Source organism: Ammodytes marinus, assembly GCF_949987685.1.
Source record: "Ammodytes marinus genome assembly, chromosome: 1".
NCBI lineage: Eukaryota > Metazoa > Chordata > Actinopteri > Uranoscopiformes > Ammodytidae > Ammodytes > Ammodytes marinus.
The window spans coordinates 4,558,117-4,696,377 of record NC_137230.1 but is presented as its reverse complement, the minus strand read 5'-3'; the positions used below and the strand labels follow the sequence as shown (position 1 = coordinate 4,696,377).

General features: G+C 41.1%; 2 protein-coding genes across 3 annotated transcripts in view; both read right to left on the bottom strand.

Annotated features, from left to right (window-relative positions):
- Positions 1 to 7,214, bottom strand: part of abhd17c (abhydrolase domain containing 17C, depalmitoylase) — a 22,219-nt gene extending 15,005 nt beyond the window's left edge. Inside the window, exon 1 of the mRNA XM_080032841.1 lies at positions 6,486 to 7,214. Coding sequence (XP_079888967.1) covers positions 6,486 to 6,970 — 485 coding nt within the window. The 5' untranslated portion in view covers positions 6,971 to 7,214. The remainder of the gene's footprint in view (positions 1 to 6,485) is intronic.
- A 23,104-nt stretch (positions 7,215 to 30,318) lies between these two features.
- Positions 30,319 to 99,807, bottom strand: arnt2 (aryl-hydrocarbon receptor nuclear translocator 2). Of its 2 annotated transcripts, none has more exons than XM_080052315.1 (19): positions 99,567 to 99,807; positions 88,543 to 88,657; positions 85,537 to 85,584; positions 81,597 to 81,810; positions 78,860 to 79,073; positions 73,182 to 73,284; positions 67,406 to 67,471; positions 66,646 to 66,731; positions 62,674 to 62,750; positions 61,536 to 61,670; positions 59,389 to 59,463; positions 56,161 to 56,312; positions 44,727 to 44,802; positions 43,965 to 44,088; positions 43,609 to 43,711; positions 43,276 to 43,414; positions 39,985 to 40,135; positions 33,897 to 34,042; positions 30,319 to 33,702 (listed from the first exon to the last, which is right to left on the bottom strand). In XM_080052315.1, exons 1-19 carry the CDS (start codon positions 99,595 to 99,597, stop codon positions 33,604 to 33,606), a joined length of 2,154 nt encoding a protein of 717 aa, XP_079908441.1. In that variant the 5' UTR covers positions 99,598 to 99,807; the 3' UTR covers positions 30,319 to 33,603. The 2 variants fall into 2 exon arrangements, with proteins under 2 accessions (XP_079908441.1, XP_079908442.1); XM_080052316.1 differs by having other exon boundaries at positions 81,597 to 81,798.
- Between the last annotated feature and the right edge of the window lie 38,454 nt (positions 99,808 to 138,261).

Sequence of the window (138,261 nt, the reverse complement as noted above, 5' to 3'; positions counted from 1 at the left end):
CGTTTAACTCTCCCGCGCGCATACCGTTGTCGCGCACAGTGCGGTACGGTCACGCGCGCAAAGCCGCAGACACAGAGCAGCTGATAGAGAAACGCTTGGAGACACATGCTTTTTACTGCAAATCGCGGCCTTTCACGCAGTGAAGACCATGCACAAGCACACATCGCGCTTGCTAGTAAATTAATTGTGCAGCACAAAAAAAATAAAAATAAAATGTGTGGGTCGGTTGGTAGTCAAGGCGGGGGGCTGGTGTTGCTAAGGCGGCCGCCTTAGCCATAAAGCGCTGGGGGAAACACTGAACAGGAATCCCCTAAGTTGGCATGTCATGAAGTTATTGGGAATCATGCTCTTTTTTCATGGAACGATCCCCTCTTAATCTAAATAGACTGATGTCACAACATAGAAATGTATTCTTTATCCTGAATATGAGTTATTTCTTATCCCCATTTCTAATACAAGCTTACTTTGTCAATCTTCTAATCACTAGGTCATTGGCCATGGACTAGGGTTGGGCGATGTTGCAGACAGTTACACAGATTGTGACACAGACAGTCTGTGGTCATATCTACAATGCAAATATCTGGACATTAAATGTGCATCAGCAATTGACTGTAGTGGTATTTGTTTACATGGTTGAGCTACATTTGTTCCAGAAACGTTTATAAAAAAGCAGCTGCAACCATACTTCCACTCATGTCTTTAAAAGGAGTAGTATACCATTTTTAGCCAAGCCTAACAAGGTTTCTGGGGGAAGCCCTGAAGTATGCATTGTGGAATATTTTTCTTTTCTTGAATTGTGCCAACATTAGCCCGCCACATCAGACACGGAGCCATGTCCAGCAAAAACACAACGAAGCCCAAGCTCGGAGGCAGGACATGTCCATGCTTTATTTATATCCCTCAATAAGTGCACAAGAAACTCTTCAACAAACCACAAAGCAAAGAATTCACACTAATGTAGTGCCGCTTCTTTAAAGGCCAGGACACACCAGTCCGACACGTTCCGACTACCCAAAAACTGGAGTCGCCGTTTCAGGAAGCTCCAGTCTTTCCGTCGCGGTCAAAAAACACACCGAGACGACTGCTTATTTTCCGTACGTAATGTCTCCACAACAGCAGGCGGCGCTAATCTGTATTGTGGCCCGAAAAAATACGAAAGCCGGAAATGATGGGACAGCTCTCTAGAGCATAAACATAGATAGAAATACGTATTTATATTTATGGACCATAAGAGCACAATTTTTTGCAGAGAGTGTCGAGCATGGTGTCGAGCAGTCAACAAGGGTTAATGCATGCGAGTACTCGCAAAACGAAACGAACAAACACATTAAAACGATGGCTAGCTGTTGTTAGCTGTTTGTGCTACCCGCCTCACTTCCGGGCTTCACTGATTCGCTAGCCCTCCACCATTCAAATTGCTCCAAATGAAAGACGGTCGACAGGCTCAAAACAAGCCCGACGACCTCTACGTCGGCCGACGTCACGGCACACACCAAACAGATTCGTCTTTTTTTTTGACGACGGCGATTATCGGGCTGGTGTGTCCTGGCCTTAACACCTAAAGAAAGAAACCCATTCTAATAGAAATTAGCTTAAAAAACTCAACTTCAGCAAAGCCCTTCAAGGCTGACCAAAAGGATTACCACTATGAGATGAATAGTCTTAATGATTTTCCACAAAATGTAATTGAAAACACATTGAATATACTTTCTCAGGTGTTTAGCTCCCCTAAGGAGAGCCTAATGATTAACACTGCTGTATGCCTGGGCAGGTTTCTCTCAAAGGGTCAAATCAACCAAAGAGTTTCATTTTAAATCTAGATGGAACTATATGCTTTTGGTCAAACTTAAGAGGAACTACTACTTAAAGGCCTACTTCACCGGTTTGAATATGAAGGTGTATTGAATTCTGAGATCCTATGTAGTATAAATGTGCAATTTTTTTTTTTAAATCGGTTCATCCTAGCCTGAGAAAAGGCTTAACGAGTGTTTTTTTAACCCTATATTTCTCTTTCTGCCTTTTCTCAGGCTAGGATGAACCGATTTTAATTTTTTTGCACATTTATAAATGTGCAAAAAAATTGAATTCTGAGATCCTATGTAGTATAAATTAGGGCTGGGCGATATGGGCAAAAATCAATATCTCGATATTTTTTTACTATATCTCGATACACGATATATATCTCGATATATTTCAAATCTCCTCTAGAGCACATCCTAAATGCTCAATTAAATTAATTTTTTGCATAACATCACACCAGTAATATGATTTAAATAGTCCCTGCAAAATGTGTCTGCACTAACAATGCATTAGGCTACATGAAACATGTTTATATTCTTTAGTGCTTTCTATTGGAACAATTTGAAACTTGCACATGGCAAAGAGTTTGCACATTGTATTGATTATTCCACATCCTTCCACTCCCATACAATGGATCCAGCATTATTTTATTTGGAAACTGTTTTTTCCATTTTCTGTTAATCTGTAAACTGAGAACAATAATTATGACTCATTACAACCACTTTCTAATTGTTTATCACCACTAACCCGCTGAAGATAGCAGCCACACTTTAAATGTAGAACAGGTTTTGCTCCATAATAGTAGGCCTAGTCTATGTGTATAAAAGGCTCTGACATTTATAATGGTTACTGTCGCTTTAAGAGCAGTTGCTCCCAGTCTGTAGTGTATAAGTTAAGTTTCGTTTTCTGCCTGTTAGTCCGAGAGAGAGATTCATGCGAGCGCCCACCAGCTGGTGGCTCATCGTCCCTCTGTTACCTGCCTTATTGTTTAATTAGCCCTCCTGCATTTTCACTAAAACACTATATTTTGTTTATAAAAAATACTCGCAAATGTAGCCTACTTTACATAGACTTTTAGTTAATAAACGGTGTGCACCTCCCTTGGTGCTGACATGGACCTATTATAAGAGGCTGCCCGTAATAAATGTGATGCCGTTTGACGTTGGACCAAAAACTCTCCGTGAAGTCGGAGTAATCCGCCCCCCGGCGCTCGTTCACCTTCCTCTCATAAGGACCAGGCTGAACGCCTCCCCCGTTCTTTCGCATGTGTAGCCACCATAGATACTGTATAAAGTGTAGCCACTAGCCTTCCTCTCATAAGGACCAGGGCAGGCTGTGCTGTGTACAGCGGCCGCTAATGCCGTCATCTGCACCCGCCTCCCCCTGTTGTTCGCCTGTGTGCTTCTTCTCATAAAGCATGGACCTACAAAAAAGGTCCATGCTATGAACGACGGCCACCATCGCCGTCTTTCGCGCCCCCCTCCACCCGCTCGTTCGGCTGTCATAAGAGCACAAGAGCCCTCGTCTTTTTTTGTCCCCCTCTCGTCGTTGTTTTCACATGGCGATTAAAGTAAACACTCACAAGGCACAGACTACGTCACAGGTGGACGCCCAGGAGACTCTGGTTGGGAGGGGTGAGTGAGTGAGTGAGTTGCCAATGCATGTAGTCTGAGGCAGAGAGCCACAGGAAAGAGCGAGAGAAGCGAACACCAGCGAGTTTGCCGGTGGCGGCGGCGGCTAAAAAAAACACATTACGTGCCAATTTGTATTCGATGGTCGCGATAGGGTAATTTTATACATCCCCTGGAGCACATCTCGCGATACATCGAATATATTCGATATATCGCCCAGCCCTAGTATAAATACTACATAGGATCTCAGAATTCAATACACCTTCATATTCAAACCGGTGAAGTAGGCCTTTAAGAAGGAAAAGGAGTGTTTCGTCACTCTTGCACTTCTAAAAAGATGAATGCTCTCTTATCCACACATGTAGATCAGCAGTTGAATCCCCCTTCCCCCTGACCTGTCTCCCCACTCAGTGGTCTGTCGTACCCAATCACTTGATCTCTTGGCACTTTGGCACTTCTTTATTTGTTATATTATTTATTATTTACTCATTTTGCACTATTATGTTGGTTTGCACTGTCCTGTCCTGTCTTGCACCTGTCCTGTTGTAAACTCCACTGTACCAAAACAAATTCCAAACATGTTTACGTGTCAAGGCAAATAAAGACTTCTGATTCTGATCTATTCAGACATGAAAGAAAAATTATTTGATCATAATAATTATGTGTAGAAATCACTGGAGACGCTTTTCCTTGTTTGATGAGACGGAACAAAAGGACAATTTACCTTTAACTTTAGCGGTCATTATCACAAGGTCAGAGACACAGACCGTGGGAGAAGTAACGATTGTGTATTGGTCTTGTAGGGACGCATACATCCACAACCAAGCCATGCTCACACACCGCCTCCAGCTGTCTTCAATACTTCTTGGATGTATTTCCACAATTTTTTGAAATAGCCGTCAAATCCAGCTGAAACATGTGACATTTTTATATTCATCTTTTATTCTATTTAAATATATTCTTGTTGAGATATGAGGGTAAGTACATTTTTCCGAATTTGAGGGCGTCATAAACCTTTAAAATGACACATCTGCTGTAACTAAAAACATTAGATGACAATCAGAAATACCTGTGATGGAAGTAACAGAATGGCCATTAAAAGTTTGATGCAATTCATGGGGGTGCCCTTAGCTCAGTTGGTAGGGCGTCCCCCCCATGGGCCTCGGCCAGCAGCAGACCCGGGTTTGATTCCAGCCCGCGGTCGTTCTCTGCATGTCACTCCCCTCTCTGCCCCATTTCAACTCTGTCTCTACACTATCAATAATGCATAAAAATGCCAAAAAAATAAAAAGTTTGATGCAATTCATTTTATGGACAACCAATAGATTCAGTTTGTTGCAGGTGGATACCAATTTAGTTCTAGACACATCTCAAGGATAATCCAACAAACAGGATCCACCTGAGCACAATGTTGGTGTGTAAATTAGGTTTCAGTTTTGGATTTTTCATTTTCAAAAAACACGTTTTAACATTGTCGTCATGGTTACAGAGTGTAGATTGATGGGCAAAAAAACTGTAAAGTGCCACTGTGTGTTTCCATTTAAACCTGTAGTGTGTAGAAGTTTGGGTTTTATTTCCTAGCAGATTTTGAAGAAAGTAATTATAATATCCATAAGTACATTTAATTTAGTGCATAATAGCTGAATTTTTTTTTTTATTATTATTATTTCCCTTAGAAAGGGTCTCATATATGTACATATTTCTGCATATTTTGGACCAAGGCCTAGTGCCGCCATCTTGAAAGTGTCATAGTTGGAATGTCATCAGGTGCATTGTTTAAAATGTAGAATTGTTCTTGTCCTTGAAGGCCACTGTAGCTTCTGTTATTATTCGAAAGGGGTGGGGTTACCCAGGGAGCGTTGCATTCTAGAACTTTGTAGAACTTTCTTGATGATGTCATATTACACACTGCACCTTTAAGCATCGATAAGAAACACCCAACTGTTGCAGAGCTCCACCAAATACAAAAAGAACATGTGTTGTTATTACATGATCAATAGTTTGACCTGTAATAGTCCTGCACTATCCAACACTTTACCAAAGTCAAGGAGTCCCCTCCCGTCAACAGTTATTAAGAATACTGAATACTCAATGTCACCATTTTGGATATGTTTGACAGAATAGAGACAAACCGGCTTGATACCCAGCATCTGAACGAGGAAATAATGATAATACAATTATGAAAAGGAATATGAGCAGTTCACATCAACCGACCTCAACACCCTCAAGGCCCTGCAATCACACTATAACATTATTGGCTCATGGTGTATCGATAAATAGTTCAAAAATCTTTCATTTATTACTGAACGTCATCACGTGCCCCGCCTGCACAATCTGTGCCACCTGACCACGGCAAGTAAATTCTCAACCTGTGGGAAACTCGCACACACACACACACACACACACACACACACACACACACACGGCACAAGTGTTTATTTTAGCGCACTTATTTGGTATATTGGTGTTATTTCTATTCAGTCAAATGATTTGACACAAGCAACAGTTGTCTGTAATGGTGGTTGGGCCTTGAGTGTTACCATGAGGACAGGGACTATTTGAGGAGCAGGAACAATGACTGATTGTTTTCACAGATGACGTATTCGGTCTTGAAGTGTTGACTCGACAGGATGCAGCCAACATCTATGATTCAGCCTAGATGTTAATATTCAAAAAATTAAATATCAATAAAGGAAGTGAAATTTAAACTACTTAACCAAAAGGTTTCAGCAATACTAGGCCTACTACAAAAAAACTGTAGCCTACCTGCTGTATTCTGAAAGGTTTACTTGAAGTATTTACATATCTTGTCCTATATTGATTATAGCTTCAACCATTCTCTAACATCCCCTTCGTGTATATGACAGCTTCCACTGTGTACCTACCTATGGGTGCTATGTTTGAAGCAACCACGTATTAATTAAGGTGACTTTTGATAAGGATGTCTCCCATAATTCATTGAGAATGATACAAGCACAAGCAGATTTTCAAATGAAGTGTAGCATGTATTAGAACTGATCCACACACCCTAGCATACCACATCATCACACTCACTTGTTCCTGAGGACCTGCCAGGCCGCCTCGATGTCCGCATACAGGTTCTTCTCAGAAGGCTTGCCGGTGCTGACTCCATAGCCGGAGTAATCGTAGGAGAACACGTTGCAGTTTATCCTGGAGCCGAGGCCAATGTAGAAGCTGCACATCTGCCCCAGGTCCACGGCGTTACCGTGAGAGAACAGCAGCGTGTAGCGACTGTTGGGGGAGCAGCGAACAAACATGCACCCGACCCGGTTACCGCGGCTGCTCCTGGTAGTAAACATTTCCACCGCATCGAGCTCGCGCTGGGAGTACTGCCAGTCCGCCCTCTCGCTGAGATGTAAGCTAGTAGCCCCGTCTGCGTCGCTATGCACCGAGTAGGTGGGCTCCGGCGGGAGGAAGGCGAGTTTGGCCGCGATGCGACTGGGACACGGGGGACAACAGAAGAGCCAGCACAGCTCACCGAGAGAAAAACCGTTCATTCTGGGTCCGTGTTCGGGCATTTAGGCTCCGGGTCAACCCGGTGAAATAGCAGACAGTTACAATAAAGACAAACCGACAGCTCTCTCCTGAATTCAGCCTCTATTTATTTCCCATGAGCAGTGATGGCTTTGAAGCTAACGCAGTAGCCGGCTGGCAGCTAGCTAACAACAAAACTCAGCCCTCATGGAGATTAGCTGCTTACTCAAACGCAACATTTAACCTCGAATAAGCTCACCACATAGAACCATGTGGCGACTGGCCTCGGTAGAACAGTTCCTCCCGTGTAACACATTAGTTTCTTAACGTCAATGGTTGCACTTAGTGCATTTTGAGAGAGATAGAGCGGCCATTTCTCTGGAACGGAGACTAGTCGGTACAACCGGATATCCTGTTTGGCTTCCGTTTTGTCTGTTTAGGTTAGTGTCAACTGGTTCTATTCATTGTTTATTTTAGATGCATCATGCAGTTTCCAAATGTATTTTTCTATTCAGAGTTTTAATTACAAAACAGACCCTTTTACAAAGTATTCTAAGCAGCATAGCCTACTTTAGAAACACAATAACATAAACAACACACGATATCAATATTTATTAATTATAACATTTATTAAAAAATAATAATTAAAATATAATTAACATTTAAATGGGGCCAGTGGGAGGGGATGCTTTTACCAAAGTAAATCAGCTGCTGAAAAAAAAATCCAAATGACTCCCAATTAAATTCCAATGAGCTTAAATTAATTGGCATGGCCATATTAAAATATAATAAGTTAGAACAAGTATAAGTACTCTACTCTACTAAAGTATTTATGTAAGTATTTCATGTAGGCTACAATGTGTTTGTCATTTTTCCATGAACTTAATCATTGATAAGATAGTCAGTCTCTATAAAAATACATGTATCTGTTAGGAATTAGCGCAGGCACACGCATCGATACGATTAGCGTGACTAAGGGGGGCCGATTCACTGGACCTTTTCAGGGAGCCAGCCATTAGTGTGGGAGGGCCTGAAGTACACTTACACCCATTATACAAATAGATTACAAACAGTTCATATATAGCCTAGATAAAATAAAATTATAAAATCATGACTAAGTCAATACAGAAAATAAAGAAATAATTACACATTAAAATGGATGTAACAACAGAGTGATGTTCTATACAAGATAGTGATACAATGAGGCCTGGTGTAGGTGTGATGTGGATATTCTCTCAGGTTGTGAAGGTGAAGACAATGCTCTTGCAAATCTCTGCATGCTGGGTTTCTTTTAGATGATTGTGTCATGTGTGTCTTGATACGGGCCTACCAGAGGACCCAGCACTCCCTTACAGTCAAATTTGTATATTACATATTTGAAAATGTTTAGCCAGATTCAGGTGTATCTATGATTAAATCCTTTTTTTGTAGCATGTAAAGAAAACTTCTCCCCTTCTCTCTGAGATCATTAACAGACATGCGTACATTTTCTTTTAGGGTCATTTCTAGTCCCAAATATGTGTAGCTGTGTGCGTGGAGACCAGGAAGACCAGCCTTCTAGTCTTTCTAGCAGATCATCCAGCTGCTGTTGTGCTACCCAGAACATGTTATTCCCCTTTACAATAGTAACCTCATAACAAATCCCTGCACCTCTAACAGAAAAACAAAAAAAAAACGTACATACATACAACTAACAGCAATAGTAATAATGCACAAATGTGGACTTTGCTTAGTAAACAAAACAGTTTTCTTATCCTATGATTTATCCTCTGTATTTCATAGCTTGTGTTCATTGTTCATTCAACCAATGTTTAGGGAGTATCCGCTTAAATGGTTGCTACCTAAATTCTACATGGGTGTGAGTGGCGGCTAGCTCCCCACATCGTCACTACTTGATGTAGCCTCAATAGAATGCTTGCTTGAATGCTATGAAGCACGGTCTGCTAATTCTTTAAATAGTTTTGAGATATAATGTAATAAGTGCCATTCCACTCCTCCCATTTGGTTGCATGCTGGATTGTATTGTCGGGGCTGGTTGAGGTCAACAGACACACCCACGTAGCTTGGCTGGTTTGAAAACTGTGATCACGACCATGGAAAATTCAGAATGTGCCGTATTTCAGTTGCAAAACACACAATTATTAATCATGCTTCAATTGAATGTTTTATGGTCCATATAACAATTTTCTTTTTTTGCTGAAAAATCACAAGACAACATCATTCTGGCAGCATAACAGTAACATACAAAACAAAAGCTATCTGTTGTATATAAATGTCATTAGGAGAGGGTATTGTGTAGCGAGATGATGATGATGATGGACACTGATACATCTTTTATCTTTTCATTGAGAATCCCCTTCCCCCCCTTCACAGGACCTATGGGTCACAGACTAGGCCCCACCATGAATCGAGGAGGGCACTAATTTGAAGTGACATCAGCTTGTTCATGACACCGGCCCTAAACCAAACTGATAAAGGTTAAAACCCCCCACAGCTCAGGATGAAGTTGTTCATAAACAACAAAAGAGAAAGGTCAGAGACTGGTCAAGTATTCACTCTATCAAGGTGAGGTTTCTTAACCAGGGATGTCAACCACAGCAGTCTTAAAGTTAGTTGGTACAGTGCCAGTTGTAACCTTAAAATAATAGATATTTGCTGTTCGTATCCGCTGGTTCTGCCCCGGATGCCCAGGTTTTGTAGGGCTTCCCTCCAGACTAGCTTTGTGTTCCAATCCCCATACGTTCCTCTGTTTAGTATGGTAGAAAAATACTGTATGTAGGATGTCCCAATTCTTGTCAGCAGATTTAGCATGCTTAAAACCACCCAGAGACCTCTCACATCCGGTGGAGATTTTTTTGTGTTGAAATCAGCATGCTATTTGGGCGATTGTGACCCACAATCCAGTGCGCACCGGAAGTGACATCACATCGACGGAGCGTCCGAGTGAAAACAATCGGGGATGGAACTGATATAAAAGCAAGAGGCAAGATCAAGGAGCGATGTTGTGATGAAATAAGTCAGTGATTCTTGAGAAGTGGGACAAAACAGGGTGCAATGTTGAAAAAATACAAACCCTATGCTTAGGCAAATTAAATGACATGTACTGTATGTATCCAACATATACTAAGCTACTGAGCTAAGGTTTGACACAACCTACCTGCTTTTGTCCTTTTTATCAAAATGGGATTTTTACCTTATTTTGTGTCTACACCGTCAGACACCAAAAAACACAAACACATTTTCCCTCATTTTATGCTAGACCCATGAGATGTATAGTGATCACAAATATTCACCAAAACTGATAGAGCCACAAAAAATATTTTCAAAATGTATATGAAAATACATGTAAATGATATCTGACAGTGTTGACATATTTAAAGTTTCTTAAACAGAACAAATAGAGTTTTTCTAGTAGCAGTTTGGTTTTTCTGTTGATGATAGGTGCTAGTATGAACTACTTCAGGAAAATAAAATTATCAAAACATTTCAAATAACTTCTTCAGAAATTGTAAGTCGGTGTTGACGTATCATGGTTGTGACGCAGGACTTTCAAGATTTGTAATGTAAAATATTCTAAAACTACAACACTTATCAGAGCCTGTCTGACTCTAATGTACTCTGCAGAGATAGAATGTGACAAGAGGTCCTTCATGGTGACAGCTGCCCCTTATTTTGGCTGATTTTATTACTTAACAGTGGTGGTGACAAAAAGTGTCCCCCCACTTTGAAACCTTATAAAACATGAATGTGTTGAAGAAAAACAGTTTTTATTGATATGAGAGATTATTTAGTTTTGCTTTTGATGAAAAAAACACTTTTTAATTATTAAAGTAAATTTTTATCAGGTTGTATTGCATATGAAAGATTGAAACCCTCTCTGTGGACACACTGTTTTGGACGTTGTGAGAAGATATCAAGTGTCATATATTTGACATAAAAATTATTAAATTAAATTTAAGGGGATAATTGTGCTCCAGACATTCTATTCTTAAACCCTAATAACATCTACAATTTTAAATATTTTTATTTTTGGAGATAGCAACAGTCACATATGGAAGACGGCCTTTTGTCCCGGTTCTCAAGAATCACTGAAATAAGTAAAATATGTCCCAATTGCATCCTATCTAGAATATTTTTATTATCAGCTGTAGTATGTAGAATGAAAAAAAAAAGAATGCGATTCGGAAAGCAGCCTAGAAGCTTTAGCAGCGGTCATAGTGGTGCGAAGCGAGGCCTTCATATTACTGACTACCTGCGACTCAACCTGTAGTCTGGACTGAAGCCTTACCAAACCTGCAACTCAACTAAAATGTCCTGGTAGTCCTGGCAGCAGTATTTGTATTAGCATTAAAGCATTACAGTAGCAAATAAGAGGTAAGAAATTAATTAATGAAATTTGTCAGATGTCTTAATGTTTCGCATTTCATATCGTAGAATTAGCTAAGCTTTTTTCCAAAACGGAACATTTCTGGCTTCATCAATCAACAAAAGTGATGGCAATTGTCATTGGCCATTTGGCCTTTACCTAGATGGATAATAGGACATTAACATAAACGTTGATGGCCTGTTAATGTCATTGACTAAAGGTTCTAGTTTGATTTGATTCTGGGGACCATTGCTATTTCACCCATCCATTACTGTGTCCATACGTCTTACCCTGTGTAAGGTTGCAGGGAGACTGGAGACTGTCCTGGGGCGACAGGGTTGGAACATCCTGGAGGAGCCCCAGTCTGACACAAACAATCATACTCATATTTCAGTGATTCTTGAGAAGTTTGACAAAACAGGGTGCAATGTTGAAAAAATACAAACCCTATGTTTTTCGGCAAATTAAATTACATGTATGTATCCAACATATATAAGCTACTGAGCTAAGCTTTGACACAAGCCCCCAGCTTTTGTTTTTGTACTGTCATTGGCCTATCACCACCGTCAGATGTCAACTCCGTCAGATTTCCTGTCTGACGGTGTTGACATATTCAACGTTTCTTTAACAAAACAAATGGAATTTATCTAGTAGGCATTTGGTTTTTCTGTTGATGACAGGTGCTAGTATGAACTACTTCAGGAAAATAACATGATCAAAAAACTTTAAATAACTTCTTCAGAAACTGTAAGTCGGTGGTGACATATCATGGTTGTAACACAAGACTTTCAAGATTCGGAATGTAAAATATTCTAAAACTACAACACTTACCAGAGCCTGTCTGACTCTAATGTACTCTGCAAAGGTAGAGTTTGACAAGAGGTCCATCAAAGTGACAGCTGCCCCTTATTTCGCCTGATTTTATTACATTTTACATAATGAAATGTCTGACGGTGTTGACTTACAGTATAGTGGTCCCACCACTTAGAATCCTTATAAAACATGAATGTGTTGAGAAAAACAGTTTTTATTGATATGACAGATTATATAGTGTTGCTTTTGATGTAAAAAGCTCTATTAATCATTAAAGTACATTTTTAATAGGTTTTATTACATAAGAAAGATTGAAACCTTCTCTGAGGACACACTGTTTTGGACATCGTGAGAAGATAACAAGTGTCATATATTTAACATGATAATGATCAAATTAAATTTAAGGGGATAATTGTGCTCCAGACATTCTTTTCTTAATCCCTAATAACATCTACAATTTTAAATATTTTTAGTTTGAAACATAACAGCAGTTGCATATGGAAGACGGCCTTTTGTCCCGGTTCTCAAGAATCACTGATTTACATATGCAGGCAACTTTAAGAGGGATAATTTTTTAAAATATGTTTTTTTCCAGCTTAGAAAAACTAAAACTATAGTTGTTAGAAATGTTACAACTCAAACGGTGTTTCGTCTCTGGTCCGGTTGAGTTGGAGGGAGGAAAATGGTGGTTTGATAGTGTATATGGTACTTTAAGGATATGGACTTGCACTTACATAATGTCAGTTATCTAGTCTTGTGCTAAATTCTCATCTGGCAGTGGTACATGTCCATTTGTGAGACACTTTACCTTTAACCAACACTGCATTAACTAGTACCCAGTTATGGTCCAGTAGTCATTGACAAGCACTGTTACCCAACATTCATGAGCAGATCATACCTCTATAGGCTACATCCCACCAACTACTGCTCACTGTTAATTATAACTGGGGTGACACAATGTGGGGAGTCATCAATGCCATCTGCTGGAGAAGTGTCACTGCGTCAAGATCCGAAACACATTCAATGAAACTGGTAAAAAAATAAAATAATCAATACATTTTCAATTGTTAGTTCATTCATTTCTAATAGCCGGTTTGCTTTGATTGCTTTGTACATGGCAAATTTTTTGTGAAGTCATTAGGACTAAAAGGCATATCCTGAAAATACCTTCTATTGCAGACTATAGCTGCCTCTCAGCTGGCACTGCCTGGGGGCCTGATGGTTATGATGTTGTGTGAGATACTTAACTTAGCTTTGAGGCTTGTGTCACTATTTGTAAGAATTGACATTCCAAGCTCTGGCACAAGGCAAAAGCCACATGCCTGGTGACCAATGCTTTGTTCTGTCAGTGAATCTGCAGGTGGTTTGGAACTAGCCTGGACCACTGGTGTGGTGGGGAGTGGGGGGGGGGGGGGGGGGCTGGGCTTCTGGTGTTGTAAAGTTCACTGAGTCAGACACTCTCCTTACCAGACTCAAAGTGCAATAGGGTGAGATTTAGGTATGCCACATGTGGACGCTGAGAGAAGCTCTGTAAGGTGAGGCCGGGCCCCAGGCTGTGGTGGAGGCCTCAGTTAAAGGTGAAGAGGCTGGTGCTGCGTTGGGGGTTACATGAGGATGGTGACTTTGGGTCATGATCTGATTTGTGGAAAGGCTCAGAGAGAGAGGAAGAACGTTGGATGGAACCCCAGGAGCCTCAAGAGTGAACCAAAGGATGACACTGATGGCTGCTGGGAAGGAAGTCTGTGGATTGGGGTAAGGAAGAAGGTAAGGAACCTCCATTAAGGGCCATGCATACCTGCCTAATGTCATCCATGGGTGAGATAGGTCTGCACACGCACAGTTTTCATGTGCATGGGAGAGGAAGTAAGATGAATGGGCCCAGGCCTACACACCATTTTAGTCAGTAATTGCAGACCAGAGGATTGACTGCAATGGTTTGACACAGGCTAGCAGTTCACATCCGATCTATACCTAGGGCATGGCTCAAATAGTGCAGCAGTTGTGCTAATAGGCTCATCGTCACATTTAAGGCAAGGCAAGGCAAGTTTATTTATATATCACAATTCAAACACAAGGCCACTCAAAGTGCTTTACAGGGGCAAGATTAAAATACATAAAACACATTAGAAGACATTTAAAAGCTAATGAAAAGAAGTAAAACATTTAAATTAAATAAAAAGTACAGGTTGAAATGGAAACAGAAAAGTCTTCAGACTCGATTTAAAAGAACTGAGGGTTGCAGCAGACCTTAAGTTTTCTGGGAGTTTGTTCCAGATATTTGGTGCATAAAAACTAAAAGCTGCTTCTCCTCGTTTAGTCCTAACTCTTGGGACTAAGTAAACCTGTCCCAGACGACCTAAGGGCTCTGGACGGTTCATAACTTATCAGCAGATCAGTAATGTATTTTGGCGCTAAACCATTTAGTGCTTTATAAACCAACATCAGTATTTTGAAATCAATTATTTGAGTGACAGGAAGCCAGTGTAAAGACCTCAGAACTGGGGTAATGTGATCCACTTTTTTGGTTCTAGTGAGGACTCGAGCAGCAGCGTTCTGAATTAGCTGAAGCTGTCTGATAGATTTTTTTGGAAGGCCTGCAAGGACACTGTTACAGTAGTCAAGTCTACTAAAGATAAATGCATGGACAAGTTTTTCTAAATCTTGCTGAGACATAAGTCCTTTAATTCTTGATATGTTTTTAAGGTGGTATGCTGACTTATTAATTGATTTAATGTGTTTCTTGAAATTCAAGTCGGAGTCTATGACAACACCAAGATTTCTGGCTTGGTGTGTGGTTTCTAGCATAACAGATGTAAACTGTGCGCTGACTTTTAATTGTTCATCTTTGGCACCAAAGACAATTACTTCAGTTTTGTCGTTGTTTAATTGAAGGAAATTTTGGCACATCCAATCATTGATTTGTTCAATGCACTTACTCAGTGCTTGTATCGGACTGTAGTCTCCTGGTGATATGGTTGTATACATTTGTGTGTCGTCTGCATAATTATGGCAGCATAATTTGTACTTATTCATAATCTGAGCTAGTGGGAGCATGTAGATGTTAAACAGAAGAGGCCCAAGAATGGAACCTTGGGGAACCCCGCATTCAATATGTGTCTGCTCAGATGTGAAATTGCCTATTGACACATAGTAGTCTCTGTCCTTTAACACTAGAACCGCCAGCATTCTATTTATACCTAGAACCGCCAGGCGGGTCAAATTGACCCGTGCATTTCTAGTGTGGTATAAAGTCATAAATTAGTTTGTTTAATAATCATCTGTGTTTTGGACCTCTTGTTTTATAATCTAAGTATCTTTAAGAACACTAATCACGTTTCGTGGCGACTCAGTAATGAAACTGAAAGTAAATATAATATCGCAAGTATAGTAGTGAAAACAGAAGGTCAAAACAGCGCCCAAATGAGCTAAAATCCTAAATACAATAAACAGTAACATGGCAAACTTATTTTTAGGTAAGCTCTAATTGATTATTCATTAATTTTTCCCCACGTTGACATGTTTTGAGGCGGAGGATCCCTCCGTCGCTCTCTGTCCGGCTCACAGACAGCACTCAGCTGTCTGTCAGTTGAGCTGCGAGCCACGGTGTGTGGAAGACAGCGCTCAGTTCTGATCTCTCGCTATCAGACTGGCATCACTCATTTCACTTAGTAACTATAATGTTGTTAGGTATACTTCATCTCTAATTTATTGTAAGTGTTTATGAATGACTGCACGTACAGTTGTCAGATCGCGGACCCCAAACAATGCCGTGGCCTAGCAACCTGCTCGAAAATATTTCATTTTCCTGTGCGGGTCAAATTGACCCAGTGTGGCGGTTCTAGGTATAAATGCCTGTTTTTTTAATCCAGTTTAATTGTGACTTTATTTAACCATAGGGAGAGCATCACAACACAATTTTAGGAAAAGTCAAAGAGTTGGGGGCTTCAATATTTCGTAAAAGTATAGTTATGGGCAGTTGAAAAACCGCCACGGGTCAAATTGACCCCGTGGCGGTTCTAGTGTTAAGTAGGATTCAAACCAGTTTAGTACAGTTCCAGAGAGTCCAACCCAGTTTGCTAGTCGATCTAGTAATATGCTGTGGTCAACTGTGTCAAAAGCGGCACTGAGATCTAGTAAAACTAAAACAGAACTTTTGCCACTGTCTGTGTTTAAGTGGATGTCATTGAGGACCTTAACCAGAGCAGTCTCAGTGCTGTGGTGTTGTCGAAATCCTGACTGGAAAACATCAAAGCAGTTGTTCATTGCTAAGTAGTTATTTATATCAAAATTTGATTTTGCTTAACAATGGTAGGTCAGATATGGGCCTATAATTGTTCATGAGCGATGTATCTAGATTGTTCTTTTTTAGGAGTGGCTTGATGACTGCTGTTTTCAGGGCCTGTGGGAATACACCTGTCCGAAGGGACATGCTGACAATTTGTAGAACATCTGAGGCCATACAGCTAAAAACTGTTTTAAAGAAGCCTGTGGGAAGAATGTCAAGGCAACAGGAGGAGGAGTTCAGGTGTTGTATAATGTCCTCCATGTTTTTGTGGTTTATCAGATAAAATTGTGTCATTGCCTTTGGATTGATTTTAAGTGGGCACAGCGATGACACATATGTTGAACTTTGTATTGATGCAGTGACAGCTTGTCTAATTTTGTGAATTTTCTCAGTAAAGAAAGAGGCAAATTCATTGCAGGCCCTCGTGGAGAGATGTTCAGACGCTACTGACACAGGAGGATTTGTTAATCTGTCGACAGTAGCAAACAGGGCACGTGCATTGTTGTTGTTTTTGGTGATGATGTCAGAAAAGAAAGACTGCCTTGCACTTTTCATCTCTGAGTTAAACGTGCACAGTTTCTCTTTGAAGATGTCATAATGAACCTGGAGATTTGTTTTTCGCCACCTGCGTTCTGCTTTACGGCACTCTCTTTTTTCTATTCTGACCTGCGGGGCATTTCTCCAGGGAGATCTCCAGAGACAACCTTCATTTTAGTGGGATTAAGATTAATTAATAAATTTAATAATTAATTTAAGATTAATTAACATTCCTCCCACCAAGTGTGTGCAAACAAAACCATATTTCCATTTCAATACCATAACATGATGACTCGCAAGATATGCAAACCAATGTCGGCGAGAAAGACAGGGAAAAATGTGACAATATTGCTGATGAAGTCAGAAAAGAAATATATATAACTCTCATGATATTTGTTATTGCGTGTTCTATTCAGACTCCCGTTCTATTCAGTGGTCCCTGTGTTTTCCTCCTGTTATTCCTCTGATGTTTTCTGTTCTCTGCTCTGTCCTGGACCACAGATCATGATCTCAGTGAGACTATCTGACCAAAATATTAACGGCTGAATTCAAGAAAAATATTCACCGTATCAAGTATCTGGTTTGAATAGTCATTTTTGGAGCCTCAAACCCTTAGATCTAGTAATCAAACACAATATTTTCACATGGCAGCATTTCAATTTTATGCATCCTCAGTCACAGACATAGGAGTGGTGCTTGTGATCATTTGGGAGATTTAATCTGCAATGCAAACAAGCAGTGAGGAATCAAGGCAAGATGAATAGATAAGTGAATAAATTACACTATCCAACCCCTTCTTTTGTGTACGTTTTGTGTAAGTATCACACTTGATTTGTTCAGAAAAAGCCTCATACAAACACCTCGGAACATAATCCAGGCAGTGATAACATTCAACATCCACCATCACAGATGTAAATTAAATTGATTTGTTTGTGTCTGTTGTCTTCCAGTTACACCCACCACCACCCATCCCCCAACCCCCAACCCAAACCTGATGACTGTTTCCCGATCACTCAGTCTACCACATTGTGAACGTAAATAATTTCTTTTTTATTATTGTTGTAACCCCAGACCTCTGTGTTAGCAAAATAAGATAAAATATCCATGTTAGCCAGATACTGCAAATAAAAGTGGCTTAACAAAACATGGTAGCTCGGTGCTCAGCAGTTTACGGTCACACATAAGGATCGGCGTCACACACACACACACACACACGCATACACACACACCAATAACAATGCTTCTTCGCCAACGGAGCCGACTCACTGTGCCGGGAAGACAAGTGGCTCAATCTGTGCTCTGCGTCAAAACACTAACAATGGGAAGAGGGCTTTTGAAAGCTGTCGGGAGTCTTATGGGAGTTTATTTGTGCCAGCAATATTAACAGCTTATATCCTGTGGAACACAACCCTCAGAGATTCCTACTTGGCACCTGACAGAGACACAGTAGTGGAGTGAGTCCAACAAACCCACAAAGAAAGGTCAACGATGCCTAGTCACAGCTGTGTGTGTGTGTGTGTGTGTGTGTGTGTGTGTGTGTGTGTGTGCCAGGCATGTACAAAGCAGTATGATCACTCAATAACCATTTTAATCAACAAGTGTTTCACAAATGATACTGTACGTACCATAACACGTTGAATATGTGTACGTGAAAGGTGTCGCTGAACGCACTGAGAGTTCTCACATACTCACTCCTTAATCTGGTTTCAAACAGCTAGGGTTACAGGCTTTCAAGGCAAAACACCCCTGATGAGTGCACTGTACACCTGCCCAGGACCAGAAGCCAGCAGATTGCTGGACCGGACCAGGTTGATTCTGGACAGTAAATATGATCAAACACCACCTGCTGTATACAATTAATGGGTTAGAAAATAAATAGACCAGAAATGAGGTGGCCTTTTCATTTACTGCAATGTGTGGTCTTACTCGAGGAAGCTGTTCCATTAAATGTAATTTTTGAAGTCGGGATGAAACCTTACTGTATTCACATGTAGAAAGCCCTATAGTGTTAGCATTCAAGACATGCATAGACATACATGGTCATCCACAACTCCACAAGTAAATACGTCATGTAGTCAGCTTTAAGTGGGCTGAGCCAATGGATTCAGGCTTTCATATTGTAGAAGCTATTTGAGTTATAATTACACTAAAAGCCCATTCCCTCCATTAGGTAGAATGCACTTTTCAGCCCTGTTCAGAGTTAGGGTGTGCTGGTGACGACTGACGGTTTAACACTGAGCAGAGGCCAGTGTGAACTTCCTTTAGTTGGACTTCAGAGTACTCGTGTATCTTTTCCTGACTGTCTGTGTTTTACGGCATGTTAAAGCACAATGGGATGTGAGTCATGAGCCAAGATTAGCACAGGATCTGACACACACAGTCACACATTGTGTTAGCAGAGTACAGGGTGAGAGTCTGAAGAATGGTTTGTCACTAGTTTTTGGGGGTCACGTCATAGGATTATTGTGTTTAAATGTGAGGGTCTATGGTGTGACGACAGCAGTGCCCTTTGCTGTGCTCTTGTGTTTTGGTGGGAACACCTGGACACTGTTTCTGAGATACTCAAAGCGCCTGCCGGTATGTCAGCCCCCTTTCACTCCTCACCAGAATGATTGTTTCTCTTCTGTGTTGCTTTTTGCATTAGCCACAGCGCCCATGCACTCTCATGCACCATATCATTCAAATAGCATTGTTTTTAGTATTGTAGCTATATACTTCTAATATCAGTGTTATTGTCGAAGTGTGGCGCTCGAGTTGGTGGTAACACTAGCGATGGCACCATCTGCACACTGCCACAGTCCCTTTTTTCAATACCACCACAGGGGGGTGGAAATGGGCAGCCATTAACTAACACCCACACACAGACACATAGACACACAGACACACACACAAACACACACACACACACACACACACACACACACACACACACACACACACACACACAGCTTAAAGGCCAGGACACACCGGTCCGACTACCGGACGTTGCCCGAAAATGGAGTCTGACGTTTCAGGCAGCTCCAGTCTGCCCGTCGCGGCCAAAAAAGTGCCAAGAACACACCGAGCCGACTACTGACTTTCCTTACGCTCCTGCGCTTGCGTGGGACGTAATGTCTCCATAACAGCAGGCGGCGCTAATCTGTATTGTGGCCCAAAAAAATATGGAAGCCGGAAATGATGGGACAGCTCTCTAGACCATAAACATAGATATAAATACGTATTTATAGTTATGGACCATAAAGAGCACCATTTTTAGCAGAGAGTGTCGAGCATGGTGTTGAGCAGTCAACAAGGGTTGATGCATGTGAGTACTCGAAAACAACTACTGAACAAAACAAACAAACACATTAAAACAATGGCTAGCTGTTGTCAGCTGTTTGTGCTACCCGCCTCACTTCCTGGCTTCACTGATTCGCTAGCCACCACCAATCAAATTGCTCCAACTGAAAGACTGCCCGACATGTTCAATCGGCTGAAAAGAAGCCCGACGACATCTACGACGGCCGACGTCACGGAACACACCAAACAGATTCGTGTCCCCGCCCCCTCCAGACTCTCCGACCATGTACGATGGCCGATTATCGGGCCGGTGTGTCCTGGCCTTTAGTCTCACTACTTGCATGTTTTCCAATCACTCACAATCTGTTTCTGTTCAAGGACCCCCTCGAAAACGAGATAGTTTCATCTCAAGGGGTCATCCTAATAAAATAATTTGAATTGTTCTGATTTCCTTCTGAATTAGTTTTGCAAATGTTACAGCCTACACAAGCCTACACAATGTAGACATTGCTGCTTTGTTACAAATACATAGCAGCAGTATCCAAAAGATATTTCTTGGCTCTCCTCCAAACTAAAAATAAGCAGTAAAATTCTAGACAGAGTGAACAGAGCACTGAACATCAAACTACAATAAGATAACCCAGCACATACAACTTTAACGACTGTAAAACGTGATGCGCTCATGTGCGATACAATATTATGCTAATTTTCAGTTTCAAAATTGCAATTTGGGTTTCAACTAGAAACTGATTTCATGGTGTAGTGTCCAAAAAAACCTTTATATTGCTCACAGTGCCATTGCTGAATCTCCTCTTTTCAGCCATTGTCTGAAACGCTCTGTTTTAGAGCCTCTGTCTCTTTAAGGCCCCGCCTTTCAAAAAGCCCAGTCTGCTCTGATTGGCCCTAAATCCATTGTTGGTTTGGGGGCATCTGGGGGGGTGGCTTATCACAGATTGAGGTAGTGCCAAGTTAGGTTGGTAATTGGGGGGGAGGGGTGACATGGCTTCTCCTCTTACGACATCATAAGGGGAGAAATCTGACTGGGGGTCTTAGAAAGGTGGAGGTGGAGAAAAAGTATGGAAGATTTTATTGGACTTTATTATCTGTGAAAGCTCAACTTCACAGATAATAAAGTCCAATAAAATCTTCCATAAAAAAAGAGAGAGAGTTGTTTTTTGCCATACTTTGGGAGTCTCTAGTCACACCAGGGACCCACATTGATGTTGAAAAAACATTAAAAAGTGCATTTTGTAATCTGGGTGATCTTTAAAGTAGCGCATGGCGGGTCCACTCTGTATCCAGCTGGCGTCAATGTCAGTGCATCATCCCAAGGAGACTGATGAGCCAGAACCATTGGCAGCAGTCATATTCATCACAGGGTCAAATGCTTTAAAAAATAATAATAATAATAATTTGATTGTGACAGCCTCAGTTCTCAATTTAAAAGAGCCATTATCTGAGTGCCATGCTATAACAGAGCTAATGATGAGAGTCAGTAACACGGGGTAGTAATTGAAAGTGTGAGGACCAGTCACTGGAACAAAAGGGTAGTCCCACAGCTTTGAGGCAGGAGTCAGAAGAAAGTGAGCGACGCTAGCTTTTGTCGCTTTTCTTCTCACAAAGCCATTGAAAGCAGTTCTGTTAATCACAGCCAATTAGCTCTAGAAAAAAACAAGCAACTGGTGCTTGTTTCAGGACAGCTTCAGCCTGCAGGGCTGACGGCTGAGGCACTTTATTAGCTGCACATTGTAGCTAATAGCATAATAGCCAGGGGCGTAGCACCAAATTCTGGGCCCCTATACAAAAAGTCCTGATGGGCCCCCTGAAAGGCGGTCTTACAATACACACGGCTCTCTGAGCCAGACAACTCCACAATATTTAATTTGATGAATGACCAAATCATTACTTTTAGCAGTGTTTCTCCCAGAAAATGTCTTAATGAAGGTGGTCACTGTCGCACTTTCCCCCGCAGTCCGTCGGCCCTGATAATAGCTATCAGTCAGCAGTGGCCCTGTCCAACCCACTTGCATGTAACGGTCAAAGAGGGCGGCCTGCACTGACGACTAATTGCTGCCGAAGGAAGGAAATACTGAGAACTGTTGACAGCGAGGTCCGTGGATAATTCACTATAACCCGACGTTTTTAAATTAAATTCTTTAATTATTTGAGCACCGCTAACCAAAGTTCATATTGGGTTGTGGCAGAAGTCTGCAGAAGATGCGTGAGGTTCTTAAAGCCATTCGGCCAGAAGCTTTTACTTTAGTTATTCTAGTACAGTGCCCGTAGGAAGCAGGTATTAGCTTATGCATGCTTAAAGCAGCTATGAGTAACTTTTAAATATCTTTAAAATAGCCTCATCTTTCCTCTGATAATCATAAATTACCTTTAACAGCAAACGAGACCATCAGTGACCATATAGTTTTTATTACTGCATTTTGTCTGGTCGCACACCCAGTCCAGTTTTTTGGTTCGCGCATGCACGCTCTATGGTCACATATTCGTATTGGTCGCAGATTTCAGTGTAGCGCAGCAACACGATTTGAGAAGCCTATCCCTCCAGGTGAGGGAAGGGGAGCGGGAGCCTTGTGTCAGACAGTTATTTGTCGTCATAATGACGCTAACAACTGTTTGGTTGGAGATTACTTTATGCCCGTTCTGATATTACAGTTTTTCTCAGTTGCTTTGGTGCTTTTCTCAGATCAGAATGAAAATTCTCATAACTATTAGTTCAAAAAAAGAATGCTCATCTCATCTGTAAGAGAGAGAGAGGCTGATGCAGAGAGGAGGACAGAGAGAAAGCACATGGAAGAAATACAGATGGAAAAGTAATTAAGCAAAACACATAGGAGGGCTGCTTGTGTTTGTATGGAATGGAAAGCAAGGGGAGATAAGGAGAAAAACAAGAGCTTTCAGTTTTTCTCAGTTGCTTTGGTGCTTTTCTCAGATCAGAATGAAAATTCTCATAACTATTAGTTCAACCTCTGCAACATTTAGTAATTTGAGCACATCATAGTAGCAATTTCTCCTTCCTCTGAACAAATTGCAAATGCTATTGGACATGTATCAGTTGCTTTCATACAATTATCTGCTGTTTTATAACATTGTCATTTGCTTATGTCATGTCAGTTAAAATGAACTATACTTATGGATGCTGAATAGTCGTTCCCAATAAAACTAATAGTCTTCATTTCATTGCTTGAGTCATTACATACAAAATTGTTGAACTAGTTATCAAATTCTGTCAAGCAAATTTCATACCTTTTCTTTATCATAGATACTTTCCTCGCTGCATTGCAAGGGATAATATCCGTTGTGATGTAGATGAAAATATGTGGCCAGACAGACAGGAACGTCTGGATGTGCCAGAATGATTTACCTATATATGTTCAGTTACAATATGTCCTGTTATATTGTTCACATTTGTGCACAGCTCTACCAAAAGGGTGTTTTTTTATGTTTGTTCTAAATAAGTGACTGAAGTGTATTTTTCTTTTGCACAATGCTGTAGATTTGAAAAGAGCATATACAGTAAAAATGTGAAACATACGTATTCAGTGTCTTTAACTTTACTGTAGTTTTCAAATGGCTGTACAAGTAGTGTATAGTGCTGTCTTGAGCATTTTCAGGTAGTGTCACCGAGTTCTGACCTTTTTTTTGCATTGGAAAACACTGAGAGAATAAACTGTCATAATGAAAACATGACAAAGCCATGTGACTATCTTGTTCATAAACAATGGTGTCAAGACTTCTCATTTTGATGACACTGGCAGTTTCATTGACATGAATACTTGCTTTTGAGGAATAGACTATCCATTTTGAGCAAGTGACGTACTTTTGCAGGTTATCCACTAGGTTTTGCAGTTTGCACTAATTGTTTTGAGAAATGCACTAACTGCTGTGCAAATGTTAATAGTGATGTGAGAATAGCACCAAAGCGACTGAGAAAAACTGTAATATGATATCTTCTACATATTTGGTCCAAAAAACTTCAAAATAAAGGATGCACACCTCCGTGCCTTGTGCAAGCCATATCCGGAAGCTCATGCCGATCTGACTAAAACTCAGAGAGATATGCGAGTCACAGACAGACAGACAGACAGACAGACAGACGTTTCTTGCTTTAAAGATAGATAGATAGATAGATAGATAGATAGATAGATCAATCAATCATGTAGTTTTGTCTTCAATAGTCTTGACTTTGATTTGTTTTGTTGTTTTGTTTGAAGCTGATGCTGTTTCTGGTTCCCTCCCATCCCCAGCAGTTTCAGTGGATCTGACCTTTAACAACTAAAGACTGTGGCAGCACTTCTCAGCACCTGGTCTCCAGAGGCGCCTGTGGTCAGACGCATTACACTCACATTTCATATCCAGCCCTGTATGCACTCTGAGTATACACCCAGCGCTGCCCCTTGGCATGATGGGAATATGAAGGGAGGATGGTAACCGTCTGGAATAATCGAATGTGTGTGTCTGTGTGTGTTTATATGTGTTTGGTGTGCGTATTGGGGTGGAGGATGAGAAGTATGTGTTGTGTGTGAATGAAGGATTGGGAATCAATGTACACTTGTCCTTATTTTGCTACATGTTTTTGTTTTGTCTTTATACGCTTTTGGTTTTGGGATAATGGTTTGATGGCTTATGTGTATGAATAGAATCTTTATTGTCATTGCACAACAGGTATACAATTAAATTGCAGTGCCTCTTCGGCCTGTGCATAAAAAAATAAAAATAAAGAAGGAAAACAGTAATAAGTTAATTAATTAAATAGCAAAGAATAAAAGGAGAAACATAGCAATATATCCAGCATAGCGCACACACACACGTCATGAATTCAAGGACCTGATGGCCCAGGGAAAGAAACTGTTTTTTAGTCTATTTGTCCTGCTGTTGAGGCACCTGTACCTCCTGCCGCAGTAGATTGAACAAGTGTTGTCCTGGGTGTGAGGGGTCTGCAGTGATTGCCCTAGCTCTCCTGAGACACCGCTTGCTGGCGATGTCTTCAAGCGAGGGTAGGGGACTGCCAGTGATGCATTGCGCTGTGTTAATGACCCTCTGCAGGTTCTTTCTGTCCGCCACAGTGCAATTGGAGAACCAAGCCGTAATGCAGTACATCAGGACGCTCTCGATGGTGCTGCGGTAAAAAGCAGTTTCTCCATTTCCAGATGGTTGCGTCTAAGTATCCTTAGAAAGTGAAGTCGCTGTCGGGCCTTTTTCACCACCTCGGATGCGTTGGTAGTCCAGGAAAGGTCCTCGGCTAGGTGTGTTCCGAGGAATTTGAAGGAGGAAACCTGCTGAACACAATCCCCGTTTATGCTGAGTGGGGCTGGTTCCCCCTTTTGAAACCGAGAGCTAAGAGCCGCTGCGTCCATGCGCGCCGCCATCTTCTCTATAGCAATGTGGGCGTTGACACCATCCTGGGAAGCACTAACCGGTACATCAAGGTATTACTGTTCATTCTGTATTTATTTGCGTGATATTGTATGTAGTATGTCGATTCTTAAGGTGGAAGAATTAAATTGAATTAAAAGAATTATGCAAAAAAATATGATGAAGTTGTTGGTTGTGTATAGCTGCAGGTGAACAGTCTGCGGTGTTTACGGTAACAGTGGGTTGTTGTGTTGTTCTCTCTCTCGGTGTCTCTCTCTCTCTCTGTCTCTCTCTCTCTCTCTCCCTGTGGTTTGAATGCTGTTGACACTGTGTTTTGGCATGATTTTGGATCAACCTGTCAGCGTGGAGACACACTGACTCCACGCGTGGAGACACACTGACTGCAGACAAGCATGCAGCTATGCTCTGCCAAACCCAGTGCGAAGACACTCACACACACGCACACACACACACACACACACACACACACACAAGCCACATAACATGTCAGTGGCTTATGCAAATGGTACACTATCTAACTCATACACACACACACACACACACACACACACACACACACAAACAGCACAGCAGGGCGTCGCGGTGATGGTTTTGGCTGGGGGAGGGGGGCTGCCCTAAAGAGACAAGATGCCATTCCTAAGCTATTAACAACACTTGAATCTGGCTTTTTTCCAAATAAAGCCCCTCCCGGGCAGTTATCAGCTAATGACATTCAGGCAGGAGATGCAGAGTGGAGCCGGTGTTATGCCGAGTTCTGCACGCTTGCTGGGAATGGCATGCACCTTCAGCTGTAGTGGAAACTAGCAGACATTGTAATTATTAAGGCACAATTTAACCTTCTCGGGGTCTGTCAATGATGATACATAATCAATTGGGTTTTTAAATGTGGAAAAATTAATGTTGGATGTCAAGTTCCCTTTATACAAAGCAAATTAAATAAAGTATGTGCTGATAAAAAAACAATAATCAATGTATGAAATTCCCACTAGGGAGCCAAAAGACTGAAAGTATGTGCTGGTTAAAAATAATATTATTCATAAATCTCCAGAAATACAGTTACATAGTGAAAGCATTATTCGGCAAAGGAGTAGCCTGTTTACTGTATGAAGGTGCATGCATTCAATTACCAGCATTGGCACGCAGAAGTGTGCATACCTACGGACGGCGGCAGCATGTAGATGCGGAATAGGAGACATCCCGGGAATGAAATGTTCCTTTTTCTCAGCCCATCCAAACGCTGTGGAGCTTAGCGAGACGCCAGAGGGGGATTGAAGAGAGGCTAATCAGAGTGCATGTCCTGTCAGCCAGGTATGTGGGGAAACTATTTCTTTTCAGATCACCTACCAGTCTGTTCAGGAGCCTGGGCTGAGAGGTGTCACGGTGCCAAGCTGGAGCCATGCCAGGAGCTGCCACTTTGTGTTGAGGGGGGGGAAAAACAGATTTGAGCTGGGGCATTCCACACATACCTGACGGGCTTTCCTATGGTTTTGTCATGCCTTAATAGCTCATATAAAAATGCTAGGACATTAAAAGTACATGAGTTATGATTTCAGAACATCACTGATGCTGTTCAGAGTGAGTAAACTGTTATCCGTTTTATTGTTGAAGGACTTTGACTGTTGACTGTCAACATGATAGGCCAAGATACCTGCATTGTGCTGCATTGAGGTGAGTGAGACACTGCAGGCAAAACATTGTTTTTTCAAGCACTGGTCAATCTTGAGATTTGTGGCTGTTTTGCTTCCATAACATGCATTCTTTGCATACTAGTAAATCTACATCAGGTACATCAACTAAACTTTCCATGATCGCATAACTAGTTGGGCTTTGCCAAATTTGCATATTTATTCAAACAATTCTGAAAAAAATTGAAATACAAAAACATTATTGTTTTATGGTATGTAATCAACTGGCAAAGTTTGATGATTTCTATATGTAAAATAGATGACCCGATTCACCTGCAGTGTCTTGTCTTAAATAGTTATTCCAGTATCTGCACTCATCATGTACTCTTGCACCACTTATAGCTCAGTACCAGAGAACAACCTTGTGTATTTCCTTACTGCAACAACCATGTTTACAGTCATGGATGGATAACTGAAGGGCTGAACTGTGTCTGTTTGCTCCTGTACACTTGCTCTCTGCACCATGTAGGGATAGTTCAGTCATTTGGAAATGTGGTTGTATGAGGTACTAATGCATAGTAAGTCTGTTACCTTATGGTTATAAGTATCAGTACGCAAATCAGCAGTGAAAAAAATCTACATTTCGCATACAATTGAACAGATATTTATATTTAAAGGTAAGCATTTATATATTAGACGAAAAACCTTTTTTTTTTGCTGGCACTTTACATATTCATTAACAACATTAACCAGTACTTGCCTTAACCTAACCTTGACCACTGACCACAAAAAAAAATCAGCGCTTTACAAATTCGGGAAACAATTATTGTCACCAATTGCACAAAACATCCCTAAACAACAGTTTTTAAGTCCCTACACACAGACACACACACACAGGCCTACTTATGGGCCTTTCAGAATATCTGTCTCCATGCATACATGTCCAGACCTGCTGTTCCTGATCTTCATATGTTTACAGTTCATGTAATGAGTCTGCTGAATGCTTAGGTGCTGACAGAATGTTTCAGGCTCTCAATCTGCCTGCAATGAAAACGGCAGTTAGAAGAGTGTGTTAGGGGCAGTGACTGACTGACGGAAACTTCCTCAACAAAACAATCAGGGAGATGTTGTCATGCCTTATTGGCATTTTTTCCTAAAACCTTTCTTAGGGAAGCCCCTGATTTTTCCTCACAAACACTGGTGTTTTTCCTCCATAATGAATACCAGTCCATACCATCACTTTTGCAGTCATCACAGAGGTTCTAACCATTTAATAGCAGCACCCTTTGTCTTTCATCTATACGGTAAAGGGTGTTGCGGCTCTCATCCATAAAGACATGTCGACTGTGCCCAGATGCTTGTCAGGGGCGGCCATACTCAATATTAGTGAGTGATTGACATTTGAAAGAGTAATATTGGACATTCCTACGAATGAAATACCCTCAAATGTGTGTTTCTGGTTCAATTGACCAAGGTGCAAAAATAAAAATCTTCTATTGTTCAATTCCCCCAATTTTGTTTAAGCCTGAATACAGTTTGCAAAGGTTAATTGTGGTTTTAATTTTCACTGTGATGTTTGGATGAGTTCTGAGAAGATAAACACTTTATCTATCAAGAATAAATCACATAGTCACGATCATTTCATGAGAAGAGGTCAAAAATATTTTATCCCAACTTTATGGGCGACCGTGTGTATTCTAACATTAAGTTTACCAGTAAAGTGTTTTGCAAAATTATCTTCTTCTGGTTGGTTAAGCACACACACAAATGTGTTTTCATCACTTGCGAGGACATTACATAGACTTACATTTATTTCCTGGAGACTTGCCCTAACCATAACTTCCCTAACCCTTACCTTAACCTAAAGCTATGTCTACCCTTACCATAAAGCAAGTCTTCACCCTTAAAATGTCATTATTGCATCAAGGGGACATCCATTTTGTCCCCAAAAGGAAGGTACATCCCCACAATATCAGTGTGTGAACAGAAAAATTTCCCCACAACATGAGTAATACCAGCACATACACACCGCACACACACACACACACACACACACACACACACACACACACACACACATAGGGGAGAACAGAGTTATATGTCACACGGGTTGGTTGTCACAATCGTTATATCTCGGAACCAGAAGGCGCTGTCTGTGAAATTTTGGTATGTAAATATCCAGAATTGGGATCAGAGGTCACCTACATAGTTAGACTGCTGAATTTGAGGTGAGAGGAATGTTTGAAGAAATATTTAGCTCCTCAGTATTTTTCTTCTAGGCTTTTACACAATGGGTTTATAACAAAACACTTGTTACCCTAAAAAAGTGTGAAGGGTAAGCTATAGTTTAGATTGTTGTTAGCAAGCTAATTAGTTGTCAGATGGTTGTTGGCCTTGATGCTAGCAAGAAATTCAAGTTGGGGTTGGTCGTCACATTTTTTGGGGGGTTGGTTGTCACATGTTATCCAAAGACTGCAGCCAGAAAAGGAACCCAATAATGAAATACATTGTCAAGCTGTATCCTCACTGACACCCCAGAGAAGGAAAGAATAGAGCAGGAAAAGGCAGCTAGCATGCAAAGGAAAAAAGGGCAACGAAATCAAAACAACCCAGTGCATCCCAAACTAGACCAGCTGCCAAGGCTACTGCACCCCAGTGCACTCCACCCCAGCTGGAGAAGAAGAAACAGTAAGTTGCAATGCAATTAAACTTTCAAATTATTTCTGCTTTCTTGCCTTCTTTATAAGATTATTCCCATTAAGATAACATTGTGACAAACAACCCCATAGTGTGTGACAACCGACCCCTTGATGGGGTTGGTTGTCACAATGTGTAAGGATGTCTTTGATGATTAATTTCTTCTTTATTACAATAAGTTAGAAAAAGTGAGGGGTACACATTTCAAGCCAACACTTTACGCTTCAATTTAATGTAGGAATGACTATTGAAAGATGTTTAGGTAATGAGCAATTCTCACTCGAGTAAAAAGTGTGCCTATTAGCCCCGGTCTACCCTACTTATTTGATCTTGAAATACCCAGTCCTTAATGAGAGACATGCGTGAATAAATGAAGACCAGAACTTTTGAATGGAAGCCACGTAACCAATAAGAATTTATTGTCACAAGCACAAATTTGTTACACAAAAATAATGGGTCACATTTACACAATTTATACAGGTCTAGAACTCAATGTACAACACACTAGAACTAAATACCGATAGTTAAATATGTACTCACATTGCACACCATATCATTAAAACCTACACAAGAAAAAAAAACATGTACTGTGTGAATGTAACACGTAGTCGACATAGAAATCACATTATTTACAAAAAAACATCCATTCGAGATCTTTAGCAAAAGCACTCTTAATGTCTGTTTCGAAGGTTCTCCCAATCCGTCTGTCAGACAACATTATACAATCTGTCATGTAAAAGCTCCCCCGCTTATAAAGTATTATTTAGCCTCTTAAGAGTTTCGGAAAGATTATAAAGTAATAAAGTCAAGTAGCCAGAGAGCTGAAGAGAACACACCCAAAATACACTAGTAAATACTGCGCTTTGCTTGGACGGTATGGCGTTTTTTTTTCCCTTTTTTAAAGCAGGCTGGTGAGATATAGCAGTTTCGCTTCATGAAGTGCACTTTAAGCCTTAGCTTAGCAACTGTCTGCAATGAGTTTTTTTTGTTTCCTTCATTTTGTTCCTTTATATATAGAATCCTTGTATATTCTCGCGTCAGGGCTTCTCTCCAGAGTTGTGGACATACAGCACTACATATATGTTAAACAGTAAGGTTGATGGAGAGAGAGAGAGAGAGAGAGAGGGGACAGCAGCAGCACCATCAACACTCACATTAATCTCAGTGTGTGCTTATGTGGGGACCATGTAGTGTTGGGACGTCCTGGCATGAGTTGTCCACTTGTCCACTACGACCACAGCAGGTGAAAGCAGGGGAGTGCTGCTAGGGGTGGAACCATACATCCATAGTTTGATTCATTGGCAAATTATCACACTGTATCGACGCAACGGCCAACTATTGATGCACATCGGAGTCTTTAATATACGCTTTTATTTTGACAATATCACAGTACCTCTGTGTGTGAGACGATGTCCGCTAAAATAATGAATTGTTTTTCTTTACATATCCTAAAGAAAAATCATACGTTAGTTTTATTTTTGTGAGTTGCTATGAATGTAACAGGCTATGAATGTAACAGGCTGTGTTAATGAGCATATGATACCGTCTCATATCGTTCGCAGGGCCAGACTGATTCGAATGAAAAGACGTATCGCGGTGGACTATTGTATCGTGATAAAACCAACGATTCACACCCCTAGGAGCTAGCACTAGTTTATTGTTCCTATTGTTCTCAGTGCATTGTGGGTAAATCCCATCCTATCTGGACTGACACCAAAGACTGCTTGAATGAAGATTTAAAACAAAGCACAAGTAAAGCATGGAGTGTGGAGCTGTGTGTGTCCACTCTGTTCTGTGTTTTTTTCTCAGTCATTGTGAAACGACGTGCATATGCTCAAAGCACACTGATACAATTATTCATGAAAGGATGTCAACCTAACTGTGTTGAACATTAGCTGAACATAAACCAGACCTAGCAGTTGATTTGGCACTGATAGCATAGCCCCTAATAGCGCTAACACAGCCTCTGTTTGGCATCATGTAGCAATAGATAGGAGCTGACAGATGTGTGTGTGTGTGAGACCCACTGTGTTAATGCCACATCTCTGTATGAGCTGGGTAGGCTCTATATTCACACACCTAATTGGACGTAAAGTACACAGACCTACAGCAGCATTCACACTCACTTTCAGTTGTGTAGGCCCGTTGTAAAATGTGCAGAAAAAAAAAACACTTATTCCCTCTGGAACTTGAAAAAAAACACACACATACACACACACACACACACACAAAAAAAGACAAACTATATTCAAAGCGCACAAAGACAGCCGCTGTTTTGCAATAATGCTCTCTAAGTCCCAATCACAGTGGAGCGGGAGATCAACAGGTAACCCATTATTATAATTACCATGGTGTTACTGGTGTCTTCTTACAGTTACCGTAAAATCTGGTTATACAAGACGCAGTCAGTCTCTAGGTTGAATGCATGAAAACGTGTCACCTTACGGCAAAAAAATTGCTGTTTTGAAACAAAAATCGTCCGCCCTACATGATTCCCCAAAGCATCATGGGACTATAGCAAGCTGTTTGGACATAATCACGAAAGAAGTCGCCAAGGAGTCAAGTCAACCGGAAAAGTCCAAAATACATGGCAGTCAGAAGGTCTGTGGTAAGAGACCAAATTGGAGGAAAGTTGAATTATTAGCTAGATAACTAACGTTGCTAACGTAAGCATCGCGGACATCGTTTCCTGTAACCTGCAGTGGTGCTTCATACGGCACACCCATGTCTATGACAAAGCTTTAGCTCAATTATAGCGCTCTCTTTTGGGTAAATAACCCAAACAGAATAAAGTACCTCTGCATTTTATACTGATATATTGGACGCACCCCAATTTTGTGATAAAAAAAAGGGTATTAAAAGTGTGTTTTATACGGATTTCACGGTAGTTGAAATATAAAGGTACTGAGCAGTGCCAGCTCAACCCCACCACTTAGACTGACATGCTAAAATCAGAACACATTCCCCTGTTGAGTCAATTCATTTCATATTTAGGATTCTCAGTTGTCCATAAGCATTTTTCCAAAATGATCATATTAGAAGAAGAAAAAACATCACAAAAGGTACAGACAGGGTGCAGGCAAAGAAAAGATGTCCAGTCTTTTTTGTTTAGTACATGATTTTGCTTGGATGTTTTTTTTTATCGCATCCTGAAATACACATGATCCGTGTTGTAGTGTACGTGTCGTGCACTTGGCACATTCATAGATTGTTGTCATGAGGAACGTAGTTTTTTTTTTGGCGTGAACTTGAAGTTTTTGTTTTGCCTTAATGTAAAAGAGAGGATGTGTAAACACTAACATACAAGTCATATACATACAGTATATAGTCAGCTGATACTGCAGAGAGCTGAATAGTGGAGTAGTCACAGACTGCAGTGTGTGGAGACAATGTCCAGCACTGTGATTGAGTGACAGCAGGGTTCCTCTTCACAGCCACACCATACTGTACGGTGTATGTTCACAGACAACATACTGCAGACATTAGTGGGACCGTGTCTTTGTATGTGTGCAAATGACAAAGTGCACCGCCAGACATTCACTGTGATGCACATCAGCTGTGTGTGTGGTTGGCCGTCTAGTAATATACAAAAAAAAATATCAGACCACGTGATGAGATGAATGCAAATATCAGTCCAGTTCTGAGAGAGGGGGAGTGATAAAGAGAGAGAGAGAGTGGAGGAGGGGGTTACTCAGAGAAAGGTGGGAACATGCCGAGGTCAGCGAAGTCCTCAATGTTGTAGTTGGCTGTTCCCTGGGTGGGATCTCCAGCCATGGGTAACATGTCCTGCAGAGAGACACACACGCACACACACACACACACACACACACACACATACAGGTTTAAGGGTGTTGCTGAGGACACACTGCTATTATCACACATATGATATCACATAGCTGTTGACACTGGTCCGCAGCCAGAAGACACTTACGGCCTCCACACACATCCTGCACTGTGTGTGTGTGTGTGTGTGTTAGTACCTGGAAGACTTCTGTCTGGCTGGGGTTGGGGTGTGCGTGCTGCTCTCCGGGCTGCTGGGAGTGATGCTGGTTCTGCCACTGGGACCACACCTCACTGGGCCGGCCCTGGAACTGAGCCCCACTTTGACTGCTCTCCCCCGACACATCTGCACACACACACACACACACACACACACACACACACACACACACACACACACACACACACACATTGTAGATTTAATTTGACATGGACATGACAATATCATTGGACGAACCAGATGCATTGTTTTCAGTGTATTAGCATAAATGCTAGTTTTCAACAAAAATGCTAGTTTTCAACACCTGTCCACAGGAGTCTATATTAGCGACCATATTACACCGGATTTTAATAGTACTCAATTAAAATATGAATAGTGAATAGTGTGGATGCAGGAGGGCTAATAAACTATGTCTTACAGATTATTATTAAATGTTTTAATCGTCAAATGTAACCGTAATGCAACAGGAGGGTTAACGGAACTTTACTGAGCTAGTGAGCTAGCGCTGCTCTCCTGTACAGTAGCAGCCTGAAGGTTCAGACATTAGACTCAAAATGTGAGTGAATGTGCAAGATCAACGCTGTAACATGTTGAACCTCCAGGGCAGATATTCATGCACGTGGATTTGGATCAGGGCCAATATAAACTTGATCTTGACATCCATTTAAATGTTGCAAGTAAAGACAGGAGCGGGCCAGAAAGAGGTGGGGCTTTTTAAGAAACTACCGTTATTTATTCTTATGAAAACAGGAAAAAATTAGGAATAAATGCCTGTCTCAAATCAAGGCCTCCTTCTCTCTGTACTAAAAAGTAAATTAATTACATTTACATAAAGTATTCTTTGGTCTGGTTTTCCACTGCGTGATTCGGTGCAGCTCGGCACGCATTTAACTATGTTTCCACTGTCAAAAGTTGCAAAGGGTACCAAAATAAGCTAACCGTGCTGCACCTATTTTTGTTCACCCTTCCGTTGGGGTACCGAGCCGTCCTACAGGGTTGAGCTACAACACACTGAAGTATGTTGATTTTCGGTGCGATAGATAAACCTCGGTAAGACATCTGTAGTCTTCTTTATCAACACATTCTACTCATGTAGCAGTGTGCGCTTTACGACTTGTAACTTTCTCTCCTTGTACACCAGCAAATACATGCCACGACTGACAATGCTGAGACTTTGGCTGCACACACAAAATATGGATTTACATATACGGTATATAAATTTATGCACACCCTATCCCTGCGAGGTAGTTGTGAGTGTCTAGCAGAGCATATTAAAGCATAGCAGATTGATAAGCTGTCTCGAACATTCTTCCACCATAATAAAAAAAGAATGCTCATCTCATCTGTAAGAGAGAGAGGCTGATGCAGAGAGGAGGACAGAGAGAGAGCACATGGAAGAAATACAGATGGAAAAGTAATTAAGCAAAACACATAGGAGGGCTGCTTGTGTTTGTATGGAATGGAAAGCAAGGGGAGATAAGGAGAAAAACAAGAGCTTAACATGGACAACACATAGACAACAGCAGAGCCAATGAGTGGCACTGGCTGTGACAGACTTCACATGGTCTGAGGAGGAGGTAACCTCATGGAGGGTATGTATTAAAGATACACAAATACATGGATGAGGCAGTGGAGAGAGCGATAGATAGATAGATAGATAGATAGATAGATAGATAGATAGATAGATAGATAGATAGATAGATAGATAGATAGATAGATAGATAGATAGATAGATAGATAGATAGATAGATAGATAGATAGATAGAGAGAGAGAGAGAGAGAGAGAGAGAGATAGAGAGAGAGAGAGAGATAGATAGATAGATAGATAGATAGATAGATAGATAGATAGATAGATAGATAGATAGATAGATAGATAGATAGATAGATAGATAGATAGATAGATAGATAGATAGATAGATAGATAGATAGATAGATAGATAGATAGATAGATATGGCTAATGTGTGTATCCATTAAAAGTCCATCAAGTAGCCGTTGGACGCTGGACATGCTAACATTCCTAAAGCCATGCGGGCAACAAGCAGCAGCAGCTGGCTGATGAGCCCTCACTGACTGAACACACGCACGCACACACACAGACACGCACACACACACACACGCAATAAAGCATCTGTATTCTATGATTGCATCTCCAGCTCCGAGAAACAACATGTTGGTCATCTGTTTGGTCCAGCACTTTGGTTCAGAGTGAAATGTCTCAACTAGCAAATGTCCCTTTGACTTCTTTGACGGTACTTGCCGAAATGATTCTGGATCAATCTGCTGATTGTTTCCTCAAACTATTTATTTGTTATGAAAAATGAAGAATTAGTAACATAGATGCTAGCTGGCTGGACTGTAAGAACACCTGCTGATAATAACTGAACTAATAACACATGACTGATTCAATGCTCAGCATTTTCATATTTGGTGTGAATATTTCAGCATGCAAGTTTTCATTTTTCATTTCACTTTTATTTATCCTCGAGAGACCAATTGAGGGGTGACCCTCATTTACAATGACGTCGAGATCAAACAAATTCAAAGGAAAAACAACAATACATAAACAATATTCAATGCAAATACATCAAATACACAACAACAGGTGAAGAGAAAAACAATTGAAACATTTACACAGTGGTGAAGAGTGGCAGCAATTAAAATGAAATGGGTGAAAGTACAATATAGCCTAATTAAAACAGTTACAGGTAGAGTTTGGCAGATTTAAGATAGTTTGTTTAAATAGGTTAAATCATATGAAGTTATTTAGTTTAATTTGTTGCTGTAAGTTGTTCCAGGAGTCAGGGGCACTGAAGCTAAAAGCTGTCTTTCCCAGCTCAGACCGGGCTTGTGGGACATAAAGCATAAGCATGTCAGTGGAGCGGGTCTGATAAAGCCCATCTGAAATTTGCAGCATTTCTGTTAAATAACGAGGAAGCTTCCCAGTCAAGGCTTTGTAAATAAAAATGTGCCAATGTGCGTCACGTCTCTCTTTAAGGGAGGACCACCCAACCTTTTCATATAAAAGACAATGGTGTGTGTCATAAGCATCTCCTGTGATGAACAGCCGATGCAGGCAATCTGACAGAACTTCATTTGCATCTGTATGTGTCTATCAGTGGGAAACATTTTTTGAAGTAAGTAGATGTCATAAGAACTTATCAAATGCAAAGCTAAGTTGTGTTATTCATGGGCCTAATCAAAGGGCCGTTAACTCAGCGTGAGGTTAGCAGAAAGCTTTAAAGGCCACACAATGTGACCAATATTAATGGAGGGCCGAGCAGTTAGAGTGACTTGGCTTTTGTCTGCTTTACCTCCCCATCCATGTAATTACCTCAGGACCAAGAATAACCAGTGAGGCTTGAAGCTAGGAAATAGCCTTTCTTATTGAATTGACACATCTCCTGCAGTACATTGTTAAAGTTAAAACCTTCTACGAGGAACATTTAAATGTTAATGAAATATTCTAATTTTTCCTCTGATGATTATCATGAGCTGTGACAGCAAACGAGACCATCAGTGAAGAGAATGCTACTTTATAGATATTAAAGCCTTTGCTCTGGTCTGAATCCCCGCCAAATCAGACCAAACAATTTAGGCAGGCAGACGGGGAAAAGCCTGTTTATGAACACTACAAAATCAAAGTTTACTTTGCTTCACCATGGTCATATTAACGTTATTATTCTGACAGTCACACATAAATACATTAGCTCATAATGGTAAATGGTAAATGGACTTGACTTATATAGCGCCTTCTAGCCGATTTTCTCAGCCCCAAAGCGCTTTACATATCTTACCACATTCACCCATTCATACACATACTCATACACCGATGGCAGTAGCTGCCATGCAAGGCGCTCTCTGAACCATCGGGAGCAATTTGGGGTTCAGTGTCTTGCTCAGGGACACTTCGACATGTGGCGGGGAGACGGGGGATTGAACCTCCGACCCTGCACTCCAGAGGCGATCTCCCTACCCACTTTGCCACTGCCGCCCTAAAATAATAATAATGCACAACACACACGCACGTGCTAGCAAAGATCTTTAGGATGGCAGGCGATGATGTAGTAAAAACACTCCAGACATTTTGTCCAGAGCAGGCGCTATAATCAACTGTCTCATAATACTGAACACAACTGCATCAGAAAAGGTACTGCCACATGGATCAGCTTTAAGTGTATACACTGACTTAAGTACAGGACTGCTCCATAGGTGACTATTTACCCTGCCTCACAACACACACGCACGCACACACACACACACACACACGCACGCACGCACGCACACACACACACGCACGCACACACACACACACACACACACACACACGCTAGTGAGCTGATAACAGAATGAGGCTCATATATCTGAGGAGCAGGCTGACTTTATCATTTGTGAGTATATTAGCTGTCTAGATGAAGCACTGCTACCTCTGCACCATGTTTGTCTTCTTTCAGTGTGTTCCACTATGCAAAGGCCTGTGGAACAATGTTCACTCCCTCTCAGCTCTACACTGAGGTTCAGACAACTTTCAATTAGCACTGACCTCTGTCCACTGGAGATGGTGTCAACACATGTGAGTGACATACAGCTGTACTGATGTTTATTTTCTTTATACTGTAGCTGCCATGTCCTGCCCAAAGTTTGATACATTTATTTACAGATGGAAGGAACCGCAAGACCTTAATAAAAAGATAGAGAGTGAATATTCATTTTAATGTCACCTATTACGCAAAATTAGCTTTTTCATTATTTTCCCACTTTAATATGAGTGTGACTAAAGGCTCCCAAAGTATGAGGAAAAACAACCGTCTTTTTCTCTCCACCTCTGAAAACCTGTGTTCAAAAACCCCTGTCAGATTTCTCTCCCGTTATGATGTCATAAGCCACACCCCCTCATCACTAACCTAACTTAGCACTACCTCCACCTGTAATAAGCCTCACCCCCACAGATGCCCCTGAATCTAACTGGCAGTTATATTTAAACTGTTATATACAGTTAGATTCAGGGCCAATCAGAGCAGACTGGGCTTTTTGGAAGGCGGGGCTTAAAGAGAGTGTTTCAGACAGAGGCTGAAAAGAGGAGGTTCAGCAATGACACTGTGATAAACAAAGTTTTTAGTAGAAACCCAAATTATAACCTTGAACCCAATCATGAGCATAATACGTGACCTTTAAAAGTAGTGATAAAAATTCTGTTCAATTATTCCAAGTTAATTGTAATTATACTCACTGAAAGCACAGTGTTTCAGATCCAAAGCTTTGTCTGATGTAAACAGATGGAAGTTAGTAGGCCTACTTAGTATCCAATCTTTTTTAATAGATTTGCTATATTGTTAAAGGAGGTAAAATGTATATATATATTTTTTTAAAGATATTTTTTGGGGCATTTTTATGCTTTATTGACAGTGCAGAGAGACAGAGGTGAAATGGGGCAGAGAGGGGAGTGACATGCAGAGAACGACCGCGGGTGGGAATCGAACCCGGGTCTGCTGCTGGGCCCGGCCTGGGGGGGGACGCCCTACCAACTGAGCTAAGGGCGCCCCCGGTAAAATGTATTTTGATTGTATTTTAATAACGAGGAATTGCCTTGCCCTGCCGAAAAGATCAACGGGTACAGATCTCTGTACTGTAGGTGTATTTCTATTAAAGGAATACTTCACACATACGGAACCAGCGTTCTATCATTACAAAATCGCTATCTTAATATAATGTATGAGGTTTTTCTTCCCTCAGTCTTCCCTTGGCCCAGCTGTCCTGTCAATCCTAACCCTACATTTTACCATGTGTGATGTCACACATCACGGTTAGACAGTGAGACTATAAAACACTCTTTCTGCCTTTTCTCAGGCTAGGATGAACTGATTTCTAAATTGTTTGCACATTTATACTACATAGGAGTTCAATACACCTTCATATTTCCACCGCTGAAATAGGTCTTTAAAATGCTCTAACTCAGTGACAGTTTTCACGAGACACAAAGACTTCCATAAGAAGTGAATGTTGTTCATCCCTTATCAAACAGATTTCATTAGTAATACATGAGGAGAGAAGCAGACTGGGAGGAGCTTACCAAACGCTGTGCTGCGGTTGGTCAGTCCTGAGTAGGCGTTACCGCTGGGGGAGGAGGTTGCCGGGGACGACAGTGGACTGTAGGAGGCCGGGTCCGTCTGGTAGCTGTGACCAGAACCGATACCAAAGGGACTGGACTGGGCTTTAGTGGACTGGAGAGAGAGAGCACACACACACACACACACACACACACACACACACTGGTTACCTACACAGATAAGCAGGGTGTGGAACTGTGCACTGAGCTTAAGGGTGAATGAATGAATGAATGATTACATTTTTCCCAGTCGTATCAAAATAATACAAAACGAACTAGAAAAGCTAAAAAGAAAAAAGGTCAAATTAGTTTTAAAAAATGAACAGCATATGTCAAAATATATTCGATAAGAATTGTAAACTTATTTAATCCTACCCCTTCTCCACAGCTCAATTAGTATGGTAATGAATTACCTTCTCTTACCTTTGCTATGTCAAAATAAATACGAGTTCAGATATTGTTATAGAGGGCTGCTGCTCTTGTCTTTCTGAACACAGTTGCTGTCAGAATGCAAAACACCAGATGAAACAAGATTGAATAAACTAAAGGATTTTCCTTTGACCTATTATAAAGAGAGAAAAAACAACTTCCCTAAAGAGCATTCAAAACTCACAAGAATCACATCCACAAATCCTTTTTTCAGAGATTTTACTGCATTATTTACCTTACTTTAAAGGTGAAGTGAGCAATATATTTATGTTAATAAATGTGTTAAATCGCTCTATATTCATACAGTGATCACTTTTATAGTGTGCGCGCTTCATAACACAGGTGTCTCAGTCACCCACTCTGCATGTAATCGGCAAATAAACTTTTCTGGGATCCCATAACCTGATATCCAATCAGAAGAGAGAACACTACAAACGGGTACGTCTCTTTGCCGGTGCACGCGCAGAGAGCGACAGAGGGGTGAATGTTTATGTGCCTACAATGGCGGAGCAGGTAAAAATCCTTCCCAATGTTTGTTTTGATGCTTTTTATCATGTTTTATCACACTTACGGATTTGAGATGATGCTATATAACTCGCTGCTTGAAGACCGCAGTGCATTAATGTGGTGACGTAGGGACAAGGGAAGGGACTGCTAACTGCAGTCAGTGACAGGAAGTTAGCTAAAAGAACCATTTCCCTCACAGCACCTTTAATTACGCTTTATAGCTTTGCTACGGGTTCTGACAGGATTCTAGGAGTCTTGGCTTGCTATGTTAAAAACAATGAGGACAATGTCCATAGAGAAAATGAAATGGAACTAGAGCAAACAGAAAAACACTTCTGGAACCATTTTGGTGGCAACTTTTTGTTGTGGTAACGTTTTGTTGTTGTTGACCAATGCAAAAAACATTGGCTTTCAAAATGCTTATGTTTGAAAAAAATTCACAGCAAACCACAGAATAAAATGGTCATACAAATGAAGTGAATTCTGAGTATTATTATTATGCTTAATATACAGACAGACATAATATTCCACAGACTGAGGTTTCTTTACTTAACTATCCGGTATGTTCAGACACAAAGGGATTCATTTTGTGGCACACAGTCTTCTTCATTCTTCCAAAACAAGTCCTTGTTTTCATGAATAGTTTTGGGTCAATTTGTTTCCAATATTGGGACACTCCATTAAATAACTGCAGGTTAACGAGTTTTTTCCAGAAGACTTGGAAAGCCTGTCTGATGTTAGTTGTTAATGTGTGTTATGAGCAGAGGTGCTGAAAACATTCAAGCCTCTTTTCCAGTCATATCATCTGGCTTAAGTTATTGTGATGCAGTTAAAGGTTGGTCAAAAAAACAACCATTGATTCTGTCCAGACAAGTGCAGCAGTGTGTGTGGAAAACAGATGAGCACGTTGAGAAACATATGCTCAGCACATTTTTATTTTTATTCTTTAATTTTGGGGAAAATGCGTGCGCACACGCACGCACGCACGCGCGCGCACACACGCAAAAGATGGCAAATAAGTCAAGCCCATGTCTTTGGCAGAAAAGATGGGAGTGTGGGGTACAGAAGGAGCAAAGAAAATAGGTTTGGCAACCACGGAGGTTGCTTCCTTTAATATTGATACAGAAGGCCAGGGCTGTCCCTGTTTGCCTGTGTGTACATTTGTATGGAGGACCACAAGGGTCATAGAAAAGTAAAAAAGCATTTAATTAACTAATTACCAATTGTATAATAAAGTAGGCTAATGGATGCACAAATTGAATTAAGAATAAAGATTTTAATCAGGCATTTAAAAAGGTAATTCCCTTTCTCATTTGCATTCCCCTGCTGCTTTTTCCTTTTCCAATTAGCTATTGGATAGCTGCTTCTGTTTAGCCTCTCAATGTAACCTTTCTGTGACACTTTGGGCCTCGGACTGTTAAAAAAAGGTAAAACAATGCAAATGAGCCATGTGATGTAAACCAACTCTCTGATTGGCTACTGGCTCACGGTTTGGGATCTTGATACAATTTGATAAATTATATTGTATTGGGTGTGCTGGGGTAAAGAACCATTTCATAACCTGTCTTCATGTTACACAGTTAAAATGCTGGAGAGTGACTGAATAAAGTGGCTGAGGTTGGTTTGACCAAGGAGTGATGGCATGTCTGTCCACAGTGTAAAGGGCTGAATCTCTGAAATGTTGCCCCACTAGACAACTTAATGACTGGACCACCTCATCACTGTTTGACACAACATGTCCACTGGATGCCGATGCTTCCCAGATTTCTCTTAGCTGTAGCTACCTCTCCAGAGTCACTCGGTAATGGGAGAGGGAATAGGCCTTTTAAATGCCTGATTCAAATCTGTTCAACTTGAAAGTCCAGTTATTTATTCCTCTCTTGAATTCAATTATGTCAAATCCCTTGTATAAGGCACACTTTTAATACCTTTTTTTTGTCTAAAAAGTGGGGTGTGCTATATACCGCTGTAACCAATAGAGCTACAACAGTGACCGCCCCCTTTGGTAGCAGCTCTAGTTCCTGAGGTAAAATTCCCCATTCAAAACCTCTAATGACATTTTAACAATTCCTTCTATCCAACCTTTTAACCACAGAACCAAGGAGCATATACCATCGTCTTACACTCGGGTAGCTAGTTATGACATTGTGGCTAATATTCCGGCACCGCACTGTTGAGCCCTATATACCAGTATAAATGCAGAGGTATTTTATTGTGCTTCAAGTAGTTTACAACTACGTACTTATTGACTGTTTAAAATGCTTTGTTACTTTCCCCTTGAGCCCTGTGTGCTCCTCCATGGCTGTGTGTTAGTGTTACCTGTCCAGAGAAGGGGGGCCTGTTGCCTGACCATGCCACCTGGCCCGGGTTGAGCTGTCTGCTGATCTGAGCTAGATTCTGATTGGAGGAGCCTGAAGGCTGGATGTCATTCACGCCCGGGACATGGATCACAGAGGAACTGTGTACACAAGGACACAACAAACACACACACAGACACACACACACACACACACACACAAAGAAAAGAGGGAATTATTAAGCGCTGTCCACTTCACATTTCTTCAGAGTGACATGCTGATATCATATCAAAGGTCTAACCAAGTGCATTCTGGGTGTAACCTGCTAGGCGTCACATACATCAGTGACACTTACCTGAAGCTTTTCCCAGAGTGTCCCTGCTGGAAGGGAGAACTCTGAGAGTAGAGCTGCTGTCCTCCAGCTGTCGAGGAGGGAACCATCATCTTCTTATCTCCCGCTAGAGACACACACACACACACACACACACACACACACACACACACGCAGAGACACCAGGGTCTGCATGTTATACTGACAGCGGCATATTACACTAGACATTAGAAAAAAAAGTCTCTGTGAGTACATCAGTTGGTACTATTGCGTCAAATAAAATACAATTCAGTTGAACAGACAGGAGAGAGGACAGGTGTGTGTGTGTGATTGTGTTGTATTATTGTAATACGGTTGTGTGTGTTGTGTGTTTGCCGTACATCCAGAGATGCCTTGGTACATCTCAGCAAAGCGTGGGTCTCTCTCCTGGGAGAACATGGCCTCTGTCTTGTCGATGTTCTTGCCCGCTTCGTGGACTCCACTGCTGACGCTGGCCACAGGCACCTGGAGGGGGCGGGGGGACACATGTCACACCAGCTGGGGTTCAAGCCCAAGTATTTCATTAGCAGCCACGCAGTCTCGCAACACAGCCAGAGCAAACTACAGCTCGTTGTATTGGTCTGGAAGCACACTATATCATTTCTGAGATGAGGGGAAAAAAACTGGGCTGTTTTTTTTAATTTTTTTTAATTTATTTTTAATTTTTTAACTAATCACAATTGTCTTGGGCAGAGCTAAAGCCAGGAAGCGGCAAAGTGACCTTTCAAAGGGGTGCAATTTCACTGGTACACACATAACCATTTTTTTTGTGACCGACACCGTTACTGGGCGTGCGCACACTCATACACACACACACACAAACACACAGCGGAGGAAGAGGAAGGGGGGGATTTTTCCGACTAATTCTGTCGGCAGCCCTGTGATTGGCTATTGGTGCAATCTCAACTGTCTACATCCGTGGAGCCAGACTAGCCGCCACATGACATGTCGGTTATATTCTGTGTATTACATGGGCTGCTGCTTTACACTACATTACGATACATGGAAAATCAACATTTGGTTATGTAGTCATGTTGTCTCATTATTTTGACTGAAATCCCATTTCTCTCCAGCCAGCTGCCTGGTAGTGAAGCGTGTGTTACCTGGGAGAGATCGTAGGCGGTCAGTCCATCTCTCTGGTGAACCTCCAGCTCTGCCTGCTGCTGCTGCTGGAGCTGCCTGGAAAACACACAGCAGACACACAGCCTCAGCACCTTACTCTCCACACTGACGCATACTGTATGATACCAAACTGAAGCTACCTAGCTTTTAAGGTCAGGCAATGCAGGAAAAACGTATCGTGATAGAGTATATATCTATCTATAAAGCATGAAACGTCTGTCTGTCTGTGTGTGTGTGTCTGTGGCTCGCATATCTCTCGGACTGTTAGTCAGATCGGCCTGAGCTTACGGATATGGCTTGCGCACGGCACAAAGGTGTGCATCCTTGATTGATTGTTAGGTTTTTTGGACCAAATATGTAGAAGTTATCATATTAATATCACTAGTGCAGTGCCCGTAGGAAGCAGGTAAACAAAGAAAGAAAGATATTAGACAGTACATTTGGCTGCTATCATTGATGGCTAATTTTACACTGTTGAAGGTTATTATCAGTAACTTACTTTGTAGAAGTTGGCTATAGAGTAGGGCAACATTCCTTAGTGTATTGTGTAAAGATAACCACAAACTAATTCCATGTGTTTTGTTAAGTGAAATGAAACACAAAATGTGTTAATTAATTAAGTGTTGAAGCCTAAAGAAGAATGGAGCTGTACAGGTGTTACCTATACAATCTGATATTATGGTACCCTGCAAACTGCCATCCATACCGCACAATGCACTCAAACTTACAATCAGTTGCCTATGTAGTAAATGGCTGCACTGTGTATAAAAGGAGTCTATGCTGCACGCCATGACAACATTGTCAACCCAATTACCATTATTGTTAGGTATTTGAAAGATAAGACAGAAGTTTGAATAACTGTCAATTAACGTTAACATGTCAGTAGCTGTCAGCTCTGTGTGTGTGTGTGTGTGGGGTTCTTGTGTGCGCGTGCGGGCGAGCGTGGGCGCGCTTGGGCTTGCAGTCAGCTGTGTGTGTTTGTGTGTGTGTGTGGGACTTGTGTGCGCGCGGGCGCGCTTGGGCTTTAGGTTTACCTTTAAAACGGATATTAACGTTAACGTGTCAGTTGCAGTCAGCTGTGTGTGTGTGTGGGAGGGGGACTTGTGTGCGCGTGCAGGCACGCTTGGGCTTGCAGTCAGCTGTGTGTGTTTGTGTGTGTGTGTGTGTGTGTGCGCGGGACTTGTGTGCGTGCGGGCGAATACCATGCTGGCGGCGAATACATGCGCGCACTGAAGGCCACAGTAACGACGGGCATGAAGTAGTCTCCGGCTAAACCCCGCCTCCCTCTGATTTGATTGGCCGCTGCGACCAAAGCATGAATTTACGATCGGGACACACACAGCAGACCGACATAGCCTGGTGTTACTTCTTCATTCAATGCACCCAAACTTCCAAACAAAACGTTCTTAAACCTTTCCACAGACATCACCAACTCCTCAAACCTGTCCGCTTTAGTGTTAAAGATCGCACGTTACGCTATTATCACTGTTATAGAGTTAATGTATAGTTAAACACTTCCACGACAGTGATGCTAATTTCAGTTAGCATGTCAATAGCGGTTTCAATTTAAACTAGCACGGTCTCGGATAGCTCTGCTACCGGTGAATGTAAACATGATCGCTTACACAGAATGTTTTAAATTAGTTAGAAACTAACACCTTAACGAGCTAAAGACTACGTAAATGCAAAAATGCCCTTCATTTTGTTTGCAAAGATAAATGCTGCTGCCTTCAAGCTGCAATTACCAATGAAAAACATTTTTCACCTGCTTTGCCCATAAAGAATAGAGGATTATATGGCGCAACAATTATTAAAAAAAGAACATAAGTCACATTGACGAGAGATGTGACAGCCATTTCAATGACTGTGTGACACTGCCTATGTGTAGGCTACATCTGTTTGTATGTCCCACTTTCATAGACGGGTTACATTTAAGCATGTATAAGCTACTGCTTCCTACGGGCACTGCACTAGTTGGTATAATATACCAAACGAAACATCATTTTAGTCATGACTTGGATTTGAGATCAGGGATATTACCATAATATGGGAGGATAGAAGTGCAGTCCTAGATATACAATATATGTAAGTAGTTTGTAAATGGACATCCAAATAAAGGCAATGCCAGGCAAACACAGCTGCATTAGATCTCTTTGTTAGTCCATGTGTGTGCTGTTTATCTGCTGGCAGCAGGCTAAGTAAGGTGTGCCATTCCACTCAGCTACGTTCCACTGGTCCTCCTTGGAAAACCAAAGATGTTCCCAAACCATATGGGACATGTAAAGCCCCCAGCATGATCAGGCACCCCTCCCTGTAGGACAGATCTGGAATACCTCCACAGGAAGACATCAGACAAATGGGGAGAATGGAGCATATTTTCGTCAAATGTCCCCTTGAAGGAGTTGGTGTTTGTTCACAATGAAAAGTGTCTGAAGTAGTGCAGGGAATAAGAAACAAAATAGATGAGCTTTGGTAGAGACCTTGACACACACGCATGCCCATTTCAAGTGCAGGGGGTAGTGTGACTTTAAGACAATAACAACAATCCCACAAGCGCTTTGTTAAAAGGGACGGCTATAATGCGAAAAAATCAAAAACATTAATATGGGTCCCGGTGTGACTCCAGACTCCAGTCAGATATATCTCCCCTTATGATGTCATTAGTGGAGAAGCCACGCCCCCTCATTACCTACCTAACTTAGCACTACTTCCACCTAGGGGGATCTGGTAGCGTTTCTGACAGAGGCTGAAAAGAGGAGATTCAGCAATGGCACTGTTACAAATAAAAAGGGATTTTTATACCCTGAAAACAGTTTCTAGTAGAAACACAAACTACAATTTTTAAACGTAAAATGAGAACAATATGTGACCCTTTAAAGCATTGAGAGGCTATGGGTGAATAGTTAATAAAGATCTTCTTCAGAATTGCATTCGGGATCAATAAAGTATCTATCTATCTATCTATCTATCTATCTATCTATCTATCTATCTATCTATCTATCTATCTATCTATCTATCTATCTATCTATCTATCTATCTATCTATCTATCTATCTATCTATCTTCATGCTAACAGCCCCCTCTTTAACAGAGCAGACTGGTACAAGGCCTGCTCTACTGCCCCAGGTGAACTGATCCACCAGGTCAATCTCCCGCTCCATTTGTAAGAAGTACATAGAATGGGTTGGATACACAACACCAAGAATTCCCATGATTTGAGCAATCTCGCACAAGTGGCAGGTTTGCAATGCAATAGAGTTGAAGTGAAGATAAATCAATGTAAAAGGTTTTTTGATATAATATGCCGCGCTGCTGTAAGAGCTTTGGATCACTTCAAGAGCAAAAATAGTCCACATCGGGTAGGTGAAGGGCTCTTACTGCAAACGCTTCAATTTTATCTTCAAAAATCATGACATCGCTTCTCCTATCTATATGCACTCTTCTGTCATTCATGTTGAATATATTGGTCTACATGCAGTACTAGGTATTAGGACTGATTGATGTATGCGGAAATGCTTTCATGGATAATAGTAAATTACCGGCTCAGCGCTCCTTTTCAACAACACACCCACACACTCACCTTACGATATCATGAAAAGTAGCGGCTCTATGATTATAGAAGTTAAACAAACAAGCGTCAGACCATTTCAAAACACATCAAATACAATGTCACTTGATATGCTACTTCAAGGTGCTGAATGGCCCCTGCTTGAATCTGTACTAGCAACAATTCTGGCACAAACAGGGGACACCATTGGAGCTTGAAAGACAACCTAAGTAGATACAGTTCAAGAACATTTTGTGTTGATGTATTGTGATCTGGCCCAGTGTGTGCTTTCATCAAACACCGGGCTACAAAGACAACTTGACTGTGGGACATGAACAGAGATTAGGTGAGCTGCTCCTGCTGTCACACACACACACTCAGACACACTCAGACACACTCAGACACACACACACACACACACACACACACACACACACACACACACACACACACACAGAAGTAAAACGTGTATGTTTTTATATATTTATTTTATGTATTTCCTTTCTATGGTAAAGCAATGGACCTATACTTGAGAGTCTGAAAAAGGGGGAAGCGATCTGAATTACTATGAGAGACATAAATCAGTGTGTGCTGTGTGTGAAAGAGATCAACCTCTGATGTGACAAATAGGATAAACTGCTCATGTATTATTTATTACTCAGCTGCTTTTGCTGCTCATAAATGAATGAACTTGATAACATAAGATATCTATCAAGCCAGGTGTCAAATGAATAATTTTTGCACATCAGTGTGCACACATGATTGATTTTTAAGTGCACAAATCACTCCTATGCCAGTGCACAACTGATTTGTTTATCACCGTAAAACCTGACTGGCCCACATACACGTACATGTTGAAATGTTGGCTTTAATTCATTATTCATGTATGGATAGGAGGCCATTGGTGTGTGCAGCAAGTGCTTTTTCAATATATGATGTCACAGCTGCAAAGAGTAAAATATTACATTCTGTACAAACAGTAGACACTAGATATCTTATCTATAAAGCAAGAAACGTCTGTCTGTGTGTCTGTCTGTGTGTCTGTGGCTAGCATATCTCTCTGAGTTTTGGTCAGATCGGCATGAGCTTCCGGATATTGCTTAAACACAGCACGAAGGTGTGCATCCTTCATCCTTCATTTTGAAGTTGTAGAAGTTATCATATTTATATCATGCTGGCGAATAGTAGCTTACGTGCGACTAAACCCCGCCTCCCTCTGACGAGCGGGACACACACACACACACACACACACACACACACAGCAGACCGACACAGCCTTACTTCCTCAACAACTCCTCATCAACTCCTCATCTGCTCCACCTGCCCGCTTTAGTGGTAAAGACTGCACTTCACGCTATTTTCACTGTAATAATACAGCACGGTCTCGGATGCTTCCACAAAATGTTTTATATCCGTTTAAAATCTAAACTGAAAGCCCGAGCGCGACCACGCGCACACACAGGTCCGCTCCCACACACCGAGCGCGCGTGCTCCCACACGAGTCCCCCACCCCCCCACAAACACACACACTGCTGCCTGCTACTGACACGTTAACGTTAATTGACAGCACGGTCTCGGATGCGGACGCCCGCGCGCGGACACAAGTCCCAACACCCCCCCCCACACACACACACACACAGCTGACTGCTACTGACAGTAACGTTCATTGACAGTTATCCAAACTCTGTCTTATCTTTCAAATACCTAACAGTAGCCTAATGGTAATGGGGTTGACAATGTTGTCATGGCGTGCAGCATAGACTCCTTTTATACACAGTGCAGCCATTTACTATATAGGCAACTGATTGTAAGTTTGAGTGCATTGTGCAGTATGGATGGCAGTTTGCAAGGTACCATAATATCAGATTGTATAGGTAACACCTGTACAGCTCGATTCTTCTTTAGGTTTCAACACTTAATTAATTAATACATTTTCTGTTTCATTTCACTTAACAAAACACATGGAATTAGTTTGTGGTTATCTTTACACAATACACTAAGGAATGTTGCCCTACTCTATAGCCAACTTCTACAAAGTAACTTACTGATAATAACCTTTAACAGTGTAAAATTAGCCATCACTGATAGCAGCCAAATGTACTGTCTAATATGTTTCTTTGTTTACCTGCTTCCTACGGGCACTGCACTAGTACTATTAATTATACAGTATAACACTATATGAAGTTGAAACCCAATACTTGATATTGAGTATCAACAATAATAGGGCTGATCAGTATTAGTCACATCAAAACGTGTAGTAGGGGAGAACGGGGTTATATGTCGCACGGGTTGGTTGTCACAATGTGTCAGAGCGTCTTCGATAGTCAATTACTTCTTCATTACAATAAGTTGCAAAATGAGATGGATACACATTTCAAGCCAAGACCTTAAGCTTCAATTTAATGTAGGAATGGCTATTGAAATATGTTTTGGTGATGAGCAATTCTCACTAGAGTAAAAAGTGTGCCTAGTGCCTACTAACCCCGTACTTCCCTACACCTTTTCATTTCTGGACTGTAGACATCGTAAAGCTTTCACCGGAGCCTGGACCGCCTTGCTGCACCGTTTTAAATGTGAGTATTTGGATATCTAGTTTCCATTTCAAACACAATTCCACAGTGTAGTAAACACAGACTCAGCAACACATAACCTTGAGGAAAAAAACAAATCCTGAAAATGTGGTAGACAACATTGTTTTTCTCCATTTCTTTCTTTCCTTATCCGTCAGAACAGGTAAATAAAAAAAATATAAAAAAGCCCAAGCAAAATGCAATGCCGTATATTAATCGAGAAAGTCAATAATATAAAATGGCTATACACTGTTGCTACATTGGCAGTGGTGTCTTCATATGTGAATGCATGATAGTATGTGTAGTATGTGCTGTACTTGTGTGAACACTCATCACGCCCGGTGCATTCTCAGTTCCCTCCAACATATAAATGTATGTGAGGGCAGAGGAGCGGCGGGATATCACAGGCTCATCAAGCCATCCTCCACAGTCCCCTCACAGTCTCTCCAGCTAAATCAGCAGGGTGAGAGCTCACAAGCACTTTGTCAGTGGCAGGTGATCTACTGCTGCATATAGATTTATTCAACCGTTATACGCACTCAAATGGAGGAAGCCCCCTGGACACATCAGCAGTACTATTTACTAAGGCTGTGCTAAAATAACGATACGGCGATATTTCTTTTTGTGTTATATACAGTCCCCTGCTGTAGACTGGAAACATTTGGGTTTGAATTTTGAACGATGAATATGAGACTATCGCTCAACATCTCAGCTTTCATTTCCAGGTATTAACATCTGGATCCGATACACAACTTAGAAGATGGAACGCCAAATTTTTAGGCAAGCAAAAGTATTGGAACAGATAGACTTTAAATAAATTAAAGTGAAGAAACCATAATATTTTGTCGCAAATACTTTGCTTGTAATAACCGCATCAAGCCTGTGACCCATTGACATCACCAAACTTTTGCATTCTTCTTTTGTGATGCTTTTCCAGGCTTTCACCGCAGCCTCATTCAGTTGCTGTTTGTTTTGGGGGGTTACTCCCTACGGTCTCCTTTTTAGCAGGTAACATGCATGCTCTATAGGGTTTAAGTCTGGAGATTGACTTGGCCAGTCTAAAACCTTCCACTTCTTGCCCCTGATGAACTCCTCTCTCTCTCTCTCTCTCTCTCTCTCTCTCGCTCTCTCTCTCCGTCTCTCTTAACTTCTGTCTCCTCCCCTCAGTCAGGTTTCGAACGAGCACCAAATTTTCTCAAAAAAACCAGCAGACTAAATGACGACTTACCATCTCCCACAACTGAGCCGATTCATTCACCATCGTCGTACTCATAGGCAAAAATATTGACACATATACACACACGGGGCGGGTGTCCGTTTATACGGAGACGAGACAGCTAGCAAACAAGATTGAGACACATGGGGGAAGATTGAGAGACACTATTTTATTTATTTTTTTAAATATATTTTTTGGGCATTTTTATGCTTTATTTGATAGTGCAGAGATGGGGCAGAGAGGGGAGTGACATGCAGATAACGACCGCGGGTGGGAATCGAACCCGGGTCTGCTGCCGGGCCCGGCCTGGGAGGGGGACGCCTTACCAACTGAGCTAAAGGCGCCCCCAGACACTATTTTGAACCTACATTGTTGCACCAACTAAATCAATAATGCACAGACACTGCGGAGAATAAAGTAAGATGTCTTCCTACCTTCATGCTTATTTGCCCGAAGCATCCCATAAACCGTCCATAGAGCGCGCCCCTCGCCCCCTTTCCCCTGCTTCTCTCTTTACTTTTCTCCCTTCTACCCGTGCGGGCTAAAGGTGCAGCTGCGCAGCACTTTTGCACCGTGTCAAAGTGCATTATAGAAGTGCGATTAATCTGCGTTAATTTTTTTAATCGCGTTAATTTTTCTGTGATTAATTAATCGAAATGAACACGTTAATTTGACAGCCCTAATTTAAATATCTTTAAAACACCCTAGTTTTTCCTCTGATAATCATAATTTACCTTTAACAGCAAACGAGACCATCAGGGCAAAGAAAGACGTTTTGATATAGTTTTTATCACTGCCTTTGGTCTGGTCGTACACCCAGTCCGATTTTTCGGCTTGCGCATGCAGGCTCTATGGTCACATATTCGTATTGGTCGCAGATTTCAGTGTGGCGCAGCAACACGATTTGAGAAGCCTATCCCTCCAGGTGAGGGATGGGGAGCGGGAGCCTTGTTTGAGACAGTTATTTGTCGTCATAATGACTGATAAGGGGGCTGAACCATCAAAGAAAAAAAGAAAATTCAATGAAGAAAAGCTAAAAGGGAGAGTGATAGACAGGCGGGAGGAGGGCGTTGCCAAGCAACGTGTATACAATTTCACAGGAGTGGAGTCCTGCAGACTTACTCCTAAATGAATGAACGGTAGCCTACTAAAACAAAGTTTACTTTTGCTTCATCATCATCAGATGACCATTATTCATCTGAAAGTCATTATTTACAACAACATAAACACATTACCTCATCGTGATCCATACTGGCGTTTCTCGTTCATTCGCTTTCTGTGAGGACACGGAATCTTTCAGCTCCGTGAGATTGGTTAGTGACACTGCATCAACTCACTGCAATCAGGTGTGTGTAGCACTGACTGGCATTAGTTGATGCAGTGTCACTAACCACTCTCACGGAGCCGAAAAGAGTCCGTGCCCTAACACTTTCAACACACGGACATGTACTATACTGCGTCCTAATATTTTGACACTTGCACGGCCGGCCCGCGCTACAAAACAGCTTTACGACAGCTGGCGCCGTAAAAATACTACCGCTTTTGTCCAAAGGGGCCGCCAACCGACACAGTTACTTGTAGCCACTTTAACCAATTTAAACATGCTATCTACCAAAACTTAAATCTACCAAACTCTAACTATAACTGTTTGAATATGGCCGTATTGTAGTTTTACCAATTAATTTTATTTCCAGCCACTCTACACCTCTGTCTAAAATGTTTCTCTTTACCAGCTTGTTGTGTATTTGATGTATTTGCATTGTATATGGTGTATGTATTGTCGTTTTTGTTTCCCGACATCATTGCAAATGAGGGTCACCCCTCAATGATGTCTCGAGTATAAATAAAGGTTAAATAAATAAATAAAACTAAATTAATTCAGAGTCATTCTGTTTTTACTGCCTGCATTACTGGCATGCAATTTCCTACTTAAAGCCACGTTACACAGGTATTCATAATGCTTTGAGAGAGCCATCTGCTTCTGAACTTTGTGGTATTCTGATAAATGAGATCCATGTTTTTTTTCACAGCGGCCTCATAAATCTAACACATGTTCTATTAATATTCTGGCTTCAGTTCCACCACAGCCTGAGGGAAATGCTGGCAGTGATTCATACCTGTGGCACGCATGCACACAGACACACACACACACACGCACGCACGTACGCACACATACACACACAGACACACACACACACACACACACACACACACACACACACACACACACACACACACACACACACACACACGCATGACTGAAAACTATTAGCCGGATGTTTACATTGCTTATCAAGTGATGATAGCTGAGAGCAAGTGCAGGAGGAAAAGGACACGGCAGGTTACCATGTGGAAACATTACAGGACACAGGCTGCGTTCCAAATTGAAAACTCTTTCTTGTTTGCTATACTACATACTACAGCCGATCATAAAAAGTATGCAGTTAGCATGCATTATGCTACAATTGGGACATACTTTTGCTTGTTTGTTTCTCCATAACATTGAGCCTTGAACTTGTCTTTTGCTTATTTATCCGTTGCATTGCTGGTTGTTCTCACTTGGAGCCTCCATTGATGTAACGTTAGTTAAAGAGTGCAGTGGATTGTGGGTCAGAATTGCCCCAAAAGCATGCTGGTTTGCACATTAAAAAATCCCGACTGGATGTAGTAGGACATCGGGTTATTTTTAAGCATGCTACATGTGAGCATGTGTATTGGGACATCCTAAATCTTTTTTTTTTACCATATTAAATAGCATGGAAGTATGGGTATTGGAATGCAGCCACAGTGTGAGTCTGTCAGAGCCCAAATTCACTCACCATTCCCCCCCTTAACTGTTGGGCCTCCACAGTGACACCACTGCCCCCTACTGATCAACACCTCCACCACACAAAGATCCTGAGCTGTCAGAGTAAATACATTCAGGCTGTGTTCCAATCCCCATACTTCCATACTATTTAGTATGCCAGAAAAATATTTAGGATGTCCCCAATGCATGCTTGTCAACTGTAGTATGCTGAAAATACATAAATGCCCCACTAACTCCAATAGCATTTTGGAGTATTCGTCTTTATTCTTGACATTTTTTCGACATAATGAAAAAAAATCTTCCTTATCTGATTTTCTGTTCTCTCCTAAAACTCTTCTGCACTTTAGTATGTAGTGTAGTAAAAAGAAAAAGTATGTGATTTGGAACACAGGGTCAGTTGTCATCTCATGTGCACAGACAGTTATAGACAAGTTTCAACTCAACAGGAGGAGAGTCTGGAAGTACAAGATAGGTCATGATTACATTAATCAACTAGAGAAATAAATACATAAATATGTGATGAAATATATGAATAGGAATTTACTGAATTATGAACAAATACAACTATTAAAACATCTCCCTAAATGAAACGAATAACTAAGAAATTACACTTAAAAAATGGGAAATAAACTGTGCACTTAAAAAAAATCAGTGTGTATCAAGTCAAATAAAAATAAATGAGAAAATGAGTGGAAAAGTCAATTGTAACTCAAATGTCTAACGTTTAAAGAATTCACAGTATCTGTTCGATGGCTGGTAATTATCTTATTTATTTATTCAACTCTCAATGGTTCATATATTCATAAATGTATACAGTTCCCCATTGTATCACTGTCATTATGGCCCAGGAAGTCTTCCATAGGTGAGGACGAGGGGTGTGAACGTTTACAAAAATGTCTAAACGGTTACACAACAAATATTTTTTCGTGTACACGGTAAACCATGACGTCATTGACAAGCTGTCACTGTACAAGCAGCAGGGATCAACTTGTATCCAATAAACCTTATGGAACTGATTCTATTTACTGTAGTCCAGTTAGTAACTTGACATGCCTATAATCAACCATAGTCAAACGTGTTTGAATGAATCACATTAATACATCGATCACAGAAAAAGCCTTTGGGAACTCTTGTCTTCAGTAGGTTTAGCCAAAATGATTGTCCCTGAATTCGGTGTTGGTAAACCTTATTTCCACCGATGTGCCTGCATGAAATAAGCTGATATGGATACATGACAGCGTGTGTGTGACATGTATAGAGTATGAAGGACCTACTTGACATTGGTGTTGGTGCAGATGATGTATTCTATCTCATCAGAGTACGGGTTCTGGAAGGTGAAGCTGCTGGTTCGGATCAGCATCCATTCTCTGTTCTTCATCCTGAAGCGATACATGACAGACAGGACCTGGCCCTTCAACTTCACCACCTGCACAGGGAGGGACAGGGCGCATTAATACTGCTGTATTAGAGACTGTTACTATACTGACAGCAGCTGATCTACTCATGGTGCGCACTGAGGATGCGCTGTCCATTTAGTACATCTGCCTTTATGAGTATCGTTAGCATCATAGCATAATTGCCTAAATCATATTTACTTTTACTCTACATCTACTCTATTCTACATCTACTTTTCGTTAGCCTAATAGCATAATTGCCTAAGTCATATTTTAAGGGTTATAGAGTAGGGTAAAGTAGATGTAGAGTAGAGTAGATGTAGAGTAAAAGTAGAGTAAAGTAAATATGATTTAGGCAATTATGCTATGAGGCTAACAATATGCAATATTGGGTGTTTTTTAACCCGAGTGCTCAAAATAGATGCAAATAGTTTAATTCAGCACACACACACTGTGATTAACAAAGCCTGAAAATAATTGCGGCCGTTGAGATTGCGTCTATATTCAATATTTTTTGGGGCTGTTGCTAGTCAGTATCGCGTTGTGCACAGACGGCTGTGGTGAGGAGGAGACATGAAAGTAGACAGAGAGAGAGAATGGGTTTAGCACTGCTCGTGTTAACAGTGTTTGGATTGACAGACAACAAAAATAATTCAGACATATCGCCTTATCCAGCAATGGCATTTTGAGCTTGCGGATTGCTCTGTTCTCTGTCCAAACTTTTAAGGCGGAAACCAGTAACACATGCAAAACCCTCATTAAAATCCACTGCCCTCTACCATGTTTATGCAATTCTATAGTTAATCGCCCGCATAACACCCGCCAACCAAAATGTGCAACCTGTTAGAATGCACACGCAATGTAGCCCTCTTTACTTGGGATCCTAGTCCATCAGGCCCTTAGTGTTGATGGGTTGTGTGTGCACATTCAACAGCGTCTGAATTGAGCCAAACATTTTTGTTAGAAAATATGTGACTGGGCACACATCGCTGTTCAATTAACAGGCCTTTCAAGACTTTGCAGCCATTGAGACGGACATTAACATGTGGAAGGAGTGCACGATACTACGCTCAAGTTGTGCCAAAAATGTAGAGTTGTACAGCGGGGTTTTGGAAAATTCCAGATTTTTCCCCAGAGGAGACAACCAGGCCAAAGAGATGTTTATCTGGCTCCACAGGCTAATGTGAGCAGAGATCTTCACTGGACAGGAGTAGGCTAAAGTCCAACGTAACTGACAGTCACCGCTGTGATACTTTAAAGGTTCAATGCATCAAGGTTAAATCTGAAGAATCTTACGCTCTGTAATCAACTGTGTCCTGGGTGTCCTGTGTGGTGCTATTAGCCTGGTCGCTAGGTCACATGGACATGGAGGCCATTGAAGAAAACCCCATAGATTGTCCAAAAGATTGTCTAAATGGTTTAGGGCCGAAATACATTACTGATCTGCTAATACGTTATGAACCGTCCCGAGCCCTTAGGTCGTCTGGGACAGGTCTACTTACAGTCCCCAGAGTTAGGACTAAACAAGGAGAAGCAGCTTTCAGTTTTTATGCACCAAATCTCTAGAACAAACTCCCAGAAAACTTGAGGTCTGCTGCAACTCTCAGCTCTTCTAAATCAAGTCTGAAGACTTTTCTGTTTCCATTTTATCCTGCAATTGTATTGTATTTAAATGTTCTATTTATATTATTTAGCTTTTAAATGTTTTATTTCTATTCATTCGCTTTTCTAATGTGTATTATGTATTTTATGTGAATGTGTATGACTGCTGTATGTTTGAGGTGGTGGTCGGAGGGGCCGTAGGCGCTGAATGGCAGCCACGCTTCCGTCAGTCTGCCCCAGGGCAGCTGTGGCTACTATGGTAGTTTACCACCACCAGTATGACTGTGTGAATGAATGGAACCTGGAACCCTGTAAAAGCGTCTTTGAGTGCCTTGAAAAGCGCTATATAAATCCAATCCATTATTATTATTATTATTAATCTTGCCCCTGTAAAGCCCTTTGAATGGCCTTGTGTCTGAATTGTGCTATTTAAATAAACTTGCCTTGTCATACAAATATGAGTATAAAATAGTTAATGAAGTTTAGTGTAAACTAGACTAGTAAAGTCAGTATAACAGGTCAAGTGCCAGGGACACAACCTGAAAGATATTTTATGTTGACATTTGAAAATCATTGCCAAAGTCTAACACATTAGCGGGAAACACTGCCAGACCCTGTCACAGCAATTCTTTAGTGTGAGGCATGGCGGAACTGTTCCCATTAGGAGTGATATTAACTGGTGATGAGTAGATTCTACTATTGGTTAAATCTTATTAACACAGCGTACTGCACAAAGTGTTTAGAAATCGCTCGTTTAGATGAGAAAAGGCTCTCAGAAAAGCCTGACAGGCCATTTAAATATTTTTGAAACTTTGAAGCCCCTTTGAAACATTTTTGGTTGTTTTTTGAAGCGCTATGGATGCAGTTGGAATAACTGAGATCAGCCCGGATGCTACATCCATGTTATATACTATATATGGTAAACACCCAACTCGTTTGCGTGCACACACTAAGGACAGGTAGCGGATGGTGAGTAGATACAGTATTAGCAGATTTTGACTCAAAGTTTTGTGGCTCTTATGCCTCGTTTCCACCGAGTAGAGCGGGCCGAGTCGGAGTGGTTCGGTCAACATTTGCCAAAAGTCGGGGAGGGTACGGATATAAGCATGCCTAACCGCTCTAAGCCGCTCCTATTTTCGGTACTCCTCCGTTGGGGTACCAGCCGCCTGAAAGGGTGCTGAAAAGGTGGAGCTACACACTGCCGTGCGTTTATTGGTCGGTTTATTGGTCGCTTTTACAGGTCGGCATGCACCAACCTGTAAAAACCAGAGACCACTGGCTTGACCACAGTTGTTCCACAGCCCGATAGTTTGACCCATATTCTGGCGGCGGCTATCGCAGTCCAGCCTAAACCCCGCCCCACCAGTAAGGGTAGGGTCTGCGGTGGAAACACCACCGAGATTCTTAAAAGTGAGCTGTCCCGCTCTGAGCCGCTCCGACCCAACCCGCTCTACTCGGTGGAAACAAGGCATTAGTTTGCCTTTAACAGCTGTGGTCTGTTCCTACCTGTTGGAAGCTTTCTCTCAGGTGACTCTGGTCCTCCGGGTGGCAGAACTCCAGAATATCTTTCCCCAGCAGATCCTGCAGCACAACAACAGTACAATCACTTACTAGGAATGTTTCCTCTTGAAATCAATACACAGACAAAATACAAACATTTTGTCTTGTGCTTTTATAAAATAAACTGGTAGTCAACAACAGACTCTAAAAAATATTTGAGTAAAATATATGAGGGATTGTTAGAATCAAAAGCGGGAACAAACAAAAAACTTCCAAATAAAAGGAAGAACTGGAAACTAAAAGCACTGATGCTGAGAACAGATGATGTTGCTGTTGCATTGTTTTTGGCGACTGATGACTAAATGTCATCCTGTGCTAAATGAGCCCTCAGTGTGTTCCAAATCCTCTGATATACTGTATATCTCACATCTCATTTGAAAAAGTATGATAAATGTGCTGCAGCGGAAAGAAACCAGGAAAAAGGCTCTGCAGATATATATTGACCTCATTGAAGCCGGTGTTATGAATGATAATGTTACACAAACAGAACTCTTGAAAAATTCAGTGACGGATGATTTCTGCTTATTTTCCACTGTCAAAGTAACTTGTAAGAGGTGGAATTTAGCTCCTGATGCGGAACATGAGGAGCGCGACTGGTTCTATTGTTACAGCGCCTCAAAGAATTATGGGAGAAAAAGTCTCTGATTCATTTATGAAGCCTTTGAAGAAAGCGGCAGGTGGTCGCGACGGAGAAATGTCTACGGTCTAGGCAGACAATATGTTAGGATTATAAATGTATGTGACTGTTCAACTCAATTCAATTCAGTTTATTTAAGAAGGGGACAGTGCAAATGAATAAAACACATGATCATACATGGGTTAATAATGCCAGAATTAGCCAAAAGGCTATTTTCCATCTGTAGTCCCCTGACATCAATGTTAAAAGAGAATACAATTAAACAAGATAAAAAATAAAACATAAACATGACGGAACCCCAGAGCACAAAGCAGGGCATCTTTAAAATATATACATGGTGTCACTCACAAATTCATTTTCATTGATTCTATTTTGTTTCTGTTTTAATGCTGCCAAGTCACTGCCGATTGCAATGCAACACCTCCAGTATATGTTTTAAAATGTTGAAGTCCTCCGGGAAGAATTGTGAAAGAGAACCACAGGAATGTGGAAGCGTGGATCAAAAAAAACATGTCTATGTTATAAAGTGTGTGGAATTCATTAGTGAATGAGTGAATTTCTGCTTTGAACAAGACAAAGAGAAATACTCTATAGTTATAAAAAGAGATGGCAATGGATTGTAGGAAAACATTCTGTAGTGGTTGTGGATAATTATAAATATCTGGGCAACAACTATTGATAATAAACAGCGCTTTGATTCTCATGTTGATGCAGTCTGTAGGAAAAGCCCCAACAGCAAATGTATTATTTTTTTCCTAAGCTTGGTGGTTTTTAATGTTGACCATCGCTGAATCAGTGCTCACTTTTTTCCCTTTTGTTCATTTGGTATTTGGGTCAATTTCCATTCAAAATAGGAACCCAATGCAAGAAATGATGTGCAGTAAAACAGTGCTGACACTTGTCCATAAGGAAAGCCCAGTCAATCCTGTTTGACCCCAGCCATCCACTCTACAGGACTCACTTAAACACTTATGTGTCCCTGCTTTCATTTTTAAATGACTCAATGTGGTTTTAAATGTGATTCAATTTTTTTAATTGTCTATATTGTATTGTTTTAAATCAATTCTTGTTTTGCACTGTATGTGTTTTTGCTGGCTTCACAGAGACTGGCTCCCTTTGGGGTTTATATAGATGTCTTGACTTGACTTGTTATTGTATAGGAATTAGTTGTGGAAATACATAGTGCAGTGAATTCAAGAGAACCGGGGAAAGTTGTGGTGTCTGGCTGCATTAAAAGCTCATGTAAACATGCTGGCTTCTTATTAATGATGATCAAATATTCATGAAAATGAGGATGATTAGGAATTGATGATAAAGTCTAATATAAGCCTAATATAAGTTTCAAATCAAGGCCTTGTGCTCTCTGCAGAAAAAGTAAATACCAAGAACACACAAGGAAAACAAGGTAATGAACGGCCACTGTCTATGTGGATTACAGGTGATCCTGTCTGCTAACCTGAGGCTGATAGCCGATGACGTTGATGCAGCGTGGGTCCACGAACGTTATGACGCCGTCCGAGTTGTGACGAGACAGGAACTCTGTGGGAACCGACAGCCCGTTCAAATCCATGGAGACCGGACAGCTAGTCACCTGAGGGAGAGAGCACGCACACACACGCACAGACAATTCACATGATTCATTTGGGCAGACTTCAAACATATTAAGATAGAGAATTGGAGCCCAAAACTACTTAATACTGCATCAATGTTTTGCTCAATACATTAGTCTAACGTTCAATTTCAAAGACACTACCCGTGCTCAAGAACCCCAGTCAGATTTCTCTCCCCTTATGACATCATAACGAGATATTCCACGCCCCCCTTCTCACCAACCTAGTTTAGCACTACCTCCACCTGTGATAAGCCACACCAACAGATCCCCCTGAATCTAACTGTCAGTCAGATTGAACCCAGCAGTTAGATTTAGGGCCAATCAGAGCAGACTTGGTGTTCTGGACACTACACTATGAAAACAGATTCTGGTAGAAAGTAGAAACCCAGATTCCAATCCCCATACGTCCATACTATTAAGTATGCCAGAATTTTTTTTAGGATGTCCCAATACATGCACGTCAATTGTAGTATGCTGAAAATACATAAATGCCCCACTATCTCCAATAGCATTTTGGAGTATTTGTCTTTATTCTTGACATTTCTCGACATAATGAAGAAAAATCTTCCTTATCTGAATTTGTTTCTCTCCTGTGGCCCTAAAACTCTTCTGTACTTAAGTATGTAGTGTAGTAAAAAGAAAGAGTATGTGATTTGGAACGCAGGGTTATTTTCTACAGAATATGGGTCAATTCACTTAGCAATTCACTTCCTTATTACATCATTTCCTTCCTAGAGTCTCTGATAGCAGCAGCATATTGAGCCATCATCTGTAGAAACGATGAGTGACTGAATCCACAGATGGACAAATGACAAGTAAATGATGCTGGATGGGTGGTGTAAGGAGCCTCTGTGCACATTTTGGACACTTTAAATGCTTCACAACTAAAAGTTTATAGTGGGATTCAATTGGTCCAATTAACAGTATCACCCCCCCTCCCCCTCCCCCCACCACACACAAACACAAACGAACACACACACACCTGCAGTCTTCCAATGGCCACTAGGCAGTATTTCCCAGTCTGACCTGCCTCTGTGTCTTCGTCTGGTATAGTCATACCTGAGGAAAACAAAAGAGAGAGAGAGGGAGGGAGAGAGAGAGGGAGAGGGAGAGGGAGAGGGAGAGAGGGATAGAGATAGAGAGAGAGATGTGAAACAAGACAGGACCATGATTGCCAGTCAGACAGACAGCTCTCATATATCGTGAGCACTTATTCTTTTCCATTTGCTACTTGAACTTTGCAGCAGTGCACACATAGCTCGGCCGCTCCTCCGCAATGATTTATAACTCATGTTTTCGCCATCACGCCTCCGCACTGCAAAATAGATTTCCGACACAATGCCAGAGACTCACTCTAACAAACGTTCAAAAGTTGCTAAATGTTCGTCTCATAAATCTTATATTGCATAAAAAGAGAAAGGGAGGGGGGAAAGACAGACACTGAAATCCATTCCATTTGGGAGACGCCATAACTTTTTTACGGCTGTTTGTTTTGTACTAAGTGATAAAGGTTTCAAATAGTTTTGTTGGGTGTGTGTGATTGTGTGTGGGGGGGAGGGGGAGGGGGAGCCTTGGATTAACGACCCCATTTCCTCACATCATCATCACACGAGAATATGATTGCTTTCATTAAGCCCATTGCAAATGTTAATGGAAAATGTGTTTTGGGGAGATGGGATTTAAAAAAAAGGCATTGATAAGTTCAAATGGTCCGTTAGATTGATTGAGCCGTGGCACATGCTGATGTGATATTCAGAAGGCATGCTGGCCCGGCCACAACTGCTCACAACACATCCATCGTCTGTTGTTATAGAGAGAGATCAGCTGAGTGGTGGCAGCATTAGTGGATAGAAATGCCTTTTTGTAATTGTTGCTTTAAGAGCTGTTAAGTTCCTCTATGTGGTTTCTTATCCTACGTTTGATTCACTGCATTCCATTGAACAGACACAGGGTTTCATTTGACAGGACAGAAGGTGACCATGGAATAGGCTGTGGTTGAAATATTAATTTAACAACAAAAAGGACAATAACCAAAACATGATGGTACATCCACTATGTCCCCAAACTTGTGTCTCCTTTTTAAACATACTAGAGCCTATTTCACACTTAAAACTGCTAAAAATCCAGCTTGCCATGTGAAAGCATGCAATCGCAATTCAGGGGGTGATACGTGTACATGTGTAAACATGTAACAGGTTAGTAAATCATAACCGTTTAGGAAAAATCAATATTCTTTTATTTTTTTTAAAGTTTAGAAAATGACTTTGTACTACTCTGTCTATCTGTCTGCCCGTCTTTCTCACTGCACACTGTCCCTCCAACAACATCGTCATTTAAAAAAAAATGACGTTGACCCCCCCCTATAAACCCACGATGACCTTCAAAAACATAGGGTGTTCATAGAGATACAAAAGGGATATTTCTGTGTGATCCCATCCAGACTGACCTGGGTTCTGTTTAATATGGAGAGGACGATCAAAACAAAAGCAGGCCTCTATTCTGATTCATAGCTACATTCCTCTAACATGCTTTAATCAGCAGCAGGCCTACGGGTTATACAACATTATCTACGTCTGCAGCGCGTGTCTCTCGGCGATCCATCTGCAAGTGATGAGTGTGTGTGTGTGTGTGTGTGTGTGTGCGCGCGTGTGTGTGTGTCTGTGTCTGTGTGTCTGGCCTGGTGAGCGTTGGGCCAGCAGTATTTTCAGTCCAGAACATTCCAAACAAAGTATTCTTAGCGCGAGGAAGTGAACCATGTGTCAATAATTACAAACAACATACGTATGTCTGTGTTATACTTGGAAATACTCCAGTGTGACAAAGAGGGGACAAAAGAGGGGATTCAGTTGTGTCTTTTGACTTGATGTTGGTCAATTCCGATCTCTCGAGTATAAATAAAAGGTTCAATGAAAAATTCCACCATCCCTCATTTACCACATGGTCCATCTACACACCTGGATTGAATCCAAAGGGGGATGCATTCCAATACCTGTGTGTGTGTGTGTGTGTGTGTGTGTGTGTGTGTGTGTGTGTGTGTGTGTGTGTGTGTGTGTGTGTGTGTGTGTGTGTGTGTGTGTGTGTGTGTGTGTGTGTGTGTGTGTGTGTGTGTGTAAGCCAGACAGTGCATCCAGGCCTTGTGTGTTCTTAAGTAGTGTGCCTCAGATCCACTGCATACTACAGTTATACTTACAGTATACACAGTAAGAGGCAGACATGTTCTTTATAATAGTTACTAATTAACTGGTGAAAAGATGTCTTCCAGGTCAATACCCCTGATCAGAAGATTCTTCTTAAAATAATATGTTTTTAAAAATGTTGTGGCGAATGTCAATCAAACAGCTCAGGACTATTTTCAGCTCTACTAAGTTTTTTTTAACGGAGGCAATTTGTGAGATCCCAATAAATGTGGGATGGAGACAATATAAATATGCATTTCCTGCAGACAGTAAGTGTAACTGCTTAAAGCTGAAATATATTGCACTGCTAAAAAAGAAAACTAAATGTTTAAATGTACTGGCAGCGTTGGAAAATTAAGTGCATCACCCAAAAAAGGGGAAACTGGAAAAAGCTGCAAGCTCAACTCTAATAGTGCTAAAGCTATACGTTGAAGTGAATAAATATTAAAAACCCACCGCATTTTTGTATAATATGGGACAGATGGAGTGCATTGCTAAAGTCATTGGAAGAAAAAGGCCCTAAAGGGAGTGAGCACTGAAATGATTGGCTGAAGAGAAGGGAAATAAATGGCATTGCTGAGAGATATCACACAGCTGAAGACAAGTTTAATAGCTGAAAGTCTTTTTCACGCATTTCAACTTTAAATGAAGTCTGCAGCTGAGAGGATGCTTAGAAGTAAAGACTTCAAAGGGGACTGCGATTGAAGAGAATCTTAAAAATGTCCCCCTCATTTCATTCTGTAATGAAAGAAGTATAATAGAAATTAATAAATATGTAGAAAGAAGTTGAAGAGGCATCATTTTGTGTGAAGTGTTTGAACATTGTAAAAAAGGACATTTGGATTTGTGTGAGAGTGCTAAACAGAGAAACCTTGTGTGCATTTAATCGGATAAGGTTATTTGACAGACATCTAAAACCATAAAGGGGCTTATTTTACTGGTTTGGATGTGTGTGTCTGCAGGTCAGTGGACTGGATACATGAAGGCTTTTTTTTTTGTCTTATCACAGTGTCAGTTCTGGAATGCACTGTAAAAAATACAGTGAATTCTGGCTGACTTCAGCGGCTGTCGATCAGAAGAGTTTGAGTAGAAGGGAGAGGCTAATAAAAGGGGGAAGACCTGGAGGTCCTGGGTAGTTCCTGGGTCAGAGAAGATCAGCAAACTCTCTAACCTCTTTTAAATCTCAGTTCAAAACCCACTAAAATCAGAAGGCCTTTTTACTTTAGAACTTCATTTGACTGAAAATCTTTACTCATACAGTATATGTTGTGTTTACGTGGTTGATGCGCCTTGTCCTGGATTTGGTCAATTTTCTTTTGATTTTTTGTGTACATTTTTTATCTATAAAGCACGTTGTAACATTGTTTTGAAAAGGTGCTATACTAATAAAGATTACCATTACTATTATTATAATACACACAGCTAACACACATACTGTTATTGGGTAAACCCATCAGACAAAAGGACAGAAAAAAAACTTCCAACAGTCAAATTTAAACAAGGAACAAACGGTATGAAATGTTTTACTCTTGCACTGTTTGGAGAGAAAGGCATACTTTGGAAAAAACAAGTTGCTATTCAGGCCGTTTTGAATGTGTGGTTGAGATTCTCGTCCTGATCCAGAAGGCTTGCTGAGCCCACAGCTGCTTTACGTTTACACCAGAATACAAATACTAAGCAGGGACATCGTGCAGCGAGCAGGGAAGTGTTTTTTTTTAGTTCAGCAGACAATTCGGCATCGAGCTTAGAATGTGTGTGAGTGTGATTCTTTTGTTTACCTGCGGGGGGCCAGGCCTTGATGTAGCCAGTGCAATGGACCACAGAGTACTGAGCCTCTCCTTCTTTAGACGGTCCAAGGCCGTTCCTGTACGTAACACACACACAGACGTATAGACACACACACAAACACATGTAGAAACACACACAGACGCACGCACACACACACACACAGACACAAACAAACACACATATACACACACACACACACACAAACAAACAAACACATGCAGATACACACCCAGACACAAACAAACAAACAAACAAACAAACAAACAAACAAACAAACACACACACACACACACACACACACACACACACACACACGTTAGTTACTCAAGACACAGTTGTGGAAGGAGTCAACAGCAACACAGGCCTTCTCAGACCTTCAATACTTAATCTCTCTGTTCAAGTTATGGTGTTGGTCATCATAAGGGTATAGACTGTTAATTTACTGTATGTCTGTTGACTTCATACACGGCTGATGTCAGTCGCAATAATCAAACGTGTTTATGATAAATCTTTATTCTAAAACACAAAAGAAAAAAATTGTAAATTCAAGACTTTTTTCCCAAAACAAACCATTTCCTGGTTCTGGAAAAATGTCCTTACAAATGTCATAACTTTTTCCTGGAATTTCATGAGCGAGAGAAGCTTAATGTTAATGTTATGGGATGTTAGGTGAGGGACAGATTTGGTAGAGAAGGATGAGGGTGAAGTGAAGAAGGAATGGTATGCGGATCTAGAGCCAGGTTCTCCTACCTGTATCTCTTCCTCATGTTAGACAGACGGTTTAGAGAGATGTGATCCAGAGGAGCGCTGCCACACCTGCACACACAAAGACAAGCACACACGTTACACCATACCCAACACAACACCAGACAAAATGGCCACCACGACAGAGATCTCTATGTTGTTACTCGACCACGGTTCTTCTTCAAAGACTTAGGACGGTCTCTTTGGTTGCATTACCATCTTATTTTTGTTAAAGGCCTACTTCACCGGTTGGAATATGAAGGTGTATTGAACTCGGAGATCCTATTTAGTATAAATGTGCAAAAAAAAAATTTATCGGATCATCTTAGCCTGAGAAAAGGCAGAAATAGTGTTTTATGGTCTCACTGTCTAACCATACAGTTTCCTTCTTGTGACATCACAGTAAGGGTTAGGATTAACAGGACAGCTGGGCCAAGGGAAGACTAAGGGAAGACTGAGGGAAGAAAAACCTCATTCATTATATTATAATACTTATTTTATAATGATAGAACGCTGGTTCCGTATGGGTGAAGTATTCCTTTAAATGTTCTGCTGCAACCATGTTTTCAATGTATTTTTAATGCCCCAGAACCACACACACTGCATTGAAGAGGCCAGTTGTACCTGTCCGTGTTCCCTGATGGTGTGTTTGACTTACAGTAATTTCAAAACTAATGTCACATTGAGTCATTCATTTTGGATTCAAGTACATCCCACGTGGAAAACAATGTTTTAACTTGTATTGGTTTTGGATGGAAACCAGAGCTTTATATTTTGATGTTAAGGGATTTCTATTTTAAAATCCTTTTCCTCCAACTGAAGTGAAATAATGTGTTGAAAAGTGTGATGGGAACCATGGCACAGCATGGCAACCCAAACCACAATCACTTGCTGATGAGTTATTTTTTCCAAGTGATGTTTGCAAAGTCAAATTCCAGAGTGTGGTTATTATAAGCTATTCAAGTACGTTGTGATATCCTGAACTTAAACATAGTCTGTATTCAATTAGCAAAATAAAACAAAGGCAAATTGTTCAGTTTGGGAACAGCTGATGTGTGTGTGTGTGTGTGTGTGTGTGTGTGTGTGTGTGTGTGTGTGCGTGTGTGTGTGTGTGTGTGTGTGTGTGTGTGTGTGTGTGGTTGGTTGTGTGTCGAGGAAGGTATTTCGGGGTCTTGCTCATAAGTACTGCGATGCAACGAAAAAAATTAATGTACAGGTCATTGCCTTTCAGGATATGTTCGCAATTTCACTATCTAAATCTGAGGAACTTTCCCATGGAAATAGGATTCACTCTATTCCAAATAGTGACTCTGAAATGGCCAGAATCTAGGCACACAGCAAACATGCACACTGGCTCAATACAGAAAACCATTGTGTGTGGTACTGCATAAGTTAGATAGGACATTTTAAAATGAAAGGAGGAGTTGCTGGAAAAAATGTAATCCAAAATAAATGTTTTGTCAAAAGAATTGGGAGATACTTGACATGCGAGCCTCATTTTGTCTCTTGTTGTTGTTGGATGGCTTCAATCACTTTTGTATGGATTGAATTTTCAAAGTATTCCCTATTAGATTAGTTTCTATTCCAATCGTTTTATGAGCACATACACTCATAAACTTGAATCAGGAGGGATCTCCTTAAAAACACACTTTCTAGATAAACCAAGGGCCATGTGTTCCATTACTCTGGTACCATGTTTAAGACAATCAAACTGTGCTTTAGTACACAGGACCCTTTATTAAGGCTATGCCCATGGGGAAGAGTTGTTTAAGGTATATTGCACTTGTTGAAGTAATGCTACATTTATCTACGCTTCAACAGCTGTTGCTGAGTAGCTTATTGCTATCAAGTGATAGCCATGTCACACAGTATTATCATGATAATAGCTCTTTATTATTAAAAGGTCATATGCTTATTTTCAGGTTCAAAATTGTAATTTGGGTTTCTATCACAAACTGTTTTCATGGTCCAATATATATATATATATATATATATATATATATATATATATATATATATATATATATATATATATATACACACACACACACACACACACACACACACACACACACACACACACACACACACACACACACACACACACACACACACACACACACACACACACACACACACACACACACACACACACACACACACACACACACACACACACACACACACACACACACACACACACACAAGAGCTTGTTTTCCATAATGTGGTGTGTAGTTAAAACCTGGTCCTTTAGGGATCAGAGTTATTTGAATGAGGAGCACAGAGCCACAGCTGTGTCACCCTAAACATCCATCAGGCATCACAGGCACAGAACACAGGGACTCACTGTATCACTGGCCATACTCAGACACATGATATTTTCTTATAATTACATTTACTTAAACATCATAATGGAAAGCTCTACTTCCCCACATTTGCAAAGCTAGAACCAGCTTAAGTTTGGCACTTTGCTTGAAAATGCATTGGTCAGCTCATTATTTGGCAACTATCTTTCTGCCGATTCATCTTTTCAGCTACTAATTGTATAATAATGAATTTTGTTTAAGTGTATATTTGTATACAAGTGCTGACCGTTGCAACACCAAGTTATACACTGCAAAGAGTTCCTCCATCTCTATCTGAATCAGTGAGGCTAAAGCAAGTGTGAGTGACACATTTGCACTGTCTTTGCTACTGTCTGAGCATAGGCCCGGCTGTCTTTTTTAAACCGCATAGCCAAGACCAAGCCTGATTATAAGTCAATCAGTTCACAGACTGCAGTTTGAACTGGAGGCAATCACTCCTGCCAGCGGTACAACCAGTGGGTGTTTTTCTGTGAAACGGTCCCGGTCCCCTTGGCTGAACAACATTACATAATATAAGCCCTGGCCTGGATCTAATAAAGGCTTTCCCCCCCATCTCACAATGTTAGCCTGATGATCGCGCTGGATTTGTTTGTGACACAGAAGTGGTTTGCTCTTGACTGTTTGTCTCTTTAAGAGCGTCTCTGCAGCAGCGTGTTTGAATTATTCAGAGCCTGGAATAGCAGAAGAACATGCCAGACCAACAACACTCCTGACAACATAACACACACGCACGCACGGACTCACACATACACATACACACACACATGCACGCACGCACTCACAACACTACACAGGGGCTTTCGTGTGTGACTCCCAGGCTTTTAGTGACAGCGATGATGGTACATGCTCACGGCACAAACACAGCCAGCAGAGAGTGTCAGAAACAAATTGGAGAAGGTGTCCTATTTTGTTCAACTAAAACACAAGCTCTTTCCAAGCCCCTTGAGGCGTTCAAATGCTGCTTTGATGTAGATTGTAGAGGGGATAAAAACTGCTCCTCCAAGCTAAGGGGACACATTTGAGCAAGAAACAGGGATTTGATACTATTGATTTTTATATTTTGTCATTTTTGTAAACACATTGGTATTCTCTTGTGGCAAATACAAATAAAACTAAAAAAGACAAAGCAAAGAAACAGAGCTTTGTAAAAAAAAGGGTCAAAAGTTACGGCGTGCAGATGGAAGTGATGTACCCAACATATGGCAACAATCCTGATGCTATCCAGTGGATGGCCAGGCCTGATAAGTCTAATTATCTAAGGAAGTATATGGGACCATATGGCTAATGTCACCAACTGCCTCAGAGGAGTGGGAAATATTAATCCCATCACGTCAGAGAACAGAAAGACATATGGTGGAATGTGTTAAGGCATAGGTTATGTGTCCATGAACATCTCCATTTAAAAAAGCAAAAGCATGAGTCAGGGGTTGTTTCTGTGGGCTCTTAAGGAGCGCTGTGTCATGGCTGCCTTCTTCTTCTAAGCCACTGGTACAGAACAAGACTTTTAGTGTCAAGATCATTTGACAGCATGATTCTAGTACATGGCAGTAACAAAGTACAGGTACATCCTAAACTGCACCAGATAGATATCTCACGTAAAAGGATGAGGAATGGGGCGCCCGTAGCTCAGTGGGTAGGGCGTGTGTGTGTGTGTGTGTGTGTGTGTGTGTGTCCCAGGACAAGGCCCCGCAGCAGACCTGGGTTCGAATCACGCCCGGGTCAGTTCTCTGCATGTCCTCTCCCCTTTGCCCCATTTCAACTCTGTCTCTCCAATCTGTCTAATAAAAAGCCAAAAATCCCCCAAAAGTGATCTATAAGGATAAGGAACTACAGCCTGCTGACACTATTTCATCTGAAATGGCACCTTCATGTATTACCCAAACCCAAGGTTGATTCATGACCTTGGAAACATCAGGTTTACTAGTTTGCCATCTCCTCTCCTGCCTTTGCTGGCACATTGCAGCATAGCTCGGCACTTTTAGAGCCACCTGTTTAAACAGTAGAATGGTGTGTTGCATCAACCTAGTGGTAATTTAGTGTGTGTGTATCTGTATATCCAGTGTTACCCTGATAGAACAATTGATTCAAGTACCAATGTAATTGAGAAAGAGCTGCTTAGGAACAAAGAAACAAAGATCAGTGGATGTGTGGGAACGCCGGACACAAAATGGAATAATTGTCACAAAACAGCACTTAAAGGAGAAGTATGTGATATGGTTCTTTTAGCTAACTTCCTGTCAGTGACTAGCAGTTAGCAGTCCCCTCCCTCGTCCCTACGTCACCACCACATGAACACACAGCAGTCTTCGTCAGATAGTGCCGCGATGGAATGTAGCGAGTCATCGTTCACGGGCACAGAGACCCGCCTCTTTAGAGCGCTCTGTCTCATGATTGGATAAAACGGATACTCGAAATTTTAACTGGCAACTACTGCAAAACTGAATGACTGGGAGACCTGGGTTATGAACTGTGAAAACTTTTTAAGTGATTGCTGTATGAATATAGAGAGATTTAACACTTATATTAATAAAAAAATATCACTTAGTTCCCCTTTGATATACTGTATTTTACTTCAAAAGTACATATTATATGGAAGGTAGTGTATCAGATTGTATCAGATCATTAAAGTGATCTTATTAATATAATGCGTTTGATTGAAGTCCCCATTGCTCTACACCACTGCTGTGATCGTGCCTGTAGAGTCCCTGAATATCATGATTAATGTCCTGAACAGAGCAATCAATCACATATGAAAGGCTCAACTGTAAAGGCGCCTGTACAGGCTAATTAGAAAGAGCTCAGCAGGAATCCTCACTGTTCTGTGAAGGCAGCGTCACAGAGAAAGAAAAGTGCCATTCATGTGTTTCTAATGGCTGTCACTGAGTGAGCTGCCAACTAAGGACCGCCTGTCATATTAGTTCAAACCCCCGCTGTTTACCACAGTGTACCAGTTTAGCCCTAATTGCTAATGTCAATTGATTCCCATTCAACGCTGCTAAGCTGAAGCGAGCTCATATCGGAAGGGTGCGTTTGATTTTAGACGTGCTTCGTTTTGATCACACCTAATTCATTTCATCTATGATTCACACAAGACACGTATGTGAATTTTAAGGAATTGTAATATTTACTTAACAGAAATAAAACTAATATGGCGAAACAAATCTAGCTGAGATGTAACAATGGTCGAATCATATTCAAATGTATGTGCAACTGGACAAATCCCTCAACTAAATACTACAGACTTACTTGTTGTAACATCACGTTTTGGGAAAATGCTATGTAGAGTCTGTTTGTTCAAATTTCACAAGACAATGTGAACACTTCCAGCAAGTCAAAGGTAACAGAGTAAACACACAAACACAGAGCCACACACACACACACACACACACACACACACACACACACACACACACACCTCATGCGGCAGATGAAGGAGCGTCGGGAGCCCATGCACATCCTCATGGAGGACTGCTGTCCCTCCTTCTTCACTGTTCCTGTCTTCAGGTCCAGAATCCTTCCTGTTGACACACACACACAAATGAACATGTTATTAGACAGTCAAAAAAATACATATTTAGGAATTGAACTACAACAGCATATTTGTATTTTAGGAAATGCATACGTTTCAATGCATTTTCAGGTATTACCCAACGACTAAGAATACATCTAGTTAATTGTGGAGTCCATAAGTCTATCACTTCACTAATGGGGTCAGCTAGTGTTTCTGAGACTCTATCTTTAGCTGTCTTGAGGAAAAAGCTTATCATGTTCAGATATTTATAAAAGGCCTTTTTAAAACTGAATTAAGGACTAATCAACAGAAGGTTCTAATTATTTTATGTTAAAAGATAACCTATTCCTTTTTCTTTTAGATGTCACTATTATTTGGTTTGTATAAATAATGCTTTTGGGTTACAGGCAGAAAGGAACACAATCAGGGTCAGAAGTCATTTCCTAGGGACTATATACAGTATATATATCAAATGACATGGCAAATTAGCCAGCAGCTGTGGACTACAGAGTTGCACTAACAGCTGAATGAGAAAATGTGAAAAAATGCACGTACAGCCAAATTGTAATCGTATTGCTTGGAGATCTATCAATCCAAATATCTTTTCTCATTGTCATCAACTATATTTGTGCACGAAAAACACTCTTTCCCAGTAACTGTCAAATGTCCAGTCAGAAGAGATTCCGGGTAAGCTGTTCCTTCACATACCAGTGTAATAAGTGTATGAGTGTCAAGCCCAACTGCATTATATCCATTGTGTCAGAAGTCTTGTTTTCGTGAACTTTCGATATAAGGTCAAGCAAGATTTCTGATACATCAAAGTGCCATTTGTATGAGCTAAGTGCACAGTCATTTCCTCCAAGCATTTTCTATTTACCGGCACTGAGACATTCATGTGTATAGGCCATGAGAGACAGCTGATCAGAGGAGCTGCCAGATGTAAAACTAGCACACAGCATAACACTGAGCTCACACAATCACCGTGACATCTTGAACTTCGCTGATCTAATTTAACCACTCAAACACTCCCTGTGTTCCGAATCACATACTTTTTTCTTTTTACTACACTACATACTAAAGTACAGAAGAGTTTAAGGGCCACAGGAGAGAAATAAAAATCAGATAAGGAAGATTTATTTTTTCATTGTGTTGAGAAATGTCAAGAATACAGACGAATACTCCAAAATGCTATTGGAGTTAGTGGGGCATTTATGTATTTTCAGCATACTACAATTGACGTGCGTGTATTGGGACATCCTAAATCTTTTTTTGGCATACTAAAAATAAAGGGAAGTATGGGAAATGCAGGGACTGTTAGAGGATGGTGGTGAAAATCAAACTGAATAATGAATGTTCTTAACCGTCAACCAAATGTCTTATGTTGTGTATTGAATGAGTCAGATTTTGTCAAAAGGACAAAGAATGTGTCAAAGTGATTTGAGAACAGCATCCGGTGACTTTATAAAAGAAATCTCAGGAACACTTTCCCACTTTCAATCGGTGCTTTTTTACATTGATCTATTTATACTACTCAGTCTGCACATTGTTATGCCTTTATACTGTAGCCTACATTTATCAATTTCTTAAGTTTCATATCGCACATATTGCAAATATTGTTCTTCATATTGCACATTTCAATTGAAATTCCTTTTCTATACTTATTGGTTTTCGCCTTCTGCACTATTTTAAATGTATTTATTGTATATATATTGCTTATCTTATCTTATTCTATCCTTTGTAATTATTGATCAGAGAGAAATGTTTTTTTCTCCATTCCTCTGTATGTCTGACACAATATGCAGCAATGTAATAAAGTTGACGTGGCGTATTGGGGTGAGAGAGTGTGTGCCGGATGGAGGAGAAGAGAGAAGGTAAGACCCCACAGCTTGACTTTGTTACTATTCTCAGAGCACTCTGTCTCCATCATCATCATTAGTAAAAAGACTGATCTCTTCCAGATTGCAAAAAGGAATTCTTGGTATCTTACAAATATGAAACCCATTTGAACCTCACACGCAAACACACACACAAAAACACACACACACACACACACAAACTGTTATGATGTTGTTTCAAACAGCCGATGACCGCGGTAAACACATACCAGAGCAGATTACATACACAACTCATCCAAAGGACACAGGAAACCAGCACCAATGAGCACATGCAACACTCTGGCCCACTCACGCTATGTTCAACCTGCATGCTGAGTGTAAAAACTGATCTCATATCAGCACTGTTCTTTAATGACAAACTCAACAAAGTAACCTCATCGGTAGGGGTACCAAAACATGTGTCGAACTTTAGTGGGCTTCAGCCTTTTTTATTTTGGATATACTGCCATCCTCGAGGACAATGCATTTTAGAAATCAACTGTCTGATTTGAACATACTGCAGGCTCCTACCTAAAGGAGTGGAAGACCGGTAGGTCAATTTAATTGTTTTTTTTTCAAAACTTTCATCATTGGGGCGCCCTTAGCTCAGTTGGTAGGGCATCCCCCCATGGGCCTCGGCCAGCAGCGGACCCGGGTTCGATTCCAGCCCGCGGTCGTTCTCTGCATGTCACTCCCCTCTCTGCCCCATTTCAACTCTGTCTCTACACTATCAATAAAGCATAAAAATGCCAAAAAAATATCATTAAAGGTTCAGTAAGCGGAATGGTCAGTTTAGCTAACTTCCTGTCACTGACTGCAGTTAGCAGTCCCCTCCCTCGTCCCTACGTCACCACATTAATGCACTGCGGTCTTCAAGCAGCAAGTTATCTAGCATCATCTCAGATCCGTTAGTGTGATAAAACATAATAAAAACCATCAAAACAGACATTGGGAAGGATTTTTACCTGCTCCGCCATTGTAGGCGCATAAACATTCAACCATCTGTCGCTCTGCTCTTGTTTTTTAACACTTATATAAACATAAATAAATCGCTTAATTCATCTTTTTTTTATATATATATTTTTTGGGCATTTTTATGCTTTATTGATAGTGTAGAGACAGAGTTGAAATGGGGCAGAGAGGGGAGTGACATGCAGAGAACGACCGCGGGCTGGAATCGAACCCGGGTCCGCTGCTGGCCGAGGCCCATGGGGGGGGACGCCTTACCAACTGAGCTAAAGGCGCCCCCGCATAATTCATCTTTAAGCAAAACTTTGAATGAATTGTTAAATAGGAGTGTTATTCAGCTTATGCAGGCAGTCGTTAGTTTATGTTTTACGGAGGGTACGATCAGTGGGTAATTCCGTGCAGGCAGAGTCTGCAGAACGACGGATTACTGAAAGTGTACATGAAGGGCACAGATAGAGCCCTCGTGGACTTGATGATTTGACAGTAGGACAGCCCTATGTCCTCACTCACTGAGCTGGAACGCTGATCAGTGTGTGAGGGTGGATATTGGGACTGGGCCATAGTTTGTGGTGTCACATTCTGTCCCTCTCTCCAGTCACAGTCCCAGTCTGACTGCTGCTTACTACATTATATTAGCAATATATCAGTGGAATCTCCCTACACCTCTTTCTGCACTACGGTCCATCAAGTTGCCTCAAGCTCAACTCCTCCATGACAGTGCCAGTCAGTCTGTGAGTTCAATGTTAAATAAATCAGAAAGTTGCATTAGCAATGAACAGACCTATTACATGTTGCATAGGCTATTGTCTCCAAAAACATTGTAGTGTGCAAGTCTGTGTTAATCGTGGTGAGAAGAAAACAATTGAAACTTAGATCAAAGTTATCATTGCAGGACATGATTACAACCCTGTATCACTTTATTCAAACTTTCACCGGGGTAAAAAGTACTGTACAATCCAATGTTTAAGCCATGCCTTAAATACTTATCATGTTGAGTTTGTGTTGCCACCGTCAGAGAGGTGTAGATGTGACCCCCTTGTTTTTCAGGACACAGTCAGTGGAGGTGTGAATTGTATTGCACTTATTCAAATACGTTGTCCTCTTCAACCAGGGGAGCTGTATTAAGGATGTATGGCTTTCATTCCATTGGCTCAAGTGTTTCTAATGCACGGCTGAGCCTGTGAGCAGTGAATTCTGCTAGACACTGGCATTCCGGCATGTTAAGCCACTCAACTCCATTAAAATACACAAGTGTTGATTTTTTTTCTCTCTCTGCATATATAGATTAAACAAATGAGATTCAGTGTGTTCATTTGTGAGCGTTGTATTTGAACTGTTAAACTCTTTTTTCCTGTCTTCTTCCTATGCTAGGCTTGACCACATCTTTAAGATTGACAGCCTGAAGGACCTGCTCTAACAGTCAGTTTGAGGTAAATAGCCCAATATGACAAACAACTCATGTTGCCTTTAAGAAACCTGCTAACCTCGCTGGGAGGAGATGCTACTCCACTAAAAATAAATCAATACCATCAACGTTTTCACTGTGCCAAAAACTGTATTTCATAAGTGTGTCCCCTGCAAGCCAAGAAAAGTGCCTTTTGTAAGTTCTTGTGCCCGCTAGTGGGGGAATGCACAGACAACCACAAATGTTCCCAAACTTGTTAAATGGGATAAATAACTTCAATAATTCCCACAATGAACAACAGGCAGCGACAACTGGAAACTAACTGTGTGCCGAGAAAGAAAAAACAAACCATCTTCGGGCTGATTAATGTAGCTCGGTTCCTTTTCCACGTCAGCAAAACGGCTTGGAAAAAACGCACGGCAAGACGGCACGGCAACACAAACACAGTTCAAACGGTGAGGAGACGGACGCTCTCCAAAATATACTGCATTTGGTTCCACTAAATGAAACTCTTGAGAAATGCTACAGCTTGAAAGGGCTGGTGGATGTGTACTTTGATTGGTCACAGCCTCTACATGGCAGATTAGTGTGTTATGGTGGATTACAAGGGCCCTGGCTTGGGTCTTCAACTGTGTGGGTCAGACAGAGGGCCAGAGGGGGGGGGGGGGGGTCACATGGAAACACTGACTGATACACACACACACACACACACACACACACACACACACACACCCACACCCACACACACACACACAAATAAACCTAAACCCTATGAGACGGAGCCTCCAGAGAGAGACATTTAACAAGGCAATGTTGCCCTCTAGTGAGCACTATGAGCATGTCGGATTTTATTTCAGTTTTAAGATTGCTATCGCCCTCAGTGCATCATAATACCATCCCCTTGATACTTATTATGATGACACCTGGAATATACAAGATATGGAGGAGTAGGTCTAGCCAAGAAGAGAAGGGTGAAATGATCCCTTTTGTTTTGAACCACGGGACAAAAGTCATTAATAAACTGGTTTGACATGTGGGATATGGTGTTACTTCTCTTGATTTCAATGTGCAGAATAGTGCGGGTAAGGTTCCAAATGTGTGGCCATTACCACCACACATGTTTTAATAAGAGTCAGTGATAGGTGGAGTCGGTGATTCTGGAAAATGCGTGTTGTCAAAATAACTTTTTGTCAAAATCAGTGAGTATCATGGGATCGTGAGTAGACACTCTTTTGATACATTGTTTGACGTGTGACTCTGTTCCCGTGAGACCTATTGCAAACCAATCCTTAACTAAAAACAGAAAGCCTTAGAGAGAGAGCTGTGTTGTCTACCTGTCATGGAGTTCTCTGAGGTGCTGAGCTGCTCCCTGAGCTTGTCCACATCGTCGGGGTGAACCTGTTCGTACAGCGTGCTGCCGAACCACTCCCCCTGGGGATGGTTCAGGACGGGAGTCACAGAGTCTGACACGTAGATGACCCGGCCCGTCTCTGCTGCCACCACAAACAAGAAGCCGTCTGCAGCCTCCAGGATCAGGTGCTTCAGCTCCTACAGAGGGGGGGGGGGGGGGGGTTAGACTGTGTTCTAATACCCATACTATATCTACTAGATTTAGTATGGTTAGATATACCCAGATGTCTACTACATCCAGCCGAGATTTTTTAAGTGTCAAAAACAGCATGCTATTTGGGGCGATTATCACCCAAGGCAAGGCAAGGCAAGGCAAGTTTATTTATATAGCACAATTCAGACACAAGGCCACTCAAAGTGCTTTACAGGGGCAATATTAGAATACATAAAACACATTATAAAACATATAATTATAACAATTAATTTATAATAATTGATAGGTTATCAATCAACAATCCAGTGCGAACTCAGAGGTGGGGGGGAGGCATGGGGGAAAGAGTTAGACCGTGTTCCAATACCCATACTATATCTACTATTTAGTATGGTAGAAAAAAAGATTGAGGAAGGTCCCCATTCTTGTGGCCAGATTTAGTATGGTTAGAAAATACCCGGATGGCCTACTTCAGGGCTATTCAATAGGCGGCCTGTGGGCCGGAAGGAATATTTACTGGCCCCCGCCTTTTTAGTGGTGCACAATTAATGTACTAGCACGTGCGATGTGTGCTTTTGCATGGTCATAACTGCGCGAAAGGCCGCGATCTGCAGTAAATAAATGTGCACGTGTCTCCAAGCGTTTCTCTATCAGCTGCTCTGTGTATGCAGCTTTCTGCGCGCGATTGTACCGCAGTGTAAGTGTATGGTCCATTATTTGTATTTAGTGTGTCTGCATAATATTGCATCAGTAGAACTTTGCTTTGTACTGTCTGCATGTTTGCACAAAATTTGTACCTTCACATAGCAAACAAAATTGCACAACTGTAAAGTCAGTGTCTGTAGTTTTTTTGTATTCAAATAAGCAGTTGTTTATTTCTGTACTGTGCATTGGCATCTTTGAGCAAAATACAGCCAAAATGTTTACCCCTTGACAAACACATTTTTGGGGGGAAACACTGTAAGCTGTTGCACTTAGAGTATCCTACATTTATTTCTATGTTTTTTGATAAGCTGTTGCACTCTTAGTAAACCTAGGCCTACCTGTATTTTGATAAGCTGTTGCACTTAGAGTACATTTATTTCTATGTATTTTGATAAACTGTTGAAGAGTTAACCTATTGTGTTTTCCTGAACTGATAAGATTGTTAAACACTTAAACAAATAAGGATTTTTTTTATAAGCTGGTGAACTCTATTTGATAAAATAAAGACAATATATGCACTCCTATGTCGTTGTAGTGTTTTACAGTATATGTAGCTATTGATGTGATGCTCATCAATTTTAGGCATTTTTTTCTGGCCCCTCATTTTGGATCATTTCCACCAACCGGCCCCCATTCAAAACTAATTGAATAGCCCTGGCCTACTTCATTCAGCCGAGATTTTTAGTGTCAGCATGCTATTTGGGGCGATTCTGACCCACAATCCAGTGCGCACCCAGAGGTGGGGGGGAAAGAGTTAGACCGTGTTCCAATACCCATACTATATCTACTATTTAGTATGGTAGGAACAAAGATTGAGGAATGTCCCCATTCTTGTGACCAGATTTAGTATGGATAGAAATACCCGGATGTCCTACTACATCCAGCCGGGATTTTCAGTGTCGAAAACAGCATGCTATTTGGGGCGATTATGACCCACAATCCAGAGCGCACCCAGAAGTGACGTCAAATCGACGGAGCCTCCGTATGAAAACGACCAGGAATGAGACGGATATAAAAGTAAAGAGGACAGATCAAGGCGCAATGTTATGATGAAATAAATAAGTAAACACATGTCCCAAGTGTATGCCTACTGCATCCTAACTAGATTCTTTTTATGGTTAGAATGTAGAAGAGAAAAAAGAAAGTATGTGATTTGGAATGCAGGGGAAGTCTATTCAGCATGCATGCTGGGTTACATTCACCTACTAGCAAGAAGCATAACAGATTGCTCCTGTGGGAGAGGTGAGGTCTGACCTAGCTCCTATTCTACATATGAACTATTAACCTGCTTACAGTCAGGGTGTTGGGTCGTTCTGGTTATCAGTCAAGCATGTTAATATAACATCTTTGTTTCAAACACCAAGATAAGCATTTACCTACATTCATGTGTAAGGGCTTCAAGTTTCAAGCTTCTCAACAAAGAACTTCCACCAGTGATTTTGTGGAAATTATTATTATATTTTTTTTTTGCATTTTCAAGCTTTATTAGATAGTACGGAGATGAAATGGGGAGACAGAGAGAGTGGGGATGACCTGCAGTAAAGGTCCACGGGTCGGATTTGAACCCGCGACCACTGCAACGAAGGCCAGAGCTGATATGGTACGCGCTCTCCAGTAGCGCCCATGAAATTAGTTTTTTACTTTGTTATTAAAGTTCAGGGTAAATTTATAATTAATTATAAAGGTTATAAATTAATTTATATGTAAATCAATTTGGTAATAATAAAAAAATAAAACAAGGACAGTGAATGTGTTTTTCAATGTATTGGTCGTTGGGGTGTGTGTGTGTGACAGCGCACAGGTACCTGTTCAGTGAGAAAGGAGGGCTTGTAGGCTCCGTCGGTGGAGGTGTTTCCGGTGCCTCTCATAGACTTCATATGGGACACGGCCATGCGCAGGATGGTCAGCTTGTCGGGCTTGCGTGCGAGGGCGCTGCAGGTGGGCACCATGTCCGACAGCTCTGTGATGTATTGGGTCATTTTGTTGCGGCGGCGTCTCTCAATCTCACTGTGGTTCTCCCTAGAACAGGGAAAAGGGCAATTAAGACGCTGGGAGAGGATTCAGACTGGGGAACCACTAAGTAGCCCAGCCTTTTGGTTTGAACAAATGAACAAAAATATCACCATGCATATGATCAGCATTTTATCTCCAGTAGTAGTAGTTTAAAATGTAGTTTTGTCAATGTTCAACCTAAACCTATGATGTTTAGGTTGAACATTGGGAAGCTGGGAAATATTTTTTTTTGTTCATAACAGTCGACATCAACATGCAGTATACCATGATTTAAATCAAATCTATATTTCTGTTGAACCTTCTCTGGTAGACATGCACTAGTAGAATCAGTGCATGCAAATGACCAGCTACAAACAAAAATTATTCGAACGTTGTTTGCCTTCAAATTTGTGGTAGAAGAAACAATACACATCATCATTCTCTCTTCAGGTACTGCCTCACTCACTTTGTCTCCAAAAGTCTGAGGCGCTTGTTTCCTCCTCTCTTTTCAAACAGCTTATACAGTATGTTTCAGTTGTTAGGACTGTCTAGGTTACAATACCTTTTTTTTTGCTAAATGCCTCAATACCGTCAAGGAATTGAAAAATGTATTTTTAAAACCACATTTCAATTCCTAATGGGTTAATCTAGTCAGTGTCAGTGAGCCAATGAGCATGCAGCATGCCAGGATATAAAAGTGCTGGGCTCTCATTTATAAAATTGCGTGTAGAATCCATCCTAAAACCATGCGGTGCACACTTGTACATAGTCTTTCCTTTATAAATACCCACCTGCAGTGAATCTACCATAAAGGGTGAATGCTAAATAGCTCGCAAGGTTCTTGTGCGCAGCCGCCTTTATAAATGAGGCCCCTGGTGATTGGCTGTGTGGAGGCATCCAGGAACAATACATTAGGTTACGCAGTATGCATTAGTGAGCCTGACATACATTTTAGAATTTGCACTGAAACCTTTGTGCAATGATTCTTTGTATTGTTTCCATTTTGTTATTTTTCTGCTCATATATTTGGCTGGAGCTGCAGTGGCTCAGGAGATCGGCAATTTGCGCAAATCTGATGGCAGTTGGTTACAATTCAACTCCAATTAAAGTGTTATTTATTGCTGTTGTGTAAAAATGCCAAAGAGCTGAAAAAATTAATTATTTCTTTAACCATAATGTGTAAAGTCAACTTGTTAAAACGGATTTCCCAAGCGCAACCCACGAGAAGAATTGAGCTAATACATTGGTATACAAAGAATATCCTGATGTGTTTTGCAGCAGTACTGTGTTAGTATGTGAGTTAGTTGGAGTGCAGGTTGTACAGTCTGTTGAGCCCTGAGCCAATGGGAGATCCTCTGTGGGTCTCTAGATGGCTAGGCCTACCTGGCGTATCTCTCCTTATCTCCACCAGGAACCTGATCATCATCATACCTAGGAGAGGACACAGCATGGAACACACTGTCAGGATACACATTCAAACAATCATATGGCACTTTCACTGTATCCATATCTCTCACATGGCAACGGTTGACACATAATGCATGAGTGTGATGGTAAAAAAACATGATGAAAACTGGACAGAACAGGCTGCCAAAGGCTGCAGTGATCAATGTGTACGAGGAAGTACGGTCTACACAACTTCTTGCAATTTAAGTTTGATCGTTGTTGTTTTTTAAAAACTTTTGGCCTGAATTCATATTAGTTATTATTGGTTATTAACTCCCCAATTTAAAGGTTGAGTCAGTGATTCTGGAGAATGTTTGTTGTCAAAATCACTTTTTTGTCAAAATCAGTGAATATCTCAACATGAACTGCTAACTGTGAGTGCACGGATAGAAAATAATCTGTGTGGATACACAGCCCAGGCTCTGTAAACTGATAGGTTGCTAGCTAATGGTGGGCCCCTTTTGTTTACATACTCATTGTTAAATGCCAGTTTACAAAGCCCAGGTTGAGTATTGAAACATTGGATTTTTTTCAGTGAACACACACAGTACGGACAGATAGCGGATCTTGAGGAGATATTTACAGATTTTGACAAAAAAGACGTTCACCCTAATCGCTGACTCCACCTTTAACTGCTGACATAAGGGGGTCGATACGACTGGCGCTAACTTAACAACATAAAGGACAATCAGGCAACATTTTCACATTCAGGGATAGCACTTACTAATGGACCATAATAGAATAATGGACATTTGGGGAAATAAGTTATTAAGTATCCTGGTTAAAAGGAGGTGTGTGTGTGTCTGTCTGACTACTCATGTTCCATATCTGACTATGGGAGCAAATAAGAGCAGTAGAATTCTTAAACTTACCGCTAGTGAATATTCATGTTGACGTGTTCATTGCACACACATGTAGCAGCATTACATTTTTTTTTTGTATTATGTGTTTAATGTCAATAAAACTATATATTTCATTTGCTGAAATTCAATAAAAGAAAATCAGGCTCGGACTGTTTAAATTCAGACACCTATATTCAAAGAAAATACAATCCCCCTTTGAGCATCCAGGCTAACAAGTAGATTCTTTCTCTGGTTGCTTTAGCAGAACAGATTCCTGGATCATTTGCAGAATGTAACCTGACAGGATACAAGTCTGCTTAAAGGAATACTTCACCCATACGGAACCAGCGGTCTATCATTATAAAATCACTATTATAATATAATGAATTAGGTTTTTCTTCCCTCAGTCTTCCCTTGGCCCAGCTGTCCTGTTAATCCTAAACCTACATTTTACCATGTGTGATGTTACACATGGGAAAATGTAGGGTTAGACAGTGAGACTATAAAATACTCTTTCTGCCTTTTCTCAGGCTAGGATGAACCGATTTCTAAAATGTTTGCACATTTATACTACATAGGACCTCAGAGTTCAATACACCTTCATATCTCCACCGGTGAAGTAGGTCTTTAACCACAGAGTATGTTTAAGTGTGAAGTTATTGTATTTTAATCAGAATTTGTCTGATTTAATTTCCACATATTTGAGCCAGTAGTAAAAACCAGCATTACCAACTATAACAAGAGGTGGGCTGTAAGAAAAGCTCTATTTTCATGTGCTATATTAAAGTAGAGGTGACACCAGTAGGAAAGGGATTCTTGAGTCAGTCTTAATTTAGTTCCTAGCTATGGGAGACAGCAGTGAATGATCTATCTTATAGTAATAACACATGTAGTATGTACAGTACCATTTCCCAGTATATATAAATGTGAAGCTTTGCTGTAGCCAAACAGAGCATGGGTGTAAAAGCTACTGTCCATTAGTTAAGAGTGCAGTTCCTCCTGTGTGCAGCAGAGGGCAGCTCCTCCTCCCCCACCACTCAACATACTGTAGCAGAAAACACATCCACCGCTGTGCTGTGTCAGCTAAGCAAACGCACTGTACAATCCTACACACTTACACAATACACACACTATGAGAAGGAAGAAAAAAACAAGGAAAACAAGTTGAGATCAATGAAATGCGAGAGGATGCTTGAGATGCGGTGAAAGAGAGAAAAAAGCAATCACACAAATAAGAAAACTTGGAAACAGAAAATAATAAGTCATGAAGTGTCCACAACAGTCCAGGTTACAAACACAGGGTATCTACAGGCTTTCTTACAGAAGAATGCTGACTTTTTTCTTGGCCAAATGAATAGGAAAACGGATGCTGAAACGGGTAACTGTGTGACTTTGTGTGAGGAAGGGCTTAAACATTTCTCAGTTGACAGTTGTGGCACTACAATCTACTTTCAATGGGTCTCACCTTGAAAATTTGCTAGGCCCCTCTCCGTCTTCGTCATCAAAGTCCATTCTGAGAAAAAAGAACCACAGGAAATACAGTGAGTCTCTCTTTAAGACATAGCTCTCTCATGGCTAAATCCCCCTTTTGTTTTGCTGGTGAGTTACAAGCAAAACAACCAATATAATGTATCAAATACAAAAGGTGTACTATCCACGGAAATGACTTTGGACAGTAGGTATAGACAGCAGTCGTCAGTTTTTGGCGTGACAGTTGTTGTGTGGTTCCAAATAGAAGCGATAGATCACTGTCCCTGCGTTCCAATGCCCATACTTCCATACTATTTAGTATGCCAGAAAAATAATTAGGATGTCCCAAAACATGTAGTATGCTGAAAATACATAAATGCCCCACTAACTCCAATAGCATTTTGGAGTATTCTACTTTATTCTTGACATTTCTCGACATGATGAAAGAAAAATCTTCCTTATCTGATTTTTCTCTCTCTCCTGTGGCCCTAAAACTCTTCTGTACTTTAGTATGTAGTGTAGTAAAAAGAAAGAGTATGTGATTTGGAACGCAGGGTGTGTTTATCTGGCCAGTGTGGATGGCTCTACTCATTACGGAGCTGATTGCATCTCAACATGTCACCACGGTAACAAAGTGATGAGGCCATTTGGTTTCCCCATCAGCGGGATCAAATCACTGTGGAATAAAAGTTTGAATTCACCAGTGTGTGACGTTAACAGATAAGGCCCAGTGTCACCATGATGGCTTTCTATGAGAACAAACCTTTAAGGAGCGGCCATGCAAAAGACAGCACGAGCACAATCAGATGAGGAAGGATGGTTTTGGTCTGTTGTTTTGCAGCATTTTTTGAGATGATCAATCTTTGCCGAAAAGACCATTGGATGTGTCGTCGCTTTACAAAGTGGCATTTTTCGGAATAAGCTGCAGCGGATACTGAGGCTGGGGGGCCTCATTCCCTTAGGGTTTGCCCTTGCATAGTCCTTGTAGTTTTACATTGATTTTGCTTTTGCTTGTTGTTATGCTTTGTGTCGTATTGTAAATTAAATACAAATACATTGTTATGTGTCGCGGTGGCGCACCTGTAAAAGGGTCTCGGCTCAGTGGGTCTCCCCTGTTTAAATAAAGGAAAAATTGCAGCTGAACAATGAACAGCGTGGTCGGACGGAAAATGTTACAGAAACGTAGTCTTACAAGAGCCTTCAAACCTGCCTGTAATGGAAACAGAGCAGGGTGAAATGGAAATGGAGGGCAGAGTGGCGTTACATGTAGCGGTGTGTGCCTCTGCATACATTACCCTCCTGTAGACAAAGCCCTATTAACATGGAAACCATACCAAGGGATTACTGTTATGGAGCCACTTGTTGTTGAGAGGGTCAGAGGTTTTATGGAAAGATTCACTGAGGCAACCATGACTCATTTTGATTTTTGCTTTTTAACACTAAAAATAATGTAAACTTGGTCCACCATGTTTTTTAACAGCAGAAAAATCACCACAGCTCCAGCCATGAGACTGATCTACAATAACCTTTTATTTATACAGGCATATCCCATTGAGTCCGAAGACTCTTTTGCAAGGGAGACCTGTTCCCATTTACACGTTACCATTCACACACTCATTCAACATTCACACGAGGCAAGGTGGGTGAAGTGTCTTGCCCAAGGACACAACAACTATGACACAAGTGGCAGGGCGGGGATCGAACCTCCAACCCTTTGATCATCGGCCGACCCGCTCTGCCACCTGAGCCACAGTCGCCCCGAATGACAATGACTGCATTAACTGCATAGACACTGTAAGGACAAACAACAGTGATCAATGTCAATGTTAAACAATGCCAATGTAAGGTGTATAGAAAATCAATGAAGGTTGGTTGTTTGTGGCAAATACTGCAAGCTAAATTCCTGAGAAATCGAAAAGCTGCATATCTAATGCTTACCTAATGATGTCTCATTGTATCCTTCCCTCAGCTGTTTGCATGTCTGCAGTATTTTGTCATGATGCAAATGTGCTCAGGTTAACAGCCAGAAGCAGATATATCCGGCATTTACCCCGCCTACCAAGTAGGTGTTGGTGTACCAATTTGAATAATAGGCTGTGGAAACATAAGCCTGAGCCTAGGGTTACCGGTCTGTACCAAAACAAACCCGTACCAAACCGTGCTGTACTGCTCAGTGGAAACAAGGCATAAGCGCCCCTCTCCTGCACCTAGGCTGCCCTGTCGCTACTCAGAATGTATGCATGATCTACCTGATGGCTTCATGCTTCACGGGAGCTGTGTCTGTTGTTGTCTTAGGATCTTAACTCAACTAAAACCATCTACACACAGGCGAGTTCACACATGCATGCACGCACGCACGCACGCACACACACACACACACGCATGCACACACACACACACGCATGCACACACACGCATGCACACACACACACACACGCACACACACACAGCTTGATAAATAAAGCAACAATGACTGAGACAAGAACAGTCTCTGTTGCCTCCCTGTACCATGTTTATTTGCCATATTGTCTAGATCTAGGTCTATATTATTCATTCATGTTTGTGAAGCCCTAATGCATTTGAATGGGCTAAATGTATTGCATTGGCCCCAAAGGATTTTATATAGGTAGTGAAATAATGTACAGTGCCCCTACACACACACACAAAAGCAGCCGGCCTCTGTTTATCCATGTCTTCAACAATGCAGCTTAATCTACAGATTCCATTTAAATGTCAAAAAGGGTTCCATTCATAATGTTTAGTTCACTTTCCAAGAGCTCTCTGTCCCAATTGAAACACGAAACGGTTGCATTGTTTTTTTTAACTTTCTTTTTCCAATGGAATAATGATAAATGATACGGTAATATGTTTGTTACGCTGATGTGACAGTTGACCCTAACATTCTGGGGCATGCTGGCTGTTAGTTTCAGAACCTGCAGTTAATGGTTTGCTGTAGCCACTGTATTTGAAGCGCTTAATTTCCCGGGCTGAAGACACTCACCCTGCTGATCTCCTCTTGCCTCCGCGGCCTGCTGGCACGGCTCCTCCCATCCTCACCGGACCCGCCCCCACTGCTCCTGGCATGGACACTGACCCTGGCAACTCACTGCCCATCTCTGGAACATACAACAGAACAACAGCAGAGAGTTAGCACAGCTATCCATCACATGGGATAAACACACCAAACCTAGGGCCAGGTCTACATAAGGCCCGCTAAACCTGTGCAAATGAGAGAAAAAGGTAGCGTCCCAATTCACAAAGCAAATGCATTCAAAGCTACACTGCTGAGTGAGCAGACAGCGACTGGGTGCTGCAACTGTTAGATTTTGCATGTATGCTAATGGAGGAATACTCATAAATTCACCACAGAATTGCCCCCTTCCTATATATGCAATAAACCTCCACCTAAAATCCACCTAATTCACTCCGTGATGCTATTTAACACTGTATCATATGGGTGCATCTGGCTCTTTCTTTCTTTTTCTTTTTGTCTATCTCCCTTTCAATTCAATTCAATTCAATTTAGCTTTATTGGCATGGCATGACTGTTCTCAGACGACAACATTGCCAAAGCATATACATCAGTGTTAAAAGCCAGTATCAAAATAAATATTTTTTGCACAAAATTAGTTTCTTAAAAAAAACACACTGAATGTACAAACAGACGGCACCGTTTAAATCACGTAAATCGAGATATTACAATAGCAGTAGTATATGTTCTTGTGTGGAATATGTTTAGAGACTGTCAAAGGTTTACAACATGTGTTCATTAATCAAAAGAAGCCAAATGTCTCAAAGTGAATAAATGATGAAAAGTAGAGGTATAAACACATACAGGTTATTAAAAAAGGATCATATTGGTATCATTTCAAAACAAATGTATCACAACATATTTTTAGGTGTTGCTCTTGTAAGAGAGTAGGGCTGGCCCGAATTATTCGAATATCCGAGTATTCATTTGATAAATTAGTATTCGGAGCTCAATTCAGTATTTGGAATAGGGGAGAACAGGGGAATCTGAGGCATCGGGTAATGTGAGCCACCCCCTGTATCTAGGCAACGGAAAACAGTTTTGGTCATGTGAGATATATGTTTTCAAGCCCCTCTCATTTCCCCATGACCCTGAAAGAGAGGACCTCATGGTGCTGTGGTAAGCATGTTTTTTTTACCAAAATAGTAGCCTGGCATTCCCAGACCTGCCACTAGGCGCTGGCAAATTAAATTTGCTGTGCCTGTTGGTCTGGCCACGCTCCGTTGAAGCTTTATCAAGAAGACCAGAAATCTGGGTCTCACGTTTCAATTGGTTCTATCTAATATGGGCGCGCCAGAGCCCTTTATATGGTACTCTGGGGAGGACGTAACCGGATGACGACAGTGACGTGCATGCGACGTCGAAGCCTTGATAGTAAACATCAAAGATGGCTGCGGATATGTTGAGTGAGTTTGAGACTGCTTTGGCCTCGACCCTTAACGATTTGGAAGACGGCACTCAAATATTTCATTAGCAAGTAAGTGGAATGTTCTGTTTTGCCGACCGACAACGGCAAACGTTTAATTTAACAGTTTAACAGCTTATCGCTAAACGAACAGGGCTTACGTCACCTGGTGCATCGCTCTGATTGGTTGTAGGTTTGTTGCTATCCAACTGCGTGCAGTGGCATTTGAAATGCACGAGTAGGAGATTACCCCGTTCTCCCCTATTAGTTTTTAATTTTTCTTTTTCTTCAAAATCTTTTTTTTTTTTTTTGCAAAAGCACCTCCAACTGCAACATATTTCTTCAGCAAATAATGATTAGATACAGAAGTTATACAACAATTGTAAAATACACATTAGACTTTCATTTAAAATATATTATCGAATTATTTGAACTTTGACCTAGTTGGCCGCTGACCTTTCAAAGCACAACCGGTGATATCAGCTGTAGGCTTCGGCAGCAATGTGCCGAAAAGGCATACAGGCTGCCGGAAATTAAAAGAAGAAGAAGAAGAAGAAGAGCTGTAGGCTACATGATGTTACCAGAGCGAGGCAAACTAAAGCGGCACCAAGCGCAGTAGGGAGAGAGAGATGGAGGAAGAATAGATTATGTGTTCCTCTTAACTCTATAACACAACATTAGCGCGATTTTGGAAGGAAAAGTAGCCTAATGATTGGCGTAATGCTAACGTTAGCTTACTTTAGCTGTTTGTTTACGTTCGTAATGCAGTGCTGCTATCGCCCATCATCAACGCTGACTTGCTTGCATCATGGGAATACGCGGTCAATAATGGATATAATATGGACACAAAAGACTATCAATATTGGACCTTTGTATGAATTTATAAATCCCAGAAAAGATGCATGTTCCGGGATGAATTGAAAAGCTCGTATAAGGGCTACGATGGCACAGAGGCCAGCTGATTTGGAACGGAACAACAGCTGTTCGCTTCCATGGGGAAAAAGTAAGAACTCCGACTATATTACAGTTTGAAAGTTATTAAAGTATCAACAAACTACACAGCTTACTGTCTCGGCTCACACTCGGTTTCAGGGTGTACATTTGGATTATTAATGTTGGTTTTGATGGTGTGTTTTTTTAGAACGAGTACTCGAATATTCGCACGGAAAATCTAACGAATATCCGAAGCCTGTAAAATGGTATTCGGGCCAGCCTTATAAGAGAGTGTAACAGCCTATTAAAGATTTCTCCTAATAGATTTGTATGACGTAATTTCAAATATTTTGGACAACCCATCTTTAACAAGAAAACTTTGTATCACCAGCACCAATACGAACATAGAAGATCAAGTCAGGAGATGATACTTTCCCCACACGTACATAGGATTATTTACATTGTTTAATTCATCTTTTGAATACATTGTGTATCAATCAATCCCTCACTAAGATGGGATATCAAATTCTTATTTCTGACGATTTCTTAGGATACACACACACACACACACACACACACACACACACACACACACACTGTCCTGCACAGAATCTTCTTGACTAATCTTCTATTCAGTGCTGGCCTAGTTTTAAATGTTTGCTGTTCCATTCAATGAGACTGATTGTGATGATGTGTTTCATTATCGCTGGGAGGAATAATGACACAACGTTTTTTCAAACTCCACCTCATATTTACTTCTCTTTTATCTCTCACTGCCACTGCATTAACTTCCGTCATGTACAAATCCATTGTGTTTGCTTTGCTTGTTTTCCCCTCCATCTCTCCGCTCTATTCATTCACTCACTCATTCAGATAGATGCTATGGATATGCCAAACAAGCCCTCCGGTACTATGCCCCAGTGCATCCAGCGACATAGTTAATATTTGATAACCGTCTTTGCTTCCAGAGAAACACAATAACACACACACACACACACACACACACACACACACACACACACACACACACACATTGTAAAGCATGGCCTTCCCAGGTGGAAGCACTTGTCCATCATTCATTCATGAAGATAGTATGAGTAACACAACAGGCTTCAAAGCAGCGTAATCTGATTAGCTGCCAAAGCCTAGCACGGTTGTCTTTCCCCTAACATTCTAAAGAGGCCCACAATACACAACTAGTCAACAACCTACGGCGCACTTCACTTCACCATTCAAAGTGTTAAACCTGGGCTATAAACAAATACATTGGCTCAATCCCAGTCCAATTGGTCAACTCTCGCTAAATGATATAACAGTTGATTGTCCCTGTATTTAGATGTTCAGTTAACTTGGGTTATGATTCAATATATGAGCAATCTTTCTATTAAAGACCTACAGTACTTCACCGGTGGAGATATGAAGGTGTATTGAACTCTGAGATCCTATGTAGTATAAATGTGCAAACATTTTAAAATCGGTTCATCCTAGCCTGAGAAAAGGCAGAAAGACTGTTTTATGGTCTCACTGCCAAAATATAGGGTTGGGATTCACAGGACTGAGGGAAGAAAAACCTAATTCATTATATTATAATAGCGATTTTATAATGATAGAACGCTGGTTCCTTATGAGTGTAGTATTCCTTTAAAGTCCTTCTCTTTTTCTTCCTCTAAAATAGTTCTTTGAATATGTTTTTCAAACTGTTGTGTGGTTTATGTTCAGATGAGAATATTATCCCATTGGTGCATATTCTCCATGATCAGGAAAATGAACGATAAATGATCGATTTAATCATAATTATTTTTACATATTAAAAATCTAAAATACAGCGTGTTTTTATCATAGACTACATATAAAAGATGTTTTTAGTGTTTTTTCTTTCTCTGTGTTGCTGATGTCATGTTACAATATCTTACGAATCCAAAGCACATTGATTAATACCGTATGCAGTGAACTTTCTTATTGGCAGGTCTATGCTGCCCTGTGCTGAAGAAGAACACTGAAATGAAACACTTATGGGAGAATGGAAGCAAAGAAAAAGGTTTTTGTTTGTTTTACACGTCCAGCGGTTATACTGAAACTGCAAAGTGCACTATCATTCATTGGGAGTGGTGCCTCTGGCCTCTTGGTTATTTAAATTCTAATAAAATTGGGGTGGCTGTGGCGAAGTGGGTAGGGGCGGTCATCCACTGGATTGCAGGGTCAGAGCTTCGATCCCACGCCTACCCACCACATGTCATATAGCTGCTAAATGCTCTACTATGGTCACCAGCGAGTGGCTCACTTTGTCCGTTGACTGTTCGGTGCCTAGCAGACTAGTCTACAGACAGACAGGTTGAAGAGCTTTTTCACTGTGAACTGCTGCCAGCTGTACCAAAGGTTGATGAGGTGAACATCAACCTTTTGAGAGAAGAAGTGCTCAAACTTGCTGTTAAGCCAAACGGAGAGCTAAGAGGTGAATAATGATCAATAGATTCAGTAAGCGACTCCTTTCACAATCACATTATTTTGACCCAGTCCTTTGATAGATTTCTTTTTGTTTGTTTTTTTAAAGATATTTATAAGGCATTTTTCATGCTTTATTGACAGTGTGAAGAGACAGAGGTGAAATGGGGCAGAGAGGGACCCGGGCGGGAATCGACCCCGGGTCTGCTGCTGGGCCCGGCCCGGGCGCCCTGTTTGATAGATTGTTAACGTGAAATTATGGTAATAACAGCTTACATTATCACAACGGAAATGCATGCATAAGAAGAAAAATATGTGCATTATATCTCACCTCACCTATATATATTTTTAAACAGGCTGTATAGCCATGATTCAAATACTTGAACATCTACCATGCTGAACCATACCATCAATAAAGTCATATGACTATTGATTTTTATTACATTAACATTCATAGCGGTATAGTCATAACGGATAAAATAACACAGCCCCACTTATTAGTGTCACTTGCAGCTCAACTGTCACAATGAAAAAGTTGTCCCTATGTCACTGTCCATATAAGCAGAAATGAAGTTAGAGTGCTAGCATGTAGCCAGTCTAAGCATGCAATGACTGGGGAAGTAAGTTGACAATCAGTGCATCCCTAATGCATGGCAAGTGTTTCAGCTTTGCTCTGATGCAGTACGCAGGGGTTGACACTAAGGTTTCAAATGCACTTGCCCATAGGGCAAGTACAGGTAATGTTTTACTTGCCCGAATGTTGTGTTCACTTGCCCAAAAAAAACAAAAAAACTGTTAAACAATGATATATACAGTATAGGCTAATTAAATTATACATTTTAGCGAACCATATCTCTTAAATGCAAACACTGCCTACTTGTCTCATCCTGACCACATAAAACGAACAACAATTCATATAAGCCTATATATCATGACATCACACTACACCAAGCGCTTGGTCCTGCTGCAGCATCGTGAAAGGAACTCTTTTTGCCATGCACCTTGCCCAGGGGCTCAGAAAACTCAGTCTAGCTCAGAGTCAAGCTGAATGTTAGCTTCCTCAGAAAAATGTAACTTATTTAAAACGGTCACATTGTGCCAAAAAGTGATCGTGTGCCATAAAATGATTAAAGTCCACCATGTTAAAGCTATTGCCCAGTTACACTGTAAGTAGGGAGGGGGATCATTAATTTCTATTCATATTGATACCATTATAAAGACTCCACAATCCAAATTTTTATCGATACTTTTCTATTATTTTGTTTAAAGAGAACTGGTATTATTGCTTTAATTGCTTATAAGATGAGCAGAGTTCAGGATAGGACTTTAAGCATGTCATAATTCCATATTTAAGCCTACTATTTAGTTTATATTGCTGGGAAAACAAGTTTTTTACCCAAACTGTAGGCTATTATTCAAGCTTCCCGCGAAAAACTCAAATTTCTTATTTTCTTGATGTTACATTTGAACACATCATGATGTCATTTTATTGACCTTTGCCTTATAATCATTTTACTGAGCCGACCTGAACACATCACATTTGAACCGTTAGCGATTTTTTTTCTTTCTTATCCTGCAGATTTTAATATGGATTTAAAAACTATCCGATTTTTTAACTGCGGGACTTGCTACAGTATCTCGTTTGTTGATCACCGCTGCATTGAATGAATGATGAGACGGTGCCGAGCCCGTCTGCAGCGGCAGTGGCTCAGCAGACAAGAGTTTTTTTTTTTTTTTTGGGAGACGGAACGGGTTGAAGGAGTTTCTTCAAGACAGTCGAAGGTAGAACACTTTTACAGTCCATGATGCGGTCCAGTGATGGAATAATACGCTGAAGTAGGCCTAATTAGATGAAGATGACCCGACTCGATATTTAAAATTACATAATGTGACTTAGCCTACTGGACTCCATAGCGGTATCGATAAGCTCAAACGTTATTGATTTCTGGGTTTTGAATATAGCGGAACCAGGTCCGTAGGATAGAGCCGGCTTTCGGAACGTAGACAGCGAAACTGCGCGCGCACACAGGCTGTGTGTGTGTGTGAGAGAGAGAGAGATAGAGAGATCGAGTGCGAAAGAGCGACCGTGATGCTGCTGGCTGCCGCGCGCAGCTGCTCAATTGTGAATATAGCCTATCTATTTTGTGTGAGTTAGCGGGAAAAAAAATGTTTTGCAGACTGTAAAACATATGAATACATAGCCTAGACTACAGACAAACCCTCTAAAATCCACTTGCCCGTTCGGGCAACCAAAAAGCAATCTCAACTTGCCCAAACATTATTTTCAGTTGCCCCGGGCAAGCGGGCAACCGTTAGTGTCAACCACTGAGTACGTTTCTGCTACAGTCCATCAGAGGCATCCTGCTTTTAACTCAGTCACATATAATACATCTTCTAACAGCCAAAGCTAAAAAAGCCCTGAGGTTAAATGCATTAGTAATGAGCCTGTGCTGGGAGCCTAACAGGGGGGGTGCTCCTTTACTTTCTCCTTATCAATCACTGCTCCCCTCACACAAGGTTGTGTATGTCTCTCTCTCTCTCTCTCTCTCTCTCTCTCTCTCCAGTCGTTCCCACAACACTTGGCCTATCAAACATCCTTAGGACATTTATCATATAAAAAAGGACAATTAATTCACCCAAAAGGAGCACACACACACACACACACACACACACACACACACACACACACACACACACACACACTTAAGATAGTAGAACTGGGTGCAATAGTAGTAGGATGTCTCAATTGTGTTTATCTGTTGAACATTATTTTTTTATTCTGCTGCTCACTATCTTAACCAGGTTCCCTTTGAAAAATAATATGAAAACACACTAGTTTAAGCTGCTGACCCTTTTCCGATTCACATCTATAGATTTCCTGGGTTGGGTATGTGGGTATTTTACACACTATTTTTACACACTAAAAATGATGTAGAAAATACACACTTGAACAAATTTAAAAAACCACCACAGTCAAATTACAATTTCCCAACGGAATCAAAACCAACCAACCATTTCAGTAAGAAAAACTGATGATGTTCATTTGAATCTGTTGATTATTTACAGTATGTCTCCAAATAATCAATGGTTCACTCATTAAAAGGAGTGCAAATTGTCAACAAATGGCCATTACAGTTTGCAAGAGCCCAAAGAGGCGTGTTGAAATGCCCATTCAACAGCACAACTCGTATGCAGTTTGCTGTGATATAACAGAAAAGCAGCAAGCAAATCCTCAAAATTGCCACAGAGAATGTTGGGAATTGTTGCATTATTAATGGGAAGATTTGTAAAATAGTCGTGATCGCTGTATTTGACAGCTATCACAAATATTGGAACTATAGGTTACAACTGTGAGTGACATCAGCTCCGAGTTGACTGTGTTCCAGTAGCACAAAGTTGTAAATTACACAAGAAAGCATGAACGTTTGCCTTTTGGAATCCCCTCTGGTTAGCCATTGTTAGCAATACCAGTTGATCAACACTATTTTGTGCAATGTGCATACACATTTTGTAGCAACGTATACAGTATAAAATGAGCAGTACCATGTAGGTGATTTAATGTCACACAAATAATATTGAACACAGCTTAATCTCCGGCCTGCATGCGTTCCAGGGCCTTTGGAAGTTTTTGTTTTTATTTAGTTTTGATAAGACATGGTCCTATAGGTCTCAAATTCTCAAAAGTGATGATAAAGGTAATGCAATGGGACGCAGTGTTGGACATGCCCAGGCGGAGATTGTATCTGCCATAGCGCCACAGACTGGCTCATATATGTCTGAGCGCTGCAGGTAAATGGCATTACTTCTGAGTCACAATGGCGGATCAACACACAGAGTAAGAAGAGGACAGTTTAATTACGGTCTGAAAAAAAAGATTATTATGGCGTATTACAGTCGACACTGTTCGGTTTCAAAAAGGAACTCTGGGAAATGAGGTCCAAGGGGCTCCACACTCCAGCAACTACATCTTACCGCCAAAGCTGCGTGCCGCTAGAAAATCAAGATAACTCAAGTATGACGGATTACAACTTTAAAAATCACCTCCAAACACGCACAACTCATTAGATCATTTCACTTATGTCTCAAATGCTCTTAACACCAATTGGATCTGGGTGAAGGCCAGCTGGAGATAATCCTATGGTGATACAGCATTCCCCACTATCTGGTCTCAGGTCAAATCACCTGACCACACTGCCATGCACAGGGATATACAGAGACTGGTCTCAGATCAGCGGGCCTCCAACAACAGCAGCAGCATTAGGCTTGACTTAATTCTAACTGGGTGTCATCAGCGGATAGAGGAGCTGCACGTATAGCTCTCACTGCACGCTTCCGCCAAACATCTGAGTGGGTCATTCCAACAGGCCTGACATGTAGGGGAGAAAAGAGCAGGCCTGGAGGATGCACACAGCTGCTCCTCACTGCCTTTCTTCAACCAAGACAAGGCCAGGGATATGTGTTTTTTTGCCTTCCCACAATGCTGTTCTGTTCCTCAATCCGACTGACAGTGTTCATTTCTCATCTGTTCATTGTTCATTCTAACAACACCTCCCCTCAACACTGTATGCAGCCAAGGTGCTCCTGATAACCAGCTTGTTTTTTTTTTAATTCCCCCTTTTCATTTACATTGAACCATGAAGTGACACGGAGAGCGAGGAAGAGGCTGACTTTGGAGCTCTCAAAGGCCATTATTCTGAGCTAAAAGAACACTGTTTCCCAATATGGACAGATCATTTGGGTGTCATTTCCATTTACCCCAAATACTTTATGAAGTCCTATTTGGAGTGGCTAGAAGCAAAAGCTGCCATCTGGAATCACTATTAATACTATGTCTGTTTGTTTTTTCATTAATGCTGAATAATAACAACTTCAAGGCATATTCTTCACATGCTATTTATACAGTGCATTTTTCACAATTATTGAATTAATGGCAGATGGCACGGCCCATATTAGCAAGGCATTCATTGAATACTGCGAAAATGATTAAGTAGCCTATAGTAACAAGTAATAGGAGCAAGATGGTTCGCCTACTTCACAGGCACTATATATAAAATGTATTTACCGTAGTTGGATTGTATAATCTAAAGGGTAAGAGGATTCTTTGGGTGATTCTATTCTGGTCCCCAAAAACTCAGTATTGGGGGGACGGACGTCACGCCAGACTCCACCGGAAAATGTTCACTTTAAATATGTTTGCCCAGAAACCAAAATAAGCATGAAGAGCTTCACATTAAGACGAGTGACATATTAACAGCGAATCCCAGTAAATTGTCAAACATGTGAACCCCCACGGACCACCTTATCAAGTCAATCCTCAAAACGTTGTTCTGACACAACTTCAGTAGGCTAGAGCCCACCGGACAGAATCAACAACAGCCTGGGCATGGATTCTGAAAGTTTAGTTAATATTTAAATAGGCGTTACTTGCTTGTCACATTGGCTACATGCCCGATAGCAGAATGATTTAATTCCCTTTTCATGTTCTCTCCGGTGCGTAGCCTATCTAGCCTAGAGCAAATAGGAAATGCCACGAGATTATTAAATGAGCAGATTTTTAAACGGGGTTCGGCATATCGCTCTGTCCGTGAGAGGGGTCCATAGCAGGGCGAACACTAATGCCTTTCTGTGCAATAAGGAATCAACAGGCAAGAAACAGAGACATATAGGACCTAGTGACAATATAGTGAACCAAAGTCACGCTTGACAGTCCACCTCTCTATGGTCAACTAATGTTTAAAAGCTTCCTATGTCAAACATATAGCCTAGGCTAGCTCTGCCATACGAAGGACAATTCTGTAGGGCAGCAATATGCAAAATAAGCTTTTTGTATCACAGTGAGGGAAAGCGAAGGGTCGGCGAAATGAAGGCTTTAGCCATGGCTTTACCGAGAAGATACAGGAACCAAAATACTATATTGAAGGGGCATAAATACGCATGGTTTCTCAACAAAAACCGAGCCGTTTTAACGTATGAGCACATACATTAGCCGTAAAGCTGTGAAGAATAGCGGCAGAGTAAACCGCGGTTCAGTTCACTTCAGTGGGGGAAGGGGGATGGATGCTGGGGCCAGGCTTCGACGGCCTGTCGCCCGCTACAGCCTCTCTCCGCAAACAGCCCCCCACACACAAAGCAGCTTCTCTTTTGTTACGTTCTTACATTACAGCTGTAAATATTCAGTTCTGTGTCTGCCAACAGACCGGGGTTACTGACTTACCGGACGGGTTGACCGCGGCGGGAGTTGCCATGTTTCCTCAGCGGAGAAAAAAATAACAAAACGGCAGCGAGCGATGGAGATGACGCACAATACGGCTCTCAAGCCCCCGTGAGAGACAGTGTAAACTCCGCGGGATTGGCACGCGAGGCTCGGCTCCAACCAACCGCCTCACATCCGTTAACGGTGGAGGAAAAACTAAGCTGGCTTCTGACGACCAACAAAAAAGCCCCGTTTCTGGGCAGAATAGGGCCTATAACTATCTGTACAAGCTGTATTCTTAATGAAAATGTTCTACAAGACCAGTCTTATTAAAATGCAAGATGTCTGAATGGTAGCACCGCGAGATTTTAGGCTTGCTTGAATAAATTAATGTTATACAGTCTGACTGATGCAGTGATGGATGTAATGTGGAGATGGGCTATATGGCGTTTGGAATGTAGTAGGCTAGTGCTTAGTGGTGATTTAAGTTTGCTTGGCTTGTTTGTTGAGTTGTTTGGTATTTTTGTTTTATTTTAATTTGAGTCTTTGTGTCACTATTTAGCGAACCTCTGACAGTATAGCCTATGAGGCTACAATAATTCTCTTGATTGTCAGCTTAAATTGTTCAGTCAATTTGTTTGGCATTAGGCCGAGTCTATACAATATGTAGGCTATATGAAGCCATAAAGTCTGCAGTTTTCATATTACTAATTGACTAATTAACAGAAGAAAATATGTACACAGTTATGTACCTTTTACTTTTTCTCTGTTTTTTTTTCTTCCCAGTGCCGAATAAAATATTTTATTGTCACGAGTTGTGTGGTAGCTGGTTGGCTTGGTTATGTGGTTAAAAGGTTTGATAAGGAATGGGGAAATTTACTTCTGGAACCAGAGCTGCTAAAAAGTCACTGTTGAGCTCTAGTCTAGCCTATAGCCTATCAATCTAGGCTACATGTAGGACATAATAATAACAGCCTACATAAAGGGTGACATTCTATCAAAAGTGGTAGGCCTATGAAACATTTCTGATGAGTTTGATCATCATGAAAAATAATCAAAACCAAAATAAACACAAGCAGCACTAAGCCTAATAACAACCAGAGCGAAAGCCTGTTTCTCAGGTTTAAAGTAGGCAAACGTCAGCTTCAGATTTGTTTAGTTGTATACTTGTATGTTATGTAGCCAACACTAGTGCATAAGTCTAGGCCAACCACCTTATTCCTGCCTAACAAGTGCCATCTCTGTAAAAAAAAAATATATAACTTTTAACTATCATTTAGGTTGGTGTATAGTATCTTAATGTTGAGTAGGCTATTTAAACTTTATACCCTAACTTGTGCTCTTTGCTTTGTGCTCTTTATTTATGTAGGCTAGTGAACTTGTAGGATTGATGTGTTCTAGTTTGTTTACTTATTTTCTGTTCCTTATCATTTGCATCTGTTTTAATTTTTTGACTGTAGTGAGAAAAGTGAGATCTTAAGACTGTAATAATCAAACAAAGTGTATTTAATAATCAAGCAAGGAGTATTCAATCAAACAACAGAGGCTTCATGTTCTATCCAGTAAGAACATGGAGGTCCATTCGACCCAGCAAGCCCCACGATTACTTTCTGAGCAGAATGGCCCCGATCAGATGGCAAGTCACATCTTAAATACAAGTCAGATCAGCGTCAAGACTAATGTTGTGTGTTTCAATTGGCAGTCAGGTGAGGGGAAGGGGGTGGGGGAGGGCTCAGTGACAGACTGTTTACTGTTGCAGGGGGGGTATCCAAGGGACGGGGGGTGGTTGGGGAGGTACAGTCTGAGTACTCTTCAATACACATTTGAGGAATTTAACCTTAGACATACAGGAGTAAAACAAGATAAATACAATGTTTCCTATTACATTATTAATCAATATATATATATCAATATCTGCCACCACATGACATTCTGTCTGGAGGGGATCGTTAACCTTTAAACTTTACACGCCCTGATTTGGCCATAACAACCGTTATGTTTTGTTTCAGTGGCCAGATTAACCTGCCAGGGCAGAAATGAGTTGCTGGCTACTTACCAAACGCCTGTTCCTCCTTTTAACGATGTGTACAATGTGTGTTTTATATGTCATTATAGCCTACTACCCTTTTTCAGGTGTGATGTGTGGCAGTTTGATTGGATATATCATTTCAGCTGATATTGTGCTCTAGTGCAGAATATTCCCAGAAGAAATTTCAATTATATCAGCACAAACTGGAGCAGTTGGACCCCCTGGGTTCAGGGAAATGGCTCAGTGGATCTAGTTCCTAATTAAGGCCATGTGTACACAACAACAGTCTCGCCGAAAACGAGAAGGTTTTCCCTTTACGTTTTCAAAAGTTTCCGCGTTCAGACGGAATTATTTTGAAAACTTTCATCATGCACATGGTTTCGAAAAAAACGGGCCGAAATCGCTGTAGTACACATGCCAAGCCAGTAGTTGGCGGTGACACTTGCAGCCTAGTATATATATAGTAGATGAGATCTTCCAGTGAAATTTGGCGCATTTAAACAATCCGTTTACCGTCACCGAAAATTAATTTGACTTAATTTACCCACATTTGGTGAGCGTTATATTCAAGCACGAGACTCTCCTCTGATCACAGTGATGGTGCAGCGGAGACACCGCGGTTGCGTTCCGAATCGCATACTTTCTACTATATAGTATGTAGAAAAAAGATTTAGGATGTCCCGATTCTTGTGGCCAGATTTAGGATGGTTAGAATACCCGGATGGTCTACTTCATGCGGCCAAGATTGTTAGTGTTGAAAAGTGCATCCTATTTGGGCGATTCTGACCCACAATCCAGTGCGCACGTGAAGTGACGTAACATCGACGAAGCCTATAGGTCCATGTTATGAAAACAAACGGGGATGCGACGGATATAAAAGCAAGAGGCAAGATCAAGGCGCAATGTTATGATGAAATAAGAGAGAAAAGTATGTCCCAATAGTATGTCTACTGCATCCTAACTAGATTCTTTTTATCGTCGGATGTAGTATGTAGAATAGAAAAAAGAAAGAGTATGCGATTCGGAACGCAACCCGCATGTTGTCTTCTAACTTCTAAGTGGCGTGTGGCCATTTTGACAGCAAATGTAATAGGCCTACGCATGTGCGGAGTGGAGCCGTGATGTCATCGTTATCACGGGGAACAGCATTGCTATGCACATGTAGACACTGGAGTTGCGTTTTGAAAAAGATTCCACTCTGGGACCTGGTTTCAAAAGTTACGTTGTCAAGACTGCAAACGCTGTCATGTAAATGATAGGCCCCAAACGTAAAAATACTTTTGCATTTGTGTTGAAATCGTTACCGTGTAAACATGGCCTAAACCTCGTCATTGGTTCTGTTGGGCACAAGCAAAAAGGCAATGTCCCATTAAACCAATACACAAGAAATAGCATACAACCTCGTAGAGCTGTTGTTGCTTACATGTCAGCAAACAACTGCAGTCCCAGCTGTGCTAAAAATGTAAAAAAATAAAGTCTTTAAAAATGAGTGACGAACATATAGTTTCATTAATTTACCATGTGATTCCCTGAAGCCAATGTTAGTTATTTGAAGAGGGAATACTTCATTGGTTCTGGACTATTTTTAGTGGCGGATCGATTTTATATGATACGCAGCCCCATGGAGAACTCAAGAGATGTGATAGGTTAGGATAATTGAGTGAACCAACCACGATCAGCTGATGGAGTAAACACGGGATGTGAGGGAGACAGGGAGAACGTGAACGGGCGAGAGAGAATGAGAGAGGGGAGACAGCAATTGAACATTGTCTTCCTTACTGAACTTGCGCTAAGCTTCATATGAACAAATACTTCTGTATTAATGTTAACGGAATTTTATTTCCCTTATGATTGTATAATATTTTAATGCTTCAACATCCATGCTTTTTGCTGTAATTCGATTAATTAATCACAGAAAAATTAACGCAGATTAATCGCACTTCTATAATGCCCTTTGACCCGGTGCAAAAGTGGTGCGCAGCTGCACTTGTAGCTTGCAGACACGGCCCACACGGGTAAAAAGGGAGAAAAGTAAAGAGAGAAGCAGGGGAAAGGGGCCGAGGGCTCTATGGACGGTTTATGGGATGCTTCGGGCAAATAAGCATGAAGGTAGGAAGACATCTTACTTTATTCTCCGTAGTGTCTGTGCATTATTGATTTAGTGGGTGCAACAATAGGTTCAAAACAGTATCTCTCAATCTTCCTCCGTGTGTCTCAATTTTGTTTGCTAGCTGTCTCTTCTCCCGCATAAATGGACACCCACCCCGTGTGTGTGTGTCAATATGTTTGCCTATGAGTAGGCCTACGATGGTGAATGAATCGGCATAGGCTATGTGCATCTGTGCCAGTGCAGCGCTGTCTGTTGTGGGAGATGGAAAGTCGTCATTTAGTCTGCTTGTTTTTTTGGGAAAATTCGGCTCTAGTTCCTAATTTTATTTCATGTAGAAACCTGGCTGAGGGGAGGAGACAGAAGTTACGAGAGAAGGAGAGCGAGAGAGAAACAAACTGTAGTAGGCTATACAGCTGTTTATAAGCAGGCATAAAAGTGTCAAAAAAGTATGCGATTAATTTAGATTAATTAATCACAGAGCCTGTAATTAATTAGATGAATTTTTTTAATCGCTTGACAGTCCTAATAATTATATAATAATAACGTGAGTCCTAATTAAAATAAATATAAAAATCCAAATACTCACCAAGTACATAAGAACAAATTAGTACCAGTCCACACACAATCATGTTTTACTGAGGTACCTCACAGCCCCCAGTTGGCAATTAAGTAGACATGTTGCCATACACACTTGCTGCATCTTCATTTTGAACACACACACACACACACCGTCAGAGTGGAGCAGTGGTCGGGGTGTGTGTGTGTGCAGCACTCTGCTCTGCTCTGTTTGCGGGGCTCAGTATGCAGAGAGGGGATGCAGCAGACACCAGTGACTCTCCATCCATTTCCACAGAGCGGACCGGGAGCCGTCCCACCTTTAGCAGCCCTGCAGGATGTGAGGGAAGCAGGTAAGAAGAAGCTCTATGGTGGACCCCTCTAGTTGGTTCTTTTTCAGTGCACAGGCAACAGTTTCTCTATTTGTTAGGGCTTGCTTTGTTGTCCGGGCTGGATGTTTCCACTCATTGAAGTGTGTCTGTGTGGGAGATTTTTTTTTTCTTGCAGATATCTCTGAGGCTTTTACTGTACAAGTGTGAACGAACAATGTTCTGGTGTGTGTTTGTGCAGTGCAGTGGAGAATCAATAATATAACTGCTCAGTCATATTTTATCATTTTCCTATTCCAAGACTTTTGTTTCTTGAGTGCAGTGTAGTGCCAGAGACAGTGTCAACTCCTGGATTCATTCAGTGATATTTTCCCTATGACTGCATGCTGGCGGAGGTAGGGAGTTGCTTGTTTCAGAGTGGTGTCTTTAGGCAACTTTCTGCTTATTGCTCAGCGCCACTGGGACCTCCGAAACACTTTACTGTAATTTCTCAAATTGGAACAATTGGCTTGCGCAATAATAATAAAAAATGGCATGCTGTGCTTAAAACTGCATAAATTGATCAATTAATAATTAATAACTGTCAGCGTAACAATGAAGAATAAGCAAGCAGTTGCCTATTAAGAAATCCAGCATTCAGATATAGCCTATAGAGTAATAGTATACATTTCATATGGAGCCTTGTCCAAAATTCACCCCCCTTTTAGCAAAAAAAAAGCATAAGCCACTTTAACCATTAAGTGTTTCACTGTGTTCATCAGCTAGTTGACTATAGCTGGATCTCGATTCAAGGGTTGCAGCCTACGAAGGCTGCATTTGAAGACCGATTGCGTCATAGCGGCGCGCAAAGGCTTGTTCCATTTGCAACGATTTGCAAGGCTCCTTCATATGCGACCGAGAAATGCAGCATTCGTTTCACGGTTTTGAAGGCTGCAACAGATGGATCCTCCGCGGCCCAACATATCCCAAGATTGATTGCGTTTTTTTCAGAGATGGCATAAAATAAGATAAAAAATAACAAAACAGCAACGTGTTGCTCCATCTTCTTAACTTTTATCTTCCTTTCTTTTTTTCTTGTACTTTTTTTTCTTTTCGTCTGGTAGGCAACTTCTTTTTATTTTTTCCTCCGTTGACAAAGCTGTCTCCGTTGGCAGCAATCAGGGTTGCTAGGCAGCACAGGAGCGGCGAGTCGTCACGCAAGGTAACGGCTTGTTACGCAAACCGGAAATGCTCGTAAACGGAGACCTGCGGAGACCGTCTCGTTTAACAACGCTCGTTCGGCCCTGGTTCGGCCTTCGAATCGGCCTTCACAGGCTATAGCCTTCATAGACCGTGTAGACCGCGTCCTTCCAAGGACCCGGTCTCTGGATTGAGATCCAGCGTGTGTGTGTGCTGCAGGTAGTGTGCAGTGGGGTTTTAGAGCTTCTTTAGTGAAATCAGAGATCTGCTGCTGCAGCAGAAGGATGGTGACAGCACTGAGACTGGACCTGGATCAGTTTGGGATCCAAAAGTTGTGATGGAGGGAAGTGGGAGTTGGTGATAATTTTCAACAGGCTCATCCCTACATAGTCATTTGATCCAACGATACTATAGTAAATGTTCATTTCAGAGGCACTCTACCCCGGTGGCTCACTGAGTAGAGTGCGTAGCCTACCATTAGAGGTGTGGTAAGCCATCTCCAGCGAACGTTAGACGATTGTTTGTTTATGTTAAACTTTATACTAAACGAGTGGCCTGTGCTTTCCCCGAAACTTAAAGCCGCGACGTTCTGTGTGTGAACAGACAAACTCTTTTAGGTTGGGTGGTGAGTTGGTATTATCTGATTTGACAAAAGGTGTTCTGGATTACCATCGCTGAGTATGCCTTTAAGGCTGAATCTTGTTGCAGGGGCTCAATTTTGACTCTGGATCTGGCCCTTTGCTGCATGTCATCCCCCCCTCCTCCAATTCCTCCACTAAAGTGGTATATCAAATGAAGATGAAAACACACCACAAAAAATACGTTTTGATTTTAGTGCAGCCTAAACCTCTAAGGGCCGGTTTCACAGACTGTTGCCTGTTGAGCTGGATTAATTCGAAGCTATTTGCACAGACTCAGTTTAAAATAGTCCTAGATGATAGATATTCTGGATTAAACAAAGCCAATTGCAAGACGGACGACTAGAGCTACTCTAGGTCTAAATTTGATCTTAAATTAATCCTCCAATGAGGCAGGTTTAACTTCAGTTTAGTGGTATTTGTGAGAGAGCATGGACTATTTGGAATATCTAAATGAAGACCAACTCCCACTGCAGAGGCCAGCCAGAAGAGTACTTGTGGATAGGTGTTATCCAAAACATTTATTTGATGAACTTACATTTCGAGACCGCTTTCAATATGGAAAATGCACTGGAAATAACAACTTTGCTTGAGCTTATTAGATGGATGCATTTAAATTGAAGACATATTCAGCATAATAAAATGAGTGTCTAAAACAATTCTGTTTTCAAATGTGGTTGTTGTGATTTAAAATACTGACACACATGAATAACTAAATGACAAAACACAACATGAACACCTTTTATTTTCTACTTATATCTTCACTGTGATTAGTTATCACAATTGTCTCAGTACTGTATCTTGTTTGAATCATAGCTCTCTCTTCCAACTTCATGTCCGATTCCACCTGTAGAATTGTAATTTTCATGTCATACTTCCTTCAGATATTGCATTTTCTGTTCATGGAATTCTCGGGCTAACTTTCATGCAACGTCATCTTTTTTGTCCTTTGTTGAAAGGTTGTGGCAAGCTCTTCTTTAAAGCGAGATTCGGGTTTTTCCAGAGTCTATCAGTGCAGATATCATTAAATATAATGTCAAAATTATAAATGAGAAAGATGTGAAATACTGATAATAATGAAGATAACCTGAAGTTGGTGTATTGTTCTCTTAGTAACATTTTCATTAGAATTGAATTTGTTGCAAATTGCGGCCCAACTATTCATTTGTTCAGTCCCAGCAGTATGGCTTTTAGATTCAATAACCGGATGGTTTCAAAATAAAATTTTTTAAGGGATTTTTTTTTCAAATTCATTAAAGTTTATTGACGGGATTTTTTTAGCCTCTGCCATTGTTTTTCTCACAAGCAATGGTGTTTCAGCTCCACTCCGGGTTTTTATGATCACCGTTGGAACAGCAGCACGTGCTCATGGGCAGGTGTTCACAATCAGGCTTCCTTACCTTACTCCAGGACTTCATAGTCTCAGAAGAACTAAGCCAAACTTAAGACATATCCATGAAAGTGACTTAAACGTCCCAGTTTAACTAGTCCATATTAAGGCCTACTCCTGGCTTAATCTAGACCCTGTCTGTGAAACCGGCCCTAAGTGTAAGAGTAAAATCATGGTCACATGATGTGACGATCCATCCTTCCATCCAGCCTCAACTTTCTGTCGGTGAGGTTTAGAATTCTTAATAATAACCTGTTGATAGAAAAGCATGATCTCGCCATCAAAATCATTACCTACATTACCTGCCCTTACTGTCAAGCACTTAGAAGACCACAAAGCATATGCACAGCGTTTATATTTTGATTTAAGTTCAGCCTTTTACACACCCCAACCTCATCTGCTCATTTCAATGTCACAGCAGCTGAGTGTCAACCCTTTTTTAATTAAATTATATATTTTTTCATTTTCAACCAAACCAAGTCAGAGGAACGATAACACCATTTCAGTATGCAGTATTCAATCAGCACCGGGGCCCCGCAGGGTTGTGTCAGCTCCCCACTTCTTTTTACACAAAGGAATGTTCAAACAGCCACCCCCCGGAACTTTTAATTTAGTTTGGTTTTTAAATTGTCTGACAACGCCACCGCCACTTGCAGCCTACTGTATGAAGACACAAGCCCATCAGCATATTTTGTTCTGAAATAGAAAAATGTGTGCAGACCAAGATGATGCTCCTGGTTCCTAGATCAGTGGGGGAATCATGTTCCTGTTGTCATACACGACACACTCGTCAATCTGGTCTGCTCATATTAATATATAAATTATCTTAAAAAAAGAAAAATGTAAAACTAAGCTTGCTTGTCTTGTACACACAGCTATGAAGGTGATGGGGAGGAATGATTTGCTAACATTCTGTTATGAGGTAGGCTCAGAGGATAGTGACTGACTGACCATATTGTGAGCTTCACATTAGTTTCTTTCCTTCAGGTTAGTCTGGACTTTCTCCAGTCTCCATGGGAAGTAGTCCGGTGGGAGGAAAAACGGCCCAATCAGGACCTGCGTTCAGACTGCTTTTCTTACCTTAGTGGAAGGCAGTCCCTGATTGGTTCATGTATCAAGTCAACATCATTGATCAACAAATGTGAAGCTTACGAGACTCTCACATCCGAAAACATAGCCAGAATTATTGAACACTGGGGCACCCTTAGCTCAGTTGTTAGGGCGCCCCCTCCCCCCCGGGCCAGGCCCAGCAGCAGACCCGGGTTCTATTCCCGCCCGCGGTCGTTCTCTGCATGTCACTCCCCTCTCTGCCCCATTTCACCTCTGTCTCTCTGCACTATCAATAAAGCATAAAAATGCCAAAAAATATCTTTAAAAAATAAAAAATAATTATTATTATTGAACACTACTGTGATATTGCTATTCATGTTGTGAGTAGTTTGTCTGTCAAGGCAACAGTTCTTCTAATGCTGACATATGAAGAGTTTCCTATGGTTAGTATTCCTAACATTGCAACCAAAGAGCCCAGGGTCATATCCACATGGAGCAAACAGCACAGAATCTTTTTTACTACCTCCAGACCAATAACAGCCCTGCATTCAAACAACACAGGGGCTTGTTGTTTAGGGCCTAAACAACAAGCCCCCACCAGCACCTAAAGCTTAGACGTTAGGCTACAATTAGTGCTTTTGGTCTCTGATAGCACTTAACAAAGCACTTTGTAATATTCATAGATAGGATCTTATGATTCTGTCAAGTTTTCACAGACGCAATCTTTTGTGTTAAAATTTTTTTTATCTTCAAGGAATGTGTGCTTGCATGTATGTGATTAGCCACTGCAGTCCTTTTCCACAATGATTTTTTAACCAAGTGGTTCTTTGGTAGCCCCCCATACTCCACCATTGCACTGGCTCCATTTAAATGGATACATTTGAACTATGTTTCAAATGAACGCATTTCCAAAGTCGGTCTGTGCTAGGCTATAGGTAAAAACTGAAGACTGAATTCCCAACAGCTAATTCCTAGTTCCTGGTTTGTCCGTGAACATGGCATCTGAATAAGTTTAAATTATACTGTATATCATCATGAAACTTTGCCAGTACATTCAGTCCATTCAAACAATTATCCTAGAATTGACCCATATTTAGCTTTTGTTCTTATGTGTGTCCGCATTGAAATAGGTTAGACTGTAATAGAAATATGCCATAGAAATATTAGACCTCATCACATTCAGAAATTCAACCGATAAATTGCAGAAACAATAAAAGTCCTAATATCCTGCTTGAGTGGGCTGGCACAGAGGCTGACGAGGCCTGTGAAGTAAGGTATGGTGTGGAGAAAATCCTTTCCACGAAAAACATTCCCCGCAAAAAAAAGTGTATTTTATATTCACCATTGATCGTGTGAAGTCAGCAGAGGTTCAAAAATAAGAAAAAGAAAGACGCAGTATTTTAATCCATGCATACACTTCTAGCTGGGAGAATGTAGAATGTGGAAGTACATTCACTCATCTATCTATTCAAAATATTATCCTTTCTTACTCTAAAATAGACTCAAGAGAATCCCTGTATATGCCTGATACCACTGCAAAGCATGTTCAGTTTATTCTAAAATCATAGTTGTATCTGTGCATACATTAGCTCCATTGTAAATTACTATGTAAAGAAGAAACACAGTACTTTCCAGCAGTCAAAAAAACAAACAGACACTATATCTTTGAATTTCTTAGGTTTGCATACCTTTGTTAAGACTTCCACTGGGGGGTAATTGATACTTGAACAATTGTACAGAATACACAGCCCAACAGTTAACAGTTGTGTTGGGACCTGTTTTGATAGATGCTCTGTTCAATAAACTGCACAAGTGTATAACAATGTGCTCAGATATCCCCATCATTAAAGGATTATTATAACGTCTACCTCCTTTTTATGATGACCGGCTTCTCACCCCGCTTTCAAGTTTTGAATGAACTTCTTGTTGAACATAGCCCTGCCTTTAGGCGCACTTCACTATCCACTGGACACCTTCAAAGTCTGTTCTAAAACCTTGCAGTCATATTTTAATCTTACATCCAAATTGAGAGGTGTGTGTGTGTGTGTGTGTGTGTGTGTGTGTGTGTGTGTGTGTGTGTGTTTCTGACTGATGGAAGTTTAGTGACACTGCTCTCATCGGCATGTTCACAATGTGTCTTTGTTTGCTGTGCTGTACGTGTGTGTGTGTGTGTATATTTGCGTGTGTGTCCTCTGGGCGTGTAAAAAGCCTTTTTGACAGTCAAATCAGTATTTATCAGTAGCTAAAGGTGGTTGTGCTGTTCACCCTTTTATCTCACACTCTCTACTGCTGCTGCTTGGTATCTGATAGCTGAGACTGTGGAACTTTATAGGTGCTGCTAGGCCTGTTATGGCAAAGGCCTGTTCTGCCGTTGATGTTGGCAGTTTATATTGTTATACTTAACGACAAATCAAATCCACCTTGACATGGTGCAACTGAACAGCTCAGAGAAGTAAGGTACAGCCGTGGGTACAGAAGGCGAGGTCAGCTCGACTCGCTTCCAATAATCTCCAAGCACTCGCAACTTCAAAAAATTATTGACTTTATTTTACAACTCATAAAAGAACTAAACTGTCTTGTAAATAAAGTAAAATATACTGGGAAACGAATAAACCATTGTAGCAACGAGTGAACTTAATAAGCGGTCGAAATACTTTTTAAAACCACCGCCTCTTTCCCTTGACATTTAGTTTATCGTGACAAACACACACCTGGCCTAAATACCTGGTCGGTGCGGAAAGCCCGCCCACAAAAAACAAAGCAGTCCAGGCATAAACAGTACTATATAATATCATTATCATCAATATCATTTCATTTCAAAATGTCCATTTTCATAAACATAAACAATTCAGACATCTTTGTAAACAGAAAATCAATAGCCTCATTAAAACGGCTGCGACAATCAGAGCGTTATACAGCCAGGTTGCAATCATCCTGGTATACCGCTGTATTGTAGCCTGGTTCTACCAGACCATCGTACTTAATTTCATTTGTACAGATGGTCTGGTATCGCTCAATTGACAAACATTATCTCACTTGAAGGCGGGTGTCTGTTGAAGTTTAAAACTATTGGATCTGCCCAGTGCCACTCTGGATCTGCCAACCAACCATGTCATGCGCCGGCTTCTGAGCCACTCCTTTTGTTCGCTGATTGGACCGGCAGAAATCTGTCCGGAGAAAACCTAAGAATATACCGCACACCCAGACTGACTACTGAAGGGAAATGAAAATTGAGCGGAAGTAGTTGGCGGGCGGTGCCAGGCTAGCTGTATTGGCCATCGCCGCAGACTCTTGTCTCTTAACCAGACGAGAGGAAAGATGTGTCTTCCTTTCCACGCTCAAGTCGATCTGGTGGCGGTCCCAGAACGGGATGGTTTGCCTTAAATATCATGCACGGCGCCAGGATTTTTTCTCCACCGGGGTTATAAGGAGGGGCTTGGCCAATATGTGGGGGTGCTGCACTATAACGTATGGCCAGAAAATAGATTCTGCGTGTGTTTCATTAAAACTCGTGTGGCACGTCTGTACAATAACGGGGGTCTGGTGGTCCTCCCCAGGAGCCTCAAAGACTTGTTTCTTGCGTTCTGGCGACTTTAAAGCACAAACAAGTTGTTCACATCATCATCAACTTTTGCCTTTTTTAGTTGTTCCAAAGAATCTGCCTAAAATGTAATGATAACTGACCATTATGTTTGTTTATCATCTCTCTTGAGTGACATTTTATAATAACAATAGTAGCCTAAATGTATATCTCATTTGCTGTGTGCTGGGGAGAAACAGACACACAGGCAACTTTTCTGGTATCAATTTGGTGATTACGGGATGATTAGGATGCAGCAGCCTATTTGAATGACAAGCTGTCGGGTGGACTCCTCCCGGCGGAGCTGCTTGACTTTCAGCCGAGTGCGAGGCAAAAATAAATAAATAAAAGGACTCGGCACATCACATAATAGGCTGGCCTGATGTGAAACTTCTCTAAAATATAGGCTACTTACTCAGGCTCGCCAACATAAAACAGACGCACACATAGCCGCGTAAACATATTCTCAGCAGGGGGTGCTGAAAAAAAAGCTCAGCCTGCACTTGTCTCGCAACTCGCTACACTGATAAATACAAACTTCCCCTATGTAATAGTGTTACATGCAGCGGTGATGGTTTTAATATAAGACTGGGGGTTTCCCCTACAAGTAGGTCGTAAAAAGTCGGGTCGTCTTATATTTGGGGTCTAATATTCGGCGTCCAGTAAGGGAATGCCCTAGCCTGGTCCAACCAGACCATCGTACTTCATTTCATTTGTACAGAAGGTCTGGAAGTGCTGTAATTGGCAAACGTTCATTCACTTGGAGGCGGGTGTCTGTAGAAGTTTAAAACTATTGGATCTGCCCAGTGCCACTCTGGATTAGCCAACCAATCGCATCACGTTTGGTCGTCACGTGTGTCATGAGCCGGCTTCTGGCGGTGCGTTCCAGTTGGACAGGGAACTCGGAAATTTCCGACTTCACTACATATTGTAGTCTATGAATCTACCGGTACCTGGCAACAGTAACTTGTTAGAGCCTAACGTTTAGTTATTTGGACGAGAAAGGTTTTAGGCGTCCATACTTTCGCGAGCAGATGCACTGGAACACAGACAGGTCGGAACTCGGAACTACCAAGTCGGAAATCTCCTTCTTCCGAGTATAAAGGAACGCAGCATTCAACTGAAACTGGAGCGCGACTTCGACTTCATCACTCTCAGCCACTCGCTCTGTTCGCTGATTGGACGATTGTAGATTCTCCGGTAAAACTGGGAAATGCGCTGTACACCCAGACTGACTACTGAAGGGAAAATGAAATTTGGCCGGAAGTGGGCGGGCGGAGCCAGGCTAGGAATGCCCGTTACCAGAGCGATCATTCAGCTTAAGGGCCTGTGTCTACCTTGTGTTTCTTTAAAAATCTTCGGGTGGAACACTGGTTGTGCGCTCTGAAGCGGCTGGGACGTGCGTTTTTGCGCTGGCCGCTGGGAGAGAGAACGCGGTGGGCTGAGACTATAGGCTATAAAAAGGCACGGGAAATCGCCAAAGAGCTCAACATCCCCAGCATTGAATTAAAAGCCTCGACTCATTATATTGCGAGTCAACGAGTCAGAGGCATGTATCGACAAAGCGATCGACTTACAGTGGCTTTTCTGCTGTGGCAGGCGAGGAGAGCTTGCCAACTGCGCCGTCCTTTTACGCACCATCACTGCCTCCGTAATGTTCAGATTTTATAGATTGCATCAAAGCCCTAACGATAATAAGCATGAGATCGCTTTTTTTTAACGATGTCCATGCTTAGGTGGTGATTATATTAACTGTGTCGGATGTAGACTGAAACTAACTGAGCGAAGCGGTTGTTTCACTTTACAGTTAGTCGGCAGTGAGATTGGGGACATGTCTCCGTATATCCAGGGCTCGGGACATGCAATCGGATCGCGAAGCCTGTCCCCTCTACAACGTCAACGAATCCCCGGTGATCATTTAGTCTTAAACCACATAGTTTTTCTGCACGGCGGCTCGGCGAGGTCTCACAGAGAACGACACCAACACAGCATTTCACCGGGCGACGCGCTGCTTCGCTCAGACGGGGCTTTGAGTGTAGGCTCAGGCGCAAAGAGTATCTTTCTCTTGCGCGGCACCAGAGAGATTGTATAACATTTTATTTTAGAATGTCTGTCTCTCTCTCTCGGCTGTGTGCTGCATTATAATGTGTGTGATTGCGTGTTACATTGAACAGTTTGACATGACCTGACATGATTAAAACCAGTGAAAACAGCTAGCTTCAAAGTTTGATTTCTACAGGAATAACTTCCCACCCTTTGTGGTGTTAAAAACGAGGCATTATTAAACTGCAATGGGAAAGCTAAGTTAGTGTAATAGAAGCAAACGTTGGATGCTACATCCGAAGCTACATGTGCGCTAACGGCTAAAAATAACACTCAGACGATTTAAAACCAGTGAAAACAGTAGCCTCACAGTTTGATTTCTACAGGAATAACTTCCCACCCTTTGTGGTGTTAAAAACGAGGCATTATTAAACTCCAATGGGAAAGCTAAGTTAGTGTAATAGAAGCAAACGTTGGGTGCTACTCCCGAAGCTACATGGTACACTAGGTAAATAACAGGCAAACAACCATTGAGGAGATTCCTTTTAGTTTCACCGATGGAATTACTACAGTAGTTCCCTAAGCCTTGTCTCGTTATAAACGCGGCATTATTAAGACTGCTGTGATTAAGATAAATTAGTGGATTATGAGCAGAATGCTTCTGTGTTGGTTTATGCAACACTCTGCATGGTTTGCTGTACTATGGGCATCTTGTCGCTTAGCGGGGAAAACAACATGGCTCTTGCTCGGAAATTTTCCAGAGGATCTCGGGGCCGTGGACCAATAAGAAATGGGGGGGTGGAGTTATCATAGAACACTGCACGGTGGAAGTTTCTGGTTACTAATGTGGGGGGGAAGCATGGACATATAAAGAAAATATGGGGATGTGGCTGTGCAGTTTATGACGTCATAAACGGCGAGAATTCTGACTGGAGTATATTGGGGGGGAGGGATGGGGGTTTCAGAAAGGGGGAGAGTGAGAAAAGGAGAGATTTATTTATTTTTTATTTTTTTGGCAGTCTCTTTAATACAAAGTAACAACATATACACGGACCCCGATGCTGTGTTGTCACTTGACTCAGTTAGTTAAGATGCAGTTTGAGGATCACGCTCCACACAGCTGCTCCTGGAGCCACCGGGAGTTTTTGCTCCACTTGAGAACATTTTTATATTTTCAGTTTGCATAATCTATTTGAAATTGATATACATTTTTTGATCGTTCAACATCCAGTCCTCATTCAAGTGTACTGTGTAGGTTATGTCAGCAAGAGAAACGATAATAGTCAGCTATCACCTCAACATGAAGGAAAACTCCACCTTGAAATTTCTGTATCTGGCTGTCGGAGGCCAAAGACTGTAGCGGCACATTGAATTTTCTCCTGTCTATTTTTTACTTAAATGTTAGTAAAGATGAACGGAGCAATCCTGTCCTTCTTTGGCTAAAATGTGAAAGTGCACAATGATGTGAACAACTAATTTTGTGTTTATAAAATGCGAGAAACGGTGTCTTTGAAGCTCAAATTTTTCCTGGGGGCCCCAGAAACATATCTGGCGGCCCGCATTGAATTATGAATTATAATAAATATATATAGCTATAGGGGAGAGTGGCCTAAGTTGTGCAACTTTTTACTCTAAGTGATTTTAAAGTGAGGCCTTGACAGTTATGTCTCCAACTCAAATATGTACATATATTTCAGGATGTTGTGCATCCCTGGCAATAAAAACTTTGGATCTGGAATAAACTGTTTAAGAAATATAGCTTTCGGAAAAAAAGTTGTCTTGTGGCACAACTTGCCCCCGGTGTGGTGTAAGTTGTGCCACAAGAGAGAATACCATGGGGTAAATTGTGCCATTGATATATATCTCATAAACTGTAATGCAAGACAAATCCATAAGACAATTTCTTATTTAAGGTTTATTTAAAGTAAATAAAGTAAATATTTTACAAAGATTGAAGGTCAATTTTCTTAAACAAGGCCTAGCAGATCTAGGTGGTTTTGCCTGCAAAGCTCACAATGACAAAGTCACCATTATCATCTTTCTGGCCATCTGAACTCTCATCAGTGGTGTCGTTAAGTGGAATGGAGATGTCAGTCTCTTCTGAGCTACTGTAGACAATCACTTTCTTTTGGTGACCAGCGTATACAGCCATGCCACTGGCACAACTCTCAGAAATGTACTTCGCACTAGTTGCTCCGTGCTTGTGACTGCCACCTGACAAATGTGATTCCCTCTACATTTCTGCCTTTAAATCAATGCTCAAAACCCATCTTTACACCCTGGTTTTTCCTCCCCATTAACTATCTGACCTCTGCACTACTATCTTTATTTATATTTGTGGATGTATGGGCTTTACGTCTTTTATTTTGGTTATTGTTATTTTACCTTCATTGTTTATCAACTGAATGCACTATGTACAGCACTTTGGACAGTGCAAGGTGTATTTATTTAAAAGTGCAAACAAGAACAATAACAACAATTAAAATCAAATAACTTAAACAATAACACATTTTCCTCCACTGCTAAAAATGTTATTCTTAAAAACCAGAATGAAGAGAGGAACATTTATCAAGATAATGAAAAAAATACAAGGCTGAACATCAAATTAAGACTTTTTACAGATGAGCAAAAATAAAACGCTTTGAGGTATTTTCCTCTGACATGCTAGAACTTGTGTTTCCTGGCCTTTCTGGAGGCAAAGTCATCTATTACATCAGTATATGAGATCTGTTGGCCAACTAACACGGTTAATGCTCAAGATTGCAAGTCCACTCAGTCTCTCTTGTGCCATGGAAGATCTTAGGTAGGCATTGATCAATTTGAGCTTCGAAAAGCTCCGCTCAGCAGATGCAACGGTTACAGGGAGAGTGCAGGCTATCCGGAGAGCGACCCTAAGATGTGGGTACATCTCACTGATCTCATTTTCAGAGAGGTAAGTTAAGAGCTCAAATGAAGTCATCCTTGATTGGGGAAGTTCTGGAACGTTCTCAATTTCTGTAGCCAGTGCACTCCCGTCAACATCAATCTCTTCTCCAAAGGCAAGTTTGCTCACAAGAGCCTTACACTGGTCTCACCAGGTCTGTGGATCAAGCTGGCTGGAGTTCATAAGGACCCCAAAGTTGTCTCTGACTTCACCCAAAAACTGAAAGCGATGTTCCAAAGACTGTATGCTACAGTCTACAGCTCTGTTGAGAGAGGTTATTTCCAGTCTCTTCATGGCATCCACTTGTGGCTCATCAGCTCCCTCGTAGGCAAATTGCCTTTTTGTTGTCCGCAAACCTTTCTCCTTGAGCACCACCTCAGTGTTCATTTTCTCACAATTTTCCTTGGCTGAGACCAGTGCATCCCTAAAACCAGTTGTTCTGTAGCTGATTAGGTTTTCTCTGTTCTTTTGAATGAGGGTCATTGCAACATCAAGCTGCATGTTGGTTGACTGTAGGAGTTTGCTTGTGGTGTTTATTTTTGCAAGAATGTCAAACCAGACCACACAGCCACCCACTTCCCCTGCTAGTGAGTAGGCTTCAGCTTTCAGTATGGAGTCAGTAGCCGCTTCCATGAGTTCAATCAATGCTTCTCTCACATTCTCTGCTTGAAAGCGTAAAGGTTCGATGCTCTTTACTCGGCTCTCCCATCTTGTTTCACTCCAGGACTTAAGTGAGATGGCCACATGTTTCTTTAGGATGGCCCACCTTTGAGGAGATCCTGAAAAGAGTTTGTATATTCTTTCCACATTCCCGAAGAAAACTGTGGCATCCGTGGAAGTTTTAGCAGCATCTGAAACGGTGAGGTTTAAAAGTACCAAATCACTCACGTCAGAAGGATTAATTCCGTGTGTTTTAGAACCACTGCAATATTTTCCAAGTCAGAATATATACAAGTTATTTGACAGTGGTTCAAGATACTGAGCCAAGCAACACACACACACACAATGCAGCCCTGCCTCTGCATTATACATACATTCAACTATGATTAGCATTTGCATGCATGGTTCTGAAGGCAGTGTTAATGCCAGCTGGACTATGTTTTCTATGAAGACAATGACAAAACATATTCAGCAAGACTCAAACATGAAGATTTTGAAGGAATCAGCTGAATGGTCACTGACAACATAATCCCCAGCCCAAAATACCCGCATGTAACACATTGTTTGGGATTTATTTAATTAATATAACAATCAAATTTTTCAAGCGACGCTCAATATGGAGTTGAAGTTAAATGCGAGTAAATATATCTTCCTTTAAGATTGCTCACACTGCAATTGGTATAATATCATCCGGGTGTAATTCAGGATGTAAGACAAAAGCCAACAAATGTTTTCTTTTTTTACACTACGACATTGTAGCGCTCTGCTAAAATAACGGGCTCTCTCTCTCTATCAGTGATTCTTGAGAACCGGGACAAAAGGCCGTCTTCCATATGTAACTGCTGTTATGTTTAAAACTAAAAATATTTTAAATTGTAGATGTTATTAGGGATTAAGAATAGAATGTCTGGAGCACAATTAACCCCTTATATTTAATTTTATCATTATTATGTCAAATATATGACACTTCTTATCTTCTCACGACGTCCAAAACAGTGTGTCTACAGAGAGGGTTTCAATCTTTCATATGCAATAAAACCTATTAAAAATTTACTTTAATGATTAAAAAGAGCTTTTCCCATCAAAAGCAACACTAAATAATCTGTCATATCAATAAAAACACTTTTTCTACAACACATTCATGTTTTATAAGGATTCTAAGTGGTGGGACCACTATACTGTAAGTACTGTATACCGTCAGACATTTCATTATGTAAAATGTAATAAAATCAGGCGAAATAAGGGGCAGCTGTCACTTTGATGGACCTCTTGTCAAATTCTACCTCTGCAGAGTACATTAGAGTCTAGGTGAGTCAATCTATGAAAAAAAAGTGCTTAACCCCCAAAAAATTGATATAAAAGGTTTTTCAATGGATTCTAGTAGTATTTGGTGTGCTGAATAACATACTAAAAGTCTACCAAAATATACCTCCCAGAAAGCCCTCATTTCCAAGATGGCGGCCGAAATGGCGGCGGGGAACTTGAAATGGCTATATCTCAAATTGAAAAAATGTTGCAAAGGAATTTTCAACTGATTCTGGTACCTCTGGACATGCTTACGAACATACTAAAAATTTAGGAAAATACAGCTTCCGGAAAGGCTTCATTTTCAAGATAGTGTCCAAAATGGTGGCCGGCCAAGCTTAAAATGGCTATATATCTCAATAGAAAAAGATTATTCAAATGATTTTTCATTTGATTCTGGTACCTGCAAATATGCTTATGAACATACTAACAATCTAGGAAAATATACCTCCCAAAAAGGCTTCATTTTCATAATGGCGTCCAAAACGGCGGCCGGGAGCTTAGAATGGCTACATCTCAAATGGAAAATGTTACAAAAGAATGTTTCAACTGATTCTGGTACCTCTATACATTACGAACGTGCGACAAATCTAGGTAAATATAACTGCTAGAAAGGCATCATTTTCGAAATTACTGCCTGATGGAATAGGGGAGCATGGTTCTCATGCTTGGACTGCAGGAGCAAGACAAGTTCCCGTGCTTTGACTGCGGGAACGGACAGGTTCCTGTGCTTTGTGCGAGAAAAGCTCTCTCACTCACTCACTCACTCACAGTGGAAGGGGGAGTGTCTTCTTTAGAAGAAGACACTCCCCTCTGCTTCCCCCATTTTCTGTTAATTTGCCATTAGACTTACTTCGAGTAAAGACCTTGAGCAGCAGCAGACTGCTTCCAAACACTAGATTGACTTACATTGGTGTCCTCCAAAGCCTTATTTGCCATGGTCAACTCGAGATGCTGATAAAATGCGGTTTTCATGGCCCTTCTATGCAGGCCCTTCATCTTCTCCACCTCAAACACGAGGGCTTGACCCCTAAGCTTTTGAATCATCTTCCTGTCGTTGGATTCAGGCACCTGCAAATTCTGAGGCACCATGGACTTAGTAATATTTGAAAAGTTAATATTTCCCATTTCCTTTCTGAGTACCTGAACCTCTTTCTCAAAATAGATTCTCATCTTTTGCTCCTCCGTCCACTTTCTCCCCACCACCTGGAGCTTAGACCTTTCATTGAAGATTTCATGCTCTGCCACCATCCTCATTTGGACTTCCTCTTGAATTCTGGCAGTCGCTTCATACAGGTGCTGAATTAAGATTTCATATGGAAGCTCCATCTATACAGTTGCCTTCACCGTTTGGCATTTTCCACTAATCTTTCGACATCCTCCATGTGTTGTTGTTGGATAAGATCCCCAGGCTGCCCGACCTCTTGGACGGGCATCTTGCAGAACATTTCTGGCTGGTTGGGAAGAAGAAGAAGCATCTGGTCCTTATTGGTGTTACTGCTATTGTTGCCTTCTTGGAGTAGTATGGCGTCTTTGCACATTTCTACCCAATTTTCTTCTGGAGGTCCCATCTCCATTTCAACCATCTCAGCCCAGCTCATGGCACCGGATGGGGATGTCTTAGTTTTCTTCTCCATCGCTGATATCTATACAAATCAGTCGCTGGTTTTGTTGCGTGTGTGCGATTGTTAAATAAAGTTTTTTTCAGTAGTTGAAAGTCTTTAGAACAATGTGCTTACTGCCTCGGGTCCTGTCGGTTTATGAAGTGACTGAGTCCTTAGTAAGTGCTTGATACGAAAATAAGTACTTGGACATGATGTGTGTTCTCAGTTGATGTTCACCCATGCTCTCACTGGCTGTGACACAACTTCTCGGGGTTGGCAAAAAGACTGCTTTCCAGAAGCTTGTAAAAGGGGATCCTGTCCTTCGATCTTGTGCCAATGCCTTGGGTGCCAAGTAACCTTGGGTGCCAAGTAATGGCTGTCCTCTTTGGTGGAAAGTGCACAGATTTCCTTGCAGCAATGCGATATAACATTTTCAGCAAGACGGTTGATCAACTGTAACGCCTGAACGTCTGCCACCAACTGAATCTGCAACCAAATTTCACTGTCGTAGAGCATACTACCAGGTCATGGTCTGGATGGGAACAGAAGATGGTATGGATGCCCTGAACTGGAGGTGGAGCCTGCAGGACAATAGATTTGTCCCACTCATGTCAACAATGAATGTTGCTCCAGACAGTCTCTTGAAGGTCATTCATTGTAACTGTACCACTGCCTGCAAGACACTCCGCTGCTCTTGCAGCAAATATGGACTACCTTGTACTACTGTTTGTGGACCATGTCAACTTAAAGAGGACCTATTATACTACTTTTCTGGTCTTAATTTCTTGTTTTACACTGCTATAGAGCAACCTGACACGAATCACATCACAAAAAACTATGTAGATTTTCGGGAAGCTCTTTCTCTTATTTTGGCGATCCAGCATGCCCTGTAAACACTTTGCTTTTGACATTTCCGCCCCCTCCCCTCCCTTCCTGAAAACCCAACTTCGTTGTGATTGGTTACCTTCCTTCCGGAACACTTTCAGTGGCGGGAGGTGCGAGCATGGACCTATAACGACGCGAGTAGGAAAGTGGCAGCATTACCATACATGGAAACATCCGCGTGGTGACGACACCAAGTTACATGCGACGTCACGAAGTTACAAAGCGTCAAGCCGCTTTGAACACGTGACTTCTCGACTGGCTAGAATAGTGTCACCCCAGACGGTAAGCAGGGAATACGTCGAAATGCATGTACGTCATTATTTGATAATCTAGTATGGTTAAACATGACTATAAATCATCATAACAACGTTTATAGGTCATAAAAGTCAAAAAGTATCATAGGTCCGCTTTAAGGAATGTGACAATCCACATAACAAGTTTCTTCCAGAGAGGCCCGAAGATGATGATGAATAAAGACCACAATAAGTGTGGCATTTATGTTGTTCAACACCAAAACCACCTTTCTAGTTTGAATAGTAACCAATTTTAACCATTTAACCAATGTAAGTCATTTAGAAAATTATGCCTTTCTAGCAGTTATATTTACCTAGATTTGTCGCACGTTCGTAATGTATAGAGGTACCAGAATCAGTTGTAACATTTTCCATTTGAGATATAGCCATTCTCAGCTCCCGGCCGCCATTTTGGCCGCCATTATGACAATGAAGCCTTTCTGGGAGGTATATTTTCCTAGGATTGTTAGTATGTTCATAGGCATATTTGCAGGTACCAGAATCAAGTGAAAAATCATTCGAATAATCTTTTTCTATTGAGATATATAGCCATTTTAAGCTTGGCCGGCCACCATTTTGGACGCCATCTTGAAAATGAAGCCTTTCCGGAAGGTGTATTTTCCTAGATTTTTAGTATGTTCATAAGCATGTCCAGAGGTACCAGAATCAGTTGAAAATTCCTTTGCAACATTTTATTTTATTTGAGATATAGCCATTTCAAGCTCCCCGCCGCCATTTCGGACGCCATCTTGGAAATGAGGGCTTTCTGGGAGGTATACTTTGGTAGACTTTTAGTATGTTATTCAGCACACCAAATACTACTAGAATCCATTGAAAAACCTTTTGTATCAATTTTTTTGGGGTTAAGCCCTTTTTTTTCATAGATTGACTCACCTAGTCAGACAGGCTCTGGTAAGTGTTGTAGTTTTAGAATATTTTACATTCCGAATCTTGAAAGTCCTGTCACAACCATGATACGTCAACACCAACTTACAATTTCTGAAGTAGTTCATACTAGCACCTAACACATACATATTTACTCAGCAAATATATATATATATATATATATATATATATATAGGCTATATGTATATATATTTGCTGAGTCTGTTTGGGGGATAGATGGGACTGTCTGACCCAGTCCAACTCCAAGCTAAGTCGCTAAGCAGTTATCCACACAACCACACCACAGTGCTGCTGCGTCACCTAGATCCAGTGGTGGGCCGTCAGGGCCAGCAGGGCCTTCTCTGCTGGCCCTGTCAAAATCCAAATAATATATTTTTTGTTGTTCTTTAAAATTATATTAATTTGTGTTTGAATGTGTCTGAATTTAATAAAAAAATGTCAGTACGTTACAATAATATATATATTTTTTTGGAATATAGTTATTTTTTCCACCTGACGTGTGCGTTTCTCAGTGTTTGGGGGGGGGGGGGGGGGTCGGAGTTCGCTACTGAAGGCCCTGACTGAAACCCCACGGTACGCTACTGCCTAGATCTTTGTTCAAATGGAATCGGGCCATGTTCTGGATGAAAAAGGTGGCTGCAGAATATTTTTCCACCTGCCCAGAGGGGGCTGCGAGATTTCATTGTGAAATTAAAATATGACTTTCCATGATTTGATCTTTCACAGCTACACTAGGAGAGGAGATATAAAACACCTTGCTGTGAAACAGAAACAGAACATTGGAATGAATTAAAAAAGCCCAGATCATTTAAAAGCAGAATTATTGATCAATACTCATTCATTTCTTTCTTTTGTTAATGTGATGGATTGCTTTGACGACGTAATGAATAGAAAGGTCGACAAAAAAGGCTATTTAGTAACCACCTTATCCACAAGGGTAAGGAGGCTGTATTCTGTCCATCCTATTCAGTATACGAGCATGTTTTACATACGATCGTGATCTTTTCCCTAACCTTAACCAAGTGCACAAACAGCTTAATGCTTATACTGTTACACAACCAAAGAAGCAATGTTACAAAGGACAGTTCCTATTGTTACCATTTACCTATCGTTCAAATAACGGCTGTTGTAACACAAACAAATTAAATGTGTTTTAAGTCACACCTACTGTAGAGTCTCTCGGAATATCAGTTTCAGTTGGCTGGTCCACTGCTTTGGTCCTGACTGAAATATTAAGACAAAAATCATTTGTATTGCCATGACATTCAGTACAGACATTAATGTTCACCAAGGCTTTGTGTATATCTTTACTTTACTTACTAGCACCAGCACAAGACTGAAATGTTGGGTTTTTAGTGATATAACTTGACACCGGACTGAAAGAAAGAAATACTTTTTTGTCACAAATGATTTAGCCTACACCTGTTTTAATGAATTTGAAGAGTTTATTGGGGTAATCACTAAGAACTGTTCATACCAAATACAAATGTAATCTAATAATTAGTAATATGGGGTTAAGTCTGTACATTTTGAAAATATAGGCTACCCAATTTGTCAATCTTCATTCCTTTATATATTGTAGCCTACATGAACCTTAAGAGATTAACGTGTTGCTACGCTCCTTTCAATCAAACTGCTATTAATATAATGATTGCTTGGAATAACATTTGGTTTCCACTATCCCTGATGTGCCCAGTATCATCTTCAGGAGATGAGGGACCTGCTCCACTCTCTGTGGCTATTTCTGTTATAAGGGCCATGTGTTTGATGAGTTTAGGCTTTGAGAGGCCATATATTTTAATAGGTATAATGCCATATGACATTGTAGCTATGATGCAGATTTATTCATGATACAGACTAATTCAGGTTAAAAAATGCTTTGTTTGACGTTAAAAACTATTGGATCTGCCCAGTGCCACTCTAGATCTGCAAACCAATCGCATAACGTTTGGTTGTGACGTATGTCATGCGCTGGCTTCTGAGCATATGTCCATGCGTCGGAGCTACTCCCTCAGTTCGCTGATTGGACCGCCAAAAATCTGTCCGGAAGAAACCTAACAAGATACCCAGACTGACTACTGAAGGGAAATTGTAATTGAGCGGAAGTACGTAGGCGGGCGGTGCCAAGCTAGCTCTTATGCCTAGTAAAAAAAGGTGGTGACTTTTTTTGGGCCAGGCAGTGTATTATGTTGTTAGAGTTCTATTGTTGGCTTTGCCTTGTAGCATTAAGCACCTATTCTTACCACTTGTTTCTCTCTATGTGTGTTTCTGTATAACGATGCAACTTTCCCCCCGGGATCAATAAAGTAATTTTGATTCTGATGTGGAGGCTGTAGAGTTGCAGACCTCCATACTGGTCTATTCTTCTATGCCTCTACTTGTACTTCTGTTACTACTGACTGAAGAAGTGTATAGCCTTTTCTCACTCGTTTGGGTAGGGATTACAGGCCCCTTAGCTCCCTTCAGCTGTGTTCAGCTTGGAGAAGAAAGGAGCGAGGGAGAGTGAAAGGCCTACTATGCTGATCTGCTGATCCCTGGAGTGCAGAGCAAACACGGAGCAGACAGGAGACACTTTCCTCTGGTCTGTCCCCATCTGGCTCTGCTCAACACAATGAGGAGTCAACCAATGTAACAAGTACAACAGATGTGGGCTGTGTGTCTCACCATACGCCTTGTGTATTGGGGGTATTTTTGTTATTACGTATTTGCTGCTACTGGATGTCAGAATTCCCTTTATCAATAAAGTATCTATCTATCTATCTATCTATCTATCTATCTATCTATCTATCTATCTATCTATCTATCTATCTATCTATCTATCTATCTATCTATCTATCTATCTATCTATCTATCTATCTTCTTATTCACAAACTACAGCAATGCTTCAATTAAAGGCTCTGTAAACTGGTATTTAAAACAAAGCATATGTAAACAAAGGGGGCCCACCGTAGCTAGCATTATACCCCTTTACAGAGCCTAGGCTGTGTATAGACACTGGATCTATTTTCTGTGCTCTGACAGTACGGTCGGTAGTGGATCATGAGGAGATATTTCCCCGATTTTGACCAAAAGTGATTTTGATAAGCGTTCTCTAGAATCACTGACTCTAACTTTAACTTATGAACCATATGTGATTTTTTAAAAGACACGCACCTTGATTTTGACATACTGTATCTTCCAATAGCAACCAGACACTCAACCTCAATGTTACTTCTGGTTCCGTGCTGTTCACATCGTACACTTCTGAAGCAACAGTGAGCTGGTCAGATGTTCGGAAATTTAAAGACGTTAGTAATTTTTTTATCCAAACCAAAGCTACAGGCCAGCATCATTCTGAAGTCAGGACAGAAGAGTCACACATGCCAACAACTCCATTTCACATTAACCTAAAGAATTAAAACACTGCCAATTTCGAATTAAATCAATCACATATGCCCAAGACCAAAGATCTTTGATTGCACCATCTGTTCTGCACCTTGCAGTTTGCGCCCAAAGCCAATTTGAAATGCCATTCCGGGAAATTGTGTCCCAGTATAGAAGGACGGAGGGGAATCGAATAAATGACTGAAGTATTTCGACCTCCACAGGTCTTAAAATCCATAGAAAATCCATAATATTTCCCGAACAAATCAAACTCTTTCATCACATACACATGCTCTACTGTTTATGTATTGTTTTATGAGTTTTTGGTTCCATATTGAGGATTATTTGCTGCATCTCATTACATTTGTCTTGCTGTTTAGAGAGCAGTGCCTGTCAGTCTGCCTTTTTCCTGGAGGTAACTGGAAACTATTCTAAGGCTTATTTACATCCCTCTGGGCTGTTCACTTCTTTCCACTCTCTCCCTCTTAGGCCACGCCCCCCACCCTATCCCTGCTGCCTGGGTGGCAGATGGGCTGTGATGAATGGGAGTGCTGGACACCAGAAAACTTGGGGGGGGGGGGGGGGATCTTCACATAGCAGTTGAAACTCTTTATATTTAAGGCAAAGCTGAAGCATGCAGTGCCTCATGAAAAGAATCTCACAGCCTTACTGTGCTCTAGACATAGTAGGGGAGAACGGGGGAATCTGAGGCATCGGGTAATGTGAGCCACCCCCTGTATCTAGGCAACGGAAAACATTTGTGGTCATGTGAGATATATGTTTTCAAGCCCCTCTCATTTCCCCATGGCCCTGAAAGAGAGGACCTCATGGTGCTGTGGTAAGCATGTTTTTTTCACCAAGATAGGTATTTTGCATGTAAAAGTAAATTTTCTTGCAGTCAACTTAATCAACTGTTGTGCCAAAGCAAATGTATTCACGTAGAAAAACTTCTATCATACGTGTTGATGAACTACCAACATATGAAACCATGTGATGCTGATAACTGAAAATAAGCCTGAAATGCTAAGAGAGGTAGTTTTTTCTTTTGTGGTGGTGGGGGAAAGTGAGCCAAATGCTGTGGGGGAAAGTGAGCCACTGTCTCACTTTCCCCCACCATGAGGCACAAGTTAAGTTTAGTCTTAGACATATTTTAATGTAATACTACATAACATATGTTTTATTTTAATGTCATACACATTGTGGAAAAGCCACCATGCCAAGGAAATACACCAGGAAGACGACCTGGGGCAACCACACGGAAAGAGCACCTTCTCATCTTTCCCTGTAACCTTCAGGGCTGGAATGTAGAGTAGGCCTAGTTGTAGAGTATGACAGGCTGATGTTATAATCCAGTTGGGTCTTCTCCTGTGTTCTGAGTCCCAGGCTGTTCTCGCTGGTTCTGATTTGCCTATGCTTTGACCCCCAGACACTAGCTGGCTCTAAAGGTCCTGTGTTCTGACCCCCAGACTGTGTTCTAATCTAACTGGTTCTATCTTACATTTGAATCTTATTAAAACCTTTTGAATTATAATATGTTGTATTTGATTTTGTTCAGAGTTACTTTCAATTTGCTTTGCTTAATTGACCAAACCCCATCATTATTTTACTAGTCCGACATTAGTTCTGGAATGTGTGGCTAGCTTTCAGGAAACAATATGTGTTATGGTAGTTTCAGAGTGGAAAAAGTAAGTGGATCAGTTTACCCCACAGCTGGGGTAAAGTGAGCCACATGACATCTTTTTTTTAAACAATCATATTTTCACTGCCCTTTGTCTTAAACAAATTCTGCTAATGCCCATTTCTAGGAAACATCCTGAATTAATGGGAACTGTGTAAATTTGAGTGATTAATCATTTTAGCTCCCTTAGAGGGGAGCAAATGTAAAAAGTGGCTCAGATTACCCCGTTCTCCCCTATATTTATTAAATAGATTTTATTATGAGCACATTAGGCAGTTCTGTTCGTTTTTCGATTCAGACAAAAAAAACAATTCAGTCCGTTATTGGTTTGAAACCAACAGAAGTTTTCAGTTTTTTAAATTTTGATATCAATGAAAAAAGGAATTATACGATAGTACCCTGTCCAGGGCTGTACGCTTATTTTTTAAAGTGGTAGCACTGGTGCTAGCAAGCAAAAAAATTCAGTAGCACAAAAATAAATTTGGTAGCACACAAAGTATGATCGAAAACTTGCATGACCCTAACCCTTGCATTTAGCTCTAATTACCTTTGAGCATGTCATCTTGGTTTTATTTGAGATTCTCAATGAATATGATATCCTAGTGTGCAGTAATAATTGTAGAAAAATGAATAGGGGTGCACTGATTGCAATTTAGACAAAAGAGTCTAACCTGCCAATGGCAATTTTTTTGCTGATTCAGAATCATTTCCCCCCCATAAAACTATAAAAATAATGTCTATACCTATATATTTTTATAAACATATCATTATTATATTAGGCTAATAATAACAAACATTTTTAGAACATTTCATTCTTTTAATGAAAACCATACTTTAAAACATTGAACATATAGCCTATTAAATAAATTAGTAAACATAGTTGTACAATTTAGGCCAAGTTAAATAGGTTGTGTCAATCTTTGTTTAAATCATAGATAGTTACTGCTGTTGGCTGCTTTCTTTATAGGTCCATGGTTGACTGCAGGGCTGTGAAGCGCTAACTTCCTGTTCTTACCTGCTTCAAAATAAGAATCAACTCGCATTTGGCTAGTAACCAACTTTTATTGTGAAGGCACACAGGAAATGTTCTGTTTGCACACGCACTAACTTGACTGCGTTAATGTAAAGAGAGCCGTCTCCTTCCTGTTTTTAACCGTTGGTGAAGTTAGACACTATAATCGCCGCACAAGCACAGATCCCGAGCACACATCTTTCACCAGCCAAAGTGGAGGGTAGACTTAATAACTTACTCGCCTAAGACTACATTCACCCGCATTTGGAGAGTGTTAATGTAGAGCCCTCTAAGCAGTATTGTGCATAGCTCCTCTGTGTCTCAAACAGACAGCATCTGCTCATTAGCACTGGTGCGACTGGACTTGTATTCATCATCGCACGTGATCAATTTCAGTAGCAAATGCGATCAAAACTGTCGCACTGTACAGCCCTGACCCTGTCCCATTCGTGACACGCACCTCAAAGGTCTTCGAGCCAGCGCCAGCAGAGAAACAAAAACCTGAGGGGCCTAATCAACCAAAAAGCCAACCGAAAAGAAAATATGATGAAGGCTATCTTGCTCTTGGATTCACGGCAGCGGTGGTGGGGGCAGAGGAGAGACCCCTGTGTGTTCTGTGTCTAAAACCGCTAGCAGCAGACAGCATGAGACCCAACAAATGAAAGAGACACCTAGAGACCACACACCCCAATCACGTCAATAAGCCACTTGATTTTTTTCAAAGAAAACTGGCAGAGTACCGTCAACAGGAGAAGCGCATGGTAAAAGCTGCATCAGTAAACAGTAAAGCTCAAATGGCTTCATAGTTGCATACAGAATTGCACAATGCAAAAAACCACACACAATTGCTGAGCAGCTCATTCTCCCCGCTGCAATAGACATGGTGTCAGTCATGCTTGACGAGACAAGCGCAGCAAAATTAAAAGCTGTCCCCCTGTCAAACGACAGTTTCGGGACGTTGGCTATATGCGACATTGCAAGTGATCTTGAGGAACAACTCGTAGAAAAAATTAAAGAAAGTCGTTTTGCTTTACAAGTGGACAAAGCTACTGACAGCAATAATGACTGCCTGTTCATCGCATACGTCCGCTTTGTGAATGGCGAGTCACTGCGAGGATTTGCTGTTTTGCAAATACATAAAAAATAGAGCCACTGCTGATGAGCTGTTCAAGATAATGGACAGTTTCCTCAAAGAACACAACCTTAAAGGGATAGTTTGGAATTTTGGACATAAGGCCTGATTCCCAAGTTAGCCTAAGTGTTCTTTATCATTGGAGACAGTTTTCAACACATTTCATTCAGTCCTTCAAGTTGCAGAGTTTGCTCGTGCTAGGCTAGCGCACATGATTGGGGTCTAATTAGCCTGCTACTAAAATAGTCTTACCCACTCCACAGTACAACCGAGGCCAATCAATTATAACGCCAGACTATAGATGTAAATGTCTGTGTTGATAGAATAATGTTAGAAATAAAACCAACCTTGCATATTGCATTTTGAGGGACTTGCTGTGTCTCAGCAGCAGCGTTATATTCCTGGTAGTAGGCTTCGGTAGCGGCAGACTGATATTACCTAGGTTACAGGCTCTATAATAGTTTGTTTATCTGCCGCTGTCATCGCTACAGACGCAGATTACAGTGCACAAAGGAATTTTATTAGCCTATTCAATTAACAAGATATGGCCACGTTTGGAGGACTTAGCAATGCGTCTGCTTTTGAAGACGATTATGAGGAATTTGTTGTATCCAACACTAATCTCCACTAACGTTGTCATCAATCTGTCAGTAGGCTAACAATAACATTATGAAAGGGGCCAGCTTTATTAGCTAGTGTAGCCTACCAAAAGTTATTACCTGTTCATCAGTGGCTGTTGGTACATCTGAAAAGACGGATGGCACCGCTTTCGTTTTCAGTGATTTATTGCTCTTTAGATTGCGGGGGTTTCTCGAAGTCGTCCGGTCTGAAATTATCGTTACAAATACTCAGTTTGCAAACAGTTTCCACCGGTGTTTTTATGTCCAAACCAGCAGCAACAAGCCACTGGAAATTGGTGGAAATAGGGTTTATTTTTACAATTCCTAAATGCACACTGAACCACCGTGTTGCCTAGTCCTTCATTTCCGCTTCTGTCCCACGCTGCTCTGTCCACTTTCTGTTGTAGTGATTCGGTTACACAACTAGCCGGAGCAAAGTAAAATTCCGCTGCTGCTGAGAAAGTAGTCCCTCAAAATGCGATGATTCATGCGATGCGAGGTTGGTTTTATTTCTAACATTATTCTATCAACACAGACATCGATACTCTAGCGTTATAATTGATAAGCCTCAGGTGTACTGTGGAGTGGGTCAGACTGTTTTAGTAGCAGGCTAATTAGACCCTAATCATGTGCGCTAGCCTAGCACGAGCAAACTCTGCAACTAGAAGGACTGAATGAAATGTGTTGAAAACTGTCTCCAATGATAAAGAACACTTAGGCTAACTTGGGAATCAGGCCCTATGTCCAAAATTCCAAACTATCCCTTTAAATGGGAAAACTGTGTGGGCTTTTGTCTGATGGCGCACAGACCATGGCAGGGTCAAGAAATAAAGAGGGTTGCGCCAGATGCGCACTGGACACACTGTGTCATTCACCGGGAAGCGCTCGCGTCAAGGCAGCTCAGCCCCGAACTCAATGAGGTTTTGACAGATGATGTGAGCGCGGTAAATTTGATCAAAACCCGACCACTGAAAGCGCGACTGTTCTCTGCACTGTGTGAGGAAATGGGAGCTGATCATACAGCCGTGCTGTTTCACAGCGAAGCAAGGTGGCTCTCCCGGGGGAAAGTGCTGTCGCGCGTCTTTGAGCTCAGGGCAGAGATTCGGATCTTCTTGGAGGAGGAGCACATGCATGAGGCTGCAAGCAAGTTTAGTGATGAACAATTTCTGTTGAAGCTGGCCTACCTCAGCGATATGTTTGGCAAGCTGAATGAGTTAAATCTTCAGCTCCAAGGCAAAGAAAAGCACATACCCTACCTGGCAGACAAAATCACTGTGTTCTCCCGAAAGCTCGAGGTTTGAGGCAGGCGCCTCGACCAACATATTGAATATTGATGCCTTTGAGAACCTGGATGAGGTTGTTGAAACCACCGATTCTTGAGCCACCACAGTGATCCCCTGCATCAAGCAACACATCTCCTCCCTGAGAGGAATGTTTCACAAATACTTCCCCATCAACAGTGCTCAGTACGACTGGGTTATGGATCCATTCAATGCAGCAGGTTGGTATTTTGACATTTTATTGAATATTATACTCATATATTATACATACATTTTATCTATGTTGTATGCTACTTACTAGCATGGATTGTTGTCAAACAGATTTCTTTGTATTTATTATGCAATGAAAAATAAAGTAAGCCTATTCATTTATATTCTGTCTGCAGCACCTGTCTCATGTCTGCTGAGGAGGACCAGTTCATTGAACTGACATCTGACTCCACCCTGAGGCTGAGGTTCACCACTCAGACTCTTTCTCAATTCTGGTTTGGAGTGGAGAGGGAGTATCCACACATCGGGCAGAGAGCTGTGTCCATTCTTCTCCCCTTTGCCACATCTTATCTGTGTGAGATAGGCTTTTCTGCTGTTGCTTCACTCAAAACGAAGTACAGGTCTCAGCTGAACAGTGGCAGTGTCAAGCCTGCAACCCCGCTTTGAAAAGCTGTGCAGTGCAAAACAGGCTCATTGCAGCCACTAATGCAGGAGTACTGTAAAACTCATATGTTCACTTGCCCTGTCTTTCCAAATGCATAGCTCCTCTTTTTTTTAACAGATTGCAAAGTGGCACTTTTATTTTATTTATTATTGAACTTGCTGTTATTTTATGTTATTGAGTTTGAATGTATACAACATGATGTTACTTGATGTTACTTCAATACATTTGAAAATGTTAAGCTTGGCATTGTGTTGGGGCGATGGGGGCAGGTGGGGCTTGAAAACTCCCCCTTGTCCAAAGTGGGGGATGACAAAAAAAGTTTGAGAACCACTGGTCTAAGTATAGCCACACCACACACACACACACACACACACACACACACACACACACACACTCGACGTCATTGTAAAAGAGGGTCACCCCTCAATTGATCTTTCGAGGTTAAATAAAGGTTACAAACAAACAAACAAACACACACACACACACACACACACACACACACACACACACACACACACAGTAGTTCTGTATATGACATGGTCACAAGAGCTGGAATCTTAAAGCTGAAATGAGTACACTGATTATTTGACCCAATCAGTAGTCTTTCGCATTAGCTTCCGTTAAAGCCGGAGAAAAAGTCATCATGTGTTGCAGTTAGGTGGATGTTCAGCTATTACTCTTTAGCTATTACTTTATAAATGACTGCATACTGAACTGAATCTAAACAGTCAGCAGCATATTGAACTTGTACTGTATTATTGAACTAAACGCGGTACATGTAATGTCCCAGCTTCATGAACGGGGCAATTATTGATGATCATAATGGAGTCCTTATCAGAACAAATAAAAATGTCTAGTGTAGTACCCTGAAAAGGGGAAAGTAAATTACGACTCTTGACACGGTGCTCTCTTTGTCGTAGCTTGACAAGAATTGTATTGATTTCAAAAAGTTTCAGAAAATAAACAACTTCTTCACATGTAAGTACTGTAATAATCTACACACAAACTCAAATTAAATGCACAGAAATAAATAAAATATTACACTAGTGCATGTATGTACCATTCCTATGTAATTTTCCTCTCTAAAGAGTTACATAGTATAAAACACATTTTCTCGAGTGTGTACTGAGTTACTACTACATATAAGCAATTCAGTTGGAGAACATTTTGTGGGGCGACTGTGGCTCAGTTGGTAGAGCGGGTTGGCCGATGATCAAAGGGTTGGAGGTTCGATCCCTGCCCTGCCACCTATGTCATAGTTGTTGTGTCCGTGGGCAAGACACTTCACCCACCTTGCCTCGTGTGAATGTTGATAGTTAGCCTGCTATCGGTGTATGAATGTGTGTGAATGGCAACGTGGGAAAGGAAAACAGGTCTCCCTTGCAAAAGAGTCTTCGGTCTCAATGGGATATACCTGTATAAATAAAGGTTATAAAATAATTTAGAATTCCACTATAGGCGGACTATTGTACTATTTCCTCACTACATTTACCTGGCAGCTGTAGTTTCTGGTTACATTGCCAGTGAGTTTTAATTCCATTCAAAAACATGTTAGTACTTGATGAAATATGATACAGTTCATTGTTATGGATGCAACAGTATATTAAGCAGTTACAATTAGCTCCACCTTCAGCTACAACATTACATGCTGCCACGTTATTGCAACAATAAAAATCATCCAATAATATTATATACAGTATGATAATATAACATTCTCAAGGGAGCCAACATATTCTTTGTTACTTTTAATAACTTTTTTTCACATTGCACCTATTTATGTACTTTCACTTATTTTGTAAAATGTATGCGCAGGTATCGTAAAATGGTGGTACTCCTTCTTTTACTTATGCTGAAGAACTGAGCTCTTCTACAACCACTAAAGGCTTGAATGAGTTAGTTTTCAAGGAACAGTTCCACAGCGGTGCATTCCCCAATTGATGCTTTATTCCCGGCTCAGTCTGCCTTACACAATCTCCATCCTTCCCTTCCAGAGAACGAACGTTATCTGTGTGCGTGTGTGTGTGAGTGTGTGTGTGTGTGTGTGTGTGTCTCATGTGCGTGTGGGCATGTGGTAAAGTAGCCTACCTGCAATGATTGCTGCTTGCTAATCACCCCCAGTCAATTATAGGAGGGTTGTTAGTCGGGTGTCACCTTATAGAACAGCTTTAGTGATAACGCAGACAGACAGTATTTATCTCAGCCCGCAGCGCTCACACTTCACCAGTTCAGCCTCTCTCAGTATCTCTTCTCCAGGCTTTCACTCCCTAATTGACTTTCTACTCCACACCTCACACCTCAGTTATAGGATCCATGCATCAGCAAATTTGCAAGGCTGTCACTCAAGGGCTCAATTTGGATTATGTGGAGGGAAAAAAACAGAATAAACTGACTTTGTCTTTATTTTAGTCCACTGGCTGTGGTGGCGCCTATAGAAACTCCCAAAAACTCTAATCAAGGCTGAGAGCAAGTGCAGCTCTCACTTCTAAAAAATCTACCACAAAGTAATGGAGGAGAAATTGTGCAATCAAACATTTTGAAGCAAAGTAAGAACTTGTGGAAACAAGCACAAAAAAAAGTACAAAAAGACTGAGAAGCTTTTAGTTTTAAGCACCTTATGCACGGTTGGATGAATTGATCTCTTAGATAATCTCAGCGACTATAGTTACTGTAGCAGACAGATAAATGCAATGGAGTTTGTGTATATTGTTGTGTTAATTTTGTACATAAGACAGTTACCTCCCTTGCTCTCACTAAGTCAATGATGTACTATTCATTCTGTACATTGCTTATTTTTATACAATAGCTATATATGTATATTTATATATATTTAAATGTAGTAGAATCTTAGCCTGGAAATCCAGACCCACATCTAGAACGATGTAGGGTCTGGCGATGAGCAATAGACCTTCCCTGATCAAGGGGGCGGCACCAACGCATACATTTCAAAATATCACTGCACACAATTGGATAGCACTACAACCAATCAGAGCAATGAACAAGGTGAACGGGGCTAACTGGTAAATTAAACTTTTCCCGTATATTTTTTGCATATGTAAGATTAGATTGCTGTCTTCTGTCAATTTTTTAAAGAAAAAGCTAAATCCAAATTGTTAGGCGTCGAGGCCAAAGCCATTTCAAACAACGTATCCGCAGCCATCTTTGTTGTTTACTAAACCGACTTCGCCTGTGCAGCACAGTCGTCATCCGGTATTGCCCTCCCATATCAGATAGTAGGATTTGATTGGCGACTCTGGATTTTCTGAAATATTTAATGAGCTCCAGTGGTTCGTGCCCACAGTAAGCTGCAGAGCTAATTGGAATTTGCTAGTGGTGAGTCTGGATTTCCAGGCTAGTAGAATCTCCTGACCCAGCAGAGGATGTTTTTCCTGATCCAGATCTACTCTGCAATCATCCAGTCTGTTCTCTGCACATTCATCACCGTCTGCTTGGGATCGGCCACTAAAACATAGACAAGAGCAGACACTAACTGGTACAAACCTGCCCTCCATTCAGGAATTAGACACGTCCGGAGTCAGGAAACGTGCAGGAAACCTCACTGCCGACCAGTTTCATCCCCTGGTGCTATCACTATTATGAACCGTTATCAGTTTGAATCAGTCATACAGTGTCACTGACCCTGTAGCACTAAAACACCCCCTTACCTATACATATAAATGATATATTATATATTTAATAACAGATTGTTATTTTTAACATGTGCAATTCACCATTAACATGGTTAAATATATAAATCAAGCACTATGTATATATAGAGCTCCTACTTCATGTATCCCTGGTTACTTTATTATTAATTCATTACAATCATTCTATATTTATTCCTGCGCTCTTTGGACTCACGCAGCATTGCACTTTTGCACCGATTGACCTGTACTCTATAGACATTAAATGTTGTTCATATTTTACATATGCTTTTTGGAAAGAATCTACCTTTTCAGCTACTTGTATAAATAGATGTTTGTGTTTAAAGGTGCTATGAGGAACTTTTAAATATTTCTTAAACAGCCTAATTTTTCCTCTGATGATCATAAATGACATCAAACGAGACCATCAGTGCAAATAATGCTATTTATATCGTTTTTCTTAAAGGAGAAGTAAGTGATATTTTTTTCTTTATAAACATGTTAATCCCTCTATCACTCTATATTCATACAGCAATCACTTAAAGAGGACCTATGATACTTTTCGACTTTTATGACCTATAAACGTTGTTATAATGATTTATAGTCATGTTTAACCATACTAGCGTAGCAAATAATTACGTACATGGATTTCGACGTATTCCCTGCTGACCGTCTGGGGTGGCTATGCAGAGCACTAAACACTATGGCAGCCGGTCGAGAAATAACTTGTTCAAATTTCCGGGTAGTTTGAGTCACGCACCCGGATGTTTCCATGTATGGTAATGCTGCTCAGGCAAGCTCCGGCTGCATGCCCCCACCTTCCTGAAAATCTCCCGCTGCTGGAAGGAAGGTAACCAATCACAACGGAGTGGGGTTTGCAGCAGGGGGGGAAGGGGCGGAGAAGCTCAAAGCAGTGTGTAGAGAGAGACTGCTGTGCTCGCTAGGGTAAGAGGAAGAGTGTCCCGTAAATCTACATAGTTTTTTGTGATGTGATTCGTGTCAGGTTGCTCTATAGCAGTTTTTAACAAGAAATTAAGACCAGAAAAGTAATATAATAGGATCTCTTTAAATAGTATGGGAAGTTCATAACACAGGTCTCCTAGTCATTTAGTTTTGCAGTAATTGCCAGATGAAATTCCGAGTATCCTGCTCGTTAATATCCAATCAGGAGACATAGCGTTATAAAGAGGCGTGTCTCTGTGCCCGTGAATGATGACTCGCTGCTCTCCATTGTGGCACTATCTGATGAAGATGGCTGTGTGTTCATGTGTTGGTGACGTAGGGACCAACTACAGTCACTGACAGGAAGTTAGCTAAAAGGACCATATCACATACTTCTCCTTTAATGCCTTTGTCATTTGTCCCTCACCCCGTAGCTTCAGCTGGCATAGTAAAAAACAGTACCGCTTTTGTCCAAACGGGGTGCAAGAATGAACAAAAACTGAACGTTCCTCGGAGCACCTTTAGTTATCTTTGTTCAGCCTGTTGTCGTTTTTTCTTTAGAATGTCTATTTCTTAGCCTGGAAATCCAGACCCTCTTCTAGAACGATATAGGGTCTGGCCATGATGAATAGACCTTCCCAACTCAAGGGGTGGTACCTACGTATTTCAAATACCACTGCACGGAACTTGGATAGCACTATCAATCAGAGCAATGAAAAAGGTGATGTATTCAGCCCTGTTAGTTTAGCGAACAGCGGGTTAACTGGTACGTTAAACTTTTGCTTTGGTCGTCGGCAAAACAGAACATTCTTATTTCTTGCTAATGAAAGAATTGAGTGCCGTCTTCCAAATCGTTAAAGTGTCGAGGCCAAAGCCGCTTCAAACTCAAACAATATATCTGCATCCATCATTGT

Excerpts from the sequence above, each read along its gene's own strand:
- arnt2 (XM_080052315.1), bottom strand. The coding sequence starts at position 99,597 with ATGGCAACTCCCGCCGCGGTCAACCCGTCCG. Across the intron at positions 88,658-99,566 it reads CGCCGCGGTCAACCCGTCCG|AGATGGGCAGTGAGTTGCCA; the intron begins GTAAGTCAGTAA and ends TGTATGTTCCAG. Across the intron at positions 85,585-88,542 it reads GGCAAGAGGAGATCAGCAGG|AATGGACTTTGATGACGAAG; the intron begins GTGAGTGTCTTC and ends CTTTTTTCTCAG.